Genomic DNA, 144,179 nt, shown 5'->3' with positions numbered 1-144,179 from the left:
ATTGATTAAAGGGACACTCCAGGCTCCCACACACGTTAGAAGCACTGTGTAGGTTAGGTTACAGTTAGTTATACTGGGTGGGTTTAAATTATTAAAGGGACACTCCAGGCTCCCACACACGTTAGGTACACTGTGTAGGTTAGGTTACAGTTAGTTATACTGGGTGGGTTTATATTATTAAAGGGACACTCCAGGCTCCCACACACGTTAGGTACACTGTGTAGGTTAGGTTACAGTTAGTTATACTGGGTGGGTTTATATTATTAAAGGGACACCCCAGGCTCCCACACACGTTAGATGCACTGTGTAGGTTAGGTTACAGTTAGTTATACTGGGTGGGTTTATATTATTAAAGGGACACTCCAGGCTCCCACACACGTTAGATGCACTGTATAGGTTAGGTTACAGTTAGTTATACTGGGTGGGTTTATATTAATAAAGGGACACTCCAGGCTCCCACACACGTTAGAAGCACTGTGTAGGTTAGGTTACAGTTAGTTATACTGGGTGGGTTTATATTATTAAAGGGACACTCCAGGCTCCCACACACGTTAGATGCACTGTGTAGGTTAGGTTACAGTTAGTTATACTGGGTGGGTTTATATTATTAAAGGGACACTCCAGGCTCCCACACACGTTAGATGCACTGTGTAGGTTAGGTTACAGTTAGTTATACTGGGTGGGTTTATATTATTAAAGGGACACTCCAGGCTCCCACACACGTTAGGTACACTGTGTAGGTTAGGTTACAGTTAGTTATACTGGGTGGGTTTATATTATTAAAGGGACACTCCAGGCTCCCACACACGTTAGATGCACTGTGTAGGTTAGGTTACAGTTATACTGGGTGGGCTTATATTATTAAAGGGATACTCCAGGCTCCCACACACGTTAGATGCACTGTGTAGGTTAGGTTACAGTTAGCTATACTGGGTGGGTGTATATTATTAAAGGGACACCCCAGGCTCCCACACACGTTAGGTGCACTGTGTAGGTTAGGTTACAGTTAGTTACACTGGGTGGGTTTATATTATTAAAGGGACACTCCAGGCTCCCACACACGTTAGGTGCACTGTGTAGGTTAGGTTACAGTTAGTTATACTGGGTGGGTTTATATTATTAAAGGGACACTCCAGGCTCCCACACATGTTAGATGCACTGTGTAGGTTAGGTTACAGTTATACTGGGTGGGTTTATATTATTAAAGGGACACTCCAGGCTCCCACACACGTTAGATGCACTGTGTAGGTTAGGTTACAGTTATACTGGGTGGGTTTATATTATTAAAGGGACACTCCAGGCTCCCACACACGTTAGATGCACTGTGTAGGTTAGGTTACAGTTAGTTATACTGGGTGGGTTTATATTAATAAAGGGACACTACAGGCTCCCACACATGTTAGATGCACTGTGTAGGTTAGGTTACAGTTATACTGGGTGGGTTTATATTATTAAAGGGACACTCCAGGCTCCCACACACGTTAGATGCACTGTGTAGGTTAGGTTACAGTTATACTGGGTGGGTTTATATTATTAAAGGGACACTCCAGGCTCCCACACACGTTAGATGCACTGTGTAGGTTAGGTTACAGTTCGTTATACTGGGTGGGTTTATATTAATAAAGGGACACTCCAGGCTCCCACACACGTTAGGTGCACTGTGTAGGTTAGGTTACAGTTAGATATACTGGGTGGGTTTATATTATTAAAGGGACACTCCAGGCTCCCACACACGTTAGATGCACTGTGTAGGTTAGGTTACAGTTAGTTATACTGGGTGGGTTTATATTAATAAAGGGACACTCCAGGCTCCCACACACGTTAGGTGCACTGTGTAGGTTAGGTTATAGTTAGTTATACTGGGTGGGTTTATATTATTAAAGGGACACTCCAGGCTCCCACACACGTTAGATGCACTGTGTTGGTTAGGTTACAGTTAGTTATACTGGGTGGGTTTATATTATTAAAGGGACACTCCAGGCTCCCACACACGTTAGATGCACTGTGTAGGTTAGATTACAGTTAGTTATACTGGGTGGGTTTATATTATTAAAGGGACACTCCAGGCTCCCACACACGTTAGATGCACTGTGTAGGTTAGGTTACAGTTAGTTATACTGGGTGGGTTTATATTATTAAAGGGACACTCCAGGCTCCCACACACGTTAGGTGCACTGTGCAGGTTAGGTTACAGTTAGTTATACTGGGTGGGTTTATATTATTAAAGGGACACTCCAGGCTCCCACACACGCTAGATGCACTGTGTAGGTTAGGTTACAGTTAGTTATACTGGGTTGGTTTATATTATTAAAGGGACACTCCAGACTCCCACACACGTTAGATGCACTGTGTAGGTTAGGTTACAGTTAGTTATACTGGGTGGGTTTATATTATTAAAGGGACACTCCAGGCTCCCACAAAAGTTAGATGCACTGTGTAGGTTAGGTTACAGTTAGTTATACTGGGTGGGTTTATATTATTAAAGGGACACTCCAGGCTCCCACACACGTTAGATGCACTGTGTAGGTTAGGTTACAGTTAGTTATACTGGGTGGGTTTATATTATTAAAGAGACACTCCAGGCTCCCACACACGTTAGGTGCACTGTGCAGGTTAGGTTACAGTTAGTTATACTGGGTGGGTTTATATTATTAAAGGGACACTCCAGGCTCCCACACACGCTAGATGCACTGTGTAGGTTAGGTTACAGTTAGTTATACTGGGTTGGTTTATATTATTAAAGGGACACTCCAGACTCCCACACACGTTAGATGCACTGTGTAGGTTAGGTTACAGTTAGTTATACTGGGTGGGTTTATATTATTAAAGGGACACTCCAGCCTCCCACAAAAGTTAGATGCACTGTGTAGGTTAGGTTACAGTTAGTTATACTGGGTGGGTTTATATTATTAAAGGGACACTCCAGGCTCCCACACACGTTAGATGCACTGTGTAGGTTAGGTTACAGTTAGTTATACTGGGTTGGTTTATATTATTAAAGGGACACTCCAGACTCCCACACACGTTAGATGCACTGTGTAGGTTAGGTTACAGTTAGTTATACTGGGTGGGTTTATATTATTAAAGGGACACTCCAGGCTCCCACACACGTTAGATGCACTGTGTAGGTTAGGTTACAGTTATACTGGGTGGGTTTATATTAATAAAGGGACACTCCAGGCTCCCACACACGTTAGATGCACTGTGTAGGTTAGGTTACAGTTATACTGGGTTGGTTTATATTATTAAAGGGACACTCCAGACTCCCACACACGTTAGATGCACTGTGTAGGTTAGGTTACAGTTATACTGTGTGGGTTTATATTAATAAAGGGACACTCCAGGCTCCCACACACGTTAGATGCACTGTGTAGGTTAGGTTACAGTTATACTGGGTGGGTTTATATTATTAAAGGGACACTCCAGGCTCCCACACACGTTAGATGCACTGTGTAGGTTAGGTTACAGTTATACTGGGTGGGTTTATATTAATAAAGGGACACTCCAGGCTCCCACACACGTTAGATGCACTGTGTAGGTTAGGTTACAGTTATACTGGGTGGGTTTATATTATTAAAGGGACACTCCAGGCTCCCACACACGTTAGGTGCACTGTGTAGGTTAGGTTACAGTTAGTTATACTGGGTGGGTTTATATTATTAAAGGGACACTCCAGGCTCCCACACACGTTAGATGCAATGTGTAGGTTAGGTTACAGTTAGTTATACTGGGTGGGTTTATATTAATAAAGGGACACTCCAGGCTCCCACACACGTTAGATGCACTGTGTAGGTTAGGTTACAGTTAGTTATACTGGGTGGGCTTGTATTATTAAAGGGACACTCCAGGCTCCCACACACGTTAGATGCACTGTGTAGGTTAGGTTACAGTTAGTTACACTGGGTGGGTTTATATTATTAAAGGGACACTCCAGGCTCCCACACACGTTAGATGCACTGTGTAGGTTAAGTTACAGTTAGTTATACTGGGTGGGTTTATATTATTAAAGGGACACTCCAGGCTCCCACACATGTTAGATGCACTGTGTAGGTTAGGTTACAGTTAGTTATACCGGGTGCTTTTATATTATTAAATGGGCACTCCAGGCTCCCACACACGTTAGGTGCACCGTGTAGGTTAGGTTACAGTTAGTTATACTGGGTGGGTTTATATTAATAAAGGGACACTCCAGGCTCCCACACACATTAGATGCACTGTGTAGGTTAGGTTACAGTTAGTTATACCGGGTGCTTTTATATTATTAAATGGGCACTCCAGGCTCCCACACACGTTAGGTGCACCGTGTAGGTTAGGTTACAGTTAGTTATACTGGGTGGGTTTATATTAATAAAGGGACACTCCAGGCTCCCACACACGTTAGATGCACTGTGTAGGTTAGGTTACAGTTAGTTATACTGGGTGGGCTTGTATTATTAAAGGGACACTCCAGGCTCCCACACACGTTAGATGCACTGTGTAGGTTAGGTTACAGTTAGTTACACTGGGTGGGTTTATATTATTAAAGGGACACTCCAGGCTCCCACACACGTTAGATGCACTGTGTAGGTTAAGTTACAGTTAGTTATACTGAGTGGGTTTATATTATTAAAGGGACACTCCAGGCTCCCACACATGTTAGATGCACTGTGTAGGTTAGGTTACAGTTAGTTATACTGGGTGGGTTTATATTAATAAAGGGACACTCCAGGCTCCCACACACATTACATGCACTGTGTAGGTTAGGTTACAGTTAGTTATACTGGGTGGGTTTATATTATTAAAGGGACACTCCGGGCTCCCACACACGTTAGATGCACTGTGTAGGTTAAGTTACAGTTATACTGGGTGGGTTTATATTATTAAAGGGATACTCCAGGCTCCCACACACGTTAGGTGCACTGTGTAGGTTAGGTTACAGTTAGTTATACTGGGTGGGCTTGTATTATTAAAGGGACACTCCAGGCTCCCACACACGTTAGATGCACTGTGTAGGTTAAGTTACAGTTAGTTATACTGGGTGGGTTTATATTATTAAAGGGACACTCCAGGCTCCCACACATGTTCGATGCACTGTGTAGGTTAGGTTACAGTTAGTTATACTGGGTGGGTTTATATTATTAAAGAGACACTCCAGGCTCCCACACACGTTAGATGCACTGTGTAGGTTAGGTTACAGTTATACTGGGTGGGTTTATATTATTAAATGGGCACTCCAGGCTCCCACACACGTTAGGTGCACTGTGTAGGTTAGGTTACAGTTAGTTATACTGGGTGGGTTTATATTAATAAAGGGACACTCCAGGCTCCCACACACATTAGATGCTGTGGCGAAACCAACCTCGCCACTATGAGCTGGAGAAGCCTGGTTGCTCGCCTGCTTCCTTTGGACTATGGACCAGACTTTAAAAAGCTTTATTTTACCTGCAGAAAGGCATATTCGTGCCTTTCAGCCGGGGTGTTCGGTAGATTCCAGCTACCGAACAAACCACCGTATGAGGGACCACCTAGGAGATGGAGTGTGCCGTCAATTAACCGCCCAGAAGCTGCGGTTAACCGCAGCTTAATTGATGAACGCTGGGTGGCCTTTGTTCGTTTGCCGACCACGAGGTAGCGGCCATTTTAATCGTGCAAAGGACCAGCGGTGTTCGGCGAGGATTCTATGGAACTATAAACGGACACTTAATTGCACGAACACCGCTGAGCCGTCTGTCGCCTGGGTCCTAATCGTACAAGGTTAACCGAACACTGGAATTCGGTATTTCTATGGGAATTGTAGTAACCCAGATAGCTATACCATGGAGCCTATTTGTGTGATTAAAGACTTTGGCTCCATGGCGATTAAACTGTATTCGTGTAGTCTGGGTGCCATTCACCTAACAATGTGCACCCAGACCTGAGCTATCTGGGGATATGTAACATGTCTGTGTTGGGTGGAATAAAAGTGACTTTATATATTTTAAAGCATAATACTGTATTTAGATCCCCACATGTGTAATGGAGTCTTGTCTTTGTCCTGGGAGGTAATTGGATTACCTCTACAATTATCTCCAGGGCAGAAGGGAGGAAACCAGGATGCATTGTGGGAATGTTTACTGCTGTGTGTCTGTAATTGGTTTATGTCTGTCCTTTGTTACAGTCTTCCATTTGGTCCCCTAGGGGAGTGTCCACCAGGTGGGAGACCTGCATAAATACTGGGCAAGTAGCCCTGAGTAAAGTTGTTGCTGTTTAACCCTGAAGCTGGAGTGTGTCTCTTTCTTGGGGGGAAAGGGGACTGTATGCCGACTGCCAGGAGTGTAAGCTGTTCATATTGCTTTTCCTGTTCGGCTGCTTCCAGGGTTAGTGTGTCTGCTGTTCGAGAGTTGGTGAATTCGTGCAGTTTGAGAGTTCGGGAAGTTGGTGCTTATGGTAGTTGCTGGTCCATTTAAAAGGGATTATCGCCTAAACTGATTTTTCCCCTTTTTTGCTGAAACGGTCCGTTACAGATGCACTGTGTAGGTTAGGTTACAGTTAGTTATACTGGGTGGGTTTATATTTTTAAAGGGACACTCCAGGCTCCCACACACGTTAGATGCACTGTGTAGGTTAGGTTACAGTTAGTTATACTGGGTGGGTTTATATTATTAAAGGGACACTCCAGGCTCCCACACACGTTAGATGCACTGTGTAGGTTAGGTTACAGTTATACTGAGTGGGTTTATATTATTAAAGGGACACTCCAGGCTCCCACACACGTTAGATGCACTGTTTAGGTTAGGTTACAGTTAGTAATACTGGGTGGGTTTATATTATTAAAGGGACACTCCAGGCTCCCACACACGTTAGATGCACTGTGTAGGTTAGGTTACAGTTAGTTATACTGGGTGGGTTTATATTATTAAAGAGACACTCCAGGCTCCCACACACGTTAGATGCACTGTGTAGGTTAGGTTACAGTTATACTGGGTGGGTTTATATTATTAAAGGGACACTCCAGGCTCCCACACACGTTAGGTGCACTGTGTAGGTTAGGTTACAGTAAGTTATACTGGGTGGGTTTATATTATTAAAGGGACACTCCAGGCTCCCACACACGTTAGGTGCACTGTGTAGGTTAGGTTACAGTTAGTTATACTGGGTGGGTTTATATTATTAAAGGGACACTCCAAGCTCCCACACATGTTAGATGCACTGTGTAAGTTAGGTTACAGTTAGTTATACTGGGTGGGTTTATATTATTAAAGGGACACTCCAGGCTCCCACACACGTTAGATGCACTGTGTAGGTTAGGTTACAGTTAGTTATACTGGGTGGGTTTATATTATTAAAGAGACACTCCAGGCTCCCACACACGTTAGATGCACTGTGTAGGTTAGGTTACAGTTAGTTATACTGGGTGGGTTTATATTATTAAAGGGATACTCCAGGCTCCCACACACGTTAGATGCACTGTGTAGGTTAGGTTACAGTTAGTTATACTGGGTGGGTTTATATTATTAAAGGGACACTCCAGGCTCCCACAAAAGTTAGATGCACAGTGTAGGTTAGGTTACAGTTAGTTACACTGGGTGGGTTTATATTATTAAAGAGACACTCCAGGCTTCCACACACGTTAGATGCACTGTGTAGGTTAGGTTACAGTTAGTTATACTGGGTGGGTTTATATTATTAAAGGGACACTCCAGGCTCCCACACACGTTAGATGCACTGTGTAGGTTAGGTTACAGTTAGTTACACTGGGTGGGTTTATATTATTAAAGAGACACTCCAGGCTCCCACACACGTTAGATGCACTGTGTAGATTAGGTTACAGTTAGTTATACTGGGTGGGTTTATATTATTAAAGGGACACTCCAGGCTCCCACACACGTTAGATGCACTGTGTAGGTTAGGTTACAGTTAGTTATACTGGGTGGGTTTATATTATTAAAGGGACACTCCAGGCTCCCACACACATTAGATGCACTGTGTAGGTTAGGTTACAGTTATACTGGGTGGGTTTATATTATTAAAGAGACACTCCAGGCTCCCACACACATTAGATGCACTGTGTAGGTTAGGTTGCAGTTAGTTATACCGGGTGGGTTTATATTATTAAAGGGACACTCCAGGCTCCCACACACGTTAGATGCACTGTGTAGGTTAGGTTACAGTTAGTTATACTGGGTGGGTTTATATTAATAAAGGGACACTCCAGGTTCCCACACACGTTAGATGCACTGTGTAGGTTAGGTTACAGTTATACTGGGTGGGTTTATATTATTAAAGGGACACTCCAGGCTCCCACACACGTTAGATGCACTGTGTAGGTTAGGTTACAGTTAGTTATACTGGGTGGGTTTATATTATTAAAGGGACACTCCAGGCTCCCACACACGTTAGATGCACTGTGTAGGTTAGGTTACAGTTAGTTATACTGGGTGGGTTTATATTAATAAAGGGACACTACAGGTTCCCACACACGTTAGATGCGCTGTGTAGGTTAGGTTACAGTTATACTGGGTGGGTTTATATTATTAAAGGGACACTCCAGGCTCCCACACACATTAGATGCACTGTGTAGGTTAGGTTACAGTTAGTTATACTGGGTGGGTTTATATTATTAAAGGGACACTCCAGGCTCCCACACACATTAGATGCACTGTGTAGGTTAGGTTACAGTTAGTTATACTGGGTGGGTTTATATTATTAAAGGGACACTCCAGGCTCCCACACATGTTAGATGCACTGTGTAGGTTAGGTTACAGTTAGCTATACTGGGTGGGTTTATATTATTAAAGGGACACTCCAGGCTCCCACACATGTTAGATGCACTGTGTAGGTTAGGTTACAGTTAGCTATACTCGGTGGGTTTATATTATTAAAGAGACACTCCAGGCTCCCACACACGTTAGAGGCACTGTGTAGGTTAGGTTACAGTTAGTTATACCGGGTGGGTTTATATTATTAAAGGGACACTCCAGGCTCCCACACACGTTAGATGCACTGTGTAGGTTAGGTTACAGTTAGTTATACTGGGTGGGTTTATATTATTAAAGGGACACTCCATGCTCCCACACATGTTAGATGCACTGTGTAGGTTAGGTTACAGTTAGCTATACTCGGTGGGTTTATATTATTAAAGAGACACTCCAGGCTCCCACACACGTTAGAGGCACTGTGTAGGTTAGGTTACAGTTAGTTATACCGGGTGGGTTTATATTATTAAAGGGACACTCCAGGCTCCCACACACGTTAGATGCACTGTGTAGGTTAGGTTACAGTTAGTTATACTGGGTGGGTTTATATTATTAAAGGGACACTCCAGGCTCCCACACATGTTAGATGCACTGTGTAGGTTAGGTTACAGTTGGCTATACTCGGTGGGTTTATATTATTAAAGGGATACTCCAGGCTCCCACACACGTTAGGTGCACTGTGTAGGTTAGGTTACAGTTAGTTATACTGGGTGGGTTTATATTATTAAAGGGACACTCCAGGCTCCCACACGTTAGATGCACTGTGTAGGTTAGGTTACAGTTAGTTACACTGGGTGGGTTTATATTATTAAAGAGACACTCCAGGCTCCCACAAACGTTAGATGCACTGTGTAGGTTAGGTTACAGTTAGTTATACTGGGTGGGTTTATATTATTAAAGGGACACTCCAGGCTCCCACACACGTTAGATGCACTGTGTAGGTTAGGTTACAGTTAGTTATACTGGGTGGGTTTATATTATTAAAGGGACACTCCAGGCTCCCACACACATTAGATGCACTGTGTAGGTTAGGTTACAGTTATACTGGGTGGGTTTATATTATTAAAGAGACACTCCAGGCTCCCACACACATTAGATGCACTGTGTAGGTTAGGTTACAGTTAGTTATACCGGGTGGGTTTATATTATTAAAGGGACACTCCAGGCTCCCACACACGTTAGATGCACTGTGTAGGTTAGGTTACAGTTAGTTATACTGGGTGGGTTTATATTAATAAAGGGACACTCCAGGTTCCCACACACGTTAGATGCACTGTGTAGGTTAGGTTACAGTTATACTGGGTGGGTTTATATTATTAAAGGGACACTCCAGGCTCCCACACACGTTAGATGCACTGTGTAGGTTAGGTTACAGTTAGTTATACTGGGTGGGTTTATATTAATAAAGGGACACTCCAGGTTCCCACACACGTTAGATGCGCTGTGTAGGTTAGGTTACAGTTATACTGGGTGGGTTTATATTATTAAAGGGACACTCCAGGCTCCCACACACATTAGATGCACTGTGTAGGTTAGGTTACAGTTAGTTATACTGGGTGGGTTTATATTATTAAAGGGACACTCCAGGCTCCCACACACATTAGATGCACTGTGTAGGTTAGGTTACAGTTAGTTATACTGGGTGGGTTTATATTATTAAAGGGACACTCCAGGCTCCCACACATGTTAGATGCACTGTGTAGGTTAGGTTACAGTTAGCTATACTGGGTGGGTTTATATTATTAAAGGGACACTCCAGGCTCCCACACATGTTAGATGCACTGTGTAGGTTAGGTTACAGTTAGCTATACTTGGTGGGTTTATATTATTAAAGAGACACTCCAGGCTCCCACACACGTTAGAGGCACTGTGTAGGTTAGGTTACAGTTAGTTATACCGGGTGGGTTTATATTATTAAAGGGACACTCCAGGCTCCCACACACGTTAGATGCACTGTGTAGGTTAGGTTACAGTTAGCTATACTCGGTGGGTTTATATTATTAAAGAGACACTCCAGGCTCCCACACACGTTAGATGCACTGTGTAGGTTAGGTTACAGTTAGTTATACCGGGTGGGTTTATATTATTAAAGTGACACTCCAGGCTCCCACACACGTTAGATGCACTGTGTAGGTTAGGTTACAGTTAGTTATACCGGGTGGGTTTATATTATTAAAGGGACACTCCAGGCTCCCACACACGTTAGATGCACTGTGTAGGTTAGGTTACAGTTAGTTATACCGGGTGGGTTTATATTATTAAAGAGACACTCCAGGCTCCCACACACGTTAGAGGCCCTGTGTAGGTTAGGTTACAGTTAGTTATACCGGGTGGGTTTATATTATTAAAGGGACACTCCAGGCTCCCACACACGTTAGATGCACTGTGTAGGTTAGGTTACAGTTAGTTATACTGGGTGGGTTTATATTATTAAAGGGACACTCCAGGCTCCCACACATGTTAGATGCACTGTGTAGGTTAGGTTACAGTTAGCTATACTCGGTGGGTTTATATTATTAAAGAGACACTCCAGGCTCCCACACACGTTAGAGGCACTGTGTAGGTTAGGTTACAGTTAGTTATACCGGGTGGGTTTATATTATTAAAGGGACACTCCAGGCTCCCACACACGTTAGATGCACTGTGTAGGTTAGGTTACAGTTAGTTATACTGGGTGGGTTTATATTATTAAAGGGACACTCCAGGCTCCCACACATGTTAGATGCACTGTGTAGGTTAGGTTACAGTTAGCTATACTCGGTGGGTTTATATTATTAAAGAGACACTCCAGGCTCCCACACACGTTAGAGGCACTGTGTAGGTTAGGTTACAGTTAGTTATACCGGGTGGGTTTATATTATTAAAGGGACACTCCAGGCTCCCACACACGTTAGATGCACTGTGTAGGTTAGGTTACAGTTAGTTATACTCGGTGGGTTTATATTATTAAAGGGACACTCCAGGCTCCCACACATGTTAGATGCACTGTGTAGGTTAGGTTACAGTTAGCTATACTCGGTGGGTTTATATTATTAAAGAGACACTCCAGGCTCCCACACACGTTAGAGGCACTGTGTAGGTTAGGTTACAGTTAGTTATACCGGGTGGGTTTATATTATTAAAGGGACACTCCAGGCTCCCACACACGTTAGATGCACTGTGTAGGTTAGGTTACAGTTAGTTATACTGGGTGGGTTTATATTATTAAAGGGACACTCCAGGCTCCCACACATGTTAGATGCACTGCGTAGGTTAGGTTACAGTTAGTTATACAGGGTGGGTTTATATTATTAAAGAGACACTCCAGGCTCCCACACACGTTAGAGGCACTGTGTAGGTTAGGTTACAGTTAGTTATACTGAGTGGGTTTATATTATTAAAGGGACACTCCAGGCTCCCACACACGTTAGAGGCACTGTGTAGGTTAGGTTACAGTTAGTTATACTGAGTGGGTTTATATTATTAAAGGGACACTCCAGGCTCCCACACACGTTAGAGGCACTGTGTAGGTTAGGTTACAGTTAGTTATACTGAGTGGGTTTATATTATTAAAGGGACACTCCAGGCTCCCACACACGTTAGATGCACTGTGTAGGTTAGGTTACAGTTATACTGGGTGGGTTTATATTATTAAAGAGACACTCCAGACTCCCACACACGTTAGATGCACTGTGTAGGTTAGGTTACAGTTAGTTATACTGGGTGGGTTTATATTAATAAAGGGACACTCCAGGCTCCCACACACGTTAGATGCACTGTGTAGGTTAGGTTACAGTTATACTGGATCGGTTTATATTATTAAAGGGACACTCCAGGCTCCCACACACGTTAGATGCACTGTGTAGGTTAGGTTACAGTTATACTGGGTGGGTTTATATTATTAAAGGGACACTCCAGGCTCCCACACACATTAGATGCACTGTGTAGGTTAGGTTACAGTTAGTTATACTGGGTGGGTTTATATTATTAAAGGGACACTCCAGGCTCCCACACACGTTAGATGCACTGTGTAGGTTAGGTTACAGTTATACTGGGTGGGTTTATATTATAAAAGGGACACTCCAGGCTCCCACACACGTTAGGTGCACTGTGTAGGTTAGGTTACAGTTAGTTATACTGGGTGGGTTTATATTATTAAAGGGACACTCCAGGCTCCCACACACATTAGATGCACTGTGTAGGTTAGGTTACAGTTAGTTATACTGGGTGGGTTTATATCATTAAAGGGACACTCCAGGCTCCCACACACGTTAGATGCACTGTGTAGGTAAGGTTACAGTTAGTTATACTGGGTGGGTTTATATTATTAAAGGGACACTCCAGGCTCCCACACACATTAGATGCACTGTGTAGGTTAGGTTACAGTTATACTGGGTGGGTTTATATTATTAAAGGGACACTCCAGGCTCCCACACACGTTAGATGCACTGTGTAGGTTAGGTTACAGTTAGTTATACTGGGTGGATTTATATTATTAAAGGGACACTAAAGGCTCCCACACACGTTAGATGCACTGTGTAGGTTAGGTTACAGTTAGTTATACTGGGTGGGTTTATATTATTAAAGGGACACTCCAGGCTCCCACACACGTTAGATGCACTGTGTAGGTTAGGTTACAGTTAGTTATACTGGGTGGGTTTATATTATTAAAGGGACACTCCAGGCTCCCACACACGTTAGATGCACTGTGTAGGTTAGGTTACAGTTAGTTATACTGGGTGGGTTTATATTATTAAAGGGACACTCCAGGCTCCCACACGTTAGATGCACTGTGTAGGTTAGGTTACAGTTAGTTATACTGGGTGGGTTTATATCATTAAAGGGACACTCCAGGCTCCCACACACGTTAGATGCACTGTGTAGGTTAGGTTACAGTTATACTGGATCGGTTTATATTATTAAAGGGACACTCCAGGCTCCCACACACGTTAGATGCACTGTGTAGGTTAGGTTACAGTTATACTGGGTGGGTTTATATTATTAAAGGGACACTCCAGGCTCCCACACACATTAGATGCACTGTGTAGGTTAGGTTACAGTTAGTTATACTGGGTGGGTTTATATTATTAAAGGGACACTCCAGGCTCCCACACACGTTAGATGCACTGTGTAGGTTAGGTTACAGTTATACTGGGTGGGTTTATATTATTAAAGGGACACTCCAGGCTCCCACACACATTAGATGCACTGTGTAGGTTAGGTTACAGTTAGTTATACTGGGTGGGTTTATATCATTAAAGGGACACTCCAGGCTCCCACACACGTTAGATGCACTGTGTAGGTAAGGTTACAGTTAGTTATACTGGGTGGGTTTATATTATTAAAGGGACACTCCAGGCTCCCACACACATTAGATGCACTGTGTAGGTTAGGTTACAGTTATACTGGGTGGGTTTATATTATTAAAGGGACACTCCAGGCTCCCACACACGTTAGATGCACTGTGTAGGTTAGGTTACAGTTAGTTATACTGGGTGGATTTATATTATTAAAGGGACACTCCAGGCTCCCACACACGTTAGATGCACTGTGTAGGTTAGGTTACAGTTAGTTATACTGGGTGGGTTTATATTATTAAAGGGACACTCCAGGCTCCCACACACGTTAGATGCACTGTGTAGGTTAGGTTACAGTTAGTTATACTGGGTGGGTTTATATTATTAAAGGGACACTCCAGGCTCCCACACACGTTAGATGCACTGTGTAGGTTAGGTTACAGTTAGTTATACTGGGTGGGTTTATATTATTAAAGGGACACTCCAGGCTCCCACACGTTAGATGCACTGTGTAGGTTAGGTTACAGTTAGTTATACTGGGTGGGTTTATATCATTAAAGGGACACTCCAGGCTCCCACACACGTTAGATGCACTGTGTAGGTTAGGTTACAGTTAGTTATACCGGGTGGGTTTATATTATTAAAGGGACACTCCAGGCTCCCACACACGTTAGGTGCACTGTGTAGGTTAGGTTACAGTTAGTTATACTGGGTGGGTTTATATTATTAAAGGGACACTCCAGGCTCCCACACACGTTAGGTGCACTGTGTAGGTTAGGTTACAGTTAGTTATACTGGGTGGGTTTATATCATTAAAGGGACACTCCAGGCTCCCACACACGTTAGATGCACTGTGTAGGTTAGGTTACAGTTAGTTATACCGGGTGGGTTTATATTATTAAAGGGACACTCCAGGCTCCCACACACGTTAGGTGCACTGTGTAGGTTAGGTTACAGTTAGTTATACTGGGTGGGTTTATATTATTAAAGGGACACTCCAGGCTCCCACACACGTTAGGTGCACTGTGTAGGTTAGGTTACAGTTAGTTATACTGGGTGGGTTTATATTATTAAAGGGACACTCCAGGCTCCCACACACGTTAGGTGCACTGTGTAGGTTAGGTTACAGTTAGTTATACTGGGTGGGTTTATATTATTAAAGGGACTGACTATAATACTATTAACTGTAATAATACAATGACCTGTAACAGAACACTTGTGTCCCCAGACATGCCCTTTTTTTAATGAAGGTCACAAGTCGGATTCCTTACGGTTCTGGTGTCGGTGATTTGGGATTCTAAGAACAAGGGTCAGTGAGCTTTATAGAACAATCCGTAACGAACTATTGGCTGACCATTAAAAGCTGACAACGTCAGTACTAATGGCCACTAATTGGTCTTCGTGCAAACATGCGCACGCCTCATTGGTCTTAGCTGCAGGCAAATTAGCTTCTTGACGGCTAGATTTTATATTGAACCCTTTCTCTCCCGGGGCTCAGGCAGAAAGTATGGTCCTGGATGCAGCGTTTAACGCTGGCTCCCTGAATCACATAGACGGATTTTCATGACAGTTTACACATTAAATACAAGACATTGCTAGTTTTTAGGGATTCCCCTGTTGGGTGATGACAGTATTTGTTGTGCGGTTCCCTGGCAGCTCACACTACCCATTATTGTTTTATTAAAAGTGTCATGTTCTGAAAAGTGATCAAAAATACTAAAACTGGGGAACGCCTTCCCGGGCCGAAGGCCATACGGAGAAAGCACAATAGTGACTTTACCCCCTTTGCAGGTCAGACACTTTTTATATATAATAATACGAGGGAATGTAACCCTGTTGGCACAGTGTGAGCAGCTCCGGGATGCCATTATTAAAATAAATAAACTAATTCTATCCACTGTGTCTTTACTCCAGAACAATCTGTATTAATTTATAAATGTATGGGGGGGGGGGGGGGGTCCGACAGCCAAGATGGCCAGACGCACTTTCTAATAGCTCCTGCAGCAACAGGCACACACTAAGCCCAAAACAAGACGCACCTCGCCGGGTACAACTTTTCCATAGCAGAGGGCTGACCTGCATCCGAAGGGGCACAAAGCGGTACCCAAATATTGAAATTCCGCCCAAAGAAGCCGCAGCCAGGCTCAGCGGCCTGGTCTGAAGCGTGACAAGCATGGACATCGCGGGAGAGACGGACGCTCTCCCACAGCCACAGCACGCAGCAAACTTCAGCCTGGGTCCCCGTTCCCCCCATAGGGATCAGTGGAGGTTATCCCGGTCCCCACCAGCCTGGGGCAAACTGCAAATCCGGCTATACTCTACAGCTTAAGAGACACGGACAGCAGGCCACACAAGATGGCGTTCGCAACCCAGCGGCAGATGCGAACACACACACACACACATCATGGTGGCCAGGGCAATAACCGGGTGAAGCCCTACCTCGTGCAAATGGACAGAATCTGCCAAAGGTTTTGGGAGCATTTGGAGCACCGCAGCAGACTGGAGCAGCCTAATCCTGTAGTGAGGAGGGTTAAGGAATGGATCTTGCCCCGGGAGTTGGTGGTTTCCTTAGCAGGGTTATTAGCCCAATTCCAGAATTATTTTTCTATAAAGCATAACATGCCCAATGTTTAATCCTGCCTATATTAATCCACTAAGTGCATTATAATAACCATTCACAGCACATGGAGCATGCATATCACATAGCCTTCGTTTTAATAAATTTACCTGGTACTCTGTTAGACTCACTCTTTTATTTAACATTCTAAGCTGCGCTGAATTACCTGTTAATTGTTAAGCATCACTATATAGTATAGCTTGTTGTTCCTAATTAGGCTAGCATGTTTAATTTACATAAAAAAAAAAAATATATATAATAATAATGAGACAGATTATCCAGGCGTGTATATGCCAACTGTATTTTTCACGTCATGCCACATGCATTAACTCCTTTACTTTTTTGCATTCTGTAATATATTACGCATTGTTTCAATAAAAGAAAGATTTACAAAAAAAAATGTATAACATATAAAGGAAAGAGGATTTGCAGATAAAAAGAAAATAGACCCACTGCCAGCCTTTCATTCGGACATTTCGCACAGCGCAGGTAACACATGGACTGTGTTGCAGTAAAATGATTGGACCATAGCTGTAGCGGAGCCCTAGTCCTAGCAGGGACTCTTCTCCGCTGGATCCACAAAAGTACAATCAGGAAAAAGAAAAACGCCAGAGGAATATCCCCCCTCCTCCCCAGTAACAGGACGACACACAGTTCTGGGAGTTCAACTGAACTGAAGTTTATGTGGTCACACGTGGCTTTTATGCACAAACCCCTACAAGGGGTCTCCAACACAATACAACAGGGGTTTCGATCCCAAGATCCTCTGGGCCTGAGAGATACTTGCGTGAGAAAACAAACAAACAAATAATTTAAGAATCTACAATAATTCAATACACCCCCAAAACACGTTTTAATATTTCATTGTTGCACTATAGAAAATTGCCATTTAATACAACCGGCTGTCTAGGGGATATATGAACTGGCTGCCTGTTCAAAAGGGATTAATTGGATTGTCTGGGAGGTCAGAGCTTACAGCCCAAATTACTCTTTGAAGATGGGACCCCCACAGAGCTACTCGGTAAGGTGTGAGAAATCACACATAAGTGGTCTGGAAGCCTGGTTTCTCTACAAACTAACTCTCACATCTGCCATATGTCTTGACTCCCCTCCTGCTGGGAATATTAAATATTAGCGCAGACATTAGTTGTGATACAAATGTTAAACTTTTATAAACAATGTCCCATGTCCCTACTGTAAGCACAAACAATGTCACTCACAATTCTGATTAATGACTAGAACAGGACGATTCAATGGATGTCAGGAACAGGGGGAAACCGGGAACGATACGCAGAGACCCTCAGATACTTAGAAAGGATCGATAAAACAGAGATAGATTAGCGGGCTTATTAACTAAAGTGACAACTTCCAGGAATTCAAGGGGCATTTCATCATTTAGACCAAAGTAGACAATTTCGAAACAAACTACCGAACAGGCAGACCCCCCACAAGGGGAGTGTGCCGCTTATTAACCTCCCAGAAACTGTGGTTAACCACAACGATTTGACGTATGGCTGGGTGGTCGCCGTTCGTATGAACAAACATATGGCGGCGGCCATCTTAAACTGACAAACTTTAAGATGGCCACCGCCACGTGTTCATTCATACAAACGGCGACCACCCAGCCGTTCGTCAAATCGTTGTGGTTAACCACAGTTTCTGGGTGTTTGGTCGTCAACCGCATGGAACCATTTTCAGCCACTATTTCTCATGAACATCGCTGGGACTTCTCACCTTCCATCCCTTCATCTCCGTTTACACGAACGCCGTGTTGTTCGGTACATTCAAACTCACGAACGAGACCGACCCCAGACAGCGAAATCCATGGAGCTATTTTCTGAACAGATTTCTAACGAACAGTCGGTGAAAGACTCTTTAGCTTCACAGCGATTTGACTGTGTTCGTGGGATCTGAGCGCTGTTCGGCTATATTGAGCGTTCAGACCCAAACTATCTGGGGATATGTCGAATGTAGGGGTTCAGTTTGGTAAAATATAAGTTATTGGTTTTAATGCATTTTGTTACAGTTGTAAAATGAAACTATTTTCTCTACCTGGAGATAACTGAGTTTATTACAGACACTCAACCCAATTATCTCCGGGATAGAGAGGAGGGATTTCAATGTTCATGTGGGAGTGTTTTATGTTGTACTGAATAATGATTGGTTACTGTAACCTGTGGGAGTATACCTTGCTGGAGGACCTGCATAAAAGTTTAAGCTGTGGCCACCAGCTTAAACAGATCGTTTTACCCCTTCATGAAGTCTTGGCTCATGTTTGGGGGATTGGGAGCTATAATTCACTACACCGTCTGCTCTACTTGGATTTCGGGAGACGCTGCACGGATATACTCAGTTGGAGTGTAAGATATCCGTTACAATCCTGATAGTACGGACGTCAGGACGAACATGTAGAGTAACTACAAATACAGCGATATATTCAGTACAGGATATATTGTAACAAAATGTTCCTTGTCTGAATATTTGCTGTAAATATTACTTCATTGTTGTAATTTAAACCTACTTCTGGCTCAAAACGAATATGAATGAAATGGCCAACATCGCACGGTAGGTAGGTTGTCCCGGTTGGCGGTCTGTGGGTCTCACCCTGTTCGCATCTCTCCCATCCCCTTTCACCATCGTTAATCTGCTGAATCATGTCCATTATCCAAAGAACTTAACGTGAAAAATTAATGTGACCTTAAAACCGTATTGTGAGTGTCAAGTCCCCCACGCTGTGCGCTATTTATAAACTAAAAGGCCGCGTGTCAGCCAAGCACACAGACAACTTGTCAATCTCCTCTCTCGGCAGTTTTACAGTCTGTGAAAAATGTAATGGCGGAAGACGTAGCAAAGCGTTCCAATTATTGCTTCGCTTTTCGATAATAAAATAATTGTTACATTGATTCATTTGTTATTTCTATATTGTGCTCAGGACATAACAGGATGTTTAATAACAGATTAATTCGTCCTTCCAGCTGTGAACGGTAGGAACATTGAAATATCTTATTAAAATATATTACACATTCCCGATTGCTGAGCGCTCGAAACATACTGACAGTACGCAGACTCGATTCGCGCTCGGTCTAGGTTTGGGGTTTTACAGAGAGAACTAGTGGGTTAGTCTGAGATAAAAACAAAAAAACAAAACACTAGCATAATAATATTATTTGTGTGCAATAGCACAAAAACGGAGGATAAAACAGGAATTTAGTTGGTGTAGGCATCGGTTAGTGCAGGCGATATGGGGGCAGGAAGGAGGAGGAATGTGAGCGATTAGGGAATATTAGAGATAGGTTAAATCACTCCTGGGACACATTGTCAGACAGGACACTCTGGCTTAATGGAGTAAAATGACAAAGTCTCCCACGATGGGGAACTCTTGTATAGGGAGAAAAATAGTTATTGAAGGTCAAATGTGAACAGGTCGGCTTCTATGAGACGCACAATGCATTTATTTTTACAGTTTTTGAATCTCAAAACTGCAAAATCTATAAAATAGGACGTGGCAGGAGCAGGCAGCATGTGTGAAACTGGTGGAGTAAAGTGTGAAGAATGGGGACCTGGCACACTCAGAATCTCCAAGATCATCTTTGTGGAATCGGGTTGATCTAAAAATGGTGATTAAGAGAAAAAATAATTTAAAATAAAAATAAGATTAAAAAAATATTTTAAAAAAATTCTACAAATGTGATTTCTTGAGCTCAAGCAGATTTGATTTCTACCCAACTTGTACTTAAGAGCGATCGCGTGCTCATGTACCCTCCCTGTGTGCATGCATGGCACGGTAGGGGTTTAATCACATAGTATACGTGGGCAGGGGCAGAACCAGGCTAATAATGTGAAGTACAAAATGTAAACCCGTTCAGATTTCAAAAACAAAAACTAGCAGAAAATAAAGGGGAAGAATAGATCCAGATTATCAGTAATTACATGTGTGATCAGAGTCCAGTATTAATCAATATTTCAATAACCAATTAATTGAAATCACTGTATATAAAAAGGGCCCCTGGGTAGAAAGTCCAGAAAATATTAAGGAGCAATGCGTTCAGAATGAGGGGGATCCATTCAATCCCTGAAAGGGTTAAAACAAAACTACTTTTATCATATTGAGGAGTTCAGTCTCAGACACTTTATTCCCAAACACAACCGCTCTCACTTGTCAGCTGAAAAGGCGCGGGCCCTGTAAGAGGAAGGGACACGGATCGCCTGTAGTATAAATATGGCATGTTCTGGGCGACTGGCTCTCTCACGGTTTTGAGTTGGCATGGGATATATTTTATTTTAACGTCTCACTCTGTGATGATGTTTTTGTAATTCTCTCCCCCCGTTACCTTGATTTATAATAAAAAAAAAAAAATATATATATATATAAAACTTTATTTGGTTCATAATAACAATACATTTTTTGGGGTCAATATTTGGAGGATTCACAGATTTTTTTCACACTCACGTTGTAGTTTTGTCTGAATTTGCAGCATTTTAAATGGTAAAGTGGGGAGACTGCACCCATCCCCCCCCCCCCCCCCCCCTTCTCCCGCCGGCCACTAACCATCCCATTTAGCCGGTCTGCATTCTTTTCTTCACTACATTTTTAAATTTGATTTTTGTGTCCAATGAATAAACACAATGCAGGCGTTTATCTTCATTGTGAATTTAGTTTCCATTGATCTTTTATTGAGATCAAATGACATATCAGCACAAAGTCAGCCATTAGCAGCCCCTCTCCTGTGTCTGCGACTCGTTCTCCTAGTAAATAATGTGTGGTTTAATAGGAGGTATGTTACTGTACAGCCAGTTGTGGTGAATTAACTGCACCTTTTATAATATTTTGCCCAAAATTCAGCAGTGGAAGATCTCCGGTTTGCTGCCGTGGCCCTTACGGTGGCATTGTCGTGTTCCCTGTGCCATCACATAATGCAAGCAGATATTTATTAAATCGGTAGATATTTGGTTTATATATTTTACGTAATTCCAGATCTGCGTAATACAACGGTAAGAAGCTTTGTGTAAACCATCTCATTGTGTTAATTATTACAATTACACAGCAGTAGTTATCACATGGCATTAATTAGTAATGTTATTAATAATGTTATTACTGCGCACTCCTCAGCTCTCACGGATTCCTTAAAGAAATGTTTGATTTCAGTTTACTTGTTTCACACAAAGCACTGAATTTATGCTCAGATTTACGATGTCCTGAGGCATATCTCTGGAATTGGCCCCAACTGTCCTCTAATTACCATCGCTCAATAATTGCTGTGGTTTATTAGAACATCAGAAGAAGAAAAAAAAAAGGGATATTGATCCCTCGGGGGAGAATGAACCCCATCTCCTATTAATTACGTGATAAGTGCATTGTTTCATTCTACTTTTCCCCTCACTCGTCAATCACTCGTCAATCACCAAGGCCGGTGTTATTGACATCCTCTAATAGGAAGAGACATTACTGGGCCAGATCTAGAACGGGTCCACTATGGCTTCACTCGCTCATCACTGAAAAACAAAGTGTGACGGCTCGCTGCTAGACCAGTCAATTAGTGAAAGGTCTGCCGAATGTTCTAGAGAAGGTGAAACGTACATTCAATCTTAATGAACATTCGTCCTTCGCGTCGCGCTGTGTACATTATTGTAGAAAATATTCTCTTTTATTAAAACAGTTAAAAAATATCTCAGTTACTGAAACTGTAATAAAACATTTTACAAACTCAAGAAAGACTAAAAGTTTCAGAAAGAAACGAACAGCGCTTCTCGCACACCATGGAGGTTATCTCAAAAGAGTGAAGAGGGTCAGTGACTCCCCATTCACTAAACTGGCTTGGAAAAGGTTTAATTCTCTCTAAGCCAGTTTAGTAAATGGGGAGTCAATGATTGGCTGAGAACCTCAGCTGACTCCTCAGCGCCAATCAGCGGGTTCCCTGCCCGGCGGCACTCCAAGTTTCCTGAACCTAATATTTCACAAGCCAGATGCCACCTGAGTGAAAGTGGACATCGCTGCTGGAGGCAACTTTGAAGGTTAAACCATTCAGGAACCATTTAACCCCTTGAGGTAAGAGTGCACCCGGGACCTCCTGGCACCATAACAACTTCATTTAGATTTAGTAGTCAGGTGCTTGGAGTGTCCCTTTAATTCCCTGAGCACCAAAGGCAAGTTACATTAACGCATGGCGCACAAAAGGTTAATGGAACAGCTCGCCCCAAGGAAGGGATCAGATGACGCAGATACTTTCCAGTAATCTGTGATACAATAATCAGAGAACTGACAAACTGAGTTTATTGTCCCACTATTCAATAAATAGAGAATTCAGGGGGGATTTCACATTTAAGGTCAAATTGCCGAACTGGAAAAATTCTCCAAGTCAGCTGTGCTTTCCATTCAACTAGTCTGGCCTTAAATGAGAAACCCACTCTGAATTCTCCCTTAAGTGAATAGGCCTGTGTATCTACATACCGAAGGATAAAATGTCCCACAAAGCATTAACAGAAATATTTAAAAAACATCTCTAGAAATCTCAAACAAGTTTCCTAAGTAAAAGGACAGAACATGAATCAAACCATTTACCCCAAACAAATGGCTGGGAATTGGGAATGGCTGGGAATTGGGGGAGCAGGGGGGGGGCAAAGCTGCTCCCCTTTATTCAGTTTGTGAAAGTGTTCCCTTTCTTTCCATATAAATATAGCGAGCGCAACGCACAAATAAACCATGAAAAACCTACAAAAGCAATAATTATTAAATAACAGGGAAAAAAATGCCACTTACCCCTTTAATGTCAGCTCCCCAATAATGCCCTCTCTTAGCTCCATAGACAGATCTCACGCGGTGATTAAACCCTCCGATAGCACCATAACTCCTGCAAATCCAGAGCAGTAACCAGACAGCACACACTCCTTCCCCAGAATCAGTTACACCTGCAGGACATCAGAAGGGGCTGATTGTAGAGCCAGCTGTGGTTAAACTTTCAGTTATATCACTAAAGGGCTGTTTGATGACCTTAGAAATCAAAGGGTCCAATAAATTGGATTTACCAACCGGCAAAACGTACATTGTATTCATGGGCTGACTGCGCAAATCCAGAATATATATTAAGAAGTGAAAAGAGGACTTAGAACCAGGGATTTACAGGTTATATTAAATGACAACGGGGCCACTAATCAGTGCCACGTGTATTAAGAAGTGAAAAGAGGACTTAGAACCAGGGATTTACAGGTTATATTAAATGAAATGGGGCCACTAATCAGTGCCACGTGTATTAAGAAGTGAAAAGAGGACTTAGAACCAGGGATTTACAGGTTATATTGAATGAAATGGTGCCACTAATCAATGCCACGTGTATTAAGAAGTGAAAAGAGGACTTAGAACCAGCGATTTACAGGTTATATTAAATGACAATGGGGCCACTAATCAATGCCACGTTTATTAAAAAGTGAAAAGAGGACTTAGAACCAGGGATTTACAGGTTATATTGAATGAAATGGTGCCACTAATCAATGCCACGTGTATTAAGAAGTGAAAAGAGGACTTAGAACCAGGGATTTACAGGTTACATTAAATGAAAAAGGGGCCACTAATCAATGCCACGTGTATTAAGAAGTGAAAAGAGGACTTAGAACCAGGGATTTACAGGTTATATTAAATGACAATGGGGCCACTAATCAATGCCACGTGTATTAAGAAGTGAAAAGAGGACTTAGAACCAGCGATTTACAGGTTATATTAAATGACAATGGGGCCACTAATCAATGCCACGTTTATTAAAAAGTGAAAAGAGGACTTAGAACCAGGGATTTACAGGTTATATTGAATGAAATGGTGCCACTAATCAATGCCACGTGTATTAAGAAGTGAAAAGAGAACTTAGAACCAGGGGTTTACAGGTTACATTGAATGACAATGGGGCCACTAATCAATGCCACGTATATTAAAAAGTGAAAAGAGGACTTAGAACCAGGGATTTACAGGTTATATTGAATGAAATGGGGCCACTAATCAATGCCACGTGTATTAAGAAGTGAAAAGTGGACTTAGAACCAGGGATTTACAGGTTACATTAAATGAAAAAGGGGCCACTAATCAATGCCACGTGTATTAAGAAGTGAAAAGAGGACTTAGAACCAGCGATTTACAGGTTATATTAAATGACAAAGGGGCCACTAATCAATGCCACGTATATTAAAAAGTGAAAAGAGGACTTAGAACCAGGGATTTACAGGTTATATTAAATGAAATAGGGCCACTAATCAATGCCACGTGTATTAAGAAGTGAAAAGAGGACTTAGAACCAGGGATTTACAGGTTACATTGAATGATAATGGGGCCACTAATCAATGCCACGTGTATTAAGAAGTGAAAAGAGGACTTAGAACCAGCGATTTACAGGTTATATTAAATGACAATGGGGCCACTAATCAATGCCACGTTTATTAAAAAGTGAAAAGAGGACTTAGAACCAGGGATTTACAGGTTATATTGAATGAAATGGTGCCACTAATCAATGCCACGTGTATTAAGAAGTGAAAAGAGGACTTAGAACCAGGGATTTACAGGTTACATTAAATGAAAAAGGGGCCACTAATCAATGCCACGTGTATTAAGAAGTGAAAAGAGGACTTAGAACCAGGGATTTACAGGTTATATTAAATGACAATGGGGCCACTAATCAATGCCACGTGTATTAAGAAGTGAAAAGAGGACTTAGAACCAGCGATTTACAGGTTATATTAAATGACAATGGGGCCACTAATCAATGCCACGTTTATTAAAAAGTGAAAAGAGGACTTAGAACCAGGGATTTACAGGTTATATTGAATGAAATGGTGCCACTAATCAATGCCACGTGTATTAAGAAGTGAAAAGAGAACTTAGAACCAGGGGTTTACAGGTTACATTGAATGACAATGGGGCCACTAATCAATGCCACGTATATTAAAAAGTGAAAAGAGGACTTAGAACCAGGGATTTACAGGTTATATTGAATGAAATGGGGCCACTAATCAATGCCACGTGTATTAAGAAGTGAAAAGTGGACTTAGAACCAGGGATTTACAGGTTACATTAAATGAAAAAGGGGCCACTAATCAATGCCACGTGTATTAAGAAGTGAAAAGAGGACTTAGAACCAGGGATTTACAGGTTATATTAAATGAAATAGGGCCACTAATCAATGCCACGTGTATTAAGAAGTGAAAAGAGGACTTAGAACCAGGGATTTACAGGTTACATTGAATGATAATGGGGCCACTAATCAATGCCACGTGTATTAAGAAGTGAAAAGAGGACTTAGAACCAAGGATTTACAGGTTATATTAAATGAAATGGGGCAACTAATCAATGCCACGTGTATTAAGAAGTGAAAAGTGGACTTAGAACCAGGGATTTACAGGTTATATTAAATGAAATGGGGCCACTAATCAATGCCACGTGTATTACGAAGTGAAAAGTGGACTTAGAACCAGGGATTTACAGGTTATATTAAATGAAATGGGGCCACTAATCAATGCCACGTGTATTAAGAAGTGAAAAGAGGACTTAGAACCAGGGATTTACAGGTTACATTGAATGACAATGGGGCCACTAATCAATGCCACGTATATTAAAAAGTGAAAAGAGGACTTAGAACCAGGGATTTACAGGTTATATTAAATGAAATGGGGCCACTAATCAATGCCACGTGTATTAAGAAGTGAAAAGAGGACTTAGAACCAGGGATTTACAGGTTACATTGAATGACAATGGGGCCACTAATCAATGCCATGTGTATTAAGAAGTGAAAAGAGGACTTAGAATCAAGGATTTACAGGTTATATTAAATGAAATGGGGCAACTAATCAATGCCACGTGTATTAAGAAGTGAAAAGTGGACTTAGAACCAGGGATTTACAGGTTATATTAAATGAAATGGGGCCACTAATCAATGCCACGTGTATTAAGAAGTGAAAAGAGGACTTAGAACCAGGGATTTACAGGTTACATTGAATGACAATGGGGCCACTAATCAATGCCACGTGTATTAAGAAGTGAAAAGAGAACTTAGAACCAGGGGTTTACAGGTTACATTGAATGACAAAGGGGCCACTAATCAATGCCACGTATATTAAAAAGTGAAAAGAGGACTTAGAACCAGGGATTTACAGGTTATATTAAATGAAATAGGGCCACTAATCAATGCCACGTGTATTAAGAAGTGAAAAGAGGACTTAGAACCAGGGATTTACAGGTTACATTGAATGACAATGGGGCCACTAATCAATGCCACGTGTATTAAGAAGTGAAAAGAGGCCTTAGAACCAAGGATTTACAGGTTATATTAAATGAAATAGGGCCACTAATCAATGCCACGTGTATTAAGAAGTGAAAAGTGGACTTAGAACCAGGGATTTACAGGTTATATTAAATGAAATGGGGCCACTAATCAATGCCACGTGTATTAAGAAGTGAAAAGTGGACTTAGAACCAGGGATTTACAGGTTATATTAAATGAAATGGGGCCACTAATCAATGCCACGTGTATTAAGAAGTGAAAAGAGGACTTAGAACCAGGGATTTACAGGTTACATTGAATGACAATGGGGCCACTAATCAATGCCACGTGTATTAAGAAGTGAAAAGAGGACTTAGAACCAGGGATTTACAGGTTACATTGAATGACAATGGGGCCACTAATCAATGCCACGTATATTAAAAAGTGAAAAGAGGACTTAGAACCAGGGATTTACAGGTTATATTAAATGAAATGGGGCCACTAATCAATGCCACGTGTATTAAGAAGTGAAAAGAGGACTTAGAACCAGGGATTTACAGGTTACATTGAATGACAATGGGGCCACTAATCAATGCCACGTGTATTAAGAAGTGAAAAGAGGACTTAGAATCAAGGATTTACAGGTTATATTAAATGAAATGGGGCAACTAATCAATGCCACGTGTATTAAGAAGTGAAAAGTGGACTTAGAACCAGGGATTTACAGGTTATATTAAATGAAATGGGGCCACTAATCAATGCCACGTGTATTAAGAAGTGAAAAGAGGACTTAGAACCAGGGATTTACAGGTTACATTGAATGACAATGGGGCCACTAATCAATGCCACGTATATTAAGAAGTGAAAAGAGGACTTAGAACCAGGGATTTACAGGTTACATTAAATGAAATGGGGCCACTAATCAATGCCACGTGTATTAAGAAGTGAAAAGTGGACTTAGAACCAGGGATTTACAGGTTACATTGAATGACAAAGGGGCCACTAATCAATGCCACGTGTATTGAGAAGTGAAAAGTGGACTTAGAACCAGGGATTTACAGGTTACATTGAATGACAAAGGGGCCACTAATCAATGCCATGTGTATTAAGAAGTGAAAAGTGGACTTAGAACCAGGGATTTACAGGTTATATTAAATGAAATGGGGCCACTAATCAATGCCACGTGTATTAAGAAGTGAAAAGAGGACTTAGAACCAGGGATTTACAGGTTATATTAAATGAAATAGGGCCATTAATTAATGCCACGTGTATTAAGAAGTGAAAAGTGGACTTAGAACCAGGGATTTACAGGTTATATTAAATGAAATGGGGCGACTAATCAATGCCACGTGTATTAAGAAGTGAAAAGAGGACTTAGAACCAGGGATTTACAGGTTATATTAAATGAAATAGGGCCACTAATCAATGCCACGTGTATTAAGAAGTGAAAAGTGGACTTAGAACCAGGGATTTACAGGTTACATTGAATGACAAAGGGGCCACTAATCAATGCCATGTGTATTAAGAAGTGAAAAGTGGACCTAGAACCAGGGTTTTACAGGTTATGTTGGCCACGACTGCTAATACATAGACAACAGGAATACCGTATCAAATCTGTACACGCAAACATTGCCGTCACAGAGTTTCCTTTGAAATTCTATCAGAGATTTAGAAATGTCGCTGTGTTCACGTCACAATGCTGGTAACCACTCGCGATTTATAACGCAACCAATAAACCCCGGCAGACATTCACATTACGCTGTAATTGTAGCAAAATCAGCATTTGAATGATTAGAATCTGTCACCTGATTCCATGCCTCGGCCCTCGCTATGGCTGCGTCCCGTTACTGCGTCCGATGATGGATGTTTTAATTGGATGATTAATTTCTCCAGTGTATGGGAAGCCACGCACGCTTTCTATCACACATAACACCACGTATCATATCCATAAATAATGTAGTATTGTGGCATAATATAAATGAGCGAAGGATTCTTCTTTCATAATATTGTTACAGAGATTGCAACCGAGGCTGGGAAACTGTCACCAATCATGTAATATGTGTAAAGTGCCGAGTATCTGCTTTGATCAATGTGTCGCTGAGATTGCCAGGCCTTTCTCACAGCAAGCAGCGATAGGACACGCTCAGCTGCGGTTATATCCCAGCCGCTCTATTCTAACCTGACAGTGCAGGGAGCCCCTCAAACACTGAGCGGAACCCCAGAATTCCTTAAAGGACCATTATAGGCACCCAGACCACTTCAGCTCATTATTATTATTGTTATTTTATTATTTTTATAGCGCCAACAAATTCCGTAGCGCTGTACAATGGGTGGACTAACAGACACATAATTGAGATCAGACCACTGGACGTACAGGAACAGAGGGGGTTGAGGGCCCTGCTTGATGAGCTTACATTGAAATGATCTGCATGCAGTGTCCCAGGACCCTTAACCCTGCAATTATAATTATTTATTTGTATATTTTTGATAAACTGCAATAATTACATCATATGGTTAACTGTATCTCTAGTGGCTGTCTATTAAACGATTAGACAGCCACTAGAGGCACTTCCGGGTGGTTAGGTGAGTTTTGGTTAACCCCTTCAGCACCACAGGGGGGTGAGGGCGCAAGCAAGCGGGGCACTATAGGGAGCTACAGTGCTAGGAAACGACTAGCTCTAGAGTTTCCCTTTAAGGAGACTACCTGTCTTAAAGGAACACACACAGCGTCCTGGTTACAAACAGACATTAACGGAGATTTATCTGTTTAGATTTAGAAAAATGTATTTTTTATTGGGGGCAAAAAAACATGTAGCCTATTTATCTTGGATCTAAGAAGGATGCCTTATAATAACCCTTTTGTTACAAGTGGTTAATTAATTTATCACGAGGACAGTCATTAAATCTGCTCATTTGTAGCAGCATGCTAAGAACGGTTTGAATGAAGAAGAACTCCTTGTTCACAGTAAATGGAGATCTCCTGACTTTAAATTTACCCATTACGCCAACTCAAATATCTTCTTGTTATCTAATTAAAAACGACTATAAAAAAGCCCAAAGTGGGACAAGGAAAGAACCTCAGACGTGACAGTAATTTAAATGTAAATAGCGCTTAGGATTTTAGCACAGATAGAGACAGCAGCGACCATTTAATATAATCATTGTAGGACATCAAAGAAATACGTACACACAAAGAATGACAAACATTTAGTATAGATACAGAGGAAATGAGAAGAAAAATCAAAATATCACCCCAAAAAAAGGGAAAATATCCGAACAAACAGTAGGTTGGAGAATTTATCAAAGTCTGCTATTCAGGTGTAATTTTTACTTTTCTCACTTAATTTCCCCCAATTTCCTGGGTAAATGTGAGCCTATAATCCAGGCAATCAGTGCCCCATCTAGTGGCAAGGCAGGGTACTCGCTGAAATTCAATTTACTTAAAACTGTGAATTCCTCTCTGCAGCCGAGTCCGTTCTCACCAATCGACTTGGGAACAGGCGCTAAACACACTTTGGGGTTTATCCGCTAAATCAGGAAACGTGGAGCACAGGTAAAGGAATCGCATGTTTTAAGACAAAAGACATTTTAAAAAAACTGCAAATAGAGTGTATCAGCGTGATCCCTGCGCACAATAAAGTCTGCTTGTTTAGAACAGTGTGAGACTCTCTATTTATCCGGCTCGGGGACATCCAAACATCCAGGATAGTCTCCCCATCGCAGGAAGCAGCAATCAGTGCGGCCACGGTTTGTATATTTTATACTTTATAATGTTTGCCAAATGCAGCTGCTGTTGACTTTGTATCAACACAGAATGATTGGAAAAAAATAAAACAAAAATAAATGACAGTTTGAACAGGAACATAGGATTAGATGGAATGACACACAGTGCGCTTAAATCGAGCCCTTATAGAGACGCTTATCTCTCGTCATAACGAATGACAAATATCAGCAAAGAGATCCAACAACACCGTTCCATTCTCAGAATTATTCATAATACAGAAACCGACTGCAGTATATTGAATTATAGACATAGATTCCAAGAGCAAGAAGAATTCGATCAGTTACTGTATTTAGGAGATTTTATTGAAGACAAAAATTATTTAAATGGACACTATAGTCATCTGAACAACTTTAGCTTAATGAAGCAGTTTTGGTGTATAGAACATGCCCCTGCAGCCAGGGGCGGACTGACACCTCACAGTGCCCTCGGGCAGTGGGTGATCCTGGTTTTCTGGCCCCCTGCTACTCTTCTCCCCCTTCTTTCTGCAACTTTTACACATATATTATGTGTAGGCTGCCCAGCACACAGAATGGCTGCATGAGAGCCACACATCCCTGACTCCCACATCCGCAATGCCCCCTCCCCAAAATGGCCAGATTTACTTTTAAGGGGTTAATCCAACCAAAACAGTGTTTTAATAAACACTGTTTTTAGATGGAGTAACCCTTGCTGGCGTGCCTCCCAGCAATTAAAATAAAGAAATAAAGCAAATTTAATTACACACTTCCACTGATTTTTCTTAGGACATCACATGCAGCATCCCCCACATGTACAACCTTACAACTAGCCACATGTGTTTGGAGTCTACTTGTGGGGATGTTGCTAGTGATGTTGTGTTCCTGTATGTCGAAGTGTGTTAGATTAATCGTTTCTCTTGTTTTACCTATTGTACAGCGCTGCAGAATATGTTGGGGGCTGAGGTGGGAGCAGAGGTGGGTACTGGGGGCTGAGGTGGGTACAGGGGGGCTGAGGTGGGCACAGGGGGCTGAGGTGGTTACAGGGGGGCTGAGGTGGGAGCAGAGGTGGGTACTGGGGGCTGAGGTGGGTACAGGGGGGCTGAGGTGGGAGCAGAGGTGGGTACAGGGGGGCTGAGGTGGGCACAGGGGGGCTGAGGTGGGATCAGAGGTGGGTACTGGGGGTCTGATGTGGGCACAGGGGGCTGAGGTGGGTACAGGGGGGCTGAGGTGGGCACAGGGGGCTGAGGTGGGTACAGGGGGGCTGAGGTGGGATCAGAGGTGGGTACTGGGAGCTGAGGTGGGTACTGGGGTCTGAGGTGGGATCAGAGGTGGGTACTGGGAGCTGAGGTGGGAGCACAGGTGGGTACTGGGCACTGAGGTGGGTACTGGGATCAGAGGTGGGTACTGGGATCAGAGGTGGGTACTGGGATCAGAGGTGGGTACTGGGATCAGAGGTGGGTACTGGGATCAGAGGTGGGTACAGGGGGGCTGAGGTGGGCACAGGGGGCTGAGGTGGGCACAGGGGGCTGAGGTGGGTACAGGGGGGCTGAGGTGGGCACAGGGGGCTGAGGTGGGTACAGGGGGGCTGAGGTGGGATCAGAGGTGGGTACTGGGAGCTGAGGTGGGTACTGGGGGCTGAGGTGGGATCAGAGGTGGGTACTGGGAGCTGAGGTGGGTACTGGGAGCTGAGGTGGGTACTGGGAGCTGAGGTGGGAGCACAGGTGGGTACTGGGCACTGAGGTGGGTACTGGGATCAGAGGTGGGTACAGGGGGGCTGAGGTGGGTACAGGGGGGCTGAGGTGGGTACAGGGGGGCTGAGGTGGGTACAGGGGGGCTGAGGTGGGATCAGAGGTGGGTACTGGGAGCTGAGGTGGGTACTGGGGGCTGAGGTGGGTACTGGGAGCTGAGGTGGGTACTGGGAGCTGAGGTGGGAGCACAGGTGGGTACTGGGCACTGAGGTGGGTACTGGGATCAGAGGTGGGTACAGGGGGGCTGAGGTGGGTACAGGGGGGCTGAGGTGGGATCAGAGGTGGGTACTGGGAGCTGAGGTGGGTACTGGGGGCTGAGGTGGGTACTGGGCACTGAGGTGGGTACTGGGATCAGAGGTGGGTACAGGGGGGCTGAGGTGGGTGCTGAGCTGAATTAAAATTATAAGAAGCTTACCTGTGCTGTCTGCCAGGCTGCTGCAGCTCCATATCTTCCGGCTGCTCTTCAGGCAGGGCAGGACGTGATGTCACTTCCTGGCCCCGCCTCTTCCTCCTCACACACAGCACCGCACGGCTGGAGACCTGGCTGCAAGAACTGAATACTCACTGCCAGGTCTCCCTGAGAGAGGGGAAACGGGGGAGGGAGGGAGGGGGTTAACTACAGAGTGATATGCTGCAGGGGCCCTATATCACTGGAATAACGGAGGAATCATCTCTGATCTCCTCAGCCAGAGCATGTCTGTGCTGCCGGGCCCCTGACTGCCTCGGGCCCTCGGTCCATGACCGATCTGCCCGACCTGTCAGTCCGCCCCGCCTGCAGCCTCACTGCTCAATCCTCTGCCATTTAGGAGTTAAATCCCTTTGTTTATGAACCCTAGTCACACCTCCCTGCATGTGACTTGCACAGCCTTCCTAAACACTTCCTGTAAAGAGTCATCTAATGTTTAAACTTTGTTAATTGCACCGTTTGTTTAATTTAGAATATCTCATCTCCTGCTCTGTTAATAGCTTGGTAGACCATCCAGAAGCCGCCTGTGTGTGATTAAAGTTCAATGTACAGAGCAGGAGATAAAAACTTCTAAAGCAAGTTAACATCTGATTGAAAATAAACCCATGATGTTTTGATGCAGGCGGTGTGAGTGATGGCCAGGGGAGGTGTGGCTAGGGCTGCATAAACAGAAGCAAAGTAATTTAACTCCTAAGTGGCAGAGACTTCAAGAATGTGATTTTTACACAAAAACTGCTTCAATAATCTAAAGTTGTTTTGGTGACTATAGTGTCCCATTAATATCATTTCCCCCCCTCTCTTGGAATCTATCTATAAGTCAATATACTGCACAAGATTTCTGTATCGTGACTCAAAATAATTAATAATGAAGAACGGACCTGTCACTTTGTTTGATTTATTTCCTAATATTTACCGTTTGTTATGGTGAGAGAACTTTCTCCATTTATTGCGGTTTGTTATCATACCCAGTCCTATGATGTCACAGCGTACACATTCTGCGCCATTCTATATTAGCACTTTCTCCGCGATGACGGCGTTTAACTCAGAAAATACACCATTACAGCCAAGCCCTGCGCTGACTCCTATCGGCAATACTGAAAGGAGTAGTATGGCAGATAGCAGTGGGGGGGAGCCCAGAGATATAGGCACGTCAGTATTTGCAAGCAGCTAATCGCTTATTGTGTTAGCGTGTTCTTACTATTTGAGTTAAAGTTACACAACAGGGAATTACTGAGCCTGCACACCCACCCTATACTAAGCTTGCTCACTTAACCTATTACAACTAGTCACTGTTAAGCTACTTAACCCCTTAAGGACACATGACATGTGTGACATGTCATGATTCCCTTTTATTCCAGAAGTTTGGTCCTTAAGGGGTTAAACTGCATATTACCTAAACCTGTTTACAAAAGCAACGTTAAACCATAAAACATAAAAAAGGTACAAATATTAAGGAAATGTTAGATACCACCATTGTTATTGAACCCTATACTGTATACTAAATGCACATTTCCCTCTCTCTATTCTGTATCCCATCTCATATGCCTCAATAAAATACAGATTGACAAAAAAATACTGAAAGGAGTAAAAAGCTAATAGAAATGAAATCTCCGATGTAAAAGCCGGGATTGTAGATATTTCTCACAGAGGCCGAGGTGGATATTGTTGCAGAGGTTTCAATAATCCATTGTGTCTGTGAAAAGCCACTTGTTATTTGCTCCCCTGCCGGAAACGTCTCCGAGCCCTGATTCCAATGTAAAGGGGGGGGGGGGGGGATACAGCCGGCATATTATAGAATTAAACGTCTCCGAGCCCTGAATCCAATGTAAAGGGGGGGGGGGGATACAGCCGGCATATTATAGAATTAAACGTCTCCGAGCCCTGAATCCAATGTAAAGGGGGGGGGGGGAGGGGGGGATACAGCCAGCATATTATAGAATTAAACGTCTCCGAGCCCTGATTCCAATGTAAAGGGGGGGGGGGGGGGATACAGCCAGCACATTATAGAATTAAACGTCTCCGAGCCCTGATTCCAATGTAAAGGGGGGGGGAGGGGGGGATACAGCCAGCATATTATAGAATTAAACGTCTCCGAGCCCTGATTCCAATGTAAAGGGGGGGGGGGGGGGGGATACAGCCAGCACATTATAGAATTAAACGTCTCCGAGCCCTGATTCCAATGTAAAGGGGGGGGGAGGGGGGGATACAGCCAGCATATTATAGAATTAAACGTCTCCGAGCCCTGAATCCAATGTAAAGGGGGGGGGGGGGGATACAGCCAGCACATTATAGAATTAAACGTCTCCGAGCCCTGATTCCAATGTAAATGGGGGGGGGGGGATACAGCCAGCACATTATAGAATTAAACGTCTCCGAGCCCTGAATCCAATGTAAAGGGGGGGGGATACAGCCAGCATATTATAGAATTAAACGTCTCCGAGCCCTGATTCCAATGTAAATGGGGGGGGGGGGATACAGCCGGCATATTATAGAATTAAACGTCTCCGAGCCCTGAATCCAATGTAAAGGGGGGGGGGGGAGGGGGGGATACAGCCAGCATATTATAGAATTAAACGTCTCCGAGCCCTGATTCCAATGTAAAGGGGGGGGGGGGGGGATACAGCCAGCACATTATAGAATTAAACGTCTCCGAGCCCTGATTCCAATGTAAAGGGGGGGGGAGGGGGGGATACAGCCAGCATATTATAGAATTAAACGTCTCCGAGCCCTGATTCCAATGTAAAGGGGGGGGGGGGGGGATACAGCCAGCACATTATAGAATTAAACGTCTCCGAGCCCTGATTCCAATGTAAAGGGGGGGGGAGGGGGGGATACAGCCAGCATATTATAGAATTAAACGTCTCCGAGCCCTGAATCCAATGTAAAGGGGGGGGGGGGGGGATACAGCCAGCACATTATAGAATTAAACGTCTCCGAGCCCTGATTCCAATGTAAATGGGGGGGGGGGGATACAGCCAGCACATTATAGAATTAAACGTCTCCGAGCCCTGAATCCAATGTAAAGGGGGGGGGATACAGCCAGCATATTATAGAATTAAACGTCTCCGAGCCCTGATTCCAATGTAAAGGGAGGGGGGGGGGATACAGCCAGCATATTATAGAATTAAACGTCTCCGAGCCCTGATTCCAATGTAAAGGGGGGGGGGGGGATACAGACAGCATATTATAGAATTAAACGTCTCCGAGCCCTGATTCCAATGTAAAGGGGGGGGGAGGGGGGGATACAGCCAGCATATTATAGAATTAAACGTCTCCGAGCCCTGAATCCAATGTAAAGGGGGGGGGGGATACAGCCAGCACATTATAGAATTAAACGTCTCCGAGCCCTGATTCCAATGTAAAGGGGGGGGGGGATACAGCCAGCACATTATAGAATTAAACGTCTCCGAGCCCTGAATCCAATGTAAAGGGGGGGGGATACAGCCAGCATATTATAGAATTAAACGTCTCCGAGCCCTGATTCCAATGTAAAGGGGGGGGGGGGGGGATACAGCCAGCATATTATAGAATTAAACGTCTCCGAGCCCTGATTCCAATGTAAAGGGGGGGGGGGGTACAGCCAGCATATTATAGAATTAAACGTCTCCGAGCCCTGATTCCAATGTAAAGGGGGGGGGGGATACAGACAGCATATTATAGAATTAAACGTCTCCGAGCCCTGATGCCAATGTAAAGGGGGGGGGGATACAGCCAGCATATTATAGAATTAAACGTCTCCGAGCCCTGATTCCAATGTAAAGGGGGGGGTGGAGGGGGGGATACAGCCAGCACATTATAGAATTAAACGTCTCCGAGCCCTGATTCCAATGTAAAGGGAGGGGGGGGGGGATACAGCCAGCATATTATAGAATTAAACGTCTCCGAGCCCTGATTCCAATGTAAAGGGGGGGGGGATACAGCCAGCATATTATAGAATTAAACGTCTCCGAGCCCTGATTCCAATGTAAAGGGGGGGGGGGAGGGGGGGATACAGCCAGCACATTATAGAATTAAACGTCTCCGAGCCCTGATTCCAATGTAAAGGGGGGGGGATACAGCCAGCACATTATAGAATTAAACGTCTCCAGGCCCTGATTCCAATGTAAAGGGGGGGGGGGGATACAGCCAGCATATTATAGAATTAAACGTCTCCGAGCCCTGAATCCAATGTAAAGGGGGGGGGGGGGGGATACAGCCAGCATATTATAGAATTAAACGTCTCCGAGCCCTGATTCCAATGTAAAGGGGGGGGGGGGGATACAGCCAGCATATTATAGAATTAAACGTCTCCGAGCCCTGATTCCAATGTAAAGGGGGGGGGGATACAGACAGTTTATTATAGAATTAAACGTCTCCGAGCCCTGATTCCAATGTAAAGGGGGGGGGGGGGGGGGATACAGACAGCATATTATAGAATTAAACGTCTCCGAGCCCTGATTCCAATGTAAAGGGGGGGGGGGGATACAGCCAGCATATTATAGAATTAAACGTCTCCGAGCCCTGATTCCAATGTAAAGGGGGGGGGATACAGCCAGCATATTATAGAATTAAACGTCTCTGAGCCCTGATTCCAATGTAAAGGGGGGGGGGGTACAGCCAGCATATTATAGAATTAAACGTCTCCGAGCCCTGATTCCAATGTAAAGGGGGGGGGGGATACAGCCAGCATATTATAGAATTAAACGTCTCCGAGCCCTGATTCCAATGTAAAGGGGGGGGGGGGATACAGCCAGCATATTATAGAATTAAACGTCTCCGAGCCCTGATTCCAATGTAAAGGGGGGGGGGGATACAGCCAGCATATTATAGAATTAAACATCTCCGAGCCCTGATTCCAATGTAAAGGGGGGGGGGGATACAGCCAGCATATTATAGAATTAAACGTCTCCGAGCCCTGATTCCAATGTAAAGGGGGGGGGGGATACAGACAGCATATTATAGAATTAAACGTCTCCGAGCCCTGATTCCAATGTAAAGGGGGGGGGGATACAGCCAGCATATTATAGAATTAAACGTCTCCGAGCCCTGATTCCAATGTAAAGGGGGGGGGGGGATACAGCCAGCATATTATAGAATTAAATGTCTCAGAGCCCTGATTCCAATGTAAAGGGGTGGGGGGTGGGGGGGTACAGCCAGCATATTATAGAATTAAACATGTCTCCGAGCCCTGATTCCAATGTAAAGGGAGGGGGGGGGAGGGGGAAAAAAAGCCAGCACATTATAGAATTAAACGTCTCCGAGCCCTGATTCCAATGTAAAGGGAGGGGGGTGGGGGGGGGGGGGGGGGGGTACAGCCAGCATATTATAGAATTAAACGTCTCCGAGCCCTGATTCCAATGTAAAGGGGGGGGGATACAGACAGCATATTATAGAATTAAACGTCTCCGAGCCCTGATTCCAATGTAAAGGGGGGGGGGGGGGGAACAGCCAGCATATTATAGAATTAAACGTCTCCGAGCCCTGATTCCAATGTAAAGGGGGGGGGGGATACAGCCAGCATATTATAGAATTAAACGTCTCCGAGCCCTGATTCCAATGTAAAGGGGGGGGGGGATACAGCCAGCATATTATAGAATTAAACGTCTCCGAGCCCTGATTCCAATGTAAAGGGGGGGGGGGATACAGCCAGCATATTATAGAATTAAACGTCTCCGAGCCCTGATTCCAATGTAAAGGGGGGGGGGGGGGGGATACAGCCAGCATATTATAGAATTAAATGTCTCCGAGCCCTGATTCCAATGTAAAGGGGGGGGGGGGGATACAGCCAGCATATTATAGAATTAAACGTCTCCGAGCCCTGATTCCAATGTAAAGGGGGGGGGGGGGGATACAGCCAGCATATTATAGAATTAAACGTCTCCGAGCCCTGATTCCAATGTAAAGGGGGGGGGATACAGCCAGCATATTATAGAATTAAACGTCTCTGAGCCCTGATTCCAATGTAAAGGGGGGGGGGGGGGGATACAGCCAGCATATTATAGAATTAAACGTCTCCGAGCCCTGATTCCAATGTAAAGGGGGGGGGGATACAGCCAGCATATTATAGAATTAAACGTCTCCGAGCCCTGATTCCAATGTAAAGGGGGGGGGGGGGATACAGCCAGCATATTATAGAATTAAACGTCTCCGAGCCCTGATTCCAATGTAAAGGGGGGGGGGGATACAGCCAGCATATTATAGAATTAAACGTCTCCGAGCCCTGATTCCAATGTAAAGGGGGGGGGGGGAAAGCAGCCAGCATATTATAGAATTAAACGTCTCCGAGCCCTGATTCCAATGTAAAGGGGGGGGGGGGATACAGCCAGCATATTATAGAATTAAACGTCTCCGAGCCCTGATTCCAATGTAAAGGGGGGGGGGGGGATACAGACAGCATATTATAGAATTAAACGTCTCCGAGCCCTGATTCCAATGTAAAGGGGGGGGGGGATACAGCCAGCATATTATAGAATTAAACGTCTCCGAGCCCTGATTCCAATGTAAAGGGGGGGGGGGGGTACAGACAGCATATTATAGAATTAAACGTCTCCGAGCCCTGATTCCAATGTAAAGGGGGGGGGGGGGATACAGACAGCATATTATAGAATTAAACGTCTCCGAGCCCTGATTCCAATGTAAAGGGGGGGGGGGATACAGACAGCATATTATAGAATTAAACGTCTCCGAGCCCTGATTCCAATGTAAAGGGGGGGGGGGATACAGACAGCATATTATAGAATTAAACGTCTCCGAGCCCTGATTCCAATGTAAAGGGGGGGGGGGGGGGAAAGCAGCCAGCATATTATAGAATTAAACGTCTCCGAGCCCTGATTCCAATGTAAAGGGGGGGGGGGGATACAGCCAGCATATTATAGAATTAAACGTCTCCGAGCCCTGATTCCAATGTAAAGGGGGGGGGGGATACAGACAGCATATTATAGAATTAAACGTCTCCGAGCCCTGATTCCAATGTAAAGGGGGGGGGGGATACAGCCAGCATATTATAGAATTAAACGTCTCCGAGCCCTGATTCCAATGTAAAGGGGGGGGGGGGATACAGACAGCATATTATAGAATTAAACGTCTCCGAGCCCTGATTCCAATGTAAAGGGGGGGGGGGGGATACAGACAGCATATTATAGAATTAAACGTCTCCGAGCCCTGATTCCAATGTAAAGGGGGGGGGGGATACAGACAGCATATTATAGAATTAAACGTCTCCGAGCCCTGATTCCAATGTAAAGGGGGGGGGGGGGGATACAGACAGCATATTATAGAATTAAACGTCTCCGAGCCCTGATTCCAATGTAAAGGGGGGGGGGGGATACAGACAGCATATTATAGAATTAAACGTCTCCGAGCCCTGATTCCAATGTAATTTAAAGTGATTTTGCGGGTGAAATGTATCCCAGATTCTCATTTAGAAGCCATTTTTTTTAAAAATCCACAAGTTTTAAGCTTTACTTAAAAGTCGAATGATTAAAACTTTAGTCTAATTAGCGAGGGGTTTAAACGATATCATTTTATTGTTTGTTTTCTTACAGGGACACTGTAGGCACCTTCAGTTCCCATCACCCTTATCCCTGCGGTGGTAACTCCTCCTCTATCAGACAGCCACTAGAGGGACTTCCAGGATTTAAATGGACTTTTGGTCCGTTATCTGACGCTCTGCATGAGGACCTCCAGCCTCAGATTTTCCCCATAGGAAAGCATTGAATAAAGCTTTCCTATAGGGAAATCCTAATGCAATTGTGGCCATCTCGGCGCTGGACCCAGTTAATTGACTGAAGGGGTAATAAATCCCTTCGGTGCCGTGGGAGGGGGAGAAATCTACAGTGCCAGGAATACTCTCGTTTCCCTTTAAATTCTCCCACTAAACACATCCTGCTGGGTAAGTACAAAACTCTCTCTCTCCATCTAGTGGTTTCTAAATGAAGTGCAAGACTCAAACCCTTCATTCAGACAGGTTTTCACAAAAAAAGCTTTTCTGGCTTTCGGGAGATTATTCGGTAAACAATGATTAGAAGCAGCATTGTAAAATTTAAGCCAAAAAAGCTAATTAATTAGAAAACACCATCTATTTGTGGCTGAATTCTGTGATTCAGCTTTTAATGCATTGGCACCGCCATGTTGTAATACTGTCAGTAAATAAATCCCCATAAAACATACACAGTATGAGGAGGAGGATGGCGTTACAGAACGCTGGGGCCGCCATGTTGTAATACTGTCAGTAAATAAATCCCCATAAAACATACACAGTATGAGGAGGAGGATGGCGTTACAGAACGCTGGGGCCGCCATGTTGTAATACTGTCAGTAAATAAATCCCCATAAAACATACACAGTATGAGGAGGAGGACGGCGTTACAGAACGCTGGGGCCGCCATGTTGTAATACTGTCAGTAAATAAATCCCCATAAAACATACACAGTATGAGGAGGAGGATGGCGTTACAGAACGCTGGGGCCGCCATGTTCTAATACTGTCAGTAAATAAATCCCCATAAAACATACACAGTATGAGGAGGAGGATGGCGTTACAGAACGCTGGGGCCGCCATGTTCTAATACTGTCAGTAAATAAATCCCCATAAAACATACACAGTATGAGGAGGAGGATGGCGTTACAGAACGCTGGGGCCGCCATGTTGTAATACTGTCAGTAAATAAATCCCCATAAAACATACACAGTATGAGGAGGAGGATGGCGTTACAGAACGCTGGGGCCGCCATGTTCTAATACTGTCAGTAAATAAATCCCCATAAAACATACACAGTATGAGGAGGAGGACGGCGTTACAGAACGCTGGGGCCGCCATGTTCTAATACTGTCAGTAAATAAATCCCCATAAAACATACACAGTATGAGGAGGAGGATGGCGTTACAGAACGCTGGGGCCGCCATGTTGTAATACTGTCAGTAAATAAATCCCCATAAAACATACACAGTATGAGGAGGAGGATGGCGTTACAGAACGCTGGGGCCGCCATGTTCTAATACTGTCAGTAAATAAATCCCCATAAAACATACACAGTATGAGGAGGAGGATGGCGTTACAGAACGCTGGGGCCGCCATGTTGTAATATTGTCAGTAAGTAAAGGATGAGCTCATTTAATGAAGGCTAGGGCGATGTTGTGTACTGTGTGTACAATGGCGATATGCATTATTATTATATTATTATATGTATATGTGTGTAGATTTCTATATTACACACTAACCTTAAACTAGATTCACACTATTGCATCGATCACACATATACCATGATAATATCTGAGTTGCAAAGCTTCACAATATTTTATTCCATTTTATATAAAATTTACATATAATAATGGTTCCTTTGCAATTCATTTCCATGTTGTTATAAAAAAGAAAAATACAGAAAAACACATTTTGTTTATTTATTTTTTCTTCTAAATGTATTTACATTGTTGAAGTGGGATTTCTACGGTTTTATTCGTGCCTCCATGTGTTAAATGTCCCGAGCTGCGCCGGAGCCGTATATTACAGCAGGAGACGACAATTATTTGATAAACGTGCAGACACATGTTTGGCTCCTGTTCGCACATTTGTTTTACATTCGTTTGGACGTTACACTGCTCTCGCCTGAACGATTGTAAAACAAACCCCTCTGCCCATGCCTGGTGGCGATGCCAACATGGGCTGAGACATGAAACATTGCCCGCACAATGCATTGGTTTCTCAACCTATTGAGACAATCACTGATTGCGAGTGAATAATTCTGTTTATTGACTCATTCGTTAATTAACGAGATATTAACTATCTGTAGCTATGCAGCGCTCCTACAAGATCCCAGCTTTGATGGGGAACACTGCATGTTTAATTCCCACACGGAATCCCACTATCTGTTTGATTTGGTTTTAGAACTGCCAGAGATCCACATTGATGTGATTGGAGATCAGACCAGGTTGGACTCTTGCGGCTTACAGAGAGTCTCCATCACAGTTTCCAGATATTTCTGTCTAATAGACGGAAGTTGATCATACAGAATGAAGCCCAGAGGACCGTCACTGGAAGGCTGTTTATAGAACAGGAGATGGTGCTTCAAAACCTGAGAAATGAAAGACAGCCACATATTATATATCAGCAATAGTTTTCTATCCCATAAATAGATATGGCTTTAAGTGCTTTACTCTGACAAGAGACAATATTATCCCAAAGCAGATAGCCCCCGGACAATGCACAATCACTTCTAGTGAAAACATACCAGATTTGTTAATTTTACAGCGTATTGTGTGTGTATCTGTGTTTATCTTTATCATTATCATAAAGATTTCAAATCTTCAATCTTTCTGATTAATATTTTATTTTACCAGCAAACTGCGCAGGGCTGTGTATATTCACTGCTCCCGTTACGCTGTGCCCGGATTAGGTGGAGGAAGAGGGTCCCTGTGATCCCACCAAGTCGTTCTATGTCTCTGCCTACTTTAGGGTATTACACAACACTGTCTTTAATAGCAATCATGTACCTCATCAACAAGCAGGTAAGTCTTCCTGAGCAAGCTTTTCCGGAAAGCATCGACCTCCTGTGTGTGAAAAATCAAAAATATTCAAAATCACAGACGTTTCTTCCTAGTAGCAAACTCCGAGTGGAAGATGCCATTCGCTGCCGTAAAGGGACTGACGAATCACTAGACCTTGCCTAGTCATAGAAACGTTTCTTCCTAGTAGCAAACTCCGAGTGGAAGATGCCATTCCCTGCCGTAAAGGGACTGACGAATCACTAGACCTTGCCTTGTCATAGAAAAGTTTCTTCCTAGTAGCAAACCCCGAGTGGAAGATGCCATTCGCTGCCGTAAAGGGACTGACGAATCACTAGACCTTGCCTAGTCATAGAAACGTTTCCTTAACGTCTGTTTCCTACCAGAAGCAGGTGCCTAAATCATAAGATTAGCTGAAACGGACAATAAATCCCATAACTATTGCCATTCAAGGCGATCATTATATTGGTTATGATCCAAAATAAGGCTACTCTAGAATGGCTTTCATTGTCTTGGACTAACCATATAAACCCATTTACATGTTACAAACCTGCATCACACGGTCTTGTGAAAAGAAGAAGCTATTCACATGAGCCACGGCTACCACGTAAAGCACAGGGCACCAGTTCTGGCGGAGGGCACCAGTCACCAAGGTCCGGAAATATATTCGCAGAAGATCCAAGTCACTCTCAGGAGGGGAGGTGTACAGGTTGAGGGGAATTTGGAACTAGGATCAAGAAGAGCACATGACCATCAGGCAAGACATAAATCACAGTGTGAAACGTACAACCCACTATGCAATCTACAGACAGACCACGAACAGGCAGATTCTGTGAGCGATTGATATGGTAAATTACTATTTTTTTTTTTGCCAAAGGACAATGAGTAGATGTGTGAGATTACTGTAACCTGCTGTTAGACTGAACTTGTGTGAGTCACTGTCACTATGCATGGAGACAGCATTACCTCTTTCAAGGAGACAGAGAGCGACCTCAAACAGCTGACATGTTCTCCAAAAAGAGCCTTCTTTAGCTGGACATCAAACCGTCTCTGCAGAGGAAGAAGCACAAATGTCCCAAACAAAGAGTCCCCAAATGAGACTCCCTCAAACTGCTCCAAAAGGTTCATGTAGAAATCATAAAATGAGGTGATCCCAGCTAGAGGCACATCAAGTACCATCGACTCGAGGCATTTGGGCTGGCAATAATGTGCCAGCAGGGCGGCGGTGTATGAGTGAACCGGCGCTTCCAGAAAGAGGTCTCCACCCGTCAGAAAGACACAAGTCACACGGGCCAGTTTGGCTGCAGTGGGGATACTCTGCAAGATCCCAGGTCGCCAGGTCTCTAAAAGAAGGATCCATTGCAAATTCCGGGTGATTGTGGTCACAAGGTCAGGTGGAAGCGTGTTCACGACTAGTCCTCGTGTCTCCGCATTTGCAACTTTATTGTAGAGATTGATTAGTGGTAGGAATGACCAATCAGAAGGCAATATGGGAGCTCTGGCTTCAGCGAGCATGGCCGATTGGATAAAACAAGTCCTCTCCTGATAGATGAACTTGGAATGTCGGAGTGCTTGCTCCATGTGGGAGAAATGCGTCAGGAAGCACCCTCGGATAGAGGGCAGGTCTGCAAAGGCTTCTTTCAGCAGAACACCTCGACTGGGACTTGCAGTAAACGTGGCCGCAGAGCCAGGAGCGCTAGGTTTGGATTCCTCAGTGATGTGCAAAATATCAGAAAAATCTGCTGCTTCTGGACCTCCCTCTACTCCTTCCCTGGATAATACAGAACATTAAAAAACTCTCACTCAAAGAGTCGGCATCCTGGCTTACTGAAAGGAAACCATTGTAAAAACAAATTTATTGGTAGTTTCTAAATATGCATCCCTACATTCTGTAAATACATCCCATTCTGGCAACAAATTTAAAACAATTATTGAAATGGTTTATTTAAAACGATTCTGGGAAAAAACTAAAATATTCAAAAAAATTAACAGTTTGGTCTAAATTTGAAAATACAAAATGTCCCTAATGCTCCTCGTAAAAATAGAAAATGAATCCAGGCACTCCAAATGAATTCCAAGAAAAAGGCAATTTATTGGAACCAGCAGCTACAAAGCGACGTTTCAACCCCTAAGGGTCTTTATCAAGCTAATGCTGCTCGGACATCCCGTGTCCTCGCTGGAGAGGGCCTGAACTAGCTCCCACCCCTGTGTCCTCGCTCTAGAGGACGTGGACTAGCTCCCACCCCTGTGTCCTCGCTGGAGAGCACCTGAACTAGCTTTCACCCCGTGTCTTCACTGGAGAGGACGTGAACTAGCTCCCACCCCGTATCCTCGCTCTAGAGGACGTGGACTAGCTCCCACCCCTGTGTCCTCGCTGGAGAGCACCTGAACTAGCTTTCACCCCGTGTCTTCACTGGAGAGGACATGAACTAGCTCCCACCCCGTATCCTCGCTCTAGAGGACGTGGACTAGCTCCCACCCCTGTGTCCTCACTCTATAGGACGTGGACTAGCTCCCACCCCTGTGTCCTCGCTGGAGAGCACCTGAACTAGCTTTCACCCCGTGTCTTCACTGGAGAGGACGTGAACTAGCTCCCACCCCGTATCCTCGCTCTAGAGGACGTGGACTAGCTCCCACCCCTGTGTCCTCACTCTATAGGACGTGGACTAGCTCCCACCCCTGTGTCCTCGCTGGAGAGCACCTGAACTAGCTTTCACCCCGTGTCTTCACTGGAGAGGACATGAACTAGCTCCCACCCCGTATCCTCGCTCTAGAGGACGTGGACTAGCTCCCACCCCTGTGTCCTCACTCTAGAGGACGTGGACTAGCTCCCACCCCTGTGTCCTTGCTGGAGAGCACCTGAACTAGCTTTCACCCCGTGTCTTCACTGGAGAGGACGTGAACTAGCTCCCACCCCGTATCCTCACTCTAGAGGACGTGGACTAGCTCCCACACCTGTGTCCTCGCTCTAGAGGATGTGGACTAGCTCCCACCCCTGTGTCCTCGCTGGAAAGGACCTGAACTAGCTCCCACCCCTGGACAAGCTTGCAGCCTGTGTCCTCGCTGGAGAGGATGTGAACTGGCAGCTGGAAGATAGGAGAAACTTACGGAATGAAGGCTACGTTGAAGGCAAATACAGAAATGAGTTTGTGAGCCAAATGTTCGCTTCCCGGTAAGAGCCGGCTCAGCAAGGTCAGGGCGACAGTATGGCAGAGTGAGGCATTCTGGGACCGATCAGAACTCGCCGTTCTCTAAAGCAAAATCAAACAGAAAGAACAAAAATAATACTTTCAATGTACTTGAAGAGTTTTATTTTGTATAAATAACACTCTGATAATACATCTCCATTTGTTTTGCATAAAAAACATTTGCAGTTGTTAATTTGTCAATTTTGTGGATCGTTGCATTTAAAGAGAAACACGCACATTAATAAACATGTTAGACGCAAAGGAGAATACATATACTTAAAGGTTGGCCGTGTTCACAACTGCACCAAATTCTGCCCCCGACCCAATCTCCTCCTCGCCATTACTTGCATAATCTAACATGGTTTGCTCTCTTTACATCGAGATTTCCTGGAATCGATTAGTCTCATTCTGATTTATGTGGCAGACGTTTCTGCTAATCTCTCTAATTCTAGTCTCCCTCTAATTGTTTCATTTCATTGCTAACCATTTGCTCTGTCTGGGGTTCTCTCTCAGCAAGACTGGACAAATCCTGGCAGCAAGTCATTCCTGAACCTAAAACGAGATCCTCATAGTACGGGAGGACATACTGCTCTAACTGTTACATATTATACCGGCATTGTGAGACACACAGTGATGGTTTTAGTGCTCACTCAATAAGGGGCTGGACACTGCACATTATGCTAGCATGTGACGGAGACCTTGCTTACCACTTTATGCAGCAACGATAAAACAAAATACTGCAGGTGATACTCGTGTCGGAGCAGCCAGTTGGAAGAAGGCGTTACGGCCGGAGATGGAGCCTTACAGCTGTCATACAGGTAGTCCACAAGCCCTCTGTATTCCAGGATAAAGCAGAACTACACGGAAAGTGAGAAGAATGGACATGGTACAATATACAAAGGCTGCATATTACCAGTTAGTTATTTTATTAACCTCACGCTCAGAATTTCATAATTATCTTTACACAGATTCATAGTAGGGGCCAGTCTATCTGCAGCACGGATTCTCTACACGTGATAAGGCGTGTAAATAGTTAAAACCATATTTGATTATTGTTGGTTTTCTTTTTTTATTTAAATGGGACAATTATCTGCGCCATTCCACCGTCTCCTATCCTGAAAAAAGAAAATCAGAATCTGGGCTCCTCACTCACATCAAATAGACCAGTGATCCACTGTGTCAGCCAGAGATTTGGAGCAAAAGAGAGTGATCAGACAGCGTGATTTAAAGTGCTCTGTACTGAAAGTATATTTAACTTTCCAATTAGTATTAGATTCCTGAAATATCATTGGAAGTGTTAAACACCTTTAGTACAAAGCACGTTAAATCTCACTGTCCGATCTCTCTCTGAATTCAGAGCTTCCTGATATGAGATTAGATAAAGGGTACATGGGGAGCAGGGATAGTAACACAGTGATTGGAGTAAAGGGTACATGGGGAGCAGGGATAGTAACACAGTGATTGGAGTAAAGGGTACATGGGGAGCAGGGATAGTAACACAGTGATTGGAGTAAAGGGTACATGGGAGCAGCAATAGTAACACAGTGATTGGAGTAAAGGGTACATGGGGAGCAGCAATAGTAACACAGTGATTGGAGTAAAGGGTACATGGGAAGCAGCGATAGTAACACAGTGATTGGAGTAAAGGGTACATGGGGAGCAGCAATAGTAACACAGTGATTGGAGTAAAGGGTACATGGGTAGCAGCGATAGTAACACAGTGATTGGAGTAAAGGGTACATGGGGAGCAGCAATAGTAACACAGAGATTGGAGTAGAGGGTACATGGGGAGTAGTGACAGTAACACAGTGATTGGAGTAAAGGGTACATGGGGAGCAGAGATAGTAACACAATGATTAGAGTAAAAGGTACATGGGGAGCAGTGATAGTAACACAGAGATTGGAGTAAAGGGTACATGGGGAGCAGAGATAGTAACACAGTGATTGGAGTAAAGGGTACATGGGGAGCAGGGATAGTAACACAGTGATTGGAGTAAAGGGTACATGGGGAGCAGCAATAGTAACAGTGATTGGAGTAAAGGGTACATGGGAAGCAGCGATAGTAACAGTGATTGGAGTAAAGGGTACATGGGGAGCAGCAATAGTAACACAGTGATTGGAGTAAAGGGTACATGGGAAGCAGCGATAGTAACACAGTGATTGGAGTAAAGGGTACATGGGGAGCAGCAATAGTAACACAGTGATTGGAGTAAAGGTTACATGGGTAGCAGCGATAGTAACACAGTGATTGGAGTAGAGGGTACATGGGGAGTAGTGACAGTAACACAGTGATTGGAGTAAAGGGTACATGGGGAGCAGAGATAGTAACACAATGATTAGAGTAAAAGGTACATGGGGAGCAGTGATAGTAACACAGAGATTGGAGTAAAGGGTACATGGGGAGCAGAGATAGTAACACAGTGATTGGAGTAAAGGGTACATGGGGAGCAGGGATAGTAACACAGTGATTGGAGTAAAGGGTACATGGGGAGCAGCAATAGTAACACAGTGATTGGAGTAAAGGGTACATGGGAAGCAGCGATAGTAACAGTGATTGGAGTAAAGGGAACATGGGGAGCAGCAATAGTAACACAGTGATTGGAGTAAAGGGTACATGGGAAGCAGCGATAGTAACACAGTGATTGGAGTAAAGGGTACATGGGGAGCAGCAATAGTAACACAGAGATTGCAGTAGAGGGTACATGGGAAGCAGCGATAGTAACACAGTGATTGGAGTAAAGGGTACATGGGGAGTAGTGACAGTAACACAGTGATTGGAGTAAAGGGTACATGGGAAGCAGCGATAGTAACACAGTGATTGGAGTAAAGGGTACATGGGGAGCAGCAATAGTAACACAGTGATTGGAGTAAAGGGTACATGGGTAGCAGCGATAGTAACACAGTGATTGGAGTAAAGGGTACATGGGGAGCAGCAATAGTAACACAGAGATTGGAGTAGAGGGTACATGGGGAGTAGTGACAGTAACACAGTGATTGGAGTAAAGGGTACATGGGGAGCAGAGATAGTAACACAATGATTAGAGTAAAAGGTACATGGGGAGCAGTGATAGTAACACAGAGATTGGAGTAAAGGGTACATGGGGAGCAGAGATAGTAACACAGTGATTGGAGTAAAGGGTACATGGGGAGCAGGGATAGTAACACAGTGATTGGAGTAAAGGGTACATGGGGAGCAGCAATAGTAACAGTGATTGGAGTAAAGGGTACATGGGAAGCAGCGATAGTAACAGTGATTGGAGTAAAGGGTACATGGGGAGCAGCAATAGTAACACAGTGATTGGAGTAAAGGGTACATGGGAAGCAGCGATAGTAACACAGTGATTGGAGTAAAGGGTACATGGGGAGCAGCAATAGTAACACAGTGATTGGAGTAAAGGTTACATGGGTAGCAGCGATAGTAACACAGTGATTGGAGTAGAGGGTACATGGGGAGTAGTGACAGTAACACAGTGATTGGAGTAAAGGGTACATGGGGAGCAGAGATAGTAACACAATGATTAGAGTAAAAGGTACATGGGGAGCAGTGATAGTAACACAGAGATTGGAGTAAAGGGTACATGGGGAGCAGAGATAGTAACACAGTGATTGGAGTAAAGGGTACATGGGGAGCAGGGATAGTAACACAGTGATTGGAGTAAAGGGTACATGGGGAGCAGCAATAGTAACACAGTGATTGGAGTAAAGGGTACATGGGAAGCAGCGATAGTAACAGTGATTGGAGTAAAGGGAACATGGGGAGCAGCAATAGTAACACAGTGATTGGAGTAAAGGGTACATGGGAAGCAGCGATAGTAACACAGTGATTGGAGTAAAGGGTACATGGGGAGCAGCAATAGTAACACAGAGATTGCAGTAGAGGGTACATGGGAAGCAGCGATAGTAACACAGTGATTGGAGTAAAGGGTACATGGGGAGTAGTGACAGTAACACAGTGATTGGAGTAAAGGGTACATGGGGAGCAGTGATTGTAACACAGAGATTGGAGTAAAGGGTACATGGGGAGCAGCAATAGTAACACAGAGATTGGAGTAAAGGGTACATGGGGAGCAGTGATAGTAACACAGAGATTGGAGTAAAGGGTACATGGGGAGCAGCAATAGTAACACAGAGATTGCAGTAGAGGGTACATGGGAAGCAGCGATAGTAACACAGTGATTGGAGTAAAGGGTACATGGGGAGTAGTGACAGTAACACAGTGATTGGAGTAAAGGGTACATGGGGAGCAGTGATAGTAACACAGAGATTAGAGTAAAGGGTCCATGGGGAGCAGTGACAGTAACACAGAGATTGGAGTAAAGGGTACATGGGGAGTAGTGACAGTAACACAGAGATTGGAGTAAAGGGTCCATGGGGAGCAGCGATAGTAACAGTGATTGGAGTAAAGGGTACATGGGAAGCAGCGATAGTAACAGTGATTGGAGTAAAAGGTACATGGGGAGCAGTGATAGTAACACAGTGATTGGAGTAAAGGGTACATGGGGAGCAGGGATAGTAACACAGTGATTGGAGTAAAGGGAACATGGGGAGCAGCAATAGTAACACAGTGATTGGAGTAAAGGGTACATGGGAAGCAGCGATAGTAACACAGTGATTGGAGTAAAGGGTACATGGGGAGCAGCAATAGTAACACAGAGATTGCAGTAGAGGGTACATGGGAAGCAGCGATAGTAACACAGTGATTGGAGTAAAGGGTACATGGGGAGTAGTGACAGTAACACAGTGATTGGAGTAAAGGGTACATGGGGAGCAGTGATTGTAACACAGAGATTGGAGTAAAGGGTACATGGGGAGCAGCAATAGTAACACAGAGATTGGAGTAAAGGGTTCATGGGGAGCATTGACAGTAACAAAGAGATTGGAGTAAAGGGTACATGGGGAGCAGTGATAGTAACACAGAGATTGGAGTAAAGAATCCATGGGGAGCAGTGATAGTAACACAGAGATTAGAGTAAAGGGTCCATGGGGAGCAGTGACAGTAACACAGAGATTGGAGTAAAGGGTACATGGGGAGTAGTGACAGTAACACAGAGATTGGAGTAAAGGGTCCATGGGGAGCAGCGATAGTAACACAGAGATTGGAGTAAAGGGTCCATGGGGAGCAGTGAAAGTAACACAGAGATTGGAGTAAAGGGTACATGGGGAGCAGTGACAATAACACAGAGATTGGAGTAAAGGGTCCATGGGGAGCAGCGATAGTAACACAGAGATTGGAGTAAAGGGTCCATGGGGAGCAGTGAAAGTAACACAGAGATTGGAGTAAAGGGTACATGGGGAGCAGTGACAATAACACAGAGATTGGAGTAAAGGGTACATGGGGAGCAGCGATAGTAACACAAAGATTGGAGTAAGGGGTACATGGGAGCAGCGATAGTAACACAGTGATTGGAGTAAAGGGTACATGGGGAGCAGCAATAGTAACACAGTGATTGGAGTAAAGGTTACATGGGTAGCAGCGATAGTAACACAGTGATTGGAGTAGAGGGTACATGGGGAGTAGTGACAGTAACACAGTGATTGGAGTAAAGGGTACATGGGGAGCAGAGATAGTAACACAATGATTAGAGTAAAAGGTACATGGGGAGCAGTGATAGTAACACAGTGATTGGAGTAAAGGGTACATGGGGAGCAGCAATAGTAACACAGAGATTGGAGTAAAGGGTACATGGGGAGCAGTGATAGCAACACAGAGATTGGAGTAAAGGGTACATGGGGAGCAGTGACAGTAACACAGAGATTGGAGTAAAGGGTACATGGGGAGCAGTGATAGGAACTCAAAGATTGGAGTAAAGGGTACATGGAGAGCAGTGACAGTAACACAGAGATTGGAGTAAAGGGCACATGGAGAGCAGTGACAGTAACACAGAGATTGGAGTAAAGGGTCCATGGGGAGCAGCGATAGTAACACAGAGATTGGAGTAAAGGGTACATGGGGAGCAGCGATAGTAACACAGAGATTGGAGTAAAGGGTACATGGGGAGTAGTGACAGTAACACAGAGATTGGAGTAAAGGGTCCATGGGGAGCAGCGACAGTAACACAGTGATTGGAGTAAAGGGTACATGGGGAGCAGCGATAGTAACACAGTGATTAGAGTAAAGGGTACATGGGGAGCAGCAATAGTAACACAGAGATTGGAGTAAAGGGTACATGGGGAGCAGTGATAGCAACACAGAGATTGGAGTAAAGGGTACATGGGGAGCAGTGACAGTAACACAGAGATTGGAGTAAAGGGTACATGGGGAGCAGTGATAGTAACACAGAGATTGGAGTAAAGGGTACATGGAGAGCAGTGACAGTAACACAGAGATTGGAGTAAAGGGTCCATGGGGAGCAGCGATAGTAACACAGAGATTGGAGTAAAGGGTACATGGGGAGCAGCGATAGTAACACAGAGATTGGAGTAAAGGGTACATGGGGAGCAGCGATAGTAACACAGAGATTGGAGTAAAGGGTACATGGGGAGTAGTGACAGTAACACAGAGATTGGAGTAAAGGGTACATGGGGAGCAGTGATAGTAACACAGAGATTGGAGTAAAGGGTACATGGAGAGCAGTGACAGTAACACAGAGATTGGAGTAAAGGGTACATGGGGAGCAGTGACTGGAGAGGAGTAAACTGACTGTAATACACCCTGTGCTGCTTTTATAAAAAGGGATTTCTATAATCCCTCAGGGCGTCCATGAATTCCCAAGTTAGTTTCCACTAATTACTCTTTTTCCTTTTCCTTTTTTTTCATTTATTTTTGCAGCTTTTCCACCAGTGGTATAATGCCACGCTGAGCTCACCTTGGGGATAAGTCCTTTGTGGATGCTGCAGATACTACAGATAAGATTCAGGACAGAGGTCAGGACAGGAAACGGAGACTTTTTCCCAGCCAGACTTAAAGGAGGCTTCCCCCCTGAGCAGCTTAACGTCACGATGCTGGGCACAGACTCAGGCAGGGGGGAGCAGGACAGGGGGTTACAGACTGCGGAGCAAGACCTGTCAGCAGAGATGGAAAAAGAAGGAAATTAGGACAAAATCACTAATTCCACAGACTAAACCTGCACAGATTCCTCCTATTGACGTAAACTTCTTAAAGTATTGACCAGAACTTTACAATCAGGATAATCTCAATCAATTTAGAAAAGTTACAACAAATCTGCTGCATCAAATGCAGGATTGAAATCGAAATGGTTTATTTAATAACCAGGAGCCCTGACACACCGTGCATGGATTCTTCCTTACAGCATAAAACTACAAAGAGTATACAATATAATATATCACATACAGTGTAATACGCTCTAAACACCATATAATAACGCAGGTGCAATCGTCCACCTTTAGAGCGTACTACACAATGTGATATTTGTATTGTAGATTTGTTGGGGTTTTATGTTTAAAGAAGATACAGAGGAGTCTTTTAAATCTACAATTACCAAGTGAAAAGGGTAATTTTATAAATCGAAGTTATTTACCCTCACTGCTATCTTAGCACATCCGGTGTGTGCAAATTATCTATAGATTTATGTAGTATCTTCCTTACAGCAGTCTGCACCTATAACCGCCGTCCCCTAAACACTCTCCCAGGGTCATACAAAGTCTGCTTTCACACATTCTGTGTAATAATGTGCACATTAGTGAAAACGATATCAGTTTGTGTTTTTAATGTTCTCTGTGTGCACAGAATGAAACTGGCTTAAAGAGAAAGCACTGCTTCAGATTTAATTGGCATAACAAATAAACAAAAGTTTGAATCACTTAAGGATGACATAACGTTCTTTGCCATCATACAGTGCATAGTGACAGCATAGACCATCATGCAATAAAATTACCAGCAAGGGTTAAATCCATGCTGGTACTAAGGAACTTTTTCAGTGGCCCGAAACTGACCTGTGAGCTGCATACAGAGGTCAAAGCGAGATTGGCATGCAGCTCTTTCAATGTGGATGTAAATCCCCGTAGACAGTAATGTAGTGTGAGCAGGGTTACATCCTTGCTCACACCAGGAAACCCAGGTTTCAATTGATACCTGGGGCTCCCGTCTGTCAGATGGGGACTTTTTTAGTGACCCCAGACTTTTTGATGAGCTGCATGGAGTGCTGAAAGTCATATAGCCCTCATAGCCCTTTAAATCCATAGAAAACACAGCAGCCACAGTTATTCTCACTAGATTTGGGGATTGGAAGACTGTCGGTGTTGTTTAGCGAAGGAAGGATGCCAAACACTCTATTCGGTGCATGGGAATGCTTTGCAGGAATGCACAGTAAGCTTCCTGACTTCGATTGCGAATAGGCTATTCTGGGTTTAAACTTTATGGAATTAATTCTCTGAGCCAGCAGGCTGTGGAACACTGGGTTTTAAGTATTCGATTTATGTTTCATTGCACACCATTATTTTATTTTTGTTTTTTAAACTTGGTCCTTAAAGGTTTAAAGGGTTTCTCGAGGTGTATGCGTCTCTAATGGATACAGAAGGTTGTGTTAAAACATGTAACTAGGTTATGGCAATGCAGCTAAATTCTGCTCAGCACAGAGTTTACAAATGAAGACGGTTTGTGTGATGGCTTGTGTAACCAGGAACGGGCAATACGGCTTTACCAGTATAACAGACGGTCATTTCTACATGTATTGACCTATGACTGAGTCACTGCACAATCAGATACTAGAAAGGGGAAACCTGGTCGCTCTCACCTGAGAAGGTCCCACATTGACTCTGTGCTGGGATGATGCAGGAAAGGTATTAGGACATCAGTACTCAATCGTTCTATTTCTTCATTACATGTCACGGGGTTCAGAGAGGGCTGTAAAGATACGAATACACACAGTGAGAAATCGGCTCCTATACAATCCTTAGCTAACCTGAAGCTGGTCTCATATCGCTGACTCCATCCCACCAGGTAATGTAATAAAGTGTTTATTCTGCAGCAGTGGTAAATGCAGTCACACTGGATTAGAGGCATTGCAGTCATTCTATGATGCACTGCGTACATGTGTGTCATTCATCCCTCTGCACGGATGTGATCTCAAACGCTCTGTTAAGGGAATCCTGGGATAGTAACAATTTGCATAAAATGCTATAAACAGTTTTGCATTTGATGCAAATAAATGATAAAAAAACAGAGTGGGCGTACTGTCTGAAAATGGCAGCTGGAGGGGAGAACTCTAAGGATGCAGGGTGAAATGATTACGTATTATTCTATAAAATATTTCCTGCTATAACTGGGTGCTCCACCATGACTTTGTATCAGGAGATTTACTTGGATTCAAACCATCTGGAGAAACAAATCCAATTCCTTATTTGGTTGCTGAAAGCTTGATACCATTTGCCCTCCTCGGCCTTTGAATCGACCTGCAGGGCAGCTCGGAGTTGTGATACGTTGCGCACTCATGTTTGCTGTGGTCTGAAGATTACAACACAGCTCTAAAACCCTTGTTTACCAGTGAAAGTAAGAGTATTTGTGGTGATCTCCCTTGTTAAGTATAGTGACAATCAGGTTATTTCTATTTCTCCAATGCAGTTTTTTTTTTATAAAATATATAATTTATGAATCAAAATGTACTGCTGCCCATTGGTAATTGACACTAACAAAACTGTGCAGGTTCTAGCGGCAAAGAGGTCTATGAATGGCTGTGTCGGTGAATGGCTGTGTCGGAGGATAGCCGGGTCGGTGAATGGTTGTGTTGGAGAATGGCTGTGTCTCTGGACTCACCTGTCGGCTAGCGGCTTGGTAGTAGGATGCTATGAAATTGGTGGCTGTTATTGTAAGAGGCTGCACAGTCTCCCACCTGCCAGGATTAGACACCTCCTGCATACATCGCCGGAGGCATTCTTCCACCAAGGGCAGGAGTCCGGTCACATGATCCCATGATACGGGAGGCGGAGGAATCAGCTGCTCGATGTCTGCTGCGGAACTAAATGGAGATACAGTCACATTGTAACATTAAACAACACAATCAAAGAGGTGAGTGTCCCAGAACATGCTCTCAATCACAAGGTGTTATGGACTACACATGGATGACGGACTAACAATGACGCTGAGCCACCATGAAATAGCAACCAAGGAAAGACAAATTCCACTTATCAGGAGACAGGATATTACAGATTTTGATCTATACTTTGCTAACACGATTTACAGATCACATGTTCTCCAAACTAAGGAGATCAGTTCAGTAATTAATTCACGTTGTCACCCATCAGACAGAGTCATTCCACTAATAACAGGAGAACGTTCTAGATTTACTGCTCCCTGTACTCTCTTTACCAGCAGCATCCCAGCTTATTGCAGATACCTGGCAAACATTTCAAGTCAAATACAAACACTTTAAGCTGTGCTTCCAGCTCAGCCGTGCAGCCTGCGGTCTGCGTCACGTGGGATAGCAACAAAACGACGGCGGCGGCACGCTGAACAATGGGAACGGCTGAGGAGTGGTTTCCTTCACAAGAGATGATACAGCGGGGTATAGCCTGCAGAATCCTCACCAGGACAGGGTAGAGCTCCCTGAGAAGGATATAGTCAGAAAATAGATTAAGCAACAGAGAAAGTGTCTCTAAATAGGAAAAAACACAATAACTGAACTCTGCTGCTGCAAAAACAACTCATATATATATTATAGTGATACATTGAAATGCAACGACTCCCTGCTCCCTGCTCCCTAAAAGTAATGGAGCGTTTGTATCGTTGGAAGGTCCCAGATAGAGAGATAAACTCCACAATGGCCATTCCTTAGGATGCAATGCACCTGCATGAATTCACAGGTGGCAGTATTGGGGGGACTATGTAGTTGCAGCAGCCACTTAGTCCCTGAAGCTTCGAACTCCTTGAAGGGAATTGGGGAGACGTGTTACATAACACACCTGTAGAGATCACACGCCTGGCCATAGGCAGCAGACACGGCCCACATTCGGAATGTCTCAATGTTCAGCCTCTCTGCCTCCAACCTCTGGAGAGGAAGATCTCGTGGATCCTGCACAGCGAATCGGCTGAGACGACTCTTCACGTCAAACGTGTTTAGCTGGAAAAATGTAAATCAGATAATTGAAGAACATCCTGGGCTTCTCATTGCCAGGAGACTAACAAACATAACTGATATGTTTGGTTAAATTGTAACGCATGTAACCTGCGGCTACTAAAAACCTCATTAGCAATAACAATTCTACACAGCTCCCTGCGTGAACATGAAAACACACATTTCACCCTTTTTCTTATCCCTCTACCCTCGGGTCAGCTTAGAAATAACAATAAACCTTCAACCAAAAGAGAAGACTGGATTTCTGTACCTTGACTGCACCTAAATGTAAATATATTTGCACTACCTGGGGCACCAATCTATAAAGAGGACGTTAACGCTCTAAGAGTGTGCGGTGTATAGAACTTTATTGCTCAGTCTAGTCTTCTGGACCAGGTTAATATACTAACAGAGAGGACACTGGGTAGGCTCCAAATATTACATAGGCACTCGCGGGAGACTGTGTCTCAAGTTTATAATCCTTACTAGTCTAGCTGCGGCGTGACGGCCCGACGAAGCCAAGACTCTGAGAAGTTTCATGGCCGCTGAACATGGGATCCCGTGCAGGCTGAGGGGTGGGAAGTCACCTGACTCCATCTCTACATTCCACTGTATGGGCAGAAACTCCTGCACTATGGTCTCCACCAGACGTGGACAATCCAGAATCTACAGGAAGCAAAGACGTAAACGTGAGAAGTTTGGTAAGATTTAACACATTGCTCCTTAGTACAGGTATCATTCCTGAATTATACATCATGGCAGCCTATCAAACAGGGAGTCCATTACACATTGTGAGTCCGTCATTCTCTGCATCGAATCCCAGAGCCCAGACTTTCTTCACATCGTACAAATTCCCGTTTCAGTAGCCTTAATACAGTATCCGGTGTCATTTCAGCATATTATCTCGCATTCAACCCAGGTATTACTGTGATACAATCTGTGCATTTTTCTATCAGCAGAAACCCTTGGAAGCTTTGAAATCGTGTAATGTTCACGGTACATCAATGACTGAATGACTGTTTAATGGCGTGTGTGGACGGGTGTAACTGGGGAACGTAAAGAGAATTCCACCATGCTATGAACGCCCGTCTAACTCCTCCCCCAAATATTGCAAGAACCAATCAGCAACAAACATTAGGGGATGAGTTGTGCAATTACTGCAACAAGTAGTTACAATGTCTGCCCCCTCACATGCTCAGATAATCTCCATTTTTATTATACAGAAACATATAGAAGTTATCTCTGTATAAAGCACAGGATTTGATGTCATTTCAGTGAATCCAGATTTTGAGTTCTGATTTGACAGCGATCTCACTTCTGTCCCAAGCAATGATGGAGTCACCAGATAAACCGGATTATGAACTGATTTATTGTCATGCCGTCCAGCGAGCCAAGCTGCTTTCTAATTTCACTATCCTCGGGCCCCCATGTCCCCACATACATAATCCACAGCTTGAGTACTCATTTTACATTTTCAGCTTAACATTTTTTGTGTTTTCCAAAGTCTTTAGCATCAACCTCTCCTTAACAGACTGAGTGTCCATCCTCACCTGCGTGCACGCTCCGGCAGAGTGTCTGGCAACACGGGTAAGAATATCTAAAATATCCAGAACGACAGCTGCCACAGGTCTCGCCACTTCCAAGATATATCGGAGCCGGTGAAGCAGTTTCGTCTTCAGGAGGCCCTAAAAACAGTAAGAAATTATCAATCTGATTACAGAGGAGTGTGACGGACACATAGCCTCAGCTCCCTCCCCAGAGCGGGGTAATACCTCGCTACATAGCTAGTGCGCAGTATAATGCAGGATTCTAAAAAAATAACCTTCAAAATCTTGTTTCGTGTGTCTATATATATATATATAGTTTAAATAGAGATTGTATCCGTATTAGTCCAGTGATTTAGAAGGATCGCACTCCGATGGGACACCACTTTACCCAGCCTGGCCACTCAATCAAGGACCTAAAAATCAAAGTACTGAAAGGGGGTTTTAAAAATACCAGTGAAAGAAAAACGTTTGAAACCAGAAGGATCAAATGGTTTAACAGCAAGAATAGAGGACTAAATATTGATTTGGGATTCCTGTCCCACTACCAACACTTTACACGAACACTCCCCCACATTATCTCACTGTTCTGTTATATGTATCAACATTTTAAAAGGCATTCCAATGTGTTTATTCCGTCAATATACAAAGTACTATGTGTAGACCTATGCTTTCCCATACTCTTATGCATGTATGCTTATATATATGACTGTATGTGCAAGTATGTATATGTATTCATGTGTTTATGCGTTTGCATATACATATATATATTTGTGTGTGTGTGTATATATAAAGTGTACCATCTTCTGCAATGACTTTTTTCTTCTCCCTCTCTCCCCCCCTCACTCTGCTCTTCAGAAAGATATTTACGACCCTCTGCAAAAATGGTGTCTATTTTCTAACAAGCCTGTGTCTTATCTGCACCATGTCGCTTTAACTTGCTCAGAAATGCTTCAGACTTGAGAAAGGGACATTCTCCTGAAAGCTTGTCAAAAAAGGTATTACAAGATACAAATTTCCTGTTTTATACGTATATATATATACCCAAAATACCCCACTGTGTTGTACAAAGGGTGGACAAACAAGAGGACTCAATTAACTGTAATAATACAATAAGCTGTAATAATACAATGAGCTGCAACAAGAGAATGAGCTGTAATAATACAAGTAGCTGTACTAATACAAGGAGCTGTAATAATACAAGGAGCTGTAACGACACACTGAGCTGTAATAATCCAAGGAGCTGTAATAATACAAGGAGCTGTAATAATACAAGAAGCTGTAATAATACAAGGAGCTGTAATGACACACTGAGCTGTAATAATACAAGTAGCTGTAATAATACAAAGAGCTGTCATAATACAAGGAGCTGTACTAATACAAGGAGCTGTAATAATACAATGAGCTGTAATAATACAATTAGCTGTAATAATACAATTAGCTGTAATAACACAAGGAGCTGTAATCATACTCTGAGCTGTAATAATACAAAGAGCTATAATAACACAAGGAGCTGTAATAATAATACAAAGAGCTGTAATAATAAAATGAGCTGTAATAATACAATAAGCTGTAATGACACAATAAACTGTAATAATACAATAAGCTGTAATTACACAATGAGCTTTGAGGATACAAAATGCTACTACACTGTAATGCCCTGTCACCATCATTGTGAATAGTCACACCATTTTAGACTTTTAACCTGGGATCCGCCGGCCTCCACAACACCTGATGAACAGACAGAAGCTCCTGATGTGAAGCTTCCATTAGCTCTTGGCTGTGAGTGTCAGCTGATCACTCTCAGCCAATGAGCTAAGCCATGCAATGCTTGTTTTAGCTCAGACAGAAACCTTCCGGATGAATGGAGGCTCTGGTAAAGGTGGGGAACAGCAACCAGCAGAGCCCAGGTATTACACCGACGGAAGGAACCATAACGCCTAAAACATGCTGCAGTGGTTATGGTGCTCAGCATGATCTCTATTGAGAAATAGTAATAATATAGAAACATAGTCAGATAATATGAGGGCATTAATAACGTATTGCAAACAGCTATAATATGGTTAATCACACACTGATGGAGCTCACCCTTATATTTTGACAGATTTGCTTGTTTTGCCGTTTACTTAAAGGGACACTATAGTCACCAAAAACAACTTTAGCTTAATGACGCAGTTTTGGTGTATAGATCATGCTCCTGTTGTTTGTAATGCTCAATTTTCTGCCATTTAGGAGTTAAATCACTTTTGTTTCTGTTTATGAAGCCCTTGCACACCTCCCCTGGCTGTGACTGACACAGCCTGCATGAAAAAAATTGTTTAATTTTCAATGAGATGTAAAGAGTTTTTATCTCCTGCTCTGTAAATTGAACTTTAATTACACACAGGAAACTCCTGCAGGGTCTAGCAAGTTATTAACAGAGCAGGAGATAAGAAATTCTTAATGAATCAGAATTTACATAAAGGAAGTATAAACATAAGATAACTGTTTACAGGAAGTGTTTGGGAAGGCTGTGTAAGTCACATGCAGGGAGGTGTGCCTGGAGCTGATAAACAAAGTGATTTAACTCCTAAACAGCAGAGAATTGAGCAGAGAGACAGCAGGGGCATGTTCTATACACCAGAATGGCTTCATTAACCCCTTAAGGACACATGACATGTCTGACACGTCATGATTCCATTTTATTCCAGAAGTTTGGTCCTTAAGGGGTTAAGCTAAAGTTGTTTTGGTGGCTATAGATACACTTTAACTTCCCATAATCTGCTCTTTTATAAAAAATAAATAAATAAACCTGAGATTTATGCGTAATGTTCCTTTAAATACAGCAACGCATTTAGAGGTTCAAAACATCCATCTCACCTTCACAGCGTCATAACGGGCAACATCAGGGTCCGACTTCTTTTCTTCTTTTAACATTTTCCTTTCTTCTTCTCCAACTGTTTTTCCAGAATCCTCTTCTTCCTCATCATCGTCTTCGTCATTGTCGTCTTCCTCATCTTGGATGGGTAGGAAAGGGAAAACTTTAGTTCCTTGGTACCAAGATAATGTAATGTCTAGATATTCCTGAGGGAGAAGGAGAAACAAAAATGCTTCATTAATAGTTATTATAAAGTATAAAATGTAAAATCCTTTATTTACATAATAATTGTTAGTAAAGGGACACTCCAGGCTCCCACACACGTTAGATGCACTGTGTAGGTTAGGTTACAGTTAGTTATACTGGGGAGGGTTTATATTATTATTAAAGGGACACTCCAGGCTCCCACACACGTTAGATGCACTGTGTAGGTTAGGTTACAGTTAGTTATACTGGGTGGGTTTATATTATTAAAGGGACACTCCAGGCTCCCACACACGTTAGGTGCACTGTGTAGGTTAGGTTACAGTTAGTTATACTGGGTGGGTTTATATTATTAAAGGGACACTCCAGGCTCCCACACACGTTAGATGCACTGTTTAGGTTAGGTTACAGTTAGTTATACTGGGTGGGTTTATATTATTAAAGGGACACTCCAGGCTCCCACACACGTTAGATGCACTGTTTAGGTTAGGTTACAGTTAGTTATACTGGGTGGGTTTATATTATTAAAGGGACACTCCAGGCTCCCACACACGTTAGAGGCACTGTGTAGGTTAGGTTACAGTTAGTTATACTGGGTGGGTTTATATTAATAAAGGGACACTCCAGGCTCCCACACACGTTAGATGCACTGTTTAGGTTAGGTTACAGTTAGTTATACTGGGTGGGTTTATATTATTAAAGGGACACTCCAGGCTCCCACACACGTTAGATGCACTGTTTAGGTTAGGTTACAGTTAGTTATACTGGGTGGGTTTATATTATTAAAGGGACACTCCAGGCTCCCACACACGTTAGATGCACTGTTTAGGTTAGGTTACAGTTAGTTATACTGGGTGGGTTTATATTATTAAAGGGACACTCCAGGCTGCCACACACGTTAGATGCACTGTGTAGGTTAGGTTACAGTTAGTTATACTGGGTGGGTTTATATTATTAAAGGGACACTCCAGGCTCCCACACACGTTAGATGCACTGTGTAGGTTAGGTTACAGTTATACTGAGTGGGTTTATATTATTAATCGTACACTCCAGGCTCCCACACACGTTAGATGCACTGTGTAGGTTAGGTTACAGTTAGTTATACTGGGTGGGTTTATATTATTAAAGGGACACTCCAGGCTCCCACACACGTTAGATGCACTGTGTAGGTTAGGTTACAGTTAGTTATACTGGGTGGGTTTATATTATTAAAGGGACACTCCAGGCTGCCACACACGTTAGATGCACTGTGTAGGTTAGGTTACAGTTAGTTATACTGGGTGGGTTTATATTATTAAAGGGACACTCCAGGCTCCCACACACGTTAGATGCACTGTGTAGGTTAGGTTACAGTTAGTTATACTGGGTGGGTTTATATTATTAAAGGGACACTCCAGGCTCCCACACACGTTAGATGCACTGTGTAGGTTAGGTTACAGTTAGTTATACTGGGTGGATTTATATTATTAAAGGGACACTCCAGGCTCCCACACACGTTAGATGCACTGTGTAGGTTAGGTTACAGTTATACTGGGTGGGTTTATATTATTAAAGGGACACTCCAGGCTCCCACACACGTTAGATGCACTGTGTAGGTTAGGTTACAGTTATACTGAGTGGGTTTATATTATTAATCGTACACTCCAGGCTCCCACACACGTTAGATGCACTGTGTAGGTTAGGTTACAGTTAGTTATACTGGGTGGGTTTATATTATTAAAGGGACACTCCAGGCTGCCACACACGTTAGATGCACTGTGTAGGTTAGGTTACAGTTAGTTATACTGGGTGGGTTTATATTATTATAGGGACACTCCAGGCTCCCACACACGTTAGATGCACTGTGTAGGTTAGGTTACAGTTAGTTATACTGGGTGGGTTTATATTATTAAAGGGACACTCCAGGCTGCCACACACGTTAGATGCACTGTGTAGGTTAGGTTACAGTTAGTTATACTGGGTGGGTTTATATTATTAAAGGGACACTCCAGGCTCCCACACACGTTAGATGCACTGTGTAGGTTAGGTTACAGTTAGTTATACTGGGTGGGTTTATATTATTAAAGGGACACTCCAGGCTCCCACACACGTTAGATGCACTGTGTAGGTTAGGTTACAGTTAGTTATACTGGGTGGATTTATATTATTAAAGGGACACTCCAGGCTCCCACACACGTTAGATGCACTGTGTAGGTTAGGTTACAGTTATACTGGGTGGGTTTATATTATTAAAGGGACACTCCAGGCTCCCACACACGTTAGATGCACTGTGTAGGTTAGGTTACAGTTAGTTATACTGGGTGGGTTTATATTATTAAAGGGACACTCCAGGCTCCCACACACGTTAGATGCACTGTGTAGGTTAGGTTACAGTTAGTTATACCGGGTGGGTTTATATTATTAAAGGGACACTCCAGGCTCCCACACACGTTAGATGCACTGTGTAGGTTAGGTTACAGTTAGTTATACTGGGTGGGTTTATATTATTAAAGGGACACTCCAGGATCCCACACACGTTAGATGCACTGTGTAGGTTAGGTTACAGTTAGTTATACTGGGTGGGTTTATATTATTAAAGGGACACTCCAGGCTCCCACACACGTTAGATGCACTGTGTAGGTTAGGTTACAGTTAGTTATACTGGGTGGGTTTATATTATTAAAGGGACACTCCAGGCTCCCACACACGTTAGATGCACTGTGTAGGTTAGGTTACAGTTAGTTATACTGGGTGGGTTTATATTATTAAAGGGACACTCCAGGCTCCCACACACGTTAGATGCACTGTGTAGGTTAGGTTACAGTTAGTTATACTGGGTGGGTTTATATTATTAAAGGGACACTCCAGGCTCCCACACACGTTAGATGCACTGTGTAGGTTAGGTTACAGTTAGTTATACTGGGTGGGTTTATATTATTAAAGGGACACTCCAGGCTCCCACACACGTTAGATGCACTGTGTAGGTTAGGTTACAGTTAGTTATACCGGGTGGGTTTATATTATTAAAGGGACACTCCAGGCTCCCACACACGTTAGATGCACTGTGTAGGTTAGGTTACAGTTAGTTATACTGGGTGGGTTTATATTATTAAAGGGACACTCCAGGATCCCACACACGTTAGATGCACTGTGTAGGTTAGGTTACAGTTAGTTATACTGGGTGGGTTTATATTATTAAAGGGACACTCCAGGCTCCCACACACGTTAGATGCACTGTGTAGGTTAGGTTACAGTTAGTTATACTGGGTGGGTTTATATTATTAAAGGGACACTCCAGGCTCCCACACACGTTAGATGCACTGTGTAGGTTAGGTTACAGTTAGTTATACTGGGTGGGTTTATATTATTAAAGGGACACTCCAGGCTCCCACACACGTTAGATGCACTGTGCAGGTTAGGTTACAGTTAGTTATACTGGGTGGGTTTATATTATTAAAGGGACACTCCAGGCTCCCACACACGTTAGATGCACTGTGTAGGTTAGGTTACAGTTAGTTATACTGGGTGGGTTTATATTATTAAAGGGACACTCCAGGCTCCCACACACGTTAGAGGCACTGTGTAGGTTAGGTTACAGTTATACTGGGTGGGTTTATATTATTAAAGGGACACTCCAGGCTCCCACACACGTTAGATGCACTGTGTAGGTTAGGTTACAGTTAGTTATACTGGGTGGGTTTATATTATTAAAGGGACACTCCAGGCTCCCACACACGTTAGATGCACTGTGTAGGTTAGGTTACAGTTATACTGGATGGGTTTATATTATTAAAGGGACACTCCAGGCTCCCACACACGTTAGGCGCACTGTGTAGGTTAGGTTACAGTTAGTTATACTGGGTGGGTTTATATTATTAATGGGACACTCCAGGCTCCCACACACATTAGATGCACTGTGTAGGTTAGGTTACAGTTAGTTATACCGGGTGGGTTTATATTATTAATGGGACACTCCAGGCTCCCACACACGTTAGATGCACTGTGTAGGTTAGGTTACAGTTAGTTATACTGGGTGGGTTTATATTATTAAAGGGACACTCCAGGCTCCCACACGTTAGATGCACTGTGTAGGTTAGGTTACAGTTAGTTATACTGGGTGGGTTTATATTATTAAAGGGACACTCCAGGCTCCCACACACGTTAGATGCACTGTGTAGGTTAGGTTACAGTTAGTTATACTGGGTGGGTTTATATTATTAAAGGGACACTCCAGGCTCCCACACACGTTAGATGCACTGTGTAGGTTAGGTTACAGTTAGTTATACTGGGTGGGTTTATATTAATAAAGGGACACTCCAGGCTCCCACACACGTTAGATGCACTGTGTAGGTTAGGTTACAGTTATACTGAGTGGGTTTATATTATTAAAGGGACACTCCAGGCTCCCACACACGTTAGATGCACTGTTTAGGTTAGGTTACAGTTAGTAATACTGGGTGGGTTTATATTATTAAAGGGACACTCCAGGCTCCCACACACGTTAGATGCACTGTGTAGGTTAGGTTACAGTTAGTTATACTGGGTGGGTTTATATTAATAAAGGGACACTCCAGGCTCCCACACACGTTAGGTGCACTGTGTAGGTTAGGTTACAGTTAGTTATACTGGGTGGGTTTATATTATTAAAGGGACACTCCAGGCTCCCACACACGTTAGATGCACTGTGTAGGTTAGGTTACAGTTAGTTATACTGGGTGGGTTTATATTATTAAATTGACACTCCAGGCTCCCACACACGTTAGATGCACTGTGTAGGTTAGGTTACAGTTAGTTATACTGGGTGGGTTTATATTATTAAAGGGACACTCCAGGCTCCCACACACGTTAGGTGCACTGTGTAGGTTAGGTTACAGTTAGTTATACCGGGTGGGTTTATATTATTAAAGGGACACTCCAGGCTCCCACACACGTTAGGTGCACTGTGTAGGTTAGGTTACAGTTAGTTATACCGGGTGGGTTTATATTATTAAAGGGACACTCCAGGCTCCCACACACGTTAGGTGCACTGTGTAGGTTAGGTTACAGTTAGTTATACTGGGTGGGTTTATATCATTAAAGGGACACTCCAGGCTCCCACACACGTTAGATGCACTGTGTAGGTAAGGTTACAGTTAGTTATACTGGGTGGGTTTATATTATTAAAGGGACACTCCAGGCTCCCACACACATTAGATGCACTGTGTAGGTTAGGTTACAGTTATACTGGGTGGGTTTATATTATTAAAGGGACACTCCAGGCTCCCACACACGTTAGGTGCACTGTGTTGGTTAGGTTACAGTTAGTTATACTGGGTGGGTTTATATTATTAAAGGGACACTCCAGGCTCCCACACACGTTAGATGCACTGTGTAGGTTAGGTTACAGTTATACTGGGTGGGTTTATATTATTATAGGGACACTCCAGGCTCCCACACACGTTAGGTGCACTGTGTAGGTTAGGTTACAGTTAGTTATACTGGGTGGGTTTATATTATTAAAGGGACACTCCAGGCTCCCACACACGTTAGATGCACTGTGTAGGTTAGGTTACAGTTAGTTATACTGGGTGGGTTTATATTATTAAAGGGACACTCCAGGCTCCCACACACGTTAGATGCGCTGTGTAGGTTAGGTTACAGTTAGTTATACTGGGTGGGTTTATATTATTAAAGGGACACTCCAGGCTCCCACACACGTTAGATGCACTGTGTAGGTTAGGTTACAGTTAGTTATACTGGGTGGGTTTATATTAATAAAGGGACACTCCAGGCTCCCACACACGTTAGATGCACTGTGTAGGTTAGGTTACAGTTAGTTATACTGGGTGGGTGTATATTATTAAAGGGACACTCCAGGCTCCCACACACGTTAGATGCACTGTGTAGGTTAGGTTACAGTTAGTTATACTGGGTGGGTTTATATTATTAAAGGGACACTCCAGGCTCCCACACACGTTAGAGGCACTGTGTAGGTTAGGTTACAGTTAGTTATACTGGGTGGGTTTATATTATTAAAGGGACACTCCAGGCTCCCACACACGTTAGATGCGCTGTGTAGGTTAGGTTACAGTTAGTTATACTGGGTGGGTTTATATTATTAAAGGGTCACTCCAGGCTCCCACACACGTTAGGTGCACTGTGTAGGTTAGGTTACAGTTAGTTATACTGGGTGGGTTTATATTAATAAAGGGACACTCCAGGCTCCCACACACGTTAGATGCGCTGTGTAGGTTAGGTTACAGTTAGTTATACTGGGTGGGTGTATATTATTAAAGGGACACTCCAGGCTCCCACACACGTTAGATGCACTGTGTAGGTTAGGTTACAGTTAGTTATACTGGGTGGGTTTATATTATTAAAGGGACACTCCAGGCTCCCACACACGTTAGAGGCACTGTGTAGGTTAGGTTACAGTTAGTTATACTGGGTGGGTTTATATTATTAAAGGGACACTCCAGGCTCCCACACACGTTAGATGCACTGTGTAGGTTAGGTTACAGTTATACTGGGTGGGTTTATATTATTAAAGGGACACTCCAGGCTCCCACACACGTTAGATGCACTGTGTAGGTTAGGTTACAGTTAGTTATACTGGGTGGGTTTATATTATTAAAGGGACACTCCAGGCTCCCACACACGTTAGGTGCACTGTGTAGGTTAGGTTACAGTTATACTGGGTGGGTTTATATTATTAAAGGGACACTCCAGGCTCCCACACACGTTAGATGCACTGTGTAGGTTAGGTTACAGTTAGTTATACTGGGTGGGTTTATATTATTAAAGGGACACTCCAGGCTCCCACACACGTTAGATGCACTGTGTAGGTTAGGTTACAGTTATACTGGATGGGTTTATATTATTAAAGGGACACTCCAGGCTCCCACACACGTTAGGCGCACTGTGTAGGTTAGGTTACAGTTAGTTATACTGGGTGGGTTTATATTATTAATGGGACACTCCAGGCTCCCACACACATTAGATGCACTGTGTAGGTTAGGTTACAGTTAGTTATACCGGGTGGGTTTATATTATTAATGGGACACTCCAGGCTCCCACACACGTTAGATGCACTGTGTAGGTTAGGTTACAGTTAGTTATACTGGGTGGGTTTATATTATTAAAGGGACACTCCAGGCTCCCACACGTTAGATGCACTGTGTAGGTTAGGTTACAGTTAGTTATACTGGGTGGGTTTATATTATTAAAGGGACACTCCAGGCTCCCACACACGTTAGATGCACTGTGTAGGTTAGGTTACAGTTAGTTATACTGGGTGGGTTTATATTATTAAAGGGACACTCCAGGCTCCCACACACGTTAGATGCACTGTGTAGGTTAGGTTACAGTTAGTTATACTGGGTGGGTTTATATTAATAAAGGGACACTCCAGGCTCCCACACACGTTAGATGCACTGTGTAGGTTAGGTTACAGTTATACTGAGTGGGTTTATATTATTAAAGGGACACTCCAGGCTCCCACACACGTTAGATGCACTGTTTAGGTTAGGTTACAGTTAGTAATACTGGGTGGGTTTATATTATTAAAGGGACACTCCAGGCTCCCACACACGTTAGATGCACTGTGTAGGTTAGGTTACAGTTAGTTATACTGGGTGGGTTTATATTAATAAAGGGACACTCCAGGCTCCCACACACGTTAGGTGCACTGTGTAGGTTAGGTTACAGTTAGTTATACTGGGTGGGTTTATATTATTAAAGGGACACTCCAGGCTCCCACACACGTTAGATGCACTGTGTAGGTTAGGTTACAGTTAGTTATACTGGGTGGGTTTATATTATTAAATTGACACTCCAGGCTCCCACACACGTTAGATGCACTGTGTAGGTTAGGTTACAGTTAGTTATACTGGGTGGGTTTATATTATTAAAGGGACACTCCAGGCTCCCACACACGTTAGGTGCACTGTGTAGGTTAGGTTACAGTTAGTTATACCGGGTGGGTTTATATTATTAAAGGGACACTCCAGGCTCCCACACACGTTAGGTGCACTGTGTAGGTTAGGTTACAGTTAGTTATACCGGGTGGGTTTATATTATTAAAGGGACACTCCAGGCTCCCACACACGTTAGGTGCACTGTGTAGGTTAGGTTACAGTTAGTTATACTGGGTGGGTTTATATCATTAAAGGGACACTCCAGGCTCCCACACACGTTAGATGCACTGTGTAGGTAAGGTTACAGTTAGTTATACTGGGTGGGTTTATATTATTAAAGGGACACTCCAGGCTCCCACACACATTAGATGCACTGTGTAGGTTAGGTTACAGTTATACTGGGTGGGTTTATATTATTAAAGGGACACTCCAGGCTCCCACACACGTTAGGTGCACTGTGTTGGTTAGGTTACAGTTAGTTATACTGGGTGGGTTTATATTATTAAAGGGACACTCCAGGCTCCCACACACGTTAGATGCACTGTGTAGGTTAGGTTACAGTTATACTGGGTGGGTTTATATTATTATAGGGACACTCCAGGCTCCCACACACGTTAGGTGCACTGTGTAGGTTAGGTTACAGTTAGTTATACTGGGTGGGTTTATATTATTAAAGGGACACTCCAGGCTCCCACACACGTTAGATGCACTGTGTAGGTTAGGTTACAGTTAGTTATACTGGGTGGGTTTATATTATTAAAGGGACACTCCAGGCTCCCACACACGTTAGATGCGCTGTGTAGGTTAGGTTACAGTTAGTTATACTGGGTGGGTTTATATTATTAAAGGGACACTCCAGGCTCCCACACACGTTAGATGCACTGTGTAGGTTAGGTTACAGTTAGTTATACTGGGTGGGTTTATATTAATAAAGGGACACTCCAGGCTCCCACACACGTTAGATGCACTGTGTAGGTTAGGTTACAGTTAGTTATACTGGGTGGGTGTATATTATTAAAGGGACACTCCAGGCTCCCACACACGTTAGATGCACTGTGTAGGTTAGGTTACAGTTAGTTATACTGGGTGGGTTTATATTATTAAAGGGACACTCCAGGCTCCCACACACGTTAGAGGCACTGTGTAGGTTAGGTTACAGTTAGTTATACTGGGTGGGTTTATATTATTAAAGGGACACTCCAGGCTCCCACACACGTTAGATGCGCTGTGTAGGTTAGGTTACAGTTAGTTATACTGGGTGGGTTTATATTATTAAAGGGTCACTCCAGGCTCCCACACACGTTAGGTGCACTGTGTAGGTTAGGTTACAGTTAGTTATACTGGGTGGGTTTATATTAATAAAGGGACACTCCAGGCTCCCACACACGTTAGATGCGCTGTGTAGGTTAGGTTACAGTTAGTTATACTGGGTGGGTGTATATTATTAAAGGGACACTCCAGGCTCCCACACACGTTAGATGCACTGTGTAGGTTAGGTTACAGTTAGTTATACTGGGTGGGTTTATATTATTAAAGGGACACTCCAGGCTCCCACACACGTTAGAGGCACTGTGTAGGTTAGGTTACAGTTAGTTATACTGGGTGGGTTTATATTATTAAAGGGACACTCCAGGCTCCCACACACGTTAGATGCACTGTGTAGGTTAGGTTACAGTTATACTGGGTGGGTTTATATTATTAAAGGGACACTCCAGGCTCCCACACACGTTAGATGCACTGTGTAGGTTAGGTTACAGTTAGTTATACTTGGTGGGTTTATATTATTAAAGGGACACTCCAGGCTCCCACACACGTTAGATGCACTGTGTAGGTTAGGTTACAGTTAGGTATACTGGGTGGGTTTATATTATTAAAGGGACACTCCAGGCTCCCACACACGTTAGATGCACTGTGTAGGTTAGGTTACAGTTAGTTATACTGGGTGGGATAATATTATTAAAGGGACACTCCAGGCTCCCACACACGTTAGATGTACTGTGTAGGTTAGGTTACAGTTAGTTATACTGGGTGGGTTTATATTATTAAAGGGACACTCCAGGCTCCCACACACGTTAGATGCACTGTGTAGGTTAGGTTACAGTTATACTGGGTGGGTTTATATTATTAAAGGGACACTCCAGGCTCCCACACACGTTAGATGCACTGTGTAGGTTAGGTTACAGTTAGTTATACTTGGTGGGTTTATATTATTAAAGGGACACTCCAGGCTCCCACACACGTTAGGTGCACTGTGTAGGTTAGGTTACAGTTAGTTATACTGGGTGGGTTTATATTATTAAAGGGACACTCCAGGCTCCCACACACGTTAGGTGCACTGTGTAGGTTAGGTTACAGTTAGTTATACTGGGTGGGTTTATATTATTAAAGGGACACTCCAGGCTCCCACACACGTTAGGTGCACTGTGTAGGTTAGGTTACAGTTAGTTATACTGGGTGGGTTTATATTATTAAAGGGACACTCCAGGCTCCCACACACGTTAGATGCACTGTGTAGGTTAGGTTACAGTTAGTTATACTGGGTGGGTTTATATTATTAAAGGGACACTCCAGGCTCCCACACACGTTAGAGGCACTGTGTAGGTTAGGTTACAGTTAGTTATACTGGGTGGGTTTATATTATTAAAGGGACACTCCAGGCTCCCACACACGTTAGATGCACTGTGTAGGTTAGGTTACAGTTATACTGGGTGGGTTTATATTATTAAAGGGACACTCCAGGCTCCCACACACGTTAGATGCACTGTGTAGGTTAGGTTACAGTTAGTTATACTTGGTGGGTTTATATTATTAAAGGGACACTCCAGGCTCCCACACACGTTAGATGCACTGTGTAGGTTAGGTTACAGTTAGGTATACTGGGTGGGTTTATATTATTAAAGGGACACTCCAGGCTCCCACACACGTTAGATGCACTGTGTAGGTTAGGTTACAGTTAGTTATACTGGGTGGGATAATATTATTAAAGGGACACTCCAGGCTCCCACACACGTTAGATGTACTGTGTAGGTTAGGTTACAGTTAGTTATACTGGGTGGGTTTATATTATTAAAGGGACACTCCAGGCTCCCACACACGTTAGATGCACTGTGTAGGTTAGGTTACAGTTATACTGGGTGGGTTTATATTATTAAAGGGACACTCCAGGCTCCCACACACGTTAGATGCACTGTGTAGGTTAGGTTACAGTTAGTTATACTTGGTGGGTTTATATTATTAAAGGGACACTCCAGGCTCCCACACACGTTAGATGCACTGTGTAGGTTAGGTTACAGTTAGGTATACTGGGTGGGTTTATATTATTAAAGGGACACTCCAGGCTCCCACACACGTTAGATGCACTGTGTAGGTTAGGTTACAGTTAGTTATACTGGGTGGGATAATATTATTAAAGGGACACTCCAGGCTCCCACACACGTTAGATGCACTGTGTAGGTTAGGTTACAGTTAGGTATACTGGGTGGGTTTATATTATTAAAGGGACACTCCAGGCTCCCACACACGTTAGATGCACTGTGTAGGTTAGGTTACAGTTAGTTATACTGGGTGGGATAATATTATTAAAGGGACACTCCAGGCTCCCACACACGTTAGATGTACTGTGTAGGTTAGGTTACAGTTAGTTATACTGGGTGGGATAATATTATTAAAGGGACACTCCAGGCTCCCACACACGTTAGATGCACTGTGTAGGTTAGGTTACAGTTAGTTATACTGGGTGGGTTTATATTATTAAAGGGACACTCCAGGCTCCCACACACGTTAGATGCACTGTGTAGGTTAGGTTACAGTTAGTTATACTGGGTGGGTTTATATTATTAAAGGGACACTCCAGGCTCCCACACACGTTAGATGCACTGTGTAGGTTAGGTTACAGTTAGTTATACCGGGTGGGTTTATATTATTAATGGGACACTCCAGGCTCCCACACACGTTAGATGCACTGTGTAGGTTAGGTTACAGTTAGTTATACTGGGTGGGTTTATATTATTAAAGGGACACTCCAGGCTCCCACACACGTTAGATGCACTGTGTAGGTTAGGTTACAGTTAGTTATACTGGGTGGGTTTATATTATTAATGGGACACTCCAGGCTCCCACACACGTTAGATGCACTGTGTAGGTTAGGTTACAGTTAGTTACACTGGGTGGGTTTATATTATTAATGGGACACTCCAGGCTCCCACACACGTTAGGTGCACTGTGTAGGTTAGGTTACAGTTAGCTATACTGGGTGGGTTTATATTATTAAAGGGACACTCCAGGCTCCCACACACGTTAGATGCACTGTGTAGGTTAGGTTACAGTTATACTGGGTGGGTTTATATTATTAATGGGACACTCCAGGCTCCCACACACGTTAGATGCACTGTGTAGGTTAGGTTACAGTTAGTTATACTGGGTGGGTTTATATTATTAATGGGACACTCCAGGCTCCCACACACGTTAGGTGCACTGTGTAGGTTAGGTTACAGTTAGCTATACTGGGTGGGTTTATGTTATTAAAGGGACACTCCAGGCTCCCACACACGTTAGATGCACTGTGTAGGTTAGGTTACAGTTAGTTATACTGGGTGGGTTTATATTATTAATGGGACACTCCAGACTCCCACACACGTTAGATGCACTGTGTAGGTTAGGTTACAGTTAGTTATACTGGGTGGGTTTATATTATTAAAGGGACACTCCAGGCTCCCACACACGTTAGGTGCACTGTGTAGGTTAGGTTACAGTTAGTTATACTGGGTGGGTGTATATTATTAAAGGGACACTCCAGGCTCCCACACACATTAGGTGCACTGTGTAGGTTAGGTTACAGTTAGTTATACTGGGTGGGTTTATATTATTAAAGGGACACTCCAGGCTCCCACACACGTTAGATGCACTGTGTAGGTTAGGTTACAGTTAGCTATACTGGGTGGGTGTATATTATTAAAGGGACACTCCAGGCTCCCACACACATTAGGTGCACTGTGTAGGTTAGGTTACAGTTAGTTATACTGGGTGGGTTTATATTATTAAAGGGACACTCCAGGCTCCCACACACGTTAGATGCACTGTGTAGGTTAGGTTACAGTTAGTTATACTGGGTGGGTTTATATTAATAAAGGGACACTCCAGGCTCCCACACACGTTAGGTGCACTGTGTAGGTTAGGTTACAGTTATACTGGGTGGGTTTATATTATTAAAGGGACACTCCAGGCTCCCACACACGTTAGATGCACTGTGTAGGTTAGGTTACAGTTAGTTATACTGGGTGGGTTTATATTAATAAAGGGACACTCCAGGCTCCCACACACGTTAGGTGCACTGTGTAGGTTAGGTTACAGTTATACTGGGTGGGTTTATATTATTAAAGGGACACTCCAGGATCCCACACACGTTAGATGCACTGTGTAGGTTAGGTTACAGTTAGTTATACTGGGGAGGGTTTATATTATTATTAAAGGGACACTCCAGGCTCCCACACACGTTAGGTGCACTGTGTAGGTTAGGTTACAGTTAGTTATACTGGGTGGGTTTATATTATTAAAGGGACACTCCAGGCTCCTACACACGTTAGATGCACTGTGTAGGTTAGGTTACAGTTAGTTATACCGGGTGGGTTTATATTATTAAAAGGACACTCCAGGCTCCCACACACGTTAGATGCACTGTGTAGGTTAGGTTACAGTTAGTTATACCGGGTGGGTTTATATTATTAAAGGAACACTCCAGGCTCCCACACACGTTAGATGCACTGTGTAGGTTAGGTTACAGTTAGTTATACTGGGTGGGTTTACATTATTAAAGGGACACTCCAGGCTCCCACACACGTTAGGTGCACTGTGTAGGTTAGGTTACAGTTAGTTATACTGGGTGGGTTTATATTATTAAAGGGACACTCCAGTCTCCCACACGTTAGATGCACTGTGTAGGTTAGCTTACAGTTAGTTATACTGGGTGGGTTTATATTATTAAAGGGACACTCCAGGCTCCCACACACGTTAGATGCACTGTGTAGGTTAGGTTACAGTTATATTGGGTGGGTTTATATTATTAAAGGTACACTCCAGGCTCCCACACACATTAGGTGCACTGTGTAGGATAGGTTACAGTTAGTTATACTGGGTGGGTTTATATTATTATTAAAGGGACACTCCAGGCTCCCACACACGTTAGATGCACTGTGTAGGTTAGGTTACAGTTAGTTATACTGGGTGGGTTTATATTAATAAAGGGACACTCCAGGCTCCCACACACGTTAGGTGCACTGTGTAGGTTAGGTTACAGTTATACTGGGTGGGTTTATATTATTAAAGGGACACTCCAGGCTCCCACACACGTTAGATGCACTGTGTAGGTTAGGTTACAGTTAGTTATACTGGGGAGGGTTTATATTATTATTAAAGGGACACTCCAGGCTCCCACACACGTTAGGTGCACTGTGTAGGTTAGGTTACAGTTAGTTATACTGGGTGGGTTTATATTATTAAAGGGACACTCCAGGCTCCCACACACGTTAGATGCACTGTGTAGGTTAGGTTACAGTTAGTTATACTGGGTGGGTTTATATTATTAAAGGGACACTCCAGGCTCCCACACACGTTGGATACACTGTGTAGGTTAGGTTACAGTTAGTAATACTGGGTGGGTTTATATTATTAAAGGGACACTCCAGGCTCCCACACACGTTAGGTACACTGTGTAGGTTAGGTTACAGTTAGTTATACTGGGTGGGTTTATATTATTAAAGGGACACTCCAGGCTCCCACACACGTTAGGTACACTGTGTAGGTTAGGTTACAGTTAGTTATACTGGGTGGGTTTATATTATTAAAGGGACACTCCAGGCTCCCACACACGTTAGATGCACTGTGTAGGTTAGGTTACAGTTATACTGGGTGGGTTTATATTATTAAAGGGACACTCCAGGCTCCCACACACGTTAGATGCACTGTGTAGGTTAGGTTATAGTTAGTTATACTGGGAGTGTTTATATTATTAAAGGGACACTGCAGGCTCACACACGTTAGATGCACTGTGTAGGTTAGGTTACAGTTAGTTATACTGGGTGGGTTTATATTATTAAAGGGACACTCCAGTCTCCCACATGTTAGGTGCACTGTGTAGGTTAGGTTACAGTTAGTTATACTGGGAGGGTTTATATTATTAAAAGGGACACTCCAGGCTCCCACACACGTTAGATGCACTGTGTAGGTTAGGTTACAGTTAGTTATACTGGGAGGGTTTATATTATTAAAGAGACACTCCAGGCTCCCACACACGTTAGGTGCACTGTGTAGGTTAGGTTACAGTTAGTTATACTGGGTGGGTTTATATTATTAAAGGGACACTCCAGGCTCCCACACACGTTAGATGCACTGTGTAGGTTAGGTTACAGTTAGTTATACCGGGTGGGTTTATATTATTAAAAGGACACTCCAGGCTCCCACACACGTTAGATGCACTGTGTAGGTTAGGTTACAGTTAGTTATACCGGGTGGGTTTATATTATTAAAGGAACACTCCAGGCTCCCACACACGTTAGATGCACTGTGTAGGTTAGGTTACAGTTAGTTATACTGGGTGGGTTTACATTATTAAAGGGACACTCCAGGCTCCCACACACGTTAGGTGCACTGTGTAGGTTAGGTTACAGTTAGTTATACTGGGTGGGTTTATATTATTAAAGGGACACTCCAGTCTCCCACACGTTAGATGCACTGTGTAGGTTAGCTTACAGTTAGTTATACTGGGTGGGTTTATATTATTAAAGGGACACTCCAGGCTCCCACACACGTTAGATGCACTGTGTAGGTTAGGTTACAGTTAGTTATACTGGGTGGGTTTATATTATTAAAGGGACACTCCAGGCTCCCACACACGTTAGATGCCCTGTGTAGGTTAGGTTACAGTTAGTTATACTGGGTGGGTTTATATTATTAAAGGGACACTCCGGCTCCCACACACGTTAGATGCACTGTGTAGGTTAGGTTACAGTTAGTTATACCGGGTGGGTTTATATTATTAAAGGGACACTCCAGGCTCCCACACACGTTAGATGCACTGTGTAGGTTAGGTTACAGTTAGTTATACTGGGTGGGTTTATATTATTAAAGGGACACTCCAGGCTCCCACACACGTTAGATGCACTGTGTAGGTTAGGTTACAGTTAGTTATGGTGGGTGGGTTTATATTATTAAAGGGACACTCCAGGCTCCCACACACGTTAGATGCCCTGTGTAGGTTAGGTTACAGTTAGTTATACTGGGTGGGTTTATATTATTAAAGGGACACTCCAGGCTCCCACACGTTAGATGCACTGTGTAGGTTAGGTTACAGTTAGTTGTACTGGGTGGGTTTATATTATTAAAGGGACACTCCAGGCTCCCACACACGTTAGATGCACTGTGTAGGTTAGGTTACAGTTAGTTATATTCGGTTTAGATTATTAAAGGGTAAACCATGATCCATATAAATGATAATAATTTAGTGTAATAAACAGATCGTCACCTCATCATCTGGTGACACCAGCAGAGACCGTAGTGCACGAATTGATGCTGCAATGACATTATCTACGGTATCGTCCATAGAAAAGCGCAGTAAAAAGAGGAATCCGGCATCAAGGAGCAGACGCAGGACGCTTCCTTCCAACGTTGAGGTGAACCGGCCATCCTTAGCCTATCACAGGAATAGAACAAGTGTGATTAGTCTGTTCCTATCTACCCCAGTCAGGTTGTGGGTTCCTTAGAATGCTCCTAGTAGAGTACATCTCCCACTGAATGAGTTTGTAGAAATAAAAGACTGCAGGGCTGTGTAAGAGTTATTAGACATGCTTCGCTTTCACTTACATTTTGAACAATGCGACCCAAGACCTGAAGCGCCAGAGTCCGCTGCTGGATAAAGTGGCTTCGGGAGAGATGGAACAATTCCTGAAGGGAATATCCAGCTCTCTGTAAAACAGCAGGGGACGGGAAACCGTCATAAAAAACATGTAATCACCTCCACCCAGTGTGGAGAATCAACAAATTCGGCAGTCCAGCACAGAGGGGAGCATCTGTAGTGATATTACAGGGAAGGAGTGTGTATTGAGCAGTGATATAGTGAGTAGTAATATAAAGTGTATAGTGATATACAGCGTGTGTGTAGTGTGTAGTGATATACAGCGTGTGTGTAGCGAGTAGTGGTATTTATAGTGTGTAGTGATTTATAGTGTGTGTAGTGAGTAGTGATATATAGTGTGTATTGATATATAGCGTGTGTAGTGATATATAGTGTGTGTAGTGAGTAGTGATATATAGTGTGTGTAGTGAGTAGTGATATATAGTGAGTAGTGATATATAGTGAGTGTAGTAATATATAGTGTGTGTTGAGCAGTGATATTGATGTGGGATTATTAAAAATCCTTATTGTACTTGTATTGAATTATTGCACTAACTCCATTTTAACTTTATACTGTGACAATCCTCCATTTTGTCCTCCTAACCTGACTTCTTCAATCCTCCATTTTGTCCTCATAACCTAACTTGTTCATTTTAAAACTACCTTACATGACAGAATTTCCCAACACATCTAATACAATAGACAAAGACTGTATTTTCTATAAAGACATGATTAACACAGGAATTGCTGACTTTTCCTTAAACTTGCAACATAGTATAATTTGAAGGCCATGAGAACACAGTAGTAATGAAATGTTCTATTCATAAGAGACCTTGCACCTGGCCACGAGGCCTGAGATCACCGACCGTGTAAAATGACGCTCAAGACCCCCTTGTCCCCACCCGTGTCCAGAACAATCCCACCTCTTGGTGGGTGGACACGGGACTAACCACTTAGTTTTCGAGCCAATTAACAATATTGATAGGTGGACACTAATCCCGACACTTAACAATTAATCCAATTAATGATGTTTATTTGCTGATATTCTAATAATCAATGATGACGTAAAATGTCTCTTAAAAGGGCCTGCGCGTCCGCTTTTTAATCACTTGCCAATACATTTTCTCGAAGTTATTTTAACCTGAACCTTGTGTGTCAGACTTAATTACTTCAGCGTATATACGCAATTTAATTTTATTGATTTGGACAGGAACAGATAGACATTTAAACATTTTGGTTTACTGCTAAAAAGTACCATAACAATATATAGTGTGTGTAGTGAGTAGTGATATACAGTGTGTAGTGATATAGAGTGCATAGTAATATATAGTGTGTGTAGTGAGTAGTGGTAGTGAGTAGTGATAGTGTGTGTAGTGAGTAGTGATATATAGTGTGTATAGTGAGTAGGGATATATAGTGTGTAGTGAGTAGTGATATATAGTGTGTAGTGATATATAGTGTGTAGTGATATATAGTGTGTAGTGAAAGTGTGTAGTGAGTAGTGTTATATAGTGTGTAGTGAGAAGTGATAGTGTGTGTAGTGATATATAGCGTGTGTAGTGAGTAGTGATATATAGTGTGTAGTGATATATAGTGTGTAGTGAGTAGTGATATATAGTGTGTGTAGTGAGTAGTGATATATAGTGTGTAGTGAGTAGTGATATATAGTGCGTAGTAATATATAGTGTGTGTAGTGAGTAGTGATATATAGTGTGTAGTAATATATAGCGTGTGTAGTGAGTAGTGATATATAGTGTGTAGTGATATATAGTGTGTAGTGATATATAGTGTGTGTAGTGAGTAGTGATATATAGTGCGTAGTAATATATAGTGTGTGTAGTGAGTAGTGATATATAGTGTGTGTAGTGAGTAGTGATATATAGTGCGTAGTAATATATAGTGTGTGTAGTGAGTAGTGATATATAGTGTGTGTAGTGATATACAGTGTGTAGTGAGTAGTGATATATAGTGCGTTGTAATATATAGTGTGTGTAGTGAGTAGTGATAACGTCTCCACTGTCAGGGAGGTCCAGATAAAATACAAAGCTCTTACCTCGGCTTCTTCTCCATGATGGTGTAAGCCCATATGAGTTGGGATGTCAGAAAGTGGAGGAATTAGCTCTCCTTTAAGGTTGAATCTTGCCTGCATTCCCTATAAACACACAGGTATAAAACAGACTAACATCTAGTATACTGCAATATCGAACTAACCAGCCACCTGTAGATCCAGTCAGAATATACTAAATATTGACTTACTAAGACTTACTAGTGCTAGTGTTACCACTATATAAATATAATATACATACACTGTATACCTGCTGCACTTACTGTACCTCCCTCTACTGTAATGTAACCTGTAAAGTGCTGAGTACACCTGTTAGCGCTATATAAATAAAACATACATACACTGTATACCTACTGCACTTACTGTACCTCCCTCTACTGTAATGTAACCTGTAAAGAGCTGAGTACACCTGTTAGCGCTATATAAATATATTATACATACACTGTATACCTACTGCACTTACTGTACCTCCCTCTACTGTAACGTAACCTGTAAAGTGCTGAGTACACCTGTTAGCGCTATATAAATAAAATATACATACACTGTATACCTACTGCACTTACTGTACCTCCCTCTACTGTAATGTAACCTGTAAAGCGCTGAGTGCACCTGTTAGCGCTATATAAATATATACATACACTGTATACCTACTGCACTTACTGTACCTCCCTCTACTGTAACGTAACCTGTAAAGCGCTGAGTACACCTGTTAGCGCTATATAAATAACATATACATACACTGTATACCTACTGCACTTACTGTACCTCCCTCTACTGTAATGTAACCTGTAAAGGGCTGAGTACACCGGTTAGCGCTATATAAATATATTATACATACACTGTATACCTACTGCACTTACTGTACCTCCCTCTACTATAATGTAACCTGTAACGTGCTGAGTAGACCTGTTAGCGCTATATAAATATAATATACATACACTGTATACCTACTGCACTTACTGTACCTCCCTCTACTGTAATGTAACCTGTAAAGTGCTGAGTACACCTGTTAGCGCTATATAAATAAAATATACATACTCTGTATACCTACTGCACTTACTGTACCTCCCTCTACTGTAACGTAACCTGTAAAGTGCTGAGTACACCTGTTAGCTCTATATAAATATAATATACATACACTGTATACCTACTGCACTTACTGTACCTCCCTCTACTGTAATGTAACCTGTAAAGCGCTGAGTACACCTGTTAGCGCTATATAAATATATTATACATACACTGTATACCTACTGCACTTACTGTACCTCCCTCTACTGTAATGTAACCTGTAAAGGGCTGAGTACACCTGTTAGCGCTATATAAATATAATATACATACACTGTATACCTACTGCACTTACTGTACCTCCCTCTACTGTAATGTAACCTGTAAAGTGCTGAGTACACCTGTTAGCGCTATATAAATATAATATACATACATTGTATATCTGCTGGACTTACTGTACCTCCCGCTACTGTAATGTAACCTGTAAAGTGCTGAGTACACCTGTTAGCGCTATATAAATAAAATATACATACACTGTATACCTACTGCACTTACTGTACCTCCCTCTACTGTAATGTAACCTGTAAAGTGCTGAGTACACCTGTTAGCGCTATATAAATAACATATACATACACTGTATACCTACTGCACCTCCCTCTACTGTAATGTAACCTGTAAAGTGCTGAGTACACCCGTTAGCGCTATATAAATATAATATACATACACTGTATACCTACTGCACTTACTGTACCTCCCTCTACTGTAATGTAACCTGTAAAGATCTGAGTACACTTGTTAGCGCTATATAAATATAATATACATACACTGTATACCTACTGCACTTACTGTACCTCCCTCTACAGTAATGTAACCTGTAACGTGCTGAGTACACTTGTTAGCGCTATATAAATATATTATACATACACTGTATACCTACTGCACTTACTGTACCTCCCTCTACTGTAATGTAACCTGTAAAGTGCTGAGTACACCTGTTAGCGCTATATAAATAAAATATACATACACTGTATACCTACTGCACTTACTGTACCTCCCTCTACTGTAATGTAACCTGTAAAGTGCCGAGTACACCTGTTAGCGCTATATAAATATAATATACATACACTGTATACCTACTGCACTTACTGTACCTCCCTCTACTGTAATGTAACCTGTAAAGAGCTGAGTACACTTGTTAGCGCTATATAAATATAATATACATACAATGTATACCTACTGCACTTACTGTACCTCCCTCTACTGTAATGTAACCTGTAACGTGCTGAGTACACTTGTTAGCGCTATATAAATAGATTATACATACACTGTATACCTACTGCACTTACTGTACCTCCCTCTACTGTAATGTAACCTGTAAAGTGCTGAGTACACCTGTTAGCGCTATATAAATAAAATATACATACACTGTATACCTACTGCACTTACTGTACCTCCCTCTACTGTAATGTAACCTGTAAAGTGCCGAGTACACTTGTTAGCGCTATATAAATATAATATACATACACTGTATACCTACTGCACTTACTGTACCTCCCTCTACTGTAATGTAACCTGTAAAATGCTGAGTACACCTGTTAGCGCTATATAAATAAAATATACATACACTGTATACCTACTGCACTTACTGTACCTCCCTCTACTGTAATGTAACCTGTAACATGCTGAGTACACCTGTTAGCGCTATATAAATATAATATACATACACTGTATACCTACTGCACTTACTGTACCTCCCTCTGCTGTAATGTAACCTGTAAAGTGCTGAGTACACCTGTTAGCGCTATATAAATACAATATACATACACTGTATACCTACTGCACTTACTGTACCTCCCTCTACTGTAATGTAACCTGTAAAGTGCTGAGTACACCTGTTAGCGCTATATAAATAAAATATACATACACTGTATACCAACTGCACTTACTGTACCTCTATCTACTGTAATGTAACCTGTAAAGCGCTGAGTACACCTGTTAGCGCTATATAAATATAATATACATACACTGTATACCTACTGCACTTACTGTACCTCCCTCTACTGTAATGTAACCTGTAACGTGCTGAGTACACCTGTTAGCGCTATATAAATACAATATACATACACTGTATACCAACTGCACTTACTGTACCTCTATCTACTGTAATGTAACCTGTAAAGCGCTGAGTGCACCTGTTAGCTCTATATAAATATAATATACATACACTGTATACCTACTGCACTTACTGTACCTCCCTCTACTGTAATGTAACCTGTAAAGTGCTGAGTACACCTGTTAGTGCTATATAAATATAATATACATACACTGTATACCTACTGCACTTACTGTACCTCCCTCTACTGTAATGTAACCTGTAAAGCGCTGAGTGCACCTGTTAGCGCTATATAAATATAATATACATACACTGTATACCTACTGCACTTACTGTACCTCCCTCTACTGTAATGTAACCTGTAAAGCGCTGAGTGCACCTGTTAGCGCTATATAAATATAATATACATACACTGTATACCTACTGCACTTACTGTACCTCCCTCTACTGTAATGTAACCTGTAACGTGCTGAGTGCACCTGTTAGCGCTATATAAATACAATATACATACACTGTATACCAACTGCACTTACTGTACCTCTATCTACTGTAATGTAACCTGTAACGTGCTGAGTACACCTGTTAGCGCTATATAAATATAATATACATACACTGTATACCTACTGCACTTACTGTACCTCCCTCTACTGTAATGTAACCTGTAACGTGCTGAGTACACCTGTTAGCGCTATATAAATATAATATACATACACTGTATACCTACTGCACTTACTGTACCTCCCTCTACTGTAATGTAACCTGTAAGGTGCTGAGTACACCTGTTAGTGCTATATAAATATAATATACATACACTGTATACCTACTGCACTTACTGTACCTCCCTCTACTGTAATGTAACCTGTAACGTGCTGAGTACACCTGTTAGCGCTATATAAATATATTATACATACACTGTATACCTACTGCACTTACTGTACCTCCCTCTACTGTAATGTAACCTGTAAAGTGCTGAGTACACCTGTTAGCGCTATATAAATATAATATACATACACTGTATACTGCACTTACTGATCCTCCCTCTACTGTAATGTAACCTGTAAAGTGCTGAGTACACCTGTTAGCGCTATATAAATACAATATACATACACTGTATACCAACTGCACTTACTGTACCTCTATCTACTGTAATGTAACCTGTAACGTGCTGAGTACACCTGTTAGCGCTATATAAATATAATATACATACACTGTATACCTACTGCACTTACTGTACCTCCCTCTACTGTAATGTAACCTGTAACGTGCTGAGTACACCTGTTAGCGCTATATAAATATAATATACATACACTGTATACCTACTGCACTTACTGTACCTCCCTCTACTGTAATGTAACCTGTAAGGTGCTGAGTACACCTGTTAGTGCTATATAAATATAATATACATACACTGTATACCTACTGCACTTACTGTACCTCCCTCTACTGTAATGTAACCTGTAACGTGCTGAGTACACCTGTTAGCGCTATATAAATACAATATACATACACTGTATACCAACTGCACTTACTGTACCTCTATCTACTGTAATGTAACCTGTAACGTGCTGAGTACACCTGTTAGCGCTATATAAATATAATATACATACACTGTATACCTACTGCACTTACTGTACCTCCCTCTACTGTAATGTAACCTGTAACGTGCTGAGTACACCTGTTAGCGCTATATAAATATAATATACATACACTGTATACCTACTGCACTTACTGTACCTCCCTCTACTGTAATGTAACCTGTAAGGTGCTGAGTACACCTGTTAGTGCTATATAAATATAATATACATACACTGTATACCTACTGCACTTACTGTACCTCCCTCTACTGTAATGTAACCTGTAATGTGCTGAGTACACCTGTTAGCGCTATATAAATATATTATACATACACTGTATACCTACTGCACTTACTGTACCTCCCTCTACTGTAATGTAACCTGTAAAGTGCTGAGTACACCTGTTAGCGCTATATAAATATAATATACATACACTGTATACCTACTGCACTTACTGTACCTCCCTCTACTGTAATGTAACCTGTAAAGTGCTGAGTACATCTGTTAGCGCTATATAAATATAATATACATACACTGTATACCTACTGCACTTACTGTACCTCCCTCTACTGTAATGTAACCTGTAAAGCGCTGAGTGCACCTGTTAGCGCTATATAAATATAATATACATACACTGTATACCTACTGCACTTACTGTACCTCCCTCTACTGTAATGTAACCTGTAAAGCGCTGAGTGCACCTGTTAGCGCTATATAAATAAAATATACATACACTGTATACCTACTGCACTTACTGTACCTCCCTCTACTGTAATGTAACCTGTAAAGTGCTGAGTACACCTGTTAGCTCTATATAAATATAATATACATACACTGTATACCTACTGCACTTACTGTACCTCCCTCTACTGTAATGTAACCTGTAAAGTGCTGAGTACACCTGTTAGCGTTATATAAATATAATATACATACACTGTATACCTACTGCACTTACTGTACCTCCCTCTACTGTAATGTAACCAGTAAAGTGCTGAGTACACCTGTTAGCGCTATATAAATATAATATACATACACTGTATACCTACTGCACTTACTGTACCTCCCTCTACTGTAATGTAACCTGTAAAGTGCTGCTTACACCTGTTAGTGCTATCTAAATAAAATATACATACACTGTATACCTACTGTACCTCCCTCTACTGTAATGTAACCTGTAAAGTGCTGAGTACACCTGTTAGCGCTTTATAAATATAATATACATACACTGTATACCTACTGCACTTACTGTACCTCCCTCTACTGTAATGTAACCTGTAAAGTGCTGAGTACACCTGTTAGCGCTATATAAATATAATATACATACACTGTATACCTACTGCACTTACTGTACCTCCCTCTACTGTAATGTAACCTGTAAAGTGCTGCGTACACCTGTTAGTGCTATATAAATAAAATATACATACACTGTATACCTACTGTACCTCCCTCTACTGTAATGTAACCTGTAAAGTGCTGAGTACACCTATTAGCGCTATATAAATATAATATACATACACTGTATACCTACTGCACTTACTGTACCTCCCTCTACTGTAATGTAACCTGTAAAGTGCTGAGTACACCTGTTAGCGCTATATAAATATAATATACATACACTGTATACCTACTGCACTTACTGTACCTCCCTCTACTGTAATGTAACATGTAAAGTGCTGAGTACACCTGTTAGTGCAATATAAATAAAATATACATACACTGTATACCTACTGCACTTACTGTACCTCCCTCTACTGTAATGTAACCAGTAAAGTGCTGAGTACACCTGTTAGCGCTATATAAATATAATATACATACACTGTATACCTACTGCACTTACTGTACCTCCCTCTACTGTAATGTAACCTGTAACGTGCTGAGTACACCTGTTAGCGCTATATAAATAAAATATACATACACTGTATACCTACTGCACTTACTGTACCTCCCTCTACTGTAATGTAACCAGTAAAGTGCTGAGTGCACCTGTTAGCGCTATATAAATATAATATACATACACTGTATACCTACTGCACTTACTGTACCTCCCTCTACTGTAATGTAACCAGTAAAGTGCTGAGTGCACCTGTTAGCGCTATATAAATATAATATACATACACTGTATACCTACTGCACTTACTGTACCTCCCTCTACTGTAATGTAACCAGTAAAGTGCTGAGTACACCTGTTAGCGCTATATAAATATAATATACATACACTGTATACCTACTGCACTTACTGTACCTCCCTCTACTGTAATGTAACCTGTAACGTGCTGAGTACACCTGTTAGCGCTATATAAATAAAATATACATACACTGTATACCTACTGCACTTACTGTACCTCCCTCTACTGTAATGTAACCTGTAAAGTGCTGAGTACACCTATTAGCGCTATATAAATATAATATACATACACTGTATACCTACTGCACTTACTGTACCTCCCTCTACTGTAATGTAACCAGTAAAGTGCTGAGTACACCTGTTAGCGCTATATAAATATAATATACATACACTGTATACCTACTGCACTTACTGTACCTCCCTCTACTGTAATGTAACCAGTAAAGTGCTGAGTGCACCTGTTAGCGCTATATAAATATAATATACATACACTGTATACCTACTGCACTTACTGTACCTCCCTCTACTGTAATGTAACCAGTAAAGTGCTGAGTGCACCTGTTAGCGCTATATAAATATAATATACATACACTGTATACCTACTGCACTTACTGTACCTCCCTCTACTGTAATGTAACCTGTAACGTGCTGAGTACACCTGTTAGCGCTATATAAATAAAATATACATACACTGTATACCTACTGCACTTACTGTACCTCCCTCTACTGTAATGTAACCTGTAAGGTGCTGAGTACACCTGTTAGTGCTATATAAATATAATATACATACACTGTATACCTACTGCACTTACTGTACCTCCCTCTACTGTAATGTAACCAGTAAAGTGCTGAGTACACCTGTTAGTGCTATATAAATATAATATACATACACTGTATACCTACTGCACTTACTGTACCTCCCTCTACTGTAATGTAACCAGTAAAGTGCTGAGTGCACCTGTTAGCGCTATATAAATATAATATACATACACTGTATACCTACTGCACTTACTGTACCTCCCTCTACTGTAATGTAACCAGTAAAGTGCTGAGTACACCTGTTAGTGCTATATAAATATAATATACATACACTGTATACCTACTGCACTAACTGTACCTCCCTCTACTGTAATGTAACCTGTAAAGTGCTGAGTACACCTGTTAGCGCTATATAAATAAAATATACATACACTGTATACCTACTGCACTTACTGTACCTCCCTCTACTGTAATGTAACCAGTAAAGTGCTGAGTACACCTGTTAGCGCTATATAAATATAATATACATACACTGTATACCTACTGCACTTACTGTACCTCCCTCTACTGTAATGTAACCAGTAAAGTGCTGAGTACACCTGTTAGTGCTATATAAATATAATATACATACACTGTATACCTACTGCACTTACTGTACCTCCCTCTACTGTAATGTAACCAGTAAAGTGCTGAGTGCACCTGTTAGCGCTATATAAATATAATATACATACACTGTATACCTACTGCACTTACTGTACCTCCCTCTACTGTAATGTAACCAGTAAAGTGCTGAGTACACCTGTTAGTGCTATATAAATATAATATACATACACTGTATACCTACTGCACTTACTGTACCTCCCTCTACTGAAATGTAACCTGTAACGTGCTGAGTACACCTGTTAGCGCTATATAAATATAATAAACATACACTGTATACCTACTGCACTAACTGTACCTCCCTCTACTGTAATGTAACCTGTAAAGTGCTGAGTACACCTGTTAGCGCTATATAAATATAATATACATACACTGTATACCTACTGCACTTACTGTACCTCCCTCTACTGTAATGTAACCAGTAAAGTGCTGAGTGCACCTGTTAGCGCTATATAAATATAATATACATATACTGTATACCTACTGCACTTACTGTACCTCCCTCTACTGTAATGTAACCTGTAAAGTGCTGAGTACACCTGTTAGTGCTATATAAATATAATATACATACACTGTATACCTACTGCACTAACTGTACCTCCCTCTACTGTAATGTAACCTGTAAAGGGCTGAGTACACCTGTTAGCACTATATAAATATTATATACATACACTGTATACCTACTGCACTTACTGTACCTCCCTCTACTGTAATGTAACCAGTAAAGTGCTGAGTACACCTGTTAGCGCTATATAAATACAATATACATACACTGTATACCTACTGCACTTACTGTACCTCCCTCTACTGTAATGTAACCTGTAAAGTGCTGAGTACACCTGTTAGCGCTATATAAATATAATATACATACACTGTATACCTACTGCACTTACTGTACCTCCCTCTACTGTAATGTAACCTGTAAAGTGCTGAGTACACCTGTTAGCGCTATATAAATATAATATACATACACTGTATACCTACTGCACTTACTGTACCTCCCTCTACTGTAATGTAACCTGTAACGTGCTGAGTACACCTGTTAGCGCTATATAAATAAAATATACATACACTGTATACCTACTGCACTTACTGTACCTCCCTCTACTGTAATGTAACCTGTAAAGTGCTGAGTACACCTATTAGCGCTATATAAATATAATATACATACACTGTATACCTACTGCACTTACTGTACCTCCCTCTACTGTAATGTAACCAGTAAAGTGCTGAGTACACCTGTTAGCGCTATATAAATATAATATACATACACTGTATACCTACTGCACTTACTGTACCTCCCTCTACTGTAATGTAACCAGTAAAGTGCTGAGTACACCTGTTAGTGCTATATAAATATAATATACATACACTGTATACCTACTGCACTTACTGTACCTCCCTCTACTGTAATGTAACCAGTAAAGTGCTGAGTGCACCTGTTAGCGCTATATAAATATAATATACATACACTGTATACCTACTGCACTTACTGTACCTCCCTCTACTGTAATGTAACCAGTAAAGTGCTGAGTACACCTGTTAGTGCTATATAAATATAATATACATACACTGTATACCTACTGCACTAACTGTACCTCCCTCTACTGTAATGTAACCTGTAAAGTGCTGAGTACACCTGTGATGTGGAATTATTAAAAATCTTTATTGTACTTGTACTGAATTATTGTACTAACTCCATTTTAACTTTATACTGTGACTTCGTCCTCCATTTTGTCCTCCTAACCTGACTTCCTCAATCCTCCATTTTGTCCTCATGACTTAACTTGTTCATTTTAAAACTACATTACGTGACTGAACTTCTCAACCCAATTAGTACAGTAGACAAAGACTGTGTTTCCTTCAAGGACAAGTACCAGGAGGTGCTGGCTACTCCTTAAGACTTGCTGGCTACTCCTTAGAGCTTGTAAGATAGTACAGTTTGAAGGCCACAGAACACAGTAGTAATGAAATGTTCTATTCATAAGAGACCTTGCACCTGGACATAAAGCCTGATATCATTGACTGTGTAAAATGACGCTTAGGACCCCCTTGTCCCCCACCCGTGTCCAGAATAATCCCACCTCTGATGGGTGGGCACGGGACTAACCTCTTAATTTTACGAACCAATAGGTAAGACACTAACCCCGTCACTTAACAATTAATCCAATTGATGATGTTTATTTGCTGATATTCTAATAATCAATGATGACGCAAAATGCCTCTTAAAAGGGCCTGCGCGCCCGCTTTTACTTCACTTGCCAATAAACTTTCTCGAAGTTATTTTAACCTGAACCTCGTGTGTCAGACTTAATTACTTCAGCGTATATACGCAATTTAATTTATTGATTTGGACAGGAACAGATAGACTTTGAACATTTTGGTTTACTTTCAAAAAGTACCATAACAACTTGGCGCCCAACGTGGGGCATCGGGCTATGTCCGGCCGGTGAGCCGTCCTAAGGAAGACAAGGGTGGACGGAGGAATCCAGGGGGAAGGAAGGGAGATTGATCACCTCCAGATACACGGTAGAGACTTCTGCAGAGCCACCGGTATGTTCCGGCCCCTTTGATTGACCCGTCCACGTGTCTGTGACTGCTTCCCGGGAGGACATCAAAGACAGGTAATATCTTGCCCGGTGTCTCGTTACTCATTTGTTTACCTGCATTTTAGTCTATCTGTTGCCTGGGTGTGTTCGAATTGTGTTTGAATTGTTTGCCTGTTTCCCCATTTTGAGATAAAGGGGGGGTGGACCTGCAGGGGATTTGCCTGGGGTTCTGTCTTGCTTGTTTTCCCCTTTTTGGGATAAAGGGGGGTGGACCTGAGGGGATTTGCCTGGGTCTTCAGTGTGTTTGTCTGTTTGTATTTTACCCCTTTTGGGATAAAGGGGGGTGGACCTGTGGATTCGTTCCTGGGGGTCTTCTGTTGCCTGTTTTACCTCTTTTAGGAACCACTGTGCTGTGGTTGTAAGGAAAAAGGGGGGTTGACCTGTGGATGTGTTCCTGGGGGTCTTCTGTTGCCTGTTTACTTCTTTTAGGAGCCTCGTGGCTGTGGCTGTAAGGAAAAAGAAGTTGGTGGAACTGTGGGATCTGTGTAGAATCATAGGTTTCTGTGATCCAATGGTGTGTCACTTTGATAGCCTAGCTAGCTTCACTGTGCACGTTCGGACCATCCAGCTCTAGTTGAGTTGGGGACGTCCTGGCCCGGACCTTTCGGTTCTAGTTGAGCCGGAGATCCACTGGTTATTTAATTGTGGTAGGAGTCTGAGCCTTGTGGCAGGGGACTCAGTTTCCGGGGGGGATTCAGGCAGGTATTGCTTGTTTTTCGCATCACGTGGTAGTGAGACTTATAAGTGGGTTTTATAGGGGCACTACGGGAGTGAGGATAGACGTGGCCACATTCTCGTGGACTGCAGAGTAGAGGGAGGCTGGAAAGGATTTCGGACCGGTGTTAGCTGTTATCCTTGGCCGCTGGTAGTGAGACTTATGAAAGTCGTTCTCCGAGCGGGGACACTACGAGGTTGAGAAAGGTGACTTTGGAGTAAGCACATGTAGAAGGAAAGGGATTATTGTTGATTTTATTTGAACTGTAATGCATGCACTGTATTTCAATTGTATTGTTGTCTTGTCTGTTTTATTAGGAGTCTCATGAACTCCTGTGTCTGTCTCTAAGGATTTTTCCTTGCCTTTCATCTTTTCTACACTTCCTATATTATTATACTATCCACCCCCATTTCTCTTGAAAGAGAAGTGATTGGTCACACACTTCTCACCTCGCTCCAATCCGTGTCTACCACCCCGGGTAGGCGGATTCAGTGACTAGTCTACGTTTTGGGAAGACGCACCTGAGAAAGTCCCACGATTCTCGGGTGGCAGTCGAGCATTGTAGACGTTCTTGTTCAGTTTTCCCTCTCTCTCCCTATATCTAGGACGCTGGTATAGGGGTAAAGGGATTATGGGACAGGATTTAAGCAAGCCCAGTAAGGGCTGGTTAGCATGTGATTTAGTCGAAGACAGAGAGGGTGAGGAAATGGTTAAAGGTGTTGAAAAAATTGCAAAAGTATGTAGAATTGCTGTACCGACATGTGGAAGATTGCAACCAGAAAGTTGGCGTAGGTTACTGACAGAAAAGAAAGGCAAGCTTACAGATAATGGTTTATTAAAGACTGCTGAAGCATGGTATAGAGTAGCGAAGGCTATTCAGCTAGAAGGTTGGGTTGAGGAAGAGATAAATCACAAAGGTGTGAAATTGTTTGTGTATCATAATAATTGTGTTGCTGGGGTCTACCCTCAGCCAGCGCCCAAAACCGGCGCCCAGGGAATGTCTATCCCCAAGGTTCAGTCAGCAATAAGTGATAGCCAGCTGACTATGTTCCCCACTCCCAATACCCATCCCATTACCTCCCCTGTCTGCCCGGTCCTGAATTCTGATGGATCTTTCTTTTCCCCTGCCCCATCTTTAACATTCCCATCATCCTCATCCATCCCTACGCTACCTGCTATACCTCCCCCTAACATGTCATCTGCCATTCCTTCCCTACACTCCCTCTCCATTAATGATCCCCTCCCCTCTTCATCCGCCCAGCTAACCACCTCTTCCACACTCACCCCGGCTCCTCCCTCTACACCCACCCCTACCAATCCCTCTCCGTCCCCTCCCATCTCCACCCCAGTCCAATACCCCACCTCCTTTCCCTCCCCAGCCTGGCCCTACCCCTTCCCATATCCCATGGCCCTGCCCTATCCCGGATATCCACTACCCCTTCCCCAAGCCACTCCCCAGGTTCCGGTTATGCCCAGTCCGGCACAGGTTGCTCCGGGTGTGCCCACATCTAACATGGCCGCCACTCCTTCCCCTAACCCTAATGTAACACCTTTTCCGGCCACCAATATGGCGGCCCCCAGTTCGGCCCTGATGCCGGTAATTCCCGGTGACTACCTATCCCCAGGTTATGACTCGCTAGCCACCCCTGCATCTGGGGCCCGTTCCCAACCACCGATCCTTTCACCTCATGCGGGCCCTGCACCGCGCAAAAGAGCCAACATCATAGAATTCGATGATGACGAGATGGACAGGGTGTCCCATGTCTCATCGGAGCTTGCCGCGGGAGCCCCAACTCATCGTTCTATCGATGACTCCTTTGGCCACAAGGGTCGGGGAGAACAGGCCCCTCCTAAATATGTTGCTTTCAATCCCACCCAAGCTAGTGCTCTAATGAAATCACTCCCTGACCCAGAAAAACAGCCTATGCCCTTCTACCGAGGGATAGTTCAAATTCAAAAGACTTATTCCGCAGCATGGCGTGATCTACTGAGCATTTGTGCTATAAAAGCAGGGGATGCATATTGGCCAAGCATGGCCCGACACCTCAGTACGGATCTGCTCGGCAGTGACGTTGATTACCCCTCCGGAGTAACTTTTTGCACCCAATTAAGAGAATGGGCTAAGGACAAACTTGCGGATCAGGCTGCTGGCCTTACTGATGTTATTCAAGATAAAGGAGAATCAGTGGAAAGGTTTCATGCAAGACTGTATCAAATGTTCACAGATTTGGGGTTTGATCTTACTGACAAGATTCATTCACAAATGCTGTCAGGTGCGTTTGTCCAAGGTGTTAAAGACTCTATACGCAAGGGAATTATTGCTGCGCGTCCTGAATACAAGGTTGTTCCCCTGGATACCCTGCTTTTAGTTGCTAGAGGGTTGGAATCTGTTCAGACCCCAAGAAGATCCAATCCAGCTCCCCTCATGGTAGCTCGCGCTACCCCCGTCACCTCTGGCACCAAGAGAGTCAGGTTAGAAGATGTAACTTGTTTCAATTGTGGGGCTCAGGGACACTACAGAGGCGACTGTCCGGAACCTAAAAAGGAACCAGGGGCACCCAAGAAGTTCTCTAAGCCTGCCCCAGGCCCCAGGACCGAGACAAAGGTTCCAATTGTTGAAGAACCGGACGATTAGGAGACTGGCAAGCCTGTGTCTGTAACCCCTGTAATGGCAGTGTCTACAGGGGATAAAGGGGGGCCACTCGCCACAGTGACTTTGCCTATTGAAGGCCACCCTACCACATTCCTTGTTGACACAGGTGCAGCCCGTAGTGTTCTGCGAGAACAAGACCTGCCAGACCCATCTTTTCTGTCAAATATCGATGTCTCTTGTGTTGGAGTGGATGGTCAGCCGAGACATAGCCCCCTAACAACTCCGCTGCGAGTTGGTTCTAGCCTGCTCGCTCGCTTTGTAGTATCCTCCACATGCCCCATTAACCTGTTAGGTGCTGATGTCCTCTCACGCCTGCAAGCATCCATCACTTTTACCCCGGATGGGCAGGTAGAAATGTTTACACCTCTGTCTGTATCAGACACTTCAGCCCTATGCTCTTTGCCTCTGATGCTGCATTTAGAAAAGCCCCGTGAGGAGGCAGCAGAATTAAGGTCCAATTTCCCAGAGGAATTAAAAACACAGGTGCCCGCTAAGTTATGGTCCTCAGGCCCAGAGGACATAGGTCACCTAAATGTTCCCCCTGTGGTGGTAAAGCTTATTTCAGGAGCTAAGTTACCAAGAAAACCACAATATCCATTAAAACCAGCACAGTCTGCTGCAATTTCTGTCCACATCAAGGCACTCTTGGGGAAGGGTGCCCTTGTCAAATGTAAATCTGAATGCAACACCCCGTTATTTCCTGTGAAAAAGAAAACTCCAAAGGGTGAGCCAGAGAAGTACAGGATGGTTCAGGATCTCCGTGCTGTTAATGAAGCTACCGTCCTGGACACCCCTCTTGTACCAAATCCTCATACTCTGCTCTCTGGAGTCCCACCATCTGCAAAATTCTTCACAGTTATTGACCTGGCCAATGCCTTTTTTAGTGTCCCACTGGACCCATCCTGTCAATACCTGTTTGCTTTCACTCATGAAATGCAACAATATACCTGGACTGTCATGCCCCAAGGGGCACAAAATTCTCCAAGTCAATTTGCTAAGGCCATGGGCACCATTCTTGACCCATGGCAAGCTGAGCACCCAGAAGTTGTCCTGCTTCAGTATGTGGATGATCTATTGCTATGTGGAGATGATAAGCCCACTACTGAAAGGTGTTCACTTAGTCTTCTTTCCTATTTGGCAGAACAGGGATGTAAAGCTTCCCTCATCAAGCTACAATTCTGTCAATCTTCAGTGATCTTCCTTGGACATTGTCTATCTCAAGGTACCAGACATCTTACTCGAGACCGGGTAAGAGCTGTGCTGGACATTCCGCCTCCAAGGACTTCTAAGTCCCTTCATGCCTTCCTAGGCCTCATTTCCTACTGCAGAGCATGGATCCCAGAAGCCTCTCTGCTCATGCAACCTCTCTATGATGTTCTTAAGTCTGACCCATTCTGTCTGGCTGCTGAAGCTCTGGACAATTTCAATGCCCTCAAACGGGCCATCGCCTCTGCTCCTGCCTTGGGCCTGCCTGACTACTCCAAACCTTTCAAATTATTTGTCTCTGAAAGACAAGGCCATGCAACGGGAGTCCTCACCCAAACTAATGACTTAAGAGGCCGCCAGAGGCCTATTGGATATTTCTCATGTCAACTGGACATTGTGGCCAGAGGGACTCCTTCCTGTCTCAGGGCTGTTTTTGCTGCGAGAGAACTCATAGAGAGAACCTCAGACCTAGTCCTTGGCCACCCTCTGGTTGTTTTGGCCCCTCATGACATTTCTGCCATCATCAACCAAGTCCAGCTCAAGCACGTGTCTCCAGCCAGACATCTGCGCTTACAGTGTCATCTTCTTTTGCCTGACAACATTTCCATCCAAAGATGTCAAGTGCTTAAAATGGAACAAGTGAATTTTATACTAGAAGGCATTTTATTAATTTTAACCAATAATTTCTTTTGGTTTGAGGGAGATATGTACCTGCAAGTCTGTGGAACGGCAATGGGCACCAAGTTTGCTCCCAGTTACGCCAATTTGTTCATGGCCTTTTGGGAAGAAACACACGTGACCCAGGGCCACGACTGGGTAGCAAACTTGGTGTCCTGTTGTCGTTTCATCAACGATATTTTCTTTATTTGGAAAGGCAACAGAGACCAACTAGAGGATTTTATTAAGTATTTAAATTCTAACGATTGGGGAATTCATTTAACCAGCACATACAGTGAGGAGGAGATCCATTTCCTAGACCTTAACATTAACATCCAAGATTCGAGTATAATTACAAAGAACCATTTCAAACCTGTAGATGCGAATGGGTATATTGATAGAAACAGCTGCCATCATCACCCATGGCTTGCAAACGCACCAAAAAGTCAGTTCCTAAGAATACGACGGAACTGCAAGAAGGTTACAGACTATACAGAACAAGTCAATTATATAAAACAACAATTTCAGGAAAAAGGGTACGATACACTAGCCTTAGAAAGAGATATAGAAGAAGTTAAAGAGAAACCGAGGAGTGAACTAATAAAATATAAACCTAAAAGGGAAGCCTTCAATAAGAATGAAATACCATTTATTTGTAACTACAATGGACAAAACAAAAATATCCAAAAGACTATTAAAAAATATTGGCACCTTCTTATGAACGACCCTATTTTAAATAAGATTTTACCTTCACGACCAAGAATTACATATAGGGGAGCCAGAAATTTTAAGAGTTATTTAGTTAAAAGTCACTTAAGCCCCAAAAAAACAAACCATCTGATACAGGACCTCAAGGGTTTTTATGGATGTGGAATGTGCCTCCCTTGCAGAACCACCAATAGCCACAAAAGACACCTTACAAACATAGAAAATATAATAAAACGACCCTACACGATAACAGACCATCTGACGTGCCACACGAAGGGCATCATATACATCCTCAAATGCCCTTGCGACTTATTATATGTAGGGAGAACAATTCGACCTCTCAAAATTAGGATAGTGTTCCGCTACATTTTAAACAGGCACACAACCAAAACCCAGAAAACCTGTTTTTTTGTGCTATTAAAGAAGTAAAGAAAGATTGGAGAGGAGGAGACTATATAAAACAATTAGGAAAAGAAGAGATGAGATTTATTTATAATTTTAAAACATTAGTCCCCCATGGCCTCAACCTAGATTTTGAAGTTTGCCATTTTAGATAATGGAAAATTTTAAAAGCCCATCTTTCTATATACAACCTCTTTATGGTTTATATTTTGTGCATAACACGACTTTGAGATACCTTTTTTTATTGTTGATTATGGGTGTAATACTGCCTGCTAACTAATAGCTTCTATACATCACCTTACTTATTCTTGTTCGGAGAAAGTATCCGACTGTTAGTCTATACATTTAATATTGTACATATGGGATGCCTTAGTGATTTTATTATGATTGACACTCCTGCACAGCATGCACCTTATGTATTTTTAACATTACCATTTTATACCTTTCTGATTTTTTACCGAGACATACAAATATCCGACCATTCGCTCACCCACTCTGTATTTATGACCATGTTTATATTCCTATCATTATGTTTATACCCCTATCCATTTGAAAATTGGGGTAATTTTGGCAATATTTGAGAAATACTGGTAAGCCTTTCTCCCACTGATACATAAAGGATAAGAATATGGGTATGAAATGGTATACATTTGACAACACTTTTTAACACTTTATACATCCACTGGACACATATATACAAAATTATGATATTAGGGAATGGTTAACTTAACCGTTAAAAACAGTACATTTCGACCCTTGACTACCCCCATCTATTTTTTGTCTCCCCTCTCCTTCTATTTTTTCATTTGAGAAACGTGTGGAGTTTAATAATATTGGGACTATATAAAGAACTTTAATGGACATTGAAAGTTTCATCCGGAATGGAGATCGACGGTGGAGTGGAACGCAAAGATGCGTTCCAGTAGACAGACATACAGGAAGTCAGCGAATAACTCCCCTATGCGTTCCAATGGTGGAACGCAAACCGGAAATGCGTAAGAAATAGGCGCGACCCGGAAGTAACACACCTCACGAAGTAAGAAACGGACTTAAAAGGACGATAACCCCATGGACACTAAACCAGCAACTGAGGAAGCCTCCCAGAGAGGCGAAACGCGTATTGCCATTTTATCCAGGACTAACCAGTACAGACTGTAAGGTTTTTATTTACTTTTATCACTTATGTGCACTTTATGGAATAAAGCACTTTAACTACTACTGCATGCCTGTTATTGCAACTGAAGGAAGACTCTGCACACACAAAGGAGGGAGTGGGACCTCTGATACCCCACAAAGCTGATGATCTGAGCCGGATATTGATTGGCTCCTTGTTTGTGAGTGCAAATTTATTGGGATCATATTGGGAATAATACAAATCCTCCCATCAGTACAAACGATACTGCACCATTATTTGTTTTCTTTGCTTTTTATCCTATTATAGGAATAATACTCACACCACCAGAATTTCTACTGTTTATATGTAAGATATTCCGTCTAATTTTTTGTTTATATGATGCATTATTGGTGAAGGCTAAGGGGACCACACCTAGACGTTTGAGTATCTCACACACATACTTATCTCTCATTGAACACTTGCAAACGCTTATCTTCTGATACCAAGTGCTTAATCCGTCCACTCTTCTTCCACTCCCTGAGGGGGGTATCTATTATGGATTTATCACGGATGAAACCTACATCCACCTGCTCTGTGGATGTATCAAGAAAGTCATGCATCCACATTTGACATTTTATGAAGGCGAAAAACCTCTCTGTGAAGGCCCAGATCACGCCTTCTGCACCACGTGGTACAAACCGAACATTACTCCTGAACCTTGCTATGAAGATGAGCTTTACCACCGGACCGATGTAAAGCTTACTGCACAAGACTTCTATTGTGACTCTGAAGGCAATAGCATGGTCTTGATCCAGCTACCTCAACAACTTAACTACCTTTACCGTCATTGGGATACTGCTATCCCACATATTCCTGTTACCAAGTTGAAGACAAGGTCATGGAATGATCTTGGGCCCATGGCAAAACTATGGGCCACCATGAATGAAGAACAGCTACAGGAAAATGGTATTGTCAAATACCCAACAACTGACCTTCTAGAAGCATGGCCACGCCATTTCCTGGAAAAGGAATTTCAAGATCTGGTCATAAAGAATGATTATGACCCAGAAACACCTCATGACTGTTTTGAACAGATGAAAATGGAAACAGTGCACTTACCAACTGTGCATGAGAACCCATTACCAGATCCGGATTTTACCCTGTTTGTGGACGGATCGAGATATGCCGATGAAGGAGGAACATATCACACAGGATATGCCGTAACCACAACAGATGAAATTATTAAATCATCATCCTTACCGCCAGCAATGTCTGCGCAAGAAGCTGAATTACAGGCTCTGACTTCAGCATGCAAAATTTCCGAAGGAAAACGTGCCAATATCTATACAGATTCAAGATATGCTCTGGGTGTGGCACATGACTTCGGCCTAATTTGGAAGACTAGAGGATTTCTTACCACCGCCGGTACACCAGTCAAACACAGCACTGCAATCAAGGAGCTAATGGATGCCCTCCTACTCCCTAAAGAAGTGGCCGTTTTGAAAGTTAAGGCCCACGGGAAATTGGATACAGATGAAGCAAAGGGCAACCATTTGGCTGACCAAGCTGCTAAGTTAGCGGCCAGGGATCTGCAGGAAGTGGATGAAGAAGTGTCCGGACAACAAGAAGAAGAAGTCCCTATTTTTGCTCTGCAAACTCTTCCTACTGATTTGCGAATCTTACAAGAACAACAAGCTGCAGTCACTCCTGAAGAAATCCAGAAATGGAAAAAGAAAGGAGCTGTCCAAAAGGACGGAATATATTATAACAACTTCAAATTTTGTCTCCCCAGAAATTTGTATCCAGCAGTTGTCCAATGGGCACATGGGCCTGCACACCTGTCAAAAGAATTGATGGCCGCTCTCATACAGAAGTATTATGAAGCACCTGGAATCACAACATTGATCAGTAGCTTCTGCAAGGCCTGTGTCATTTGTGCAAAATGCAATCCAGGAAGACCAGTCAAGGTGCCTGCAAAGAACCTGGCAAAGCCCATGTACCCCTTCCAACGAATTCAAATTGACCACATCCAAATGCCCAAGAGTGGGCCCCATGAATATGCACTAGTAATAGTGGACATGTTCTCAGGCTGGCCAGAAGCCTACCCAGTGGCCAATATCACTGCAAAGACAACCGCAAAGCGCCTAATTACAGATATTGTATGCAGATTCGGACTCCCAGAAGTCATCGAGAGTGATCAAGGCCCAGCCTTTACAGCAACTGTGACTAAAGAAATTTGGACCGCTCTAGGGGTGACTCTAGCCTTCCATACCCCTTACCACCCACAAAGTAGTGGTAAAGTGGAGCGCATGAATGGCACCCTAAAAACCAGAATGTTAAAAATGTCACAAGAAACAAAGATGCCCTGGCCAGAAAGTCTGCCAATAGCTTTATTTAGTGTTAGGCACACACCTAGAGGGAAGCATTCACTGTCCCCATATGAAGTTCTATTTGGGACAGCACCCAGGCTAGGTTGTTATTATCCACAGCAGTTACAGCTCCAATCAGATGTTTTAGTAGATTATGTAACTGAACTTGCAAGTGTTTTAAACAAAATACATGCCCAAGTTTTCTCTTCAATTCCAGATCCCGAATTGGATACAGGTTCCCATAACCTGCTTCCCGGAGATTGGGTCCTGGTCAAGAAGTTTGTGCGGAAAAATACCCTAGAACCGAGATTTGACGGTCCATTCCAAGTTCTCCTGATTACCGCAACCTCCGTCAAATTGGCCGGTAGACCAAATTGGATCCACGCTTCCCACTGCAAGAAATCTTCTGCCCCAGAGGAAGCGAATATCGCACAAACATGTATCTCTGGTACATCTTCTCCTTAATTAGCCTTATGAAGGCCCAGCAAGTAGCCATTACCAAAGATATTAGTGGGTACACCTTCTGGTATAATTCATCATGCACCCAGGTGGCTACTTATACCTTTGACTACTGTGACATTGTAGAATGCCCATTTCCCACACCACAAATCCAGAGCATCTATAGAGATATCCCTCATTCGAAAGACCCATATGTTTGTGTAGTTGACAAGCAATGGGGGCACAATTGTGACCATTGGGGGGCAGCGGGATGGAATGCCGGGCCTGCCTGGGGTTACAAACCAAAAAGTGCCGTAGCTAAAGTAGATGATCATGGTAGATCGCTTCTCCAGAGAATGACTTTAAGAAAGCCTGGGGGGAGCACACCAATGAAATTAATCCTTAACATTGAGCACCCAAGCCCAACAGATGCAGACCAGTATGTGATGGGAATGTACTGGAAAAGGGGTTCCTACCAGAAATTAGGACATTTCTACCTCAAAGATATGTGCAACTCTTCTGAGTGGCAAGGGGCCACCCATATGGTCCCCAATCCATTAAAACCTCATATCCAGACCTTTCAGGACATGATGGCCATTGCTAACCCCACCTTTGAAGATACCATGGCCGCTGAAACAGGTTTTAATGATGTAAATTTATGGTTAGAATGGATGAAATATAATGCTAATAAGCATAATAGAACTGCATGTTACGTGTGTGGCGGTGCCCGGCCTCACCTGGGTACCGTACCTTTAATCCTACCCGTAGATATAGAAGAATGTATTTTAAGCCTTTTTGCCTATCACTATAATTTTAACAGGTCCATATGTATTGCATGGACAAAGGAGTATCCTCTCCTAGCCAACGATGTCAAACCCCCTGATGGTATTACCGTATATAAAGGTAATTACACGTTCTATGCCATGTACGATGGTATTGGTAAATTTGTGGGTAACTTTTCCAAAGGTTATTGTGCTACATACAGAACTGTTCCTGTACGCTTGCTGCAACACCATACTAGGTCACTAGGAGACATTTACTGGTTGTGTGGGGATTTACAGCTGAGATCCAGAATGGACACGGAATGGTGGGGAGAGTGTACTTTGACTAAGGCCATTATGCCTATACATATTATTTCTGACACACACCTCAACACCCATGAGTTCAGCCACACTAAGGTTAAACGTGACGCCCCAGTGAAAGGAAGTTTTGATCCTCATGTATATATTGATGCCATTGGAGTGCCCAGGGGGGTGCCCAATGAGTTTAAAGCTAGGGATGAAGTTGCTGCAGGATTTGAATCAATTTTTACCATAGTTACCGCAAACAAGAATCTAAATTGGATAAATTACATTTATTATAATCAACAGCGTTTTGTCAATTACACCAGAGACGCCCTCCAGGGGTTGGCCGAACAGTTACAGGCCACATCCCAAATGACTTTCCAGAATAGGATGGCCCTAGATATGATCTTAGCCGAAAAAGGAGGGGTTTGTAAGATTTTGCCCGACACTATGACATGTTGTACCTACATCCCAGAAAACACAGGCCCTAATGGTAAAGTCACACTAGCTATAGAAAAATTAAATGACCTGTCTGAAGAGTTAAAAAGGAATTCTGGGATAAAAGATCCCTGGGAAAGATGGTTTGGTTGGATGACAGGATGGCAAAAGGCTTTAATGCAGATTGGTATGGCTATACTAATTTTTCTTTTTATCTTTGCTCTTCTCTTTTGTTGTGTCCTCCCATGTCTGAGAAAATCCCTCATGAAGACTGTTGACCAAGCGGCACCCACTTTCACCCATCTCGAAGTTGATGACCAAGAATTTCAAGACATCAACTCACCCTGTCTGCCGCTGCAAATTATCCCCTTTGTTGATAAAGTGCAGGAATTCTAGGAAGGGACTAGATTAGGGACAGCATCTGTCAGTGCATGGTAAAGGCCCCATGTGGAGAAGTGGTGGGTTAGCTGCCATGGGATACCCTTGGGTGTGAAGCGTTCGAGAGCCATACTGATGGATGGTTAGCCTATTAGGGTCAGATCTAGGGACAGCCTTGCACTTTGCATTAACATCTAGCTAGCGGCCACGGGGTTTCTGTGCCTTTGGGTTAACACGTCTTCTGATACTAACATAATAAAGTTTTATCTCTTAGAATCTAACATTTCATAGGGGGGACTGATGTGGAATTATTAAAAATCTTTATTGTACTTGTACTGAATTATTGTACTAACTCCATTTTAACTTTATACTGTGACTTCGTCCTCCATTTTGTCCTCCTAACCTGACTTCCTCAATCCTCCATTTTGTCCTCATGACTTAACTTGTTCATTTTAAAACTACATTACGTGACTGAACTTCTCAACCCAATTAGTACAGTAGACAAAGACTGTGTTTCCTTCAAGGACAAGTACCAGGAGGTGCTGGCTACTCCTTAAGACTTGCTGGCTACTCCTTAGAGCTTGTAAGATAGTACAGTTTGAAGGCCACAGAACACAGTAGTAATGAAATGTTCTATTCATAAGAGACCTTGCACCTGGACATAAAGCCTGATATCATTGACTGTGTAAAATGACGCTTAGGACCCCCTTGTCCCCCACCCGTGTCCAGAATAATCCCACCTCTGATGGGTGGGCACGGGACTAACCTCTTAATTTTACGAACCAATAGGTAAGACACTAACCCCGTCACTTAACAATTAATCCAATTGATGATGTTTATTTGCTGATATTCTAATAATCAATGATGACGCAAAATGCCTCTTAAAAGGGCCTGCGCGCCCGCTTTTACTTCACTTGCCAATAAACTTTCTCGAAGTTATTTTAACCTGAACCTCGTGTGTCAGACTTAATTACTTCAGCGTATATACGCAATTTAATTTATTGATTTGGACAGGAACAGATAGACTTTGAACATTTTGGTTTACTTTCAAAAAGTACCATAACAACTGTTAGCGCTATATAAATAAAATATACATACACTGTATACCTACTGCACTTACTGTACCTCCCTCTACTGTAATGTAACCAGTAAAGTGCTGAGTACACCTGTTAGCGCTATATAAATATAATATACATACACTGTATACCTACTGCACTTACTGTACCTCCCTCTACTGTAATGTAACCAGTAAAGTGCTGAGTACACCTGTTAGTGCTATATAAATATAATATACATACACTGTATACCTACTGCACTTACTGTACCTCCCTCTACTGTAATGTAACCAGTAAAGTGCTGAGTGCACCTGTTAGCGCTATATAAATATAATATACATACACTGTATACCTACTGCACTTACTGTACCTCCCTCTACTGTAATGTAACCAGTAAAGTGCTGAGTACACCTGTTAGTGCTATATAAATATAATATACATACACTGTATACCTACTGCACTTACTGTACCTCCCTCTACTGTAATGTAACCTGTAACGTGCTGAGTACACCTGATAGCGCTATATAAATATAATAAACATACACTGTATACCTACTGCACTAACTGTACCTCCCTCTACTGTAATGTAACCTGTAAAGTGCTGAGTACACCTGTTAGCGCTATATAAATATAATATACATACACTGTATACCTACTGCACTTACTGTACCTCCCTCTACTGTAATGTAACCAGTAAAGTGCTGAGTGCACCTGTTAGCGCTATATAAATATAATATACATACACTGTATACCTACTGCACTTACTGTACCTCCCTCTACTGTAATGTAACCTGTAAAGTGCTGAGTACACCTGTTAGTGCTATATAAATATAATATACATACACTGTATACCTACTGCACTAACTGTACCTCCCTCTACTGTAATGTAACCTGTAAAGTGCTGAGTACACCTGTTAGCACTATATAAATATTATATACATACACTGTATACCTACTGCACTTACTGTACCTCCCTCTACTGTAATGTAACCAGTAAAGTGCTGAGTACACCTGTTAGTGCTATATAAATATAATATACATGCACTGTATACCTACTGCACTTACTGTACCTCCCTCTACTGTAATGTAACCTGTAAAGTGCTGAGTACACCTGTTAGCGCTATATAAATATAATATACATACACTGTATACCTACTGCACTTACTGTACCTCCCTCTACTGTAATGTAACCTGTAACGTGCTGAGTACACCTGTTAGCACTATATAAATATTATATACATACACTGTATACCTACTGCACTTACTGTACCTCCCTCTACTGTAATGTAATCTGTAAAGTGCTGAGTACACCTGTTAGCGCTATATAAATATAATATACATACACTGTATACCTACTGCACTTACTGTACCTCCCTCTACTGTAATGTAACCAGTAAAGTGCTGAGTGCACCTGTTAGCGCTATATAAATATAATATACATACACTGTATACCTACTGCACTTACTGTACCTCCCTCTACTGTAATGTAACCTGTAAAGTGCTGAGTACACCTGTTAGCACTATATAAATATTATATACATACACTGTATACCTACTGCACTTACTGTACCTCCCTCTACTGTAATGTAACCAGTAAAGTGCTGAGTACACCTGTTAGCGCTATATAAATACAATATACATACACTGTATACCTACTGCACTTACTGTACCTCCCTCTACTGTAATGTAACCTGTAAAGTGCTGAGTACACCTGTTAGCGCTATATAAATATAATATACATACACTGTATACCTACTGCACTTACTGTACCTCCCTCTACTGTAATGTAACCTGTAAAGTGCTGAGTACACCTGTTAGTGCTATATAAATATAATATACATACACTGTATACCTACTGCACTAACTGTACCTCCCTCTACTGTAATGTAACCTGTAAAGTGCTGAGTATACCTGTTAGCACTATATAAATATTATATACATACACTGTATACCTACTGCACTTACTGTACCTCCCTCTACTGTAATGTAATCTGTAAAGTGCTGAGTACACCTGTTAGCGCTATATAAATAAAATATACATACACTGTATACCTACTGCACTTACTGTACCTCCCTCTACTGTAATGTAATCTGTAAAGTGCTGAGTACACCTGTTAGCACTATATAAATATAATATACATACACTGTATACCTACTGCACTTACTGTACCTCCCTCTACTGTAATGTAACCTGTAAAGTGCTGAGTACACCGGTTAGCGCTATATAAATATAATATACATACACTGTATACCTACTGCACTTACTGTACCTCCCTCTACTGTAATGTAACCTGTAAAGCGCTGAGTGCACCTGTTAGCGCTATATAAATAAAATATACATACACTGTATACCTACTGCACTTACTGTACCTCCCTCTACTGTAATGTAACCTGTAAAGTGCTGAGTACACCTGTTAGCGCTATATAAATATAATATACATACACTGTATACCTACTGCACTTACTGTACCTCCCTCTACTGTAATGTAACCTGTAACGTGCTGAGTGCACCTGTTAGCGCTATATAAATATAATATACATACACTGTATACCTACTGCACTTACTGTACCTCCCTCTACTGTAATGTAACCTGTAAAGTGCTGAGTACACCTGTTAGCTCTATATAAATATAATATACATACACTGTATACCTACTGCACTTACTGTACCTCCCTCTACTGTAATGTAACCTGTAAAGTGCTGAGTACACCTGTTAGCGCTATATAAATAAAATATACATACACTGTATACCTACTGCACTTACTGTACCTCCCTCTACTGTAATGTAACCTGTAAAGTGCTGAGTGCACCTGTTAGCGCTATATAAATATATTATACATACACTGTATACCTACTGCACTTACTGTACCTCCCTCTACTGTAATGTAACCTGTAACATGCTGAGTACACCTGTTAGCGCTATATAAATATAATATACATACACTGTATACTGCACTTACTGATCCTCCCTCTACTGTAATGTAACCTGTAAAGTGCTGAGTACATCTGTTAGCGCTATATAAATATAATATACATACACTGTATACCTACTGCACTTACTGTACCTCCCTCTACTGTAATGTAAGCTGTAAAGTGCTGAGTACACCTGTTAGCGCTATATAAATATAATATACATACACTGTATACCTGCTGCACTTACTGTACCTCCCTCTACTGTAATGTAACCTGTAAAGTGCTGAGTACACCTGTTAGCGCTATATAAATAAAATATACATACACTGTATACCTACTGCACTTACTGTACCTCCCTCTACTGTAATGTAACCTGTAAAGTGCTGAGTGCACCTGTTAGCGCTATATAAATAAAATATACATACACTGTATACCTACTGCACTTACTGTACCTCCCTCTACTGTAATGTAACCTGTAAAGTGCTGAGTACACCTGTTAGGGCTATATAAATATAATATACATACACTGTATACCTACTGCACTTACTGTACCTCCCTCTACTGTAATGTAACCTGTAACGTGCTGAGTGCACCTGTTAGCGCTATATAAATATAATATACATACACTGTATACCTACTGCACTTACTGTACCTCCCTCTACTGTAATGTAACCTGTAAAGTGCTGAGTACACCTGTTAGCGCTATATAAATATAATATACATACACTGTATACTGCACTTACTGATCCTCCCTCTACTGTAATGTAACCTGTAAAGTGCTGAGTACATCTGTTAGCGCTATATAAATATAATATACATACACTGTATACCTACTGCACTAACTGTACCTCCCTCTACTGTAATGTAACCTGTAACATGCTGAGTACACCTGTTAGCGCTATATAAATATAATATACATACACTGTATACTGCACTTACTGATCCTCCCTCTACTGTAATGTAACCTGTAAAGTGCTGAGTACATCTGTTAGCGCTATATAAATATAATATACATACACTGTATACCTACTGCACTTACTGTACCTCCCTCTACTGTAATGTAAGCTGTAAAGTGCTGAGTACACCTGTTAGCGCTATATAAATATAATATACATACACTGTATACCTGCTGCACTTACTGTACCTCCCTCTACTGTAATGTAACCTGTAAAGTGCTGAGTACACCTGTTAGCGCTATATAAATAAAATATACATACACTGTATACCTACTGCACTTACTGTACCTCCCTCTACTGTAATGTAACCTGTAAAGTGCTGAGTGCACCTGTTAGCGCTATATAAATAAAATATACATACACTGTATACCTACTGCACTTACTGTACCTCCCTCTACTGTAATGTAACCTGTAAAGTGCTGAGTACACCTGTTAGCGCTATATAAATATAATATACATACACTGTATACCTACTGCACTTACTGTACCTCCCTCTACTGTAATGTAACCTGTAACGTGCTGAGTGCACCTGTTAGCGCTATATAAATATAATATACATACACTGTATACCTACTGCACTTACTGTACCTCCCTCTACTGTAATGTAACCTGTAAAGTGCTGAGTACACCTGTTAGCTCTATATAAATATAATATACATACACTGTATACCTACTGCACTTACTGTACCTCCCTCTACTGTAATGTAACCTGTAAAGTGCTGAGTACACCTGTTAGCGCTATATAAATAAAATATACATACACTGTATACCTACTGCACTTACTGTACCTCCCTCTACTGTAATGTAACCTGTAAAGTGCTGAGTGCACCTGTTAGCGCTATATAAATATATTATACATACACTGTATACCTACTGCACTTACTGTACCTCCCTCTACTGTAATGTAACCTGTAACATGCTGAGTACACCTGTTAGCGCTATATAAATATAATATACATACACTGTATACTGCACTTACTGTACCTCCCTCTACTGTAATGTAAGCTGTAAAGTGCTGAGTACACCTGTTAGCGCTATATAAATATAATATACATACACTGTATACCTACTGCACTTACTGTACCTCCCTCTACTGTAATGTAACCTGTAAAGTGCTGAGTACACCTGTTAGCTCTATATAAATATAATATACATACACTGTATACCTACTGCACTTACTGTACCTCCCACTACTGTAATGTAACCTGTAAAGCGCTGAGTACACCTGTTAGCGCTATATAAATAAAATATACATACACTGTATACCTACTGCACTTACTGTACCTCCCTCTACTGTAATGTAACCTGTAAAGTGCTGAGTACACCTGTTAGCGCTATATAAATATAATATACATACACTGTATACCTACTGCACTTACTGTATCTCCCTCTACTGTAATGTAACCTGTAAAGTGCTGAGTACACCTGTTAGCGCTATATAAATATAATATACATACACTGTATACCTACTGCACTTACTGTACCTCCCTCTACTGTAATGTAACCTGTAAAGTGCTGAGTACACCTGTTAGCGCTATATAAATATAATATACATACACTGTATACCTACTGCACTTACTGTACCTCCCTCTACTGTAATGTAACCTGTAAAGTGCTGAGTACACCTGTTAGCGCTATATAAATATAATATACATACACTGTATACCTACTGCACTTACTGTACCTCCCTCTACTGTAATGTAACCTGTAAAGTGCTGAGTACACCTGTTAGCGCTATATAAATATAATATACATACACTGTATACCTACTGCACTTACTGTACCTCCCACTACTGTAATGTAATTGATAATTTCACTAACCTAGCATCACCTATAGCTGCCGTAACACAGACCTTTTTGGTTTTCTTTTGTCTTAGTTGCGAGAGATCCTTCATCCATTCAAGTTTTTCAAACTCCACAGAATCCATATGAACCCACTCCTTCTGAGGCTTCACAGGGAGGTCACCCACTAAGAAAGAAACAGAGAATTAAATTGAGAATCCAGCGAGGAATTACAGCAATGAGAGGCTCTGTGATGTCCAGGGTGGATTTTCGAGCCTTTCAATGCAGCCCTGAAACGTCACAGTTCTAGATATTTGTAATATTATTTTCACTCTGTGTAAAGGATCACGAGTGGAGTGGACCCAGTTACTGTTACTCTGCCCAGTACATCGGCAAGAAAACAGGAGAAAATAGAAGTATTAAAGAGCAGCCCTGCAAAGCACTTAGCGGCCGTGGTTATTTCTTAAAAAGTCCCATCCCCTCTTTCACTGTTAAACTGTATCTCTGATGGCTGTGAGTTGCGGCCAGGAGGAAGATGTTTAAGACACTCACTCTCAATGATGTCTCTACCTAATCCCCGACTTGTGTCATTGATTCTAGGCACAGATACGGTTAATGAATCTCCCTCCACATAACGTGACACCCTCTATTGCTGGGCTGAGTAACAATTACCTGACATCGGGATTTGTCTTTCTTCCTCCTGTGTTGGGACTCGCTCAGTTGTTGTTTCTGATGGAGATTGTGGTTTATTAACGACCGTGCAAGGCTCCTCTGACGTGTGGCTGGCACGGGACTCCGATTGTGCTGCGTTACCCTCTTTTTTCGAGTTAAGGAAAGCAATCAACTTGGGGTCTTAAAGATCCAGAAGAAGAAAATGAATTAAGAAGTAAAAAAAAAAACGTGTACACATATTATGGGCAGGTATCAAGGCTTGGCCGGCTCCCGTGTACTTAATACAGATCTATTCTCTGACTCCCAAATCCTGCAAATATTGGTCATCCATTGTGCTTTCTGACGATTACATTCAAAATTTCTGTCGCCATTTCTCAAATGCAAATAGAACTCTGCTGTGCTTGCAGTGTTCTGGGAAGATATATCATGACAACATTCTGACCGGGCACAGATTTTACAAAATCTGTTTGTTTTCAATATTCAGCCTAATATGAACCCTGGGAGCCCCCAGAAAAATGCAAGCATTCTCATTAGATTCTTCGAGTTAAAGACATTGTAAATATAAACAAAATAATTGGGAAGAAACTGATGACTTTACCAAGTTGTGAAATAAGCTTCTCTCGTTCCTGTTTTATATCCTCTTCAGACAAAGCTTTTAATCTCTCGACATTCTCACGATGAATGCTCTGAGCTTCTGTCTCACCTGCCGAGCTTCGAAGACCTTCTCCTGTTATCAGACGAGGCTTACCCACATTTAATTCACCTGCAAGATTAGAACATTTAATCTTAATTAAACGCATTTCACACTAAAAACTGATAATCACATATAGTGACACAATGAGTTACCAGAATATCAGGGCCTCAAACAATAGATGGAGGGGCGATCTCTACAGAAATGGATAATTCCTTCAAGGAAAGACCAATGCTCATCACCTCCTACAAAGTAAATGCTTCCAGTGGTTCGTCATGCATTGAACGAAAGTAAAACAGGAATTCTATTCTCAATGCAGTCACTGTCCGTCAAGCCTATGGGCATGCTCATGACCTCTTGGATAACCTGCAAGAAACGCCTCTAGAGGGGTTCATTTCATTTCCATAGCACGCTCTGGTAGTGCCTATATAGCCAGACATCAAATCCAAATTAAAACATAAAACTATTAAGAATTAAATTTTAAAAAGGCAGTTCCGATGCTACCATTTGAATTAGCTTCAGAAATCAACGATGTGACAGTTTGGCAGAATTCCATTTATTATATAAGACTGGATTTAAAAAAAAGCACAAAACAATCATTCGTCTTTTATATAGAATCTGAGGTCAAACACATCGAAAGCTTTCTCCTGTAGTAATAAAACCTGACGCATCAGGAAAACGAGTTAATTCTGATAACTAATAGATAGTTATGGAGTGCTCATCTTCCCCCTGAAATTCAGAGCAGTTTCTATATTTTAATTTACACTGTAAACATGGCTGACCTGGCATAGCAAAGGCATACCATGCAAATCTGTTTAACCCGCCTGTCAAATGTGTGCCTGGTCTGAGCACAGCAATGCTTAGCGCCATTAAACAATTCCCCCCAGTAAGCACTGGGTTAGTATTTACTCTCTAATCCTCCTTATACTTATCTTACATGGCACAGCCCGTGCTGCCATACAGGTGTCACGTCACGATAATCACAGTAATGACCATAAATAGGTTTTACAAGGAGAGTTTCACTTTAAAAAACAGTTTTTAATTTAATGAGACGGCGTCCTCTACAGACTCAGAAGGTAACACTGCGCTGACAAAGGACTTCTTATCCATTGTGTAACCTTTACCACATACATTAGCAAACAAATAACCACGGGGGAAACAAAGTACAATGACATTAAGGATCATGTTTCTTTAATGCAGTTTGAAGAGTCTGTGGTTGGGTGTCACACATACTAGAAGTCTTGGTTTGTTCTGCTTTCCTTTACCAGCCGTGGTTACTCTATACACGTTAACCATTTCTGACGTCAATGACCATTAATGACGCACTCTGCCGTCAGCCATTTCCTACCTGCGGGTGGACGATTCCGTGCATTGTTCGCCGACGAGGTATTTGCAGGACACGGGAAAGATGTGTTTAAAGGACCTGCTTCACTGAGCGGATATTTTTCTGCTTCTGCTGCCTTCTTCATAGCCATTTTTTGAGCAAAGATGCTCATTTTCCCAGGTTTTGGCATATCCTGAAACATATGGTAAAAAAAAGGTTTTTTTTCCCTCAAAGTAATTGTCAGTGAAAGTGTCTCTGCCATCAGAAAAATCTCACCACATCGTTATATAAGCTGCCAATACTCTGTGAAATACATTGTTTCTCCCTAAGTTACTACAAATCCATCTGGATCGATAACTTTAAATAAATAATTAGTGGGTTGATTAATATTCATTCGTCTTACTTCCATAAATCCCACTCTGAATCTATTACCCCACATGCATCTCGTACTGTAATTAGAATCCATTCAGCTATTGATATATTGTTATTGCTGATTTGAACCGCCTCTTCTGAGACAGACTACGATAATAGCAATCTACTCCCACCCCGGGTAACAAGGTCACAGGACCCCTGCCTGATATTTGTAGAACACAATCATTTACTAAAGGTGAGTTGGAAAACAGAAAACATTCAATATTTTACGAGTTACGTCAGAATGTCAGGGTTCAGTCTGAGCATACAATGTAAATTAGTTTGACCCCGTCCTGTACAGTACTTGGTAAGTAGATGCCTATGTGCGACAGAGAGCATTATGGGAAGCTTTTGGATTCAGAGAATGAAGGACCAGAACAGTGACAGCTCCTCTTTTATGGATTTCACTGTATAAACTTTGCATGAATTCCACTTACTGTCGGGCAGATAAAATGAAGAAACAGCCCTAGTGCATTGTGTTACCATTTCCCACGCCAAGCCTCATTTAAGAGAGCAACCAGAACAATTAACAAACAAAACAGCGATTACTGTCTCACCTCACCGGGAATCTCCGACCTGTGAAAAACCCGTGGAAAGGCTTCTCCCGTGGGCATGGGGGCCGTGATGGTGGCGTGACTGGTATCCCTCTCCTGGAATGAGAAGATCAGAAAGAAGGGTCAAACAGCCCGAGTCTCAGCAATAAAAATAATGTAATTAATAAAAAAAGAGATGTTCAGAGTCATTTCAGTTCTTTGTCCTAGTTATATTTTCTAAGTCACAGATGGGAAAACGTGGCTAGCCAGCTATTAAACTACATCTCCTATAATCCACGATCGTAGAATTTCCTGACAGCGTGCCTTCGTGACAGATGTCAGCCACTATATGAGAGCCTAGCCACGTGCCATGAAAGAGTTAACTTAGACTTTTTTTACGTTATAGATTTTTGTTTCTATAAATGACGCTGCATAAACTCCGGTTTTTTTTTTACACATATGATTAGCCACAACAAAACCACCTGCCTAATATAATGTAGGTCCCCTCGTGCTGCCAATACAGCTCTGATGCAGCAAGACATGGACTCCAAGACCTCTGAACGTGTCATGAGCTATCTGGCACCAAGACATTGGCAGCAGATCCTTTAAGTCCTGCAAGATGAGAGGAAGGGCCTCCATAGATTAGATTTGTTGTTCCAGCAATGATTGTTCACTAACTGCTTAATATATCGCACCCCTTAACAGGAGACATTGTAACGATATAATCAATGTTATTTACCTATCATTGGTTTTAATCCCTAAAGGACGGTGGGCGTGCTATGTACTTACCCGGTCACCGACGATCGTGGTGGGGGGACTCACCTGGCATCCCCGCATTACCTGAGACGACTGCTCACGGTAATACTACCTCAGACTATGTGAAACACTATGCATCAGCCCTACGCGTTTCGTTCAAACGTCCTTGAACTTCCTCAGGGGCATAAAAAGTCCTTCTGTGTGCAGGCATAGTGTTTTAGAGTTTTTATTGTTTTTTATTGTTTGCTGACATAGTTTTTTATGTTCTGGTTCTATTGATCCTGTGATTCATCCCGTGATCCTGAGACCGGCTTATTTTATATGCCTGCTTGCCACTTCAATATTGTAAGTGTGCCTTATCATTAAAGTGTTTATTTTATCAAGATACTCTGCACTATTATGCCTTTTTGTTTCCTTCTATGTATACCATGACGTTTCATCTATCCTGAGGTATCCACCGTCTAATGATATGCCTACAATCAATTTTGGTTTGTGAGTGTGAATAACTATTTACATTTCCACTCCCCCTTTTTCATTATAACAGTATCACGCTATGTTTTTTTCCTGTTATTATTGTATTGTAGATTTATCTTTTTCATATCGTTTTGAGGACCTGGAGGAGTCCTTATCTACAATACATATAGTTCAAGGGTAATTGTTTAGATTTCTATCCATGACCCACTAAGAGTGTGTTTTATCCACTAGTGGGTGTATCTGTACCTTGCACATTTGGTTACCTCAGACTTTGGCAAGAAAGATAACCCTTGATGGGGCAGACCGCCTTCCAAATTCCCCTAAAGCGCCTCCTAACGTAACGAGGGATGTAGTGGTTCGCTGTTCCTCATTCCATGACAAGGGACATATCATGACAAGACCCCTTACTCATTCGAGAACTCTCACCTCACATTCTGTCCTGACCTCACTAGGTCCACGCTCCAGTGGCACAGATCCCTCAAGCCAGTGACAAACCAGCTGAAAGAATCTGGAGTGTCCTATAACTCTGGTTCTCCAAGGTCCCTCGTGGTGACCCAACAAGGGACTGTCCATCGGCTCTCCAACATCACCAAGGCCCCCGCTTTCTTACAAGCTTTGGGTCTGCCAGCCCTGCCTCCAGAGGCGACACACACAACCCCAACCTGGGATCCAAGCCAAGTGGTTCTCTTTGTCCCGTGAGGTCAAACAGGGGACCGGTCACCTGACTCTTGAGACCCTGAAAATGTCTTTATTATCTTCATTGTTATGATTTGTTTTATGTTTAACACTATTCAGTATTTTTTTTTCTTGCCACAACGTAGATTGTCATCTTTATAAGTGAGTCACCCAAGTCGGGGCAACTCCCCTTAACCGCTCTAAGGAGCACAGTTTCAGCCCTCTTTGGGCATAACATAAGCTGAGCTACATTCTTCATCCTCGAGTTTAAATTATCCAGCATGACACTGCACAGGAATGCACATATTGGCCTGTACACTCAAAGAATCCTGAACCACATGCAGACACTTACCTGTGACGGAAAATCTAGGGAGCAAACTAATTGTGTATTTCAACTGTAAATGTTTAAATTTATTTAAAAAAATCATTCCTCATGCTCTCACTATGTGGATCATGACATCATTCTTGTACATGCACGTTTCCTTTACCCAACATCTGCCTGTGTCGTATTTACATGTGGAACGGAAAAATAATTTTAAAAAAAATTGAAAAACATTTTTGTGACTTTTCACTATCACTATAAATGAAATGATGCCTTTGTTACAAAATGTTTAGATTAAAGACACACAAACTAAACATCGTAAAACTGTGAGCACTTTATAAAGAACATGTCTCCCGGGGCAATGTTCTAATAGAAGATCCGATACCATGGAAACCAATGGACTGTTCCAGCATATCGCTCTTTAAACAGAAATCCCTATAAATGGAGCAATCTGCACGGAAATGTTATTGGTTTCCATGGTGACCGCTCTATTTTTATATATATATAGACTGTATTTCAGGGCTAACTCCCTAAAGTAAGAATTCTCAAAATTAGCGGAAAAATTGTCGACCTGGACGAATTGTCTTAGTCGGCTGTGCTTCCCGTTTTGGGTTCTCTGGCCTTCAAATGGAAATCCACTTTGAATTCTCACATTAGTAAATAAACCTGTTGGTCTTAAACAGCTGATTGATTTGGCATTTTTTGAGAGAATCGTTTCAGATAGTCCCTTAAGCCAGCGATTTACTCCGACGGTTTGGCCAGCGCTGCTTTACATGAGCCAGAATGGAGACTTACAATGATTTTAGAAAAGATAGCTGTAATATGGGCATCGTGTGTTTCCAAAACGTCCTCCGCATCTTCATCCGCAAAATGAACACGCCGCTCAGCAAACTTGGATTTCTTGGTCGGGCCAGGGGTCAAAATGGGGGGTAAATCGGGAAATTCTGGAAAGGGGGGAAAAAAATGCCATCATAAAATGTAAGAAATGTCTCCATCCATCTCTGTTTCGTATCAACCCCATTACATTACATTCTGAATTCCTCTCCATCCCTTTTAATGTCAGGTATATCACAGCTAGCTGTTTCTGCCTTGTCTTACTTGCTAAGAAAATCGGGCTGGAAGTAAAATAATTGACGGATTTGTGCTGTCACAACGTTTGCCAACTAATCTGTATATAGACCTAGTTCAGGTATAGTAGCAGAGTATGAGATCCCTGGATTAAAGGGGCAATCTCCAGCCAGTCAACAGCGCCACAGACCATGTTGGCGCTTTATAAATAATACTCCGAGCACCATAACCTTGTGTTATAAATGTTAACCCAGATATCATTGCTTGATTTATTTTTGCCCTACATGTCCCATTTATTGGTGAGTGAATTATTCCCCTATTATTATTTGAAAGTTTTACACTGTTCACTAGAACGGCGGTTTTTCTCCTATATCCCTATATTTATACATTTGCTGGGATACAGGGCAAAAAAAAAAAGTATTGAGAACATTATTCCTATATCACAGTGCTACGTGTGTTTTCATCATTCATTCTATTATTCACAAGGGTGCTGGTAACATTTACAAACGGACGTGATTTCACATATAGTTTATTTTGTATTATTTTTTATATTTCTGCAAATCTATACAATTGTTCTCCATCCTACTAATTCAATGTACAGATGAAATAATCACTTAGATAATCAGACCGTGTCGTGTTATGTGTCCGTGTTAAAACCTCCTCTAACATTTAATAAATAAGAGGTGTAATATATAAGGGGAATCAGAAATTACCTTGAAGTGTCACAATATCTCTCCCCTCCGCGGCCTCGCCATTGCCCTCCGCAGATCCTTTCCGCTTATCCGCTTTTCGCACAACCTTGGCAGCCGCGGTTGCTCCAGCAGCGAGGAACTGGTTCTGGAAGTTAATGAGATCCTCTTCTGACTCCCCAGGCTTGGGTCGTGACAGCATATTAATACTATTCGGGAAATCTGTGAAAAGATACGACGTCATAGGGTGATTTGTAAAATGAGAAGATAACGGGCGCAGAGGTGTTTAAAGGTGAATAAATCACATTTTAAAGAACTATCACTCCTGGGACTTTTTTATGGTTACTCCTTATTTATAAGAAATATGTATTTGTGGGGTGTAAAATTAACAGTCATTCACTAAAGTGGGAATATAAAGTGAATTTAAAATTAGCAGGTTCAGTTCTCTCACTGATATCTCACTGTATGTTTAACCCCTGAGTGCCCAGGATCTCTCTCACTGTATGTTTAACCCCTGAGTGCCCAGGATCTATCACTGTATGTTTAACCCCTGAGTGCCCAGGATCTATCACTGTATGTTTAACCCCTGAGTGCCCAGGATCTCTCTCACTGTATGTTTAACCCCAGAGTGCCCAGGATCTCTCTCACTGTATGTTTAACCCCAGAGTGCCCAGGATCTCTCTCACTGTATGTTTAACCCCTGAGTGCCCAGGATCTATCACTGTATGTTTAACCCCTGAGTGCCCAGGATCTATCACTGTATGTTTAACCCCAGAGTGCCCAGGATCTCTCTCACTGTATGTTTAACCCCTGAGAGCCCAGGATCTATCACTGTATGTTTAAACCCTGAGTGCCCAGGATCTCTCTCACTGTATGTTTAACCCCTGAGTGTCCAGGATCTATCACTGTATGTTTAACCCCTGAGTGCCCAGGATGTCTCTCACTGTATGTTTAACCCCTGAGTGCCCAGGATCTCTCTCACTGTATGTTTAACCCCAGAGTGCCCAGGATCTCTCACGCTATGTTTAACCCCTGAGTGCCCAGGATCTATCACTGTATGTTTAACCCCTGAGTGCCCAGGATCTATCACTGTATGTTTAACCCCTGAGTGCCCAGGATCTATCACTGTATGTTTAACCCCTGAGTGCCCAGGATGTCTCTCACTGTATGTTTAACCCCTTAGTGCCCAGGATCTCTCTCACTGTATGTTTAACCCCAGAGTGCCCAGGATGTCTCTCACTGTATGTTTAACCCCTGAGTGTCCAGGATCTATCACTGTATGTTTAACCCCTGAGAGCCCAGGATGTGTCACTGTATGTTTAACCCCTGAGAGCCCAGGATCTATCACTGTATGTTTAACCCCTGAGTGCCCAGGATCTCTCTCACTGTATGTTTAACCCCTGAGAGCCCAGGATGTCTCTCACTGTATGTTTAACCCCTGAGTGTCCAGGATCTATCACTGTATGTTTAACCCCTGAGTGCCCAGGATCTCTCTCACTGTATGTTTAACCCCTGAGTGTCCAGGATCTATCACTGTATGTTTAACCCCTGAGTGCCCAGGATGTCTCTCACTGTATGTTTAACTCCTGAGAGTCCAGGATGTGTCACTGTATGTTTAACCCCTGCGTGCCCAGTATGTCTCACTGTATGTTTAACCCCTGAGAGCCCAGGATGTCTCACTGTATGTTTAACCCCTGAGTGCCCAGGATATCTCTCACTGTATGTTTAACCCCTGAGTGCCCAGGATGTCTCTCACTGGATGTTTAACCCCTGAGTGCCCAGGATCTCTCTCACTGTATGTTTAACCCCTGAGTGCCCAGGATGTCTCTCACTGTATGTTTAACTCCTGAGAGTCCAGGATGTGTCACTGTATGTTTAACCCCTGCGTGCCCAGTATGTCTCACTGTATGTTTAACCCCTGAGAGCCCAGGATGTCTCACTGTATGTTTAACCCCTGAGTGCCCAGGATATCTCTCACTGTATGTTTAACCCCTGAGTGCCCAGGATGTCTCTCACTGGATGTTTAACCCCTGAGTGCCCAGGATCTCTCTCACTGTATGTTTAACCCCTGAGTGCCCAGGATCTCTCTCACTGTATGTTTAACTCCTGAGAGTCCAGGATGTGTCACTGTATGTTTAACCCCTGCGTGCCCAGTATGTCTCACTGTATGTTTAACCCCTGAGAGCCCAGGATGTCTCACTGTATGTTTAACCCCTGAGTGCCCAGGATGTCTCTCACTGTATGTTTAACCCCTGAGTGCCCAGGATGTCTCTCACTGGATGTTTAACCCCTGAGAGCCCAGGATCTCTCTCACTGTATGTTTAACCCCTGAGTGCCCAGGATCTGTCTCACTGGATGTTTAACCCCTGAGAGCCCAGGATCTCAAACACTGTATGTTTAACCCCTGAGTGCCCAGGATCTCTCACTGTATGTTTAACCCCTGAGTGCCCAGGATCTCTCACTGTATGTTTAACCCCTGAGTGCCCAGGATGTCTCTCACTGTATGTTTAACCCCTGAGTGCCCAGGATCTCTCTCACTGTATGTTTAACCCCTGAGAGCCCAGGATCTCTCTCACTGTATGTTTAACCCCTGAGTGCCCAGGATCTCTCTCACTGTATGTTTAACTCCTGAGAGTCCAGTATGTCTCACTGTATGTTTAACCCCTGAGAGCCCAGGATGTCTCACTGTATGTTTAACCCCTGAGTGCCCAGGATGTCTCTCACTGTATGTTTAACCCCTGAGTGCCCAGGATGTCTCTCACTGGATGTTTAACCCCTGAGAGCCCAGGATCTCTCTCACTGTATGTTTAACCCCTGAGTGCCCAGGATCTGTCTCACTGGATGTTTAACCCCTGAGAGCCCAGGATCTCAAACACTGTATGTTTAACCCCTGAGTGCCCAGGATCTCTCACTGTATGTTTAACCCCTGAGTGCCCAGGATCTCTCACTGTATGTTTAACCCCTGAGTGCCCAGGATCTCTCTCACTGTATGTTTAACCCCTGAGTGCCCAGGATCTATCACTGTATGTTTAACCCCTGAGTGCCCAGGATCTCTCTCACTGTATGTTTAACCCCTGAGTGCCCAGGATCTCTCTCACTGTATGTTTAACCCCTGAGTGCCCAGGATGTCTCTCACTGTATGTTTAACCCCTGAGTGCCCAGGATCTGTCTCACTGTATGTTTAACCCCTGAGAGCCCAGGATCTCTCTCACTGTATGTTTAACCCCTGAGAGCCCAGGATCTCTCACTGTATGTTTAACCCCTTAGAGCCCAGGATCTGTCACTATACCCTCACCTGCTCCTCCACCTTATACTGCTGTCCACATGGAGCTCACTTCCGGCAGACCCCACTCCAAGACGTCACTTCCTCCCTTTGGAACGCAAACCCTCGGTGGAACGCAAATCGTGCAGCAGGCTTCCTGATGACGTCACGGGCGCGCCATGTACCAGCTGTCTTAGTAAATAAGCGGTAACTCCAGTCCAGCGAGAGCCTCACCTTATACACAGAGCCAGTGTGACCTGTGCAGCAATACACAGCATCATATCATATTATAATTTATCACTATTACTATACAGTCTGATATTATTATTTATTATTACTATTCAGTCGGATAATATTAATAATATGTATTATTACTATACTGTCTGGTACAGCGCTATATAAATAATAAAATAATAATAATAGGTTTATTGTAATTGTATTATTGTAACGGATCCCCTATACTCCGGCTGAGTGTATCCGTGAAGAATCTCCCGAAATCCAAGCATAGAAGAAGTATACCATCATACATGCATTAACACCACACATTCATTGATACATGTATACTGTCATACATGCATTAACACCACACATTCATTGATACATGTATACTGTCATACATGCATTAACACCACACATTCATTGATACATGTATACTGTCATACATGCATTAACACCACACATTCATTGATACATGTATACTGTCATACATGCATTAACACCACACATTCATTGATACATGTATACCGTCATACATGCATTAACACCACACATTCATTGATACATGTATACTGTCATACATGCATTAACACCACACATTCATTGATACATGTATACTGTCATACATGCATTAACACCACACATTCATTGATACATGTATACCGTCATACATGCATTAACACCACACATTCATTGATACATGTATACCGTCATACATGCATTAACACCACACATTCATTGATACATGTATACTGTCATACATGCATTAACACCACACATTCCTTGATACATGTATACCGTCATACATGCATTAACACCACACATTCATTGATACATGTATACTGTCATACATTCATTAACACCACACATTCATTGATACATGTATACCGTCATACATTCATTAACACCACACATTCATTGATACATGTATACCGTCATACATTCATTAACACCACACATTCATTGATACATGTATACCGTCATACATGCATTAACACCACACATTCATTGATACATGTATACTGTCATACATTCATTAACACCACACATTCATTGATACATGTATACCGTCATACATGCATTAACACCACACATTCATTGATACATGTATACCGTCATACATGCATTAACACCACACATTCATTGATACATGTATACTGTCATACATTCATTAATACCACACATTCATTGATACATGTATACCTACATACATGCATTAACACCACACATTCATTGATACATGTATACCGTCATACATTCATTAACACCACACATTCATTGATACATGTATACCGTCATACATGCATTAACACCACACATTCATTGATACATGTTTACCTACATACATGCATTAACACCACACATTCATTGATACATGTATACCGTCATACATGCATTAACACCACACATTCATTGATACATGTATACTGTCATACATTCATTAACACCACACATTCATTGATACATGTATACCGTCATACATGCATTAACACCACACATTCATTGATACATGTATACCGTCATACATGCATTAACACCACACATTCATTGATACATGTATACTGTCATACATTCATTAATACCACACATTCATTGATACATGTATACCTACATACATGCATTAACACCACACATTCATTGATACATGTATACCGTCATACATTCATTAACACCACACATTCATTGATACATGTATACCGTCATACATGCATTAACACCACACATTCATTGATACATGTTTACCTACATACATGCATTAACACCACACATTCATTGATACATGTATACCGTCATACATGCATTAACACCACACATTCATTGATACATGTATACCGTCATACATGCATTAACACCACACATTCATTGATACATGTATACTGTCATACATTCATTAACACCACACATTCATTGATACATGTATACCGTCATACATGCATTAACACCACACATTCATTGATACATGTATACTGTCATACATTCATTAATACCACACATTCATTGATACATGTATACCTACATACATGCATTAACACCACACATTCATTGATACATGTATACCGTCATACATTCATTAACACCACACATTCATTGATACATGTATACCGTCATACATGCATTAACACCACACATTCATTGATACATGTTTACCTACATACATGCATTAACACCACACATTCATTGATACATGTATACCGTCATACATGCATTAACACCACACATTCATTGATACATGTATACCGTCATACATGCATTAACACCACACATTCATTGATACATGTATACTGTCATACATTCATTAACACCACACATTCATTGATACATGTATACCGTCATACATGCATTAACACCACACATTCATTGATACATGTATACTGTCATACATTCATTAATACCACACATTCATTGATACATGTATACCTACATACATGCATTAACACCACACATTCATTGATACATGTATACCGTCATACATACATTAACACCACACATTCATTGATACATGTATACCGTCATACATGCATTAACACCACACATTCATTGATACATGTATACTGTCATACATTCATTAATACCACACATTCATTGATACATGTATACCTACATACATGCATTAACACCACACATTCATTGATACATGTATACCGTCATACATTCATTAACACCACACATTCATTGATACATGTATACCGTCATACATGCATTAACACCACACATTCATTGATACATGTTTACCTACATACATGCATTAACACCACACATTCATTGATACATGTATACCGTCATACATGCATTAACACCACACATTCATTGATACATGTATACGTCATACATGCATTAACACCACACATTCATTGATACATGTATACTGTCATACATTCATTAACACCACACATTCATTGATACATGTATACCGTCATACATTCATTAACACCACACATTCATTGATACATGTATACCGTCATACATGCATTAACACCACACATTCATTGATACATGTTTACCTACATACATGCATTAACACCACACATTCATTGATACATGTATACCGTCATACATGCATTAACACCACACATTCATTGATACATGTATACCGTCATACATGCATTAACACCACACATTCATTGATACATGTATACTGTCATACATTCATTAACACCACACATTCATTGATACATGTATACCGTCATACATGCATTAACACCACACATTCATTGATACATGTATACCGTCATACATGCATTAACACCACACATTCATTGATACATGTTTACCTACATACATGCATTAACACCACACATTCATTGATACATGTATACTGTCATACATTCATTAACACCACACATTCATTGATACATGTATACCGTCATACATACATTAACACCACACATTCCTTGATACATGTATACTGTTATACATGAATTAACACCACACATTCATTGATACATGTATACCTACATACATGCATTAACACCACACATTAATTGATACATGTATACCGTCATACATGCATTAACACCACACATTCATTGATACATGTATACCGTCATACATGCATTAACATCACACATTCATTGATACATGTATACCGTCATACATGCATTAACACCACACATTCATTGATACATGTATACCGTCATACATGCATTAACACCACACATTCATTGATACATGTATACCGTCATACATGCATTAACACCACACATTCATTGATACATGTATACCGTCATACAGAATCATATACCTAGTTCTATAACCCATGTGAACCAATCGGAAAGCTGGATGACTGTAACCAAGTGAGGGCCAGATTGTGCCATTTACTCTCTATTCAGACCTAGTTTAATTTGTGTCTAAGAAATATCTACAAGCCTTATAATTAAATAAATGATCGTTCAATAACATTCTCCACCCTGATTCGCCTCTCAGCTGGGGCTCATTAAAACCATTCCAGCTTACCTGGCATTTAATATATACTATATGATTATGGCTTTAATTATTGCTCAGACTGAACATAGGACAAGGTTTGTACATGACATGCAATAAGATCCCCAGATGATAAATATTAGTAGCACTAATAATTATTGACTAATCAAATTACACATTCCCTATGAATTCCATAACTGAGTGAATATACTGAGAATGTAAAACTATAGCAGATTGGTGGATGACCTCATGATAAAACACACATAGGGTTATTCACTCAAGTGGCAATTGTCTGGAATAAAAATTTAATTTCAACTTTGAATTCCTAACGCTTCTCAATTTAGTGAATGAGAATAACCCTGTGTCAAAATATCTCTTCTCAGTGCTTCTCATGGCTTACTCTTGGGGGCCCCATGCCCAAGTGCCAGATGGGTGCGCCACACCAGACCACATGCTGATACGTCGGGACAATATTTTCACCCGTTTCTGAGCGCAACCGAAGGCATGAGCCACAGCAACAGCACCTGAAGGCCAGAAGAGTGGATGGAGGATAGCAGGTATCTGGGCGCTTAAGCCTCCTCTAGGCCCGACTACCTCCCAAGCACCTATGTCTCCCACACTACGTGCGTCTGGGCTGAGAGCCATCAGGGATCCTCTCCCAACGCATCATCCACAGAGGCACCCTGTGCCTCAAGCGGCGAACTTCCACCGGGAGCTTTTGCCACATCCCAGTAGGGAAGGACTTGGACTCAACTGTGAGACCTCGAGTCCGTGGTACAGCGATGCAGGCGCTCAACATGACCCGGGGCTGGAGGGATGCGACGCTTAGCGTTTACCCTGGACTGCCTCCAAGTTGCCCCCACCTGTTCCCAATGACTTGGAGTAGGCTGACACTGGACTTTCCATCCAGGGCCGGCTTAGCTAAGCAAGCATCTACCCACATGTCCTGCTCACTAAATTCACACTGCACCCTAATTTTATGTATTAGGTTTATATCTGTGATTTAGTTCATTTTCTCTACCTGCTCTGCGCAATACTGTAGTTAACTGGAAGCTAACCTCACGAAAAGAGTGGGCATACATTGTTAATCTTGACACTTCCTAAAACCCTTTCAGTCCTGTGTTTCCTTTACCCCTTGGACACATCTCCGTCAGTCCTGTACCATGATAATGTCATTAGTAACCCTAGCTTGGGACACTTCCTAAGACCCTTTCAGTCCTGTGTTTCCTTTACCCCTTGGACATATCTCCGTGAGTCCAGTACCATGATAATGTCATTAGTAACCCTAGCTTGGGACACTTCCTAAGACCCTTTCAGTCCTGTGTTTCCTTTACCCCTTGGACATATCTCCGTCAGTCCAGTACCATGATAATGTCATTAGTAACCCTAGCTTGGGACACTTCCTAAGACCCTTTCAGTCCTGTGTTTCCTTTACCCCTTGGACATATCTCCGTCAGTCCAGTACCATGATAATGTCATTAGTAACCCTAGCTTGGGACACTTCCTAAGACCCTTTCAGTCCTGTGTTTCCTTTACCCCTTGGACATATCTCCGTCAGTCCAGTACCATGATAATGTCATTAGTAACCCTAGCTTGGGACACTTCCTAAGACCCTTTCAGTCCTGTGTTTCCTTTACGCCTTGGACATATCTCCGTCAGTCCCGTACCATGATAATGTCATTAGTAACCCTAGCTTGGGACACTTCCTAAGACCCTTTCAGTCCTGTGTTTCCTTTACCCCTTGGACATATCTCCGTCAGTCCAGTACCATGATAATGTCATTAGTAACCCTAGCTTGGTACACTTCCTAAGACCCTTTCAGTCCTGTGTTTCCTTTACCCCTTGGACATATCTCCGTCAGTCCCGTACCATGATAATGTCATTAGTAACCCTAGCTTGGGACACTTCCTAAGACCCTTTCAGTCCTGTGTTTCCTTTACCCCTTGGACATATCTCCGTCAGTCCCGTACCATGATAACGTCATTAGTAACCCTAGCTTGGGACACTTCTACTATTTCACCTGAACTTATGGCTAGTTCCACGAGATTCTGTATGTTCCATTAAACTTGGCATTTTGCAATTACTGTCAAATTATTCAGCTTGTGTCGACTAGCCATGGAAGTGTAGCCTATCCATTACCTAAAAATGTGCTGATCTATAGTATACACTCCTTTGTCTTGCTACGTCATGTCTTTGCAAGGTTTCCTGTGTATACCATACATTATCTGTAATGCTCGTGCACAACCAAAATAAAGAATTTAAAAAAAAATCTATTTCCTTCCAAAACTTCCATAGTTCTTGATTTCTCTTATTTTTCGCTTTTAATGCAGTACACAGAGCACATAGATGGGACGGGATTTACTGGCGTACACAAGCATTCCAATTATGCTGTATATTTTTATAATGACAGAGTAAATAATGCCAGTTGGCAGCAGTTTGATTAATAGTTAATATATTCAGATTGACATCTGCTATATTAAGTTTGTAATAATGATTAAAGAATTAGGCTGACTATATGAAATCATGTTAGGGAGGCTGCTAAACGTTGATTTTGATCCAGTTCAGATAATTAATTTTTTCCTCCACCCAAAACACAAATGTCAGCTTGTATAACCCAAAATAGAAACTGTGAGGGTTCGGTGCGTCCACGAGTTTGGTTTCCGGGTTCTGTTAGGACCAGTGATTTATTAATATCACACTGTTTGGAAAAATAAAAAGCCTTCTACCATATTGCTGCTGTTATATTTATTTTAAATAATAGTTAGATCTATCCATTAACAGAAACCACATTGGTTTTTTTTAATCCTAGTCTTACCGTGCTAGATTGTGCAAACCCGCATTAAATTTTTATTTTATGTTTTAAATCCTAATATTTGGATTCTGGTAACGTCTCCCTATCACGCTCTTACTTGCTCATGTATTGTGCAATAAACTGTGCTCGCCCGATGGTTAAACGCTGGGCCAGCTCTCACTTTTGGTAGGAATTGGTTTATATTTACACTGATTCCATTATCTGTCCTATTCCTATAGATAGAATACAATGAACCCCATGGAATCTGAGCCCGTATAACCGAGTATTGCTATGCAGGTGATGAGCTCTTCAGTAAACCATATTTCTTCTCCTAATTGTAGTTTGAAATTTTTATTATTTTATAGCAGAAACTAATCACAGTTGAATTACAGCCACAAATTCAGCTTAAACACCTCAATGTGCTTTAGTGAGCAGTTATACTATATCATCTAAATTCACCAAATTGGAATATAAGCCCATTGTGCGTGTTATCCGTCTGTATGTGTTATCGGTCTGTGTGTGTTAGCTATCTGTATGTTATCTGTGTGTGTGTGTGTTTTCTGTCTGTATGTGTTATCTGTGTGTGTGTGTGTGTGTGTGTGTTATCTGTCTGTATGTGTTATCCGTCTGTGTGTGTATCTGTCTGTATGTGTTATCTGTGTGGGTGTTATCTGTGTGTGTGTTTTCTGTCTGTATGTGTTATCTGTGTGTGTGTGTCTGTGTGTTATCTGTCTGTATGTGTTATCCGTCTGTGTGTGTTATCTGTGTGTGTATCTGTCTGTATGTGTTATCTGTGTGGGTGTTATCTGTGTGTGTTTTCTGTCTGTATGTGTTATCTGTGTGTGTGTGTCTGTGTGTTATCTGTCTGTATGTGTTATCCGTCTGTGTGTGTTATCTGTATGTGTTATCTGTGTGGGTGTTATCTGTGTGTGTGTGTTATCTGTCTGTATGTGTTATCTGTGTGTGTGTGTGTGTTATCTGTCTAGGTATGTTATCTGTCTGTGTGTTATCTGTGTGTGTGTTATCTGTCTGTATGTGTTATCTCTGTGTGTGTTATCTGTTTATGTATGTTATCTGTGTGTGTGTTATCTGTCTGTGTGTGTGTTATCTCTCTGTATGTGTTATCTATGTGGGTGTTATCTGTGAAAAAAGAGATGGTAGGAGACCGCACCCCAAATAATATAAAATAAATATATATAAATATATACGTACACAATTCTTTTGATAATTGTACACACAGTTGACCTCAAAGATAAAAACAAAAATTATACAATAGTGCAGTACAGTACAGTTGGTGAAGAGTGGTGAGATAATCTTATGTGATAGCACTCACATTTGTTAGAGCTAACTCAACTGTACTACACATGCACGGAATAATCCCCGCCTGAGGATGTGTGTAGATGTAGATGTCTCTGATGTCTCAAATAGGATGCAGTATGCAGGACATATATAAAAAAATACTGAAATATACTTCTATGGTGAAGTAAGTACTTCTGGGTGTAAAAGAAGAATCAAGTAATGTATTTACATTTACTAGAGCAGAACTTGCTCTAGTGTATACAGCATGGGTGGTATGATCCCCACCTAAGGATATAATGGTGCCAGGAAGTAAAAATAAATAAGTAAAATAAAATGTATTATTTATTATACAAAAGTACTAAAAACAATAATAGGTAACTTCAAAGGGTTCTACTGACGCATTTCGCCTGTCCAAGGCTTCTTCAAGAGTGTAGTGAAGTCCTCATAAGTTCCATTTATATAGACAGTCTAATAACAGATTACTTCCTGGCTTCCTGTAACCATCCTGGAACGCACGCGTCATACCGGGAGTGACGCAGTGTTATCCAGTACGGTATTCTGTGCGTTCCAGCTTGGCGCCGCTGCGTTCCGGTCGGGTTATACCGTAATAATGTGAGTAAGTCTCATAAAGATAAGAGCTGTAAGAATGTCTGTATGGTATTCAATGAGGAATTGTCCTCTCATTGAATGCAATAGATTGATTTTTGGTCCGGGCGTGATGACATCACTTATGTTTTCATTGTGTTCCTCGCGTACCAGAAGTACGCATTCCGCCATGATGAAAGAGGGCAGTATGTGGGAAAGGGAAAGTATAAACTGTATCAGGGATAAGTAATGACATATGGTATTTCAAATCAACTTTAAACTCCAATAAGAATAGCTAATAGCCCAGCTCTCAGACCTGCTGGAATCACTATCTCAGCCACCACCATGCCACTACTTTATTCAGAATAAATCGCCTGCCGGAAAAGGGCATTAGTCGAGTGAACCCACACAAGCCCTCTATTGAACAGCATGGCATAAAGGCGATGCGGGATTGTTTTGTTGCTCCCAAACCCGAGGCAGAGCTAGTTAGCCTGGCCACACGGATGTCTTTGGACGCCATTTAATATATAGCTAACCGTGGCCGCAAACGCGGGCAGATTCTGGGTCCTTAACCATACATGTGTCAATACCCATTATGTTTTCTCTTTATGCTAGTTATTTTAGCTAAAGCTCACTCTGTTGGATTAAATGCTTAGCTAAGCTTAAAAAATATAAAAAAAATTGTGCGAATTATCACGCCACTGTCTAACCTATGTGAATCCTGAGATACGCTGTTGTGGCGTCTGTTGAAATGTCTGTAACCTCCCGCACAACAAAAATAAAGAATAAAAAAAAAAAATAATAGCTTGGTATATATTGATGATAAGATCATAAAAGTACATAAAATAAAAATAAACTAAAATGGAGGGAACTATTAAAAATAATACAAAAAGCTAAAAAGTTATTGGCATTTAAATTTACAAATAAGACCCTTAACAAAAAGCAGGATAACATGGTTGCCATTAAAATTAAGGATAAGACATAGTTATCTATATGATACATACTAAAGAAATTACATATAATACATAGTGAAATATTAAGATCTCTGTGCATGCTTCCGAATTATAATATTGTAAACAGAATGGACAAGTAAAACATGAATTAGTATTTAGGAATGGAAAATGGGTATTATATCAGAAAAAATAGTATTCGGGAATGGAAAATGGGTATTATATCAGAAAAATTAGTATTCGGGAATGGAAAATGGGAATTATATCGGAAAAATTAGTATTCGGGAATGGAAAATGGGTATTATATCAGAAAAATTAGTATTCGGGAATGGAAAATGGGAATTATATCGGAAAAATTAGTATTCGGGAATGGAAAATGGGTATTATATCGGAAATAATATGCCGAAAAAATGAAAAAAATATTACAAATATTAAAAACATGGGATGTTAATGATAAAAAATTAAATAAATCAAATTGTATATTTAACCCGTTTGGATGTAGAGTATCCATACAATGGACCCATTCCATTTCGGTTTCTCCGATTTTTTAAATAAAATCTCCACCTCTCCAGTGATTTTTTACAATAGAGATACCAATAAAAGTGAGATGCTTAGGGTTTCTTTCATGCACGCATGAAATGGGATGACACCGAGTGGTTGGTATATCCTTTCTCTATGTTCCTGCAATGTTCCGCTATTCGGGTTCTTAGTGGCCTAATGGTGCGTCCGATGTACTAGAGGCCACATGGGCACTCCAACAAATAAATCAAATGTTTGCTATTGCAGTCTTTGATATTATATATTTTACCAGTATTTGTTGATTTGAAAAGTGGTTCTTAGTCTTTCTGTTTGATTGTTTTTTTTTACATGCTATGCACGAATTACATTTGTAAAAACCTTTATTTTGGGACATGAAATTATCAATTTTTGTTTCGTATAGTTTTTTGTAAAGTGCATTTTTAAGTTTGGTGCACCTCTAAAGACAATTTTTGGTCTCTCGGGAATTAGATTTTTTAGAATATTGTCCTCTTTTTTTACAAGTGCCAGTGTTTATTCAGGATCTTTTTTAATTGTTTATTTTTATTATTATAGTCCAGCACTATGGGAAGTGAAGAATTTGCTTGTCTATTAATTTTTTCTTTGTGTATAGGGTCTTTTTGTTTTGTTTTTTGATTTATAGTAGACTCTATAGTTTTGGTGTCATATCCTTTTTTTATGAATCTCTTTTTAATAACTTCTGCCTGTTTTTAAAAATGGTGGTTTCCGATCAGTTTCTTCTTATTCTAATTATTTGGCTTTTGGGGATACTGTCTAACCATACTTTATTATGGCAGCTTTTTGTGTCTATGTATTTATTAACATGTACCTCTTAAAATTGCGTCCTTGTGTTTATTTTGTTATCTTTTATATAAATATTGAGGTCCAAGTATGTGATTTAACTATCGCTAATATCTGCAGTTAAAAATATTCCCTCTTTATTGGAATTTAAAAAAGCTAAAAAATCTTGTGCTGCAGTAGCGGATCCTCTCCAAATAAAAAGGAGATCTTCAAAAAGGAGATCTTCAATATATCTTTAGTAGGACACCAGGTTTTTCGCCCAGCCATGTCCACCTCAAATATACCTCTCTTCCCATTCTGCCATGTTGAGGTTTGCATAGCTGGGTGCAAACCTGGTGCCCATAGCTGTACCTCTCTTTTGTAAATAAAAACTGTCTTTAAACCAAAAATAGTTATTTTCTAAAATCAAGTTTATTCCTTCAATTAAAAAATTCATTTGGTCCTGCATCATAGAGTCACCTCCCAGGTAATTTTTTCACATTTTTTGAGCAAATCCATAGTATCTTTTAAGTAAGATTTGGTCTTAACAACATAGCCATCTAAATATAATTGATAAAGAGCCGCAAAAGAGATTTAGAAGAAGACGATCAGGCAGGAGAAAGGGAGACAAAGATTTTAAACAAAAAACCCAATACTACCCCTACGGGCATTTTTAATCTATCACAAAAAAAGTTTACACAAAACTCAGATAGATGTTCTAAAAAGAGGATTCAAATTTGCCCCAACTAAATCATATAATTCTTTTCTTACATACATAGATATCAAAACATTTGTAAGACACGCCACCCTAAAATGCTTTTTTGTCTCGAAATCTAATAATACACAAGAAAATGCAGATAAACTCCAAGAAACAAACACTGATAAAGAGTACACAAAAAGCAACTTAAAGAATAAGTCAACATTTTACCCATCACATTACAAATCTAGTGCGTTGGATATTTTTGAGAAAAATGTGTGTAAGGATCTCAAAATTCTAGTGAATAAAACTGAAGATAAACCAAATCTAAATAGAAATGAAAGACAGATATTAAAAGATTTATACAACGACGAGTCAATAGTTATCAAACCCGCCGATAAGGGTGTTGGTCTTGTTATGCTATCAAAAGAACAATATGAAGAAGAAGCTTACAAACAGTTGAATGATATAAATACATATATCAAACTAAATAAAAACCCTACATCATATATTAACCCCTTAAGGACCGAGGACGGTTCAGGACCGTCATCGGCATTTTTGCATTGCCGACCGAGGACGGTCCTGAACCGTCCTAACGGTCCAATGTACTTACCCGATCGCCGTCGTTCCCCCGGCGGCGATCGGCGGTGCTCCCGTTGTGGGGAGACTGCCTGCAGCCCAGACAGTCTCCCCATGGCGGATTAGGACCCCTGTGGCCATGTGATCACCCAACAGGGCGACCACATGGTCACAATAGGTGTCCTAGTCTCTGCCTGCAGGGGGACTGTCTGTGCTGACAGGCAGTCTCCCTGCTTAGTGTAAAATCATAAAAAAATAAAGTTTAAAGTTAATAAATAAAAATAATAATTATATATGTGTATATATATATATGATATATAGACGTATATTATATATATATAATATACGTCTAAATATCATATATATAATGTCATACTAAGTGTATTTTTATATTAATATGTACATATATTAATATAAAAATACACTTATAATTAAATTACACATGTGTATATATATAATATATATAATAACTATATATATTGTATATATATTATTATAAACTACAAATAATAAGTAATTTAAATAAAACTAAAAAAAATTTAAAATAATAATAAAAATTTAAAAAAAAATTATATATCTATACGAAATTTTATTCTAACTGTATTTTGATATTAATATATATATATTTATTTCAAAATACACTTAGAATGAAATTGTGTATATATCTATGTATATATAAATAAATAAAAAGAATACGAACTATTCATATGTCCATATACAAAATTACATAAATAATTATATAAATATACACGTAGACTTCAAATATATAAATATGCATATATATTTAAATTCTACGTGCGTATTTATGTAATATTTTTACATAATTAAGTTATTTTATTGATTGCAATTTAAGGGACCTGCCTGCCAACCCAGGCCGAAAGTCCAGAGAATTTAATTTGCTATCACTGTATTTTACCCTGTAACGTTCTACGACACCCTAAAACCTGTACATGGGGGGTACTGTTTTACTCGGGAGACTTCGCTGAACACAAATATTAGTGATTCAAAACAGTAAAACATATCACAGCGATGATATTGTCAGCGAAAGTGACTTTTTTTGCATTTTTCACACACAAACAGCACTTTTACTGATGATATAATTGTTGTGATACATTTTCCAGTTTTGAAACACTAATATTTGTGTTCAGCAAAGTCTCCTGGGTATAACAGTACCCCCCATGTACAGGTTTTATAGCGTTTTTGAAAGTTACAGGGTCAAATATATGGGTCATATTTTTACATTGAAAATGGCCAGGTTGGTTACGTTGCCTTTGAGAGCGTATAGTAGCCCAGGAATGAGAATTACCCCCATGATGGCATACCATTTGCAAAAGTAGACAACCCAAGGTATTGCAAATGGGGTATGTCCAGTCTTTTTTAGTAACCACTTAGTCACAAACACTGGCCAAAATTAGCGTTCAATTTAGTTTTTTACTTTTTTCACACACAAACAAATATGAACGCTAACTTTGGCCAGTGTTTGCGACTAAGTGGCTACTAAAAAAGTCTGGACATACCCCATATTGAATACCCTGGGTTGTCTACTTTAAAAAAAATATGTACATGTGGGGTGTTATTTAGCGATTTATGACAGATAATAGTGTTACAATGTCACTATTGATACATTTTAAAAAATATAGGTGTGGCAAAACTAGCCACTTCTGGACTGTAGTTATTAAAGGTTGTCCGTAGGCTGAATATGTACTGTGTATTTTAACCTGTGTATGTACCGTATTGTGGCCGTTCGCATGCTGGCAGCCGTAAGCATTCGTACAACGAAACACGGCTATCCTGGCCGTTCGCCGTACGAATACGGGCTCCCCAGGTCGACCACACATTCCCAAGTCGTGTGGTACCAATTCACCGATTGCAACATTGTTGCAATCGGTAATTAAGGGCTCTCCGAGGTGGCCGTCGATCCACTACCGACCATGCGGCGGTCGGCCATCTTGGATCCTTTGTCCCTGCAGCGGTGTTCGGTCGTCGAGAGCCTGGAACTGAAAACGGCTACTCGATGATTTGAACGCCGCTGGACTTCCAGAGCGTTCGGGAGTCCCGCGTTCGGTACATTGTATGTCCCGTACTTATTCGGTACTTTTAAACTCACTTTAATGTTTTATTGTATTATGTGCGGCGTTCGGTCAATTCAGCTGGGATCGGAGCGGTATTCTCACAAAGTGTGCGCTCCGACCTCAGCTATCTACCGAACGTTCAACTATTGCAAAGTACCGAATATTGTGTAATTTCTGTATTTTAATGTCAATTGTCGGTTTTGCTGCACGAGGAGATAATCCACTTAGTCGTCCATTTTAGTGGGAGTATCTTTCTCGTGCAGCAAGGCCTGTTGGGAAAGTCACAGTGCATGGTGGGAGAAATCCCCTGGAATTACTGTCTGGAAACCCCTTGCATGGGGAACTGTATAAATATGCTGCCTGTGAATAAACCGAGTTAGTTGACTCCCAGACTGTGTTTCGTCCGGTTATTGGGAGGATTGGGAATATTGCCTTGCTTTCTACTCTGACTGTGGATTTCCTAGATGTACCAACGGATATCGTATGCTGATACATTGCATTCCGTTACAATAGGTTTTGAAACCGCAATATCCTACTTGTACCTATAGCCCTATAACATGCAAAAAAATAGCAAAAAGCATGTAAACACTGGGTATTTTTAAACTCAGGACAAAATTTTGAATCTATTTAGCAGTTTTTTTCATTCGCTTTTGTAGATGAGTAAAAGATTTTTTACATAAAAGTCAAAAAACATGTATTTTTTTCAATTTTTCATCATATTTTTTCATTTTTTAAAAATTAAATTAGATGAGATTATATAAATAATGGTATGTAAAGAAAGCCCCTTTTGTCCTGAAAAAAAACAATATATAATTTGTATGGGAACAGTAAATGAGAGAGCGGAAAATTACAGCTAAACACAACCACCACAAAAGTGTCAAAAAGATGCCTGGTCGCAAATGTACAACATCGCAAAAAAAGTCCGGTCCTTAAGGGGTTAAAAGAAGATTCAGAGAGTATTTGGAAAAGGGGAATAGAGGCTGGGATCTTGAAAAAAAAAGAATTTAATTATATCAACATTCAACATCCCAGAAACCCGGTTATCTATTTCCTGCCAAAAATCCATAATAGTTTAAAATCCCCCAAGACGACCAATTGTTTCCGTATTGGATCTCTTCTCTCCAATTTATCGGAATATGTAGATATCCTACCACAGCCCCATGTTGTTAAGACCAAATCTTACTTAAAAGATACTATGTATTCGCTCAAAAAATAGAAAGAATTACCTGGGAAGATAACTTTTTATTAATCACCAGTGACGTACAATCATTGTACACTATCATCCAACACGATAAAGGATGTCACGCAGTATGATCAATACTGGAGAAGGATGACTCTATGATGCAGGACAAAAGTAATTTTTTAATTGAAGGAATAAACTTGATTTTAGAAAATAACTATTTTTGGTTTAAAGACAGTTTTTATTTACAAAAGAGAGGTACAGCTATGGGCACCAGGTTTGTGCCCAGCTATGCAAACCTCTACATGGCAGAATGGGAAGAGAGGTATATTTGGGGTGGACATGGCTGGGCGAAAAACCTGGTGTCCTACTCAACATATATTGATGATCTCCTTTTTATTTGGAGAGGATCAGCTACTGCAGCACAAGATTTTTTTTTAGCTTTTTTAAATTCCAATAAAGAGGGAATATTTTTAACTGCAGATATTAGCGATAGTTAAATCACATACTTGGACCTCAATATTTATATAAAAGATAACAAAATAAACACAAGGATGCAATTTAAAGAGGTACATGTCAATAAATACATAGACACAAAAAGCTGCCATAATAAAGTATGGTTAAACAGAATCCACAAAAGCCAAATAATTAGATCCATCTTCTGTCAGAACTCATCATTACAATGTCATAGGAATTAATTTACCGTATTTAGAAGATCATACCAAGAAATTGTCTTAAACATAGTAATTATTTCACAAGAAACATTACTGTTATTATATAAAGGTTTTTATTTAACTATTTAATTTCAGCCTAGGGTGTGTTATTAAATTTATATTGCAGATCTCGTTAAAAGTCATACATGTAATTGAGCCCTGTAGGACTCGCCTTTGAAGTGGATGCCATGTCACTTGATTACATGGGACAACACCTATTTCATCCACAATAAATAGAGATTCATGGGTTCTCTCAGCACAGTCTACTACCTGCTCACAAGGTAAGCAATGCTAGTAACCTGCTCACAAGGTAAGCAATGCCATACTCGGAGCATTCTGGACTGTGGAACACTGAGGGAACATCATGCGACAGATATCGTGCGATAGACATCCAACTTACTATGTGATAGATGCCATGTGATTGTCGTTTTGGGATAGGCATCATATGATTGTGATCATGCCATTGACCATGCAATGGACTTTATGTGATAGATGTAATGTGCTAGACCTCGTGTGATAGACATCATGTGACCATACAATTCATGCTGGGTTTACAGGAATTTAATGTATATATTGTAATGTAATGTAATGTATATATTGTAATGTATATCTTAAAGCGGCACTATCACCATCTAGGGAATTTGCATTATTTGCAAAGACCCCGGACAGTGACATCACCGGGGGAGGCACACAAAAGTGAGTCCTACTTACCAGAACCTGTCCCTCGTGGGTGCCGCCATCCTCTTCTGGCCATGCTCAAAGAAGCTTACAATCTATCTCTAACTAAGATAATGCTATCCAGCCATTTAAGCTCTATTAGTCATTTGAAAGTTGCCGTTACTAATGTCCCAGTGACATTATATACATTATATAGTAATAGTGCACGTTAGAAGTATATTTAGTTTGCCATGGTCTTGGAGCCTTATATTGAAGTATTCAGTCTGTCCTTGATGACTTTCCTTGGAATTAATATATTGTCTACCTGGAAAACAACGTGGAGCTTGACAGAACTGTAATTTGCTGATTATATTGCTTTATACCGGAAGATGTGAAATTCACTTTGAATGTTTTTCAAGTCTTGATCTGCAGTTCTGAGATTGCTAGTATCAGGGCGAGAAGCCATAGCGTGGAGTGTGGAAGCCCTTTTTTCAGTCATGTTAATTAACTGCTTAGTAAATAAGCCCCTCTGCTGAAAGCCATTGTTTAGTTATGTTTAAAAATCACGTTTGATCCCACCCTCATCTAATCAAAGAGGAATTAATCAACGCATTTGTAAAAAGATCTGAAATTGATGGGAAGTCCAAAACGAAGCCACATGTGTGATTTCTCTGTATTAGGATACGCGTTTCTGAATGAATGCATCTCGGCCAATCGCATCTTCTTCTCTCCATCGTCAATATTCTTCTTCTGTTGTGGTAGTCCCCCCCATTATCTCCTAACTGCGCAGCCGTGTCGCTCTAAATCCTCACTGATTAATACATCGTGTTTATTGATTAATATCCACTAAATGTGTCTTCTCTATATTCTCGTAGACATAATAATAAAATAAAAGTCTGTATTTGTTATCCCCAGGCCTTTTGTCCAACCCTGTCTGTGAAAACAAGTCGAATCGCAGAAATGGAAGGAGGTGAGGTTATTTCTTTAAATGGTTGCTTTGCGGTGACAATGAGAAATGTCTTTCTATAAACATGTTCATGTTTTTATATGAAATCATGACGATTCAATATGATGTGTTTTTGTATTTACAGCTCCAAACCCCTCCAAAAAGGTGAGCTGATCTCTTCTCTTTACATTCCTGGGCGGGCTCTCAGCCATTAGAGCTGACTATCTCTAAATTCCTGTATTCCGTAGGTTGTATCCATGTTTCTGTTAACATGCCCCATCATCCTGTCCGCTCGTTACCGGACATCTGGTTCTGTTTTGTTTTATTTCTCGCTTCATTTTACTACATTTAGAATTCATTTCTCTTGTACCTTGACTTCTTTTTATGTTTTTGGGGTCTTTACTTTTTAAACATACTTAAAATGTCCTTTTTGATCGCTACATACATAATATTCAGATACCAAATGTATGTTGCCAGGAGCCCAGCTGTAAACAGAGAATTTAGAAAGTTATAATTTAAAGATTCATTAATGTCGGAGTCTGTGAACATCCCATGATTGCTTTTCTTTTTGAATTGACTCCTCTCTGCTGGTGACTCTGGCTTGCCCTCTGTTTGCGCTCACATTACTAAATCGCCCAGACTCTCAGTGGCAGATTGTCCCCTACTCGCAGCTCTGTAAGAAGTCCCTAAAACACGTCTCTATGGGAAAGCTGGTCATACGCCAGTAATTTCCTGTGATTTGCCAAATTACTATAGAAAAGGGGAATGGGCAGAATAGAGAGGGAAAGGTTCGGGCGGGAAGGACACGTTTCCCAGAATTCTCTCACGGTGCCATTTTCGTAGATGTAGAGTTTTTTTCCATATATTGAATAGATGGTGGTGTCATACTTCCACATACTTCTTCCGGTGCTCCTTCCTCTGTATTGCAAGCTCTTTGATCAGAGGCATACTTACTCTTATAGCTGTTTGCATTAACTTGATAGTTTTTAATGTGTTGCTTTAAGATCCCCAATACACAGCTCTGTTACTAAATAAATATTATTGGAAATACAGTCATTCCATCAAGGTGCTGCTCTGTGCCTGTTTCTGGTATGATGTTCATGGAGTTTGTTCTCACACCATTTATAATTACGTTGTTTTTTTTTTCCCCCTTTAGCCCTCTGGCAATAAGCAAAGCTTGGTAAGTAGGATTTGACTTTTATAGTAAAAGGACATACTGTACCTTGGTACTTTATAGATCATTTAATCTTTTGAATAGGGGAGAGGACACACAAAATACAAAATCAATGTTTACCAGAACTTTAAACAGGGAGGTGACACTTACTGCCCTTGCTCTAACAAAAATCCACAGTTTGGGGGTTTACTCTTATCCCAAATTTACAATAGCTTCCTGTGTATTATTTTATCAATGTACTCTATTAAAAAATATATATATAATAATGTTTTAGAACACTGATCCCCAGTCCTCAAAGGTTCTGGTTTTAATGACAGTATACCTGCTTGAACATAATGGGAACTAACTCCTAGACCGTGTGCTTGGAGAGGGAAATTATGTGTTGATTTCTATAGCAAATAAATGGATATTTTAGTAACTTGATATCTTTTGCAGACATCTTGGGATGATAGTAAAGAAGACGGCAGCCAGGGCCGGGAACGAGGCCAACAAGGACAAGGCTGCGGAGTGCAACAAGGACAGGGGCAACAGGGCCAAGGTTGTGCAAGTCAGGGTAGTGGGCAACAAGGTAGCGGATATCAACAAGGACAGAATCAGGGTAGTGGGCAACAAGGTAGCGGATATCAACAAGGACAGAATCAGGGTAGTGGCCAGCAAAGCGGCTGTGGCCAACAGCAGGGACAGGATCGCGGCAGTGGGGGTGACAACTACCAACAAGGACAGAATCAGGGTAGTGGGCAACAAGGTAGCGGATATCAACAAGGACAGAATCAGGGTAGTGGCCAGCAAAGCGGCTCTGGCCAACAGCAGGGACAGGATGGCGGCAGTGGGGGTGACAACTACCAACAAGGACAGGATGGCGGCAGTGGGCGTGCAGGTTTGGTGGGAGGACAAGGACAAGGTAGTGGACAGGATGCTGGCCAGGGACGTGGCAGTGATTCATCTTACTACTTTAGACAAGGAAAAGACAAGTAATGCACATGGTGTATAGCGTCCATGTATCCCTGTGTCATGTCCCCGCTTGTGCTGTATAACCTAACTCTATGTAAACTTATCCGTAACGCATCAAAATAAAAGCATTGTATCACGATCACTACTGCAATGTCTCATTTACTGTGTCTGCAGAATCAGACTTTCAATAATTATTTGTTTAATGGAAAGAGGGGTTTATTTAATCTAAAGGCGCAATGGGAGGGGCTCGATTTCCCAGATTAATTAGATGTAGCATAAATATGCAGAGGTCTTGGCTGTGTTCATGGTTACTTCTGTTTGGAAGGAAAATAGAAAGTGGGACAACAGGAGAGACAAAGGCATAGAACGTATCATTGGATGGGCGCCTGGTGGTAATATCAACTAAATATTGCTCAAAGTGGGTCAGGGAACACCAATCCCCGAATAGGAAGCATTTTGTGAAAACAACAAGAAGAGTTACTGTTACTTAGAGAATACAAATTAAAAATAAAATGAAAACCAAAATATTTTCGATTTTAAATAGCAGCAGGTTGTATAAAAATCAAATAAAACCACAGGTAAAAACAGGCATATAAAACCCAAACATAAAATAGCGCATGGGCTTAAAAAGAAATACAAAATTAAGAGCAATAGGTAAAAATGCCAAATACATAAGTCTTCTGAATATAATCTCTTAGATAAAGTTTCTAAAACATAGCCTCACAATATATGTAGTAACAGGTCTAAAGGCTGTGCAGCAAGGTGAAAACCGATTTCCTACAATAATATAGTACTTATAATCATGGAATCTGGTCATGGATGGGAAATGGCAATATTTACTAAGACTCTGGATTCCATTAAGAAAACAAGAGGTGAAATTAGAGGGAATGATCCCTAGGGCTCATTGCAATAAAACCACTTTTATTTGAATATCTCTAATTTGGTATTTTAATGGAACAATGTGGAATTATTCAAATTAACTAGACTGCAGTTAAGTTAATTAAAATTTTAATATTGCCACATTGTTCCATTCAAATACCCAATTAGAGATCTTCATTTGATTTCTCTAAGCTCAATTCTATTTAACCAAATCAGGGTTAAGCCCTAGGGTGGAATTGGTACCAACAACACTGACCAACCAATCTTGGTTAACTTTACTGAAAAATGTTTTTTTTTAAATTAATATCTAGACGTGCACTTTTATTTGAAAAATAGGATTAAAAACACTGACACCTGGTGGAATGTAAAAGAGCTGAATAGGGGATAGCCTCTGGAGTGGGGACGTGTGCTGATACCTGTTGGAAGGATGTGAGGGATGGGAGCTGAACTGTTCGGCACCAACGGCAGAATTGGCGTGCGTTCCAATTCACCTTCTGCATTCCTCTGGTTCAGCCACGCTTTCGATTTTGCTCGAACATCCTCTGGTGAACTGGAGCCCCTACTCCACGAAAGGAGTAAGGGAAATGGGGGAATTTGACCAATTGAACACGGTAGGCGCACGATTTTCGAGAAAACTGACTAGAGATAATTTTTTCCAGTTCAGCTGATTTGACGTTAAATTTGAATTTTCACTTTAAATTTAAATTTTTAAATTTTAAATTTTCACTGTCAGTACACTGCTCACAATGTTACAGCTTATTTCCGTTATCATGTTACATGCTTCCACTGTGGCATTTGGAAATTAATCAATAAATACAATCTTCAGCCAGTTGAGGCCCCTCTCTCTTGTAATACTTGTTACAGAATATGGCAGTTCTTGAATTCCTTGAATATTGGCTTTCTATTCTTTTCTCTCCCAGTTTTCTGTTGTAAGTATCTAGGAGCCGCGTGTGTGCTTGCTACTGTATGAAATATTATGGAACCATGCATGTGTGAAGGTAGTGGGTACCGTGTAGTGCTAACCCATTACTTATATTTAACCTAGCCCTTTAAATAACCAGACAAGAGACGTACGGGGTGACAAACAGGCCACAGCTTTATTAATTAACAACAAATATCGTTAACTCAACATATTAATATATCTGCAAACCTCAACCAAGAATACAACCTTGCCAACCAATCCCAACTATCTTGGGCGCCTGTCCTCCCCCTCGTTCTAATCACCAAACAGGCCTCACATCAACATCAATACTAACCACTAGCCGGCCTTTGGCTCAGTGGGCACGTCTGTTAACCCATACCTGTACTCCTCCCCCCAATCCAAACCCTCCTCTCTATTCCCCTTGGCCTGTCTCCTCAAGGTCTGATATGTAAATCCATGATATGAGATTACAATCATACAGACCCAATGTATTTCAGAAACCATCTCTCTCTGGTTCTACACTTTTAGTAACTAGTTGTAGCGGTATTTACCCTTTCCAGGGGCCGGCCGGGGTCCTCTGTTCGAGCCGCACGCGGTCCTGCTGCTTCACGAGCCGCGCGGCTCATCCGACGGCTGTAACAGAAAGGCGGGCAGTGACCGCGAGAAGTGGTCACGTATCCTGCCTGACTCTAAGAGTGCGCCGCGGGTCTCAGGCGCGCTCTTAAAGGAACAGTGGAGAGTCTAAATTGGAAAAGGTCTCCCATTGGTCCCTGTCATGCCACATTCCACATACACTCACCTTTTGGGGGCGTGGAGATGACAGGGACCAATCAAATTATTTGCTACGGTATATATACTC

The 144,179-nt window shown here is 41.9% G+C and overlaps 2 protein-coding genes across 2 annotated transcripts; one reads left to right on the top strand and one right to left on the bottom strand.

The window, feature by feature from the left end:
* Positions 1–42,043: 42,043 nt before the first annotated feature.
* On the bottom strand, positions 42,044–121,574 carry RPAP1 (RNA polymerase II associated protein 1). Its single transcript, XM_063439956.1, has 25 exons — positions 121,505–121,574; positions 118,234–118,431; positions 117,248–117,396; positions 114,250–114,342; positions 113,306–113,474; positions 111,865–112,029; positions 111,267–111,446; positions 110,666–110,781; positions 80,889–80,987; positions 78,805–78,906; positions 78,467–78,634; positions 61,876–62,079; positions 59,023–59,157; positions 57,959–58,138; positions 57,321–57,478; positions 56,785–56,964; positions 56,176–56,377; positions 55,157–55,266; positions 53,270–53,465; positions 47,171–47,320; positions 46,384–46,526; positions 44,242–45,046; positions 43,826–44,002; positions 43,264–43,320; positions 42,044–42,845 (listed from the first exon to the last, which is right to left on the bottom strand). Exons 2-25 carry the CDS (start codon positions 118,409–118,411, stop codon positions 42,693–42,695), a joined length of 4,269 nt encoding a protein of 1,422 aa, XP_063296026.1. The 5' UTR covers positions 118,412–118,431; positions 121,505–121,574; the 3' UTR covers positions 42,044–42,692.
* A 17,771-nt stretch (positions 121,575–139,345) lies between these two features.
* LOC134582883 (uncharacterized) lies at positions 139,346–141,634 on the top strand. Its single transcript, XM_063439558.1, has 4 exons — positions 139,346–139,418; positions 139,540–139,559; positions 140,551–140,574; positions 141,004–141,634. The coding sequence occupies exons 1-4, from the start codon at positions 139,409–139,411 to the stop codon at positions 141,541–141,543; spliced, it is 594 nt and encodes a 197-aa protein (XP_063295628.1). The 5' UTR covers positions 139,346–139,408; the 3' UTR covers positions 141,544–141,634.
* Positions 141,635–144,179: the final 2,545 nt, after the last annotated feature.

This window comes from Pelobates fuscus, chromosome 13, assembly GCF_036172605.1.
Source record: "Pelobates fuscus isolate aPelFus1 chromosome 13, aPelFus1.pri, whole genome shotgun sequence".
Lineage (NCBI taxonomy): Eukaryota > Metazoa > Chordata > Amphibia > Anura > Pelobatidae > Pelobates > Pelobates fuscus.
The sequence above is the reverse complement of the archived record's forward strand: the minus strand, read 5'-3'. Positions and strand labels throughout refer to the sequence as shown.

Excerpts from the sequence above, each read along its gene's own strand:
- RPAP1 (XM_063439956.1), bottom strand. The coding sequence starts at position 118,411 with ATGCTGTCACGACCCAAGCCTGGGGAGTCAGAAGAGGATCTCATTAAC. Across the intron at positions 111,447-111,864 it reads GAAGCTTATTTCACAACTTG|ACCCCAAGTTGATTGCTTTC; the intron begins GTAAAGTCATCA and ends TGGATCTTTAAG. Across the intron at positions 43,321-43,825 it reads CACAAGACCGTGTGATGCAG|GAGGTCGATGCTTTCCGGAA; the intron begins GTTTGTAACATG and ends TTTCACACACAG.
- LOC134582883 (XM_063439558.1), top strand. Across the intron at positions 139,560-140,550 it reads CTCCAAACCCCTCCAAAAAG|CCCTCTGGCAATAAGCAAAG; the intron begins GTGAGCTGATCT and ends TTCCCCCTTTAG. Across the intron at positions 140,575-141,003 it reads CTGGCAATAAGCAAAGCTTG|ACATCTTGGGATGATAGTAA; the intron begins GTAAGTAGGATT and ends TATCTTTTGCAG.